Source organism: Dipodomys merriami, unplaced genomic scaffold (assembly GCF_024711535.1).
Source record: "Dipodomys merriami isolate MVZ:Mamm:240054 unplaced genomic scaffold, mDipMer1.0.p SCAF_90, whole genome shotgun sequence".
In the NCBI taxonomy this organism is placed as follows: domain Eukaryota; kingdom Metazoa; phylum Chordata; class Mammalia; order Rodentia; family Heteromyidae; genus Dipodomys; species Dipodomys merriami.
This window is the reverse complement of record NW_027206513.1, coordinates 2,616,900-2,756,044: the sequence shown is the minus strand read 5'-3', so window position 1 is coordinate 2,756,044 and position 139,145 is coordinate 2,616,900. Positions and strand designations below refer to the sequence as shown.

At 42.5% G+C, this 139,145-nt stretch overlaps 3 protein-coding genes and 3 pseudogenes across 8 annotated transcripts in view; 2 read left to right on the top strand and 4 right to left on the bottom strand.

The window, feature by feature from the left end:
- Positions 1-27,427: 27,427 nt before the first annotated feature.
- LOC138821200 (cyclin-dependent kinases regulatory subunit 1 pseudogene) lies at positions 27,428-27,673 on the bottom strand (annotated as a pseudogene).
- A 6,988-nt stretch (positions 27,674-34,661) lies between these two features.
- On the top strand, positions 34,662-56,658 carry Zc3h8 (zinc finger CCCH-type containing 8). 3 transcript variants are annotated; one of them, XR_011370094.1, is made up of 10 exons: positions 34,662-34,795; positions 37,197-37,293; positions 43,274-43,508; positions 44,461-44,594; positions 46,675-46,797; positions 47,678-47,791; positions 49,386-49,493; positions 51,470-51,511; positions 53,066-53,121; positions 56,197-56,658. XR_011370094.1 is itself a non-coding variant. In XM_070013347.1 (9 exons), the coding sequence occupies exons 1-8, from the start codon at positions 34,725-34,727 to the stop codon at positions 51,500-51,502; spliced, it is 915 nt and encodes a 304-aa protein (XP_069869448.1). In that variant the 5' UTR covers positions 34,662-34,724; the 3' UTR covers positions 51,503-51,511; positions 56,197-56,658. The 3 variants fall into 3 exon arrangements, 1 of the variants encoding a protein (XP_069869448.1); XR_011370095.1 differs by having other exon boundaries at positions 53,066-53,126; XM_070013347.1 differs by lacking the exon at positions 53,066-53,121.
- A 7,924-nt stretch (positions 56,659-64,582) lies between these two features.
- On the bottom strand, positions 64,583-85,962 carry Fbln7 (fibulin 7). The gene is made up of 7 exons (XM_070013292.1): positions 85,776-85,962; positions 84,952-85,122; positions 77,989-78,118; positions 72,121-72,242; positions 71,399-71,536; positions 66,374-66,509; positions 64,583-64,955 (listed from the first exon to the last, which is right to left on the bottom strand). Exons 1-7 carry the CDS (start codon positions 85,960-85,962, stop codon positions 64,583-64,585), a joined length of 1,257 nt encoding a protein of 418 aa, XP_069869393.1.
- Positions 85,963-109,071: 23,109 nt separating this feature from the next.
- Positions 109,072-112,426, top strand: LOC138821198 (elongation factor 1-alpha 1-like; annotated as a pseudogene).
- A 7,969-nt stretch (positions 112,427-120,395) lies between these two features.
- Positions 120,396-121,871, bottom strand: LOC138821240 (small COPII coat GTPase SAR1A pseudogene; annotated as a pseudogene). The gene has a single exon (XR_011370098.1). The product of XR_011370098.1 is annotated as a small COPII coat GTPase SAR1A pseudogene (transcript).
- Positions 121,872-126,418: 4,547 nt separating this feature from the next.
- Tmem87b (transmembrane protein 87B) overlaps positions 126,419-139,145 on the bottom strand; it is a 65,420-nt gene continuing 52,693 nt past the window's right edge. For 2 of the 3 annotated variants that reach the window (XM_070013278.1, XM_070013280.1), the window contains exons 16-19: positions 137,542-137,612; positions 136,247-136,299; positions 133,164-133,194; positions 126,419-131,596 (exon numbers count right to left, since the gene is read on the bottom strand). In XM_070013278.1, the coding sequence (XP_069869379.1) occupies positions 131,537-131,596; positions 133,164-133,194; positions 136,247-136,299; positions 137,542-137,612 (215 nt within the window). In that variant the 3' untranslated portion in view covers positions 126,419-131,536. The remainder of the gene's footprint in view (positions 131,597-133,163; positions 133,195-136,246; positions 136,300-137,541; positions 137,613-139,145) is intronic. The other variant, XM_070013279.1, reaches the window with a different exon arrangement.

Genomic DNA, 139,145 nt, shown 5'->3' with positions numbered 1-139,145 from the left:
AAGCAGTCTTCTCCTCTCCTGCTCTGTTATCTCCTGAGTTTGCTCTCTTACTAACTTGTAGCCATGTCCTAGTATATATGCATTTTAGAATGAGGCTATCCCTAGATATTTGTACCATCAGCATTTTAGGAGGAGGACACAGGGTCACAGGTCAGCCTGATTGGTTCAAGTACTTCCATCCTCTTAGTATCAACACCAAGTTACAAATCCCGACTTCCTTGCCAGGACTCTGTGCTTGGAGGAAAGACCAGAAATGGGGAGAATATATTTATATATAATCATAGTAATAGTGATAATAATAAAAAAAATACCAGGAATAACAAATAAAAATGGTATATTATACATGATTGACATGGAGGAAGATATTGTGTAAGTTTGGTAAAGGTAGAAAAAATAGGTGCTGTTGGCTCATGCCTGTAATCCTAGCTACTCAGGAGGCTGAGATCTGAGGATCATGGTTCAAAGCCAGGCAGGGCAGGAAAGTCTGTGAGACTCTTATCTCCAATAAACCACCAGAAAACCAGAAGTGGCACTGTGGCTCAAGCAGTAGAACGCTTGCCTTGAGCTGGAGAGTGTAGGGAGAGTGTAAGCCCAGAGTTTAAGCCCTGTGACCGACAAAAAAAAAAAAAAAAAGACAAAAGACAAAATTGAAATATATGACTTCGAGAAGTAAAAATAGAGATATAATGAAAATTTGAATATATGTCAAGCATCCAAGTATAGTATGTTTACTAATAAATGAAGTTTTGTTATAATACACTCAATATTATAGAAATGAACTTTACTTCATGTTAGCCCAAAACAGCACACAAATAAAAGATGATTTGGAACCTGAAACTTGAATTCAGAGCCTGAACACTGTCCCTTAGCTTTTTCACTCAGGAGTTGCATTCTACCACTTATGCCACAGAACCCTTCTGGTGTTTTGGTGGTTAACAGGAGATAAAGGTCTCACAGACTTTCCTGTCTTGGCTGGCTTCACACTGCGATCTGCAGATCTCAGCCTCCTATTCAGGAGGCTTGAGCTACTGGTACCTGAGTAGCTAGGATTATAAGCATGAGCCACTGGTGCCTAGCTAAGAACTTTTTTTTGAGTCAGTTTGTCATAAGTTTCCAAGGCTGACATCAATCTTGTAATCTTCCACTTCAACCTGTGAAGTAGCTGGAATTCCAAGTAGATTATAATTATAAGCCACCTCACTAGGCCTGTTTTTAAATGAGTTTCTTGCCATCACCAACTTACAGGAAATCTTATTCTGTAAAAAATGAGAATAAAATTTGCTATATAGAAAGCAGCCAAGGAGCTGGGAAGGTGGCTCAGTGGTAGAGTGCTTGCCTCAAATGCATGAGGCCCTGGGTTTGATTCCTCAGAACCACATAAGCAGGAAGTGGCACTGTAGCTCAAGTGGTAGAGCACTAGCTTTGAGTTGAAGAGCTGAAGGACAGCAGCCAGGCCCAGAGTTCAGGCCCATGACTGACAAAAAAATAAAAATAAATTGCCAAATACAGTAAATGCCCATATTAAGCAGTTATGATTCTTATAGACTGATATTTTGATAAAAATGAATAGGAAGCTATGCACATCTGTCTTTTTTTTTCTTTTTTTTTTTGGGTCCGGTCGTGGGGCCTGAACTCTGGGCATGGGCGCTGTCCCTCAGCTCTTCAGCTCAAGGCTAGCACTCTACCACTTGAGCCACAGCGCCACTTCCGGCTTTTTTCTTATGTGGTGCTGAGGAATCGAACCCAGGGCCTCAAGCATGCAAGGCAAGTGCTCTACCACTGAGCCACCTTCCCAGCCCCAACACATCTATCTTTCTAGCACAAGGTATGCCAAGTTATGAGAATCAGCTGTATCAGGCTGTTTGAGACCAGTTTAGGTAACATAGCATAAAAACAAAATTAAAGCCAAGAAAAAACTAATAAAGTAGTACAGTAGATAGCAAATCAGAATCCTATTATTGTATGCATTCATATATCTTGAGTATTACCCAGTAATTTCTAGATAGATATCAGCCATTTAAAGTAGGTATTTTTATTAATATAGCCATACACAGAAGCAGCAATTTTTTTTAATATTGGGAAACTTTTCTTACTTATTTTGAAAACCTAGCTAGTAATCATTTTAAGCTTGAGGAAAATATCACCACAAAGGTCTGAAAAAATAATTCCTATTAGAATCCAATTCAAACGGCTTTATTATTATTATTATTATTATTATTTTCTGTACTGGGGATAGAACCAAGACCTTTCATATTTTAAGCATGAACTGTGACACTGAGCAGCATCCCAGCCCCCAAAACTCTTTAATTATAGGAAATCACAATGAACTTCAAAATAATTTTAGATATGGAGATTAACTTTTTATTCTTAGAAGTCTTTTTGTGTTTGGGGTCTAAAAAGAGTAATGGTAAGTAAGGATGTATTGTTTTAGCCACAAAATTATTATTATGATAAAAAGCAACTTTTAGATAAAACCAACTTTTAATGGAACTTAGAATATTTCATTACAAAAACAACAAAAAAATCTCAGGCATCTGTGGCTAATATTTGTAATCCCACATACTCAGGAGGCTGAGATCTGAGGACTGAAGTTTGAAGCCAGCCCAGAAGACTTGTCTCCAATTAACTACAAGCAAACTGGAAGTGATGCTATGGCTCAATGGTAGAGTGCTTGCCATGAGATAAAATGCTGAGAGGCAACACTTACTTGAGTTCAAGCCCCAGTATTCTCACAATCCAAAAAAATACATAAATATAAAAAATCAGATTCTTAATCTGAAAATGCTCTTCTTAGTATATTTTTATAGACAACATTTTCTCAAGAGTCACAGTGAAGTCTCCAGGTACAGATGACTTCCCTTTGTTTCCTGGGATATCTCATCCAGGGGACAGCTGAAGTGGAGGTCTGGTTCTGTCCAGTAACCCTTGACAACATGTTTGTACTAGAATGTTGGCAAAGCAAGGCACTACCAAAGAGTTGCTGGAAAGCAGTGCCATAGGTTAATAGCAATAGCACTGCTTATGTGACAGATGAAACTGAGACTGGAAAAGTTGCAGACACTGCCTTCTAGAGAAATGGCATTGCTCACCACAGGAAGAGAGAGATGCGGAGTTTACAGCTCCAAGTAAAGATGGATTGTGGAAATCATAAGAAGCAAGAGGGTGGTGGAAAAATATATGTGGTTTCCAAAATTTCACTTTATTTGAGGAACAGAGGTATTTTAGGTTGCTATGCTCAAGAACCCTTTAATACCAATAATCACAGACACAGCAATCATCAGTCTCCAATGGTTATAAGTGTTGAAGCCATTTGACATTCTTCTAATGAACTTGCCCAAGCTGGCCCACTGAAGCCCTAACATGGTCTAGTTCATATGTTAGTGCCATAATCTGTCTTTCCCAGAGTCTGCACTTGTACTAACTAATAATCGTATCCGCATGGAAGCATTTCAGAACTAGGATATCCTTAGAGAACTTGCAACATCAGCACTTCAGGAATGAGGAAATTGAGGGTCAGAGGTCAGGTTGATGGGTTCAAGTACTCCCATCATGTAAGTTTCAGCATCAGGTTAGAAGGCCTGACTCCTTTTCCAGGACTCTGTGCTCTAAGGAAAGACCAGAAACTGGCAGGAACTGAACCTTTCATATAGGTCACTTGATGTTCTTCAATAGAAAACAGTACTGCTGTGTTATTGTTTGTGTCTGATCTTATGCAAGTCCCATGCCCTTGTGGAGAATTCACATTTTGGAGAATTCACTTGTAAAATGCTAAATAATATTTATCCTTTCAGTTCTGATTTCTGATCCAAAGTCACAATGACTACCTAACAGCTTCTCCAGAAGTGCTTTTTGGAAGAAAAATGTTAAACTTTCTATGCATCTATTCACTCATCAGTAAAGCATTAAATATAATCATTGTCATGAAGATAATAAAAACAATACCAGAAATAATGGATACATGACATGTGTTTCTCTGGGTCTGGCTTACTTTGCTTAATATATTTTTTCCCAAGTCTTTCCATTTCCTTAAAAATGGTACAATAGCATTTTTTCTGATGGATGAGTAGAATTCCTTTGTTTGCATATACCACATTTTCTTGATTTATCTGTCCACTGAGGGGCATCTGGGCTAATTCCATGTCTTGACTATGGTAAATAGTACGCACCATGGTTGTGCTGGTAGCTTTAGTGTGGCCTTGTTGGTGTTCTATTGGGTAAATGCCCAGGAGTGGAATTGCTCAGTCATAGGGAAGCTTTATGTTTAGTGTTTTGAGGAGCCTCCACACTGCTTTCCATAGTGGTTGAACAAGTTTACATTCCCACCAAAAGTATAAGAGTTCTCTTTTTGGCCACATCCATGCCAGCATTTCTTGTTAGTTTTCTTGATATTGGCCATTCTAACTGAGGTGAGGCGGAATTTCTAGAATGTGCCTGAAAATCTATAAGCAAGCACACTGGATGGTTTTTAAAAAATACACTGGAATATGGTAAATTACACAGATCTCTGGGCATTTATACACAGTGAAACCAAAGGAAGATATTCTTTTTTTTTTGGCTCCAGTCGTGGGGCCTGAACTCTGGGCCTTAGTGCTGTCCTTCAGCTCTTCAGCTCAAGGCTAGCGGTCTGCCACTTGAGCCACAGCGCCACTTCTGGCTTTTTTCTTTTTGCTTATATGGTGCTGTGGAATCAAACCCAGGGCCTCTTGCATGCAAGACAAGTGCTCTACCACTGAGCCACCTTCCCAGCCCCAAAGGAAGATATTCTTAAGAGAGGAACACAAAGGTACAATACCTACGTGCATCTGATCATTTAAAATAATATTTATCAAAATAAACAGGAAATGGAAACGAGATTTTTTTGTTGCTATTTTTGTTCTCTTTTCCTTTTGTCTTGCTTGCTCATTTATCTGTCTTTGGGAGGGGAAAGGGGACACAGAAATGGAGGTACAAAGGGTGAACAATAGTACTCACTAGACACTACATTGAAAATGAACTATACAACTTTTAGTGGGGATGGGAAGGAAAAACTGGGAGAAAGCAAGGGAAGGGATGACATTGTTCAAAAACAAATGTACTCTTTACCTGACATATAAATGTAACCCTTCTGTACACCACCTTTATAATGATAATAAAAATATGAAAAAGAAATAATGAATAAAAGTGGCATATCATACATGATTGATATGAAGATTTAGTAAGTTTTATAAAGGTAGATAAAATATATGATGTAAAGAACTAAAAATAGAAAGATATTACTGAAAATTTGGCTATGTACCAAACATCCAAATATAATATATTTACTAATGAAGTTACATTATCATACCTGTGATATTATGAAAATGAACTTTATTTATTTCATCTTAGCCAAAAACCAGCACAGAAGTTGATCAAGAATTTGTATATGTGGGGCTGGGAATGTGGCTCAGTGGTAGAGCGCTTGCCTTGCATGCATGAGGCCCTGGGTTCGATTCCTCAGCACCACATAAGCAAAAAGAAAAAAAGCCAGAAGTGGTGCTGTGGCTCAAGTGGTAGAGCGCTAGCCTTGAGCTGAAGAGCTGAGGGACAGCGCCAAAGCCCAGAGTTCAGGCCCCACAACCTGACCCCCCCCCCTAAAAAAAGAACTTGTATATGTGTGCCAGTCCTGGGACTTAAACTCAGGACCTGAGTGCTGCCCCTGAGCGTTTTCCCTCAAGGCTAGCACTCTGTCCCTTAAGCCTCAGGTCCCCTTGTGTGGTTTTGGTGGTTAAGTGGAGATAAGGGTCTAATGGACATTCCAGCGCTGGCTGGCTTCTCACTGTGATCTTCAGGTCTTGGCCTCCTGAGTAGCTAGGATTATAGTAGCTGAACCACTGGTTCCTGAGTAGCTGAGATTACAAGTGTGAACCATTGGTTCCTGGCTAAGAACTTGTTTTTGAGATGGTAAGTTGCCAAGGTTAGCATTGAATTTGTATTCTTTCTCAACCTCTGAAGTAACTAGAAATAGAAAGTAACTAAAAATAGATTTTTAGTTTAGAGCTTAGAATCAAAAGCCACCCCACTTGGCTTGTTTTTGAATGAATTTCTTGCCAAACCTACTGACAGGAAATCTTAGTTTGTAGACAAGCAGGTAAAAAGCAGGAAAATGCAGTGAATGCCAGTATTTAAGCAACCATAACATTTTTTTTTTTTGTCAGTTGTAGGGCTTGGACTCTGGAACTGGGCGCTGTCCCTCAGCTCTTCAGCTCAAGGCTAGAGCTCTACCACTTGAGCCACAGGGCCACTTCCAGTTTTCTGAGTGGTTTATTGGAGATAAGAGTCTCATGGAGTTTCCTGCCCCAGCTGGCTTTGAACCGGGATCCTCAGATGTCAGCTTCCTGAGTAGCTAGGATTACAGACATGAGCCACTGACGCCCGGCTTAAGCAGCCATAATTCTTATAGACTGAAATTTCAATATAAATGAATATCCCTAGCATGTGGGATACCACTGTATTAGAACCACCTGGGTCAAGATGCTTGAAACCAGTTTGGGCAACATAGCATAAAAACCAAAGGAGAGACTAAAGTGGTACAGTGGACAGAAAATCAAAAAATGTTAAAGAATCCTATTATTGTACCCACAAATATTTATGTGAATATTTCACAGTAAGTTGTAGATAGATATAGTCATTCTAGCTAAGTATTAGTTAATATGACCAGAACAGTTTAAAAAAAAATTTGGACAGTCCTGGGGCTTGAACTCAGGCCCTGGACACTGTCCCTGAGCAACTTTTTTTGCTCAAGGTTAGCACTCTACCACTTGAGCCACAGCACCACTTCTGGCTTTTTCTGTTTATGTGGTACTGAGGAATCAAACCCAGGGCTTCATGAATGCTAGGCAAGCACTCTTCCACTAAGCCACATTCCCAGCCCTGGAAATTTTTTTTAAATTTTGTGAAATTTTTCTTACTCATCTCAAACAATACCTTCATCTTCAACTTGAGGAAAATACCATCAGGAAGTTTTGACAAAGAATCCCTAATCCTCAGCTTCATTATTAATAATAACTGTACTGGGGATAGACCAAGGCTGTGTGTGTGTGTGTGTGTGTGTGTGTGTGTGTGTGTGTGTGTGTGTGTGTGTGTGTGTGTGTGTGTGTGTGTGTGTGTGTGTGTGTGTTTTCTTCTCCATCATGGGTCTTGAACTTAGGGCCTGGGCAGCATCCCTGTGTATTTTTGTTCAAGGCTGGTGCTCTACAACTTTGAGCCACACTTCCACTTCCAGGTTTTGGGTGGTTAATTGGAGGTAAGTCTCAAAGCCTTTCGTGCCTGGGGTGGCTTCAAACTGTTATCCTCAGATCCTCCTGAGTAGCTAGGATTACAGGCATGAGTCACTAGCACCCTGCCTTTTATATCTTTAGCATGAATAGTGACCCTGAGCTACATCCCCAGTTCCCAAAATTCTTTTAATTATGGAGTTAAAAATTAATTCTTTTCATGTAACTGTAACCCTCTGTATAGTATCTCTACAATAAAAAAATTAAAAAAAATTAATTCTTTTAATTAATGGAGTTAAAAATTATTTTAGACATATGTGGCACTAGAAATATGGAGACTTACTTTAGCTATTTACTAAAAAAAAGTCTTTCCTTTTGATTTTCGATTATTTTTGTTAAATAAGGATATAATGTTTTAGCTACAAAATTATTAAGATATAAAGCAGCTTTTAGGTGAAACCAACTTCTGATGAAACTGAGAATACTTCATTACAAAAATAACAAAATATGAGTGAAGTAAGCCAAGAGCAAATAGACAAACAGCACATGGTCTCCCTGATATGTGGTTGTTAAATACAAAAATGTGGGAGAGAAGACCAAGATGGCAATGGGACAGTAGGGAAACAATACAGCTCTCTCCAACCAAAAAGAGACTTTGAGTTCCAATGCTTAATTTCCCCAAGAGACCAACAACAACACAAAGATGAACACCCAGAGAAAAACAGGAGGTGGAAAAAAAAAACAAGAAAGAAAGAAAAGGAAGAATTTCAGAACGAAAAAGCGCAAAGACCCTTCCCTCAACCTTTGCTAGCTGTGCAGCAAATTGCCAAGCCATGACCAGCCTGGCCCGGTGGAGGCTGCTGGAGACCCCAGAGATGCAGGGGGTCATCTGCAGATCGCCTGTGCAGAAGACACCTGAGGTACTGGTGCTGGACACGCTAATCGTGAACAGAGAAACCTTGGAGCCAGAAGCCTGCACAAAGACCCCTCCCCCACTCCTCACCCATGGAGCGAAGGGGCTCCATCCCGCCAAAGCCACTCCACCCCACAGCCTCGCTGGAGAAACCCCAGAACTACAGGGGTCCTCCCGCAGAACGTCAGTGCAGAAGACCCTCAAGGTACTGGTGCTGATACAGAGAGCACAACAGAGACAAACCCCAGCACTCAGAACCTGCACGGAGACCTCTCCCCCACTCTCAGCCAAGTGCAGCCAGTGGAGCTGACCCAGACAGCAGCAACAGAGGCCAAGATGAGAGAAACAATGATGCAGAGCCACCACCACCAGAACAGCCCACAAGCATCTCAATCCAACACAGATCCTCAGTAGGTAACCAGTGACCTACATCACACAAAAACAACAGCTGGAGAGTTCCCAACTAGCTCCAGGGTGAGTACCCCATAGGGAACAGCATATTCCCCCCTCAAGGGAGACCAGAGCTGGCGAGAACCCCCAGATCTTGACCCAGACACTTGGACTACAGGTCCCACTAAAACTGGGAACTGTTCGAGAGCTCCACCAGCCTGTGGAGCACATCCAGCCGGCCAGGCTAGATCAAGAGCACCCATGGAAGGGAGCTTAAACACCCAAGCCAAGAACAGCACCTGTGGGTCACAACAGCCAACAGCGGAAGAAACCCAGCAGCACAGGTCCAACTGACATGCCCCAGGCCGGGGACTGGGAGCCAGGACCAGGCCTGGAGATCTGGTGCCTGAGCAACGCAACCGACTCCTCCCGATTGAAGTCAGAAGCTGAGCACATGCCTCAGTAGAGGGGGGAAAGCAGGGAACCACACCCCCTGGGAATCATGCCCATGACAGCAAAAGACCTGCATGTCCAGGGCAGGAGAACCAGAAGCCCCCAAACCACCAGAACCTGACCCATATACCCCAGGCCAGGAATTGGACAACTCAGGCCACCAGCACCTGATAATAGTCAGGAGCTCAGGCTGATAGGATGGCTCAGCGGTAGAGTGCTTGCCTTGTGTGCATTAGGCCCTGGGTCCGATTCCTCAGTACCACATAAGCAGAAGTGGCATGTGGCTCAAATGGGGAAGTGGCATTGTGGCTCAAATGGTAGAGCGCTAGCCTTGAGCTGAAGAGCTGAGGGACAGCACCCAGGCCCAGAGTTCAGGCCCAGACCAACCAAAAAAAAAAAAAAAAAAAAAAAAGAATATCAGTAGATCATAGCAGACTCCAGCAACTGGGAGAGTATATCCAGCACAGTCCATCTCACCAAAAGCACCTATAGAAGTAAACAGGAAGTCTAGACTGCTTAGTCCTTCTAAAGGTGGGAACTCCCAGTGATCTTCAGCAGACAGCCGAGAGCCCTACATGGGTCAGACTAACAGCTGGAGGCCCACCTCTCCTCCAACAGAACTGAGACCAAATACAGACTCTCTCAGCCAACCCAGGGCTGAGAATGAGCTTCATCAATTGATCCAGGAACCAACCCAAAACCAAGCAAAGACACCTATTGACCAAAACAAAATTTCAGATTAGTCTCCAATAATCCCTGAATTCCCATGCAAAAATCAAAGAGAAAAATTACAAGGTTTATCAACACCCAGGATAGCAAGCTACCCACAAAAGCCAGCAGCCACCCAGGGGAGAGCCCCAGTGGAAGCAAAGCAGGAATGGAAGACAAATGCTATATCCAAGAGATGCTGGAGGCAATGACTCAAGAATTAAAGTGAGAAGTAGATCAGAAATTTAAAGAACACAGAAAGGAAATATCAAAAGAGATGCAAGATTTCAAACAGATGCATGCAAAAATAGATGCAGTACACACCTCACTAAGAAGTGTGATTAATACTCTGAGAACCAACATAGAATCCATAAATGGATCAATTTCCTCCATGCAAACCACAATGGAAGCCATAGTTAACAGAGTGAATGAAATGGAATTTAGAGTGTCAGATACAGAAGACAAAATGCAGCAACTAGGAAAAAAGTCACAGATATGGAAAAATCACTTAAATTATGCCAAAGGGAATCCAAGAGTAAGCAGACAGTGCTAAGAAATTTAACCTTCCTATAACTGGAGTGGGCAAAGGTAAGGAATATCAAAGCAAGGGAATGCAACAACTATTCGGCAAGATTATCAATGAAAATTTTCCCCATCTTAAAAGAGAACATCTTAACTACATAACAGAAGCATATAGAACACCTAACAAGCAAGGTCCCAGGAGAAACACTTCTAGGCACATTATAGTAAAAATGATAGTTCTGAATAATAAGGAAACAATCCTGCATGTAGCAAAAAGCAAGAAGGAGCTATACTACAATGGGAAAAAAAATCAGAATCACTGCAGATCTCACTACACAGACACTGAATGCAAGAAAGGCATGGGAAAGTACCATCCAAGCCCTGAGAACCAATGACTGCCAGCCCAGACTGATATACCCAGCAAAGCTAGCATTCACATTCAGTGGAGAAACTAAAATTTTTAATAGTAAAGAAAAACTAAATGAATTCATAAACAATAAGCCAGCATTATAAAGAATAATAAGAGGGGGAACACAACTTGAAGAAAGCAACCAGGAACGGGGACCTGCACCAGACAGGTATTACTAGAAGTCCAACTTAATAAGCACAGGAGGAAAGGAAAGAAGAAAAACTTAGGAAAACAGGAAATTGACAGGAAACACAATGCATCTCTCTATAATAATCATAAATATTAAAGGACTCAATTCACCAGTCAAAAGAAAAAGAACTGCAAATTGGATCAGAAAACAAGACCCATCCATCTGTTGCCTTCAGGAGACCCACCTCACAGCAAAATATAAAAACAAACTCAGAGTGAAGTGTTGGAGAAAGATCTACCAAGCAAATGCCCCCCAGTAAGAAAACAGGTGTAGCTATCCTGATATCTGACAAAATAAACTTTTCATTAAAATCAATACAAAAAGACAAGGAAGGACACTACATATTAATACAGGGAACAATCCAAGAAGAGGATATTACCATTATCAACTTATACTCCCCAAACATGTTATGCAAATACTCTGAAATTTACAGAATAAAATAGAGCCAAATATGATAATGCTAGGAGACTTTAGTACCCCACTCTCACCAAAGGACAGGTCTACCAACCAGAGGATTGGCAAAGAAGCTACCGAATTAAGTGCGGCCATATTTCAAGTGGAACTAACTGACATCTACCCAGTTTTTCACCCTAAAATGACAGAGTACACATTCTTCTCAGCAGCTCATGAAACTTTATCCCAAATAGACCATATCCTAGTTCAAACAAGGAACTTAAGCAAATACAAGCTAGTTCTCAGTAATAAAGCATACTGTAGAAATTACTCAAATACATGGAAATTGAACAGCACACTTCTAAGCAACCCCTGGGTAACAGAAGAAATTAAAAAGTTCTTACAATTCAATTAAAATGAATACACATCACAAAGAAACCTGTGAGACACAGCAAAAGCAGTCCTGAAGAGCAAATTTATTGCCCTCAGTGCCCACATCAAGAAAATAGAGACAGACCAAGTAAATAATTTCTTTTTTTGGGGTCCGGTCATGGGGCCTGAACTCTGGGCCTGAGCACTGTCCCTCAGCTCTTCAGCTCAAGGCTAGCACTCTACCACTTGAGCCACAGTGCCACTTCCAGCTTTTGTTTCTTTTTGCTTATGTGGTGCTGAGGAATCGAACCCAGGGCCTCATGCATGCAAGACAAGCGCTCTACCACTGAGCCACCTTCCCAGCCCCCCAAGTAAATAATTTCATGTTGCAATTAAAACTGCTAGAAAAACATGAAAAAATGGAACCTAAAGTTACTAAACAGGGACTGGGAAGGTGGCTTAGTGGTAGAGTGATTGCCTTGCATGCATGAGGCCCTGGGGTCAATTCCTCAGCACCACATAAGCAGAAAAAGCTGGAAGTGGTACTGTGGCTCAAGTGGTAGAGCACTATCCTTGAGCTGAAAAGCTGAGGGATAGTGCCCAGGCCCAGATTTCAGGCCCCATGACAGACAAAAAAAAAAAAAGTTACTAGACAGAGCCATATAACCATATTAAGAGCTAAAATTAATGACATACAGAATAGGAAAATTATAAATAAAATTAATAAAATAAAAAGCTGGTTTTTTGAAAAATAAATAAAATTGATGGACCTTTCACAAGATTAATTAAGAAAAGAAGAGAGGAAACCCAAATCAACAAGATTAAGGATGCCACAGGAAAAATCACAACAAATACCCAAGATATGGAAACAATTAAATTTACATTTGTTCTTTTTTTTTTTGTCAGTCATGGGGCTTGAACTCTGGGCCTGAGCACTGTTCCTCAGCTCTTCAGCTCAAGGTTAGTGCTCTACCACTTGAGCAATTTCCCATCCAAACAATTATAAAGAACTATTTTTAAAAGCTATATTCACTAAAAAAAGAAAACCTAGCAGAAATGGATGTATTTTTAGAGAAATATAAGTTGCCCAAACTGAGCAAAGAAAAAATAAAACAATTAAATAAGCCAATATCTTACAATGAGATACAGGAAGCAACCAGAAGTCTTCCAACAAGGAAAAGCCCAGGACCAGATTGATTCTTTAAATAAGAACTAATACCCATACTCCTCAAGCTCTTTAGAGAAATAGAAAAAATGGAGCTATCCCAAACTCATTCTACGATGCCAATATCACACTCATCCTCAAACCAGGCAAAGACCCAACAAAGAAAAGAGAACTACAGACCAATCTCCTTGATGAACACAGATGCAAAGATCCTTAACAAAATCCTAGCTAACAAAATCCAGAAACACACTAAAAAAATCATACACTATGACCAGGTAGGCTTCATCCCAGAGATGCAGGGATGGTTTAACATAGTAAATCAATAAATGTAATCAACACATCAACAGATCCAAGGTCAAGAACCACATGATTATCTCCATTGATGCAGAAAAGGCTTTTGATAAGATAAAACATTCATTCATGTTGAAAGCTGGAGAAAATAGGAATAGAATGAACATTCCTTAAAACAATAAAAACTATATAGGACAGACCAATAGCCAACATTATACTTAATGGGGGAAAACTGCAACTAATTCTCCTAAAATCTGGAACAAGGCAAGGATGCCCACTGTCTCCACTCTTCTTCAATATAGTCCTGGAATCCTTAGCCAGAGCAATAAGGCAACAAAAAGATATTAAAGGGATCCACATAGGGAAGGAAGAAGTTAAACTATCCCTTTTCACAGATGACATGATCTCCAAAACTCCATCTCCAAACTCTTAGAACTTATAAACCACTTCAGCAAAGTAGCAGGATACAAAATCAACCCATAAAAATCAGTCACCTTCCTGTACACCAACAATGTATAAGCAGAAAGGAAAATCAAGGAAACAACCCCATTCACAATACCCCCCCCCAAAAAATAAAATATTTAGGAATTAACCTAACCAAAGATGCAAAATAACTATTTAATGAAAACCATTAAAACTTAAAGAAATTACAGAGGACACCAGGAAATGGAAAGACCTTCCATGCTCTTGGATAGGCAGACAATATAGTGAAAATGGCCATACTGCCAAAGTTAATATACAAATTCAATGCAATTCCTATTAAAATCCCAATGATGTACATTACTGAAATACATATGGAACAACAAATGACCTAAAATTCATATGGAACAACAAATGACCTAGAATAGCCAAAACAATTCTAGGCAAAAAAGACAACATGGGAGGGATCTTGATGCCAGACTTCAAACTCTACTATAGGGCTATAATAACAAAAACAGCATAGTACTGGTACAAAAACAGACCTGAAGACCAATGGAATAGAAGATACAGAAATAAAACTACATGCCTACAGTCAGCTGATATTTGACAAAGGAGCCAAAGACATACAGTGGAAGAAACACAGCCTCTTCAACCACTGGTGCTGGGAAAACTGGGCCACCACATGCAGAAGACTAAAAGTGGACCCCAGCCTATCACCATGCACCAACATCAACTCAAAATGGATTGAAGACCTTAACATCAAACCTGAATCTCTGAAACTACTGCAGGACAGAGTAGGAGAGACATTTGAACTTATAGGCACAGGCAGGAACTCCCAGGGTCACAACAAATTGGAGAGAGACCAGACAAATGGGACTACCTTAAAATAAAAAGTTTCTGCACAGATAAAGACATAGCAACCAAGCTAGAAAAACTGGAAAAAATTCCCACATTGGTTGATATGTACATTACTTTCCTTTTGCTTAACTGGGAAAAAATATTTACCAGCAATATATCAGACAAGGGGTTAATATCCAGTATATAAAGGGAACTCAAGAAACTAATCCCTCCCAAACATAACAAGCCAATTACTAAATGGGCAAGGGAACTAAAGAGAGACTTCTCAGAAGAGATAAATATGGCAAAGAAATACATGAGGAAATGGTCACCATCCCTGGTTGTAAAGGAACTGCAAATAAAGACATCCCTGAGATACCACCTTACCCCAGTCAGAATGGCCCACATTCTCAAGTCAGCCAACGACAAATGCTGGAGGGGATGAGGAGAAAGAGGAACCCTATTACACTGCTGGTGGAAATGTACGCTTATACAATCACTTTGGAAAGCAGGCTGGAGGGTCCTCAGAAAGCTAAATATTGACCTCCCTTATGACCCAGTCATACCACTTCTAGGCATCTATCCTGAACAACAGGAACCAGGATACAAGGACACATGCACCTCCATGTTTATTGCAGCACTGTTCACAATAGCCAGGATATGGAAACAACGCAGATGTCCCACCACAGATGAATGGATCCAAAAATTGTGGTATCTATACACAATGGAATATTATGCAGCCATTAGAAAGGACAAAATAATGGCATTTTCAGGGAAATTGATGGAACTAGAACAAATCATGTTGAGTGAGGTAAGCCAAGAGCAAAGAGACAAACGGCACATGGTCTCCCTGATAAGTAGATGTTAAATTCAAAACGTAATGTGATACAACAAAGTTAACAAGACTTAAGAAATGAAAGACTTCCACTCATCTGGTCGAATCACTACTAAATAACCCCATGCTGCTGATCACAGATATGGTATATATGTGCACACTGGAGGAAAACTAGGAGGAGGACACAGAACTAGAGGGAATCAGGGAAAAACATTCAACAGTGGGACCCATCAGCTGCACTGGACCTTGATCAAAATGAACTAAGCAACTCAATGGCATTGATGGGAGGGAGGGAACAAGTGGGAAAGAGGGAACAGCTGACACTACACAAAATGAAAGAAATGTACATATCACCCAATGTGGAATAAATAACTGTATTGTCAAAGCTCATAGAACTCATAAACTTTATAGATCATGATAGGCAATTTGCCCCATGAAGGTTAGAATGTATTTGTGACTTTAACTAAGCATAACTATCCCACAATAGTGTGAAATTTGTGAAATTATATAATCACTTAAGCACAATAAAGAATTTGCAAAAAAAAAAAAGTAACAGAAAAAAAACGTAAGGAGATAAGAAAAAGTAAACAAGACTCGAGAAACAAAGGACCTTCTCTCATCTTAGCGTATCATTACTACATGACCCCATGTTACTGACCGCATATATGGTATATATGTGCACATCAGAGAGAAACTAGGAGGAGGACACAGAAACAGGGAAACAGGGGAAAACGTACAACAGCAGGACCCATCAGCTGCACTGGACATTGATCGAAATGAACTAAGCAACTCGATGGCAATGAAGGGAAGGAGGGAATGAGAGGGAAAGAGGGAAGAGCTGACACTAAGCAAAAGGAAAGAAATGTACATATCAACCAATGTGGAAGAAATAACTGTATTGTCAAAGCTCATAGTATTCACAAACTTTATAAACCATAATAAAGACAATTTGCCCCGAGGGGAAAAATTAATAACAAACATGCCAGGCACCCGTGGCTAATGTTTGTAATCTTAGATACTCAAGAAGCTGAAATTTGAGGACTGCAGTTCAAAGCCAGCTAGTGAGACTATCTCCAGTTAAACACCAAGCTAGAAGTGGTGTGTTAGCTCAATGGAAGAGTATTAGCCATGAGCTAAAAAACTCAGGGGCATCACTCAGGCCTTGAGTTCAAGTCCCAGTACTCACATACACCAAATAAAATACATGAATTTTAAAAATCAGAATGAAATAGAACACTGAAAATGCTGTTACCAACCTTCTGTATAATTCCTTTTCTTAGTGTCTTTCTATGAACAGTCTTACCTAAAACACATTTCTGAAATGTTCCTGTTAAAAACTGTTAGAGAGGCTGGGAAGGTGGCTCAGTGTAGAGTGCTTGCCTGTGGCCCTGGGTTCGATTCCCCAGCACCACATAAGCAAAAAGAAAAAAGCTGGAAGTGGCACTATGGCTCAAGTGGTAGAGCACTAGCCTTGAGCTGAAGAGCTGAGGGACAGCGCACAGGCACAGACTTCAGGCCCCGGAACCCCCCCCCAAAAAAAAAAACTGTTAGAAAAAATAAAAATAAACTGTCAAAGCAAGGCTCAATAGCTCACTGTAATCCAAACTATTTGGTACATAGAACAGGATTGAATTTTAGACCATTCTAGCATTCTAGACCACTCTAGTTAGTTAGACCTCATCTCAAACCCCCTAGGAAATCATGCTGCAGTCCCAGGTACAAGGGAGGCATAGATCAAAGGATCATGGCTTAGTGCTGGCTTGAATAAAACTCCAGATCCTGTTTAACAAAAATGAAAGGGCTGAGAATGTGGCTACCTAAATTCTATGCCCTAAGTTCTTATTGGGATTGAAACAAGAAACTGTCAAGCATCGCCTGTATTCAGAGTCAGCTGAAAAATAAATAACAGTCACACACAATAACCAATGGAGGTGATTTCTCAAACTGATTTTTAAAATATCTGTTCTGCCCTTAGCTTTCTTTCTAGTCCATTAATCTAAACTTTGACTAAAACTAACTTTATATGCCCTGCTTTGCATAGATTTCACTCTGTGCTTTCTATACATTGATTTAAAAATCTTTGGGTTTCTTCATATTCTGTTCCAAACCACCTCTCTCCTTGACAATGTCTCCATGCTCTTTCATCTCCTTGACTCTTTCCTATTTTCTCTAACCTCACCTTTTTCTTCACCCTACCCATTTCTGTCAAACTTTCTTCTTCTAGAATACCTGTATACTCTTAGCCTAGTCATCCCACCTCTCTTCATATTTCTCTTTTTACCTACTTTGAACAAGAAAATTGAAATGTGAATATTATTCTTTGAAAAGCACTGAATTTGAAATACTAAACTAGAAATATTAGTATGATGAGAGTGTTACAGATGAAATGTCTGCGTGTACAGTTTTCTACCTCATCTGAATTGCATTCTCAATTTGTTACAATGGACATTCTGATAAGGTCTGTGGCTTCATTCTGTAGACACACATACCCTGTAAAACTCAGTATTAGAAAAGAAAGGAATCAGAGGATGGGCTGTCCTTTATCCTCATGGAGCAGATGAAGCCACAGATTTTGTGAGAGGGTAAACCATCTGGTGAATTTGCATACCTAGTAAATATCACAGCCAAAATGAAACTTAAGTCTTCAGATTTCTAATTCAATACTTGCCCTCATATTCAAAGCAGTTTTGATTCTACTACTAAATGTAGGGAGTAGATGATCTAATGGAAAAAAAATCTTAAAAGTTTCTCTCCTTACCTGACATGGTAAGAGAAGAAAGGTAACATCAATTAAAAATATTAGAGGATATGTGGTTAATTGAAGCTACAGAGCCACATGTGTCAGAGTAGAAGCTCATTAGCCACTGGTCTGATGATCCAAGTTTGTTTATGGACAACTCTATGGAAACCTCAAGATTCTACTAAATGGTAATTGGTTTGTGGGAAAATGATGTCATAACTTGTGGCAGTTGAATGGTATGAAGTAGTCAATCACAATGTATGATTCTGAACCAGTAACTGAGATTGAATAGAGAACAGCAGGATATGTTTAACAGCTTCTGAATGGTTAGGCTTTAGGGAGTGTATCTGCAAGGCAGACACTTTTCCCCAATGTTGCTTACCAACATTCATTAATAAAGTTATTTGTAATTTGTCCATTATATTTCACATTCCAATAGATATTTTGTTGTTGTTTTTGGACTTTTTTTGGGGGGGGGGAGGTTGGTTGTGGGGCTTGAACAGGGCCTGGGTGCTGTCCCTGAATGATTTTTTTTCCTCAAGATTAGTGCTCTACCACTTTGAGCCAAAGCTCCACTTCTGGTTTTCTAGTAGTTAATTCAAGATAAGAGTGTCAGACTTTCCTGCCCAGGATAACGTTGAACCATGATCCTAAGATCTCAGGTTCCTGAGTAGCTAGGATTATAGGCCTGATGGAACAGCACCTAGCCAGTAGTTACTATTTTAATTATATATTGCATGTACAGTTAATGTGCTTGAGGAAGAAAGAAAGGGAGTGTAATAACCAGCGGAGCCGGTAAGTGTGGCCCTGTGGCCGGCCACTGGAGGGGGCGGGGCATCAAGAGAAGGGCTTCACCACTCCAGGACCAGGCCACCAGAGTGGGCAGGGTATGGAGAGGCTGAAGTCACCACCCCGAGGGGCAGGGCACACTGCCGAAAGGGGCGGGGCATGCTATTGGAGGGGGTGGGGCATCACCCCACATGGTGAGCTGCCTATTGGATTGGGGGAGGGGCATGAATGGCCATTGGAAACCATTAAGCAGATGAAAACACTGGAGTTGGGGAGGGGAGCCACCTATATATAGGCTGTTTGTTCCTAGCCAGGAGTAAAGAGCAACAGGGAAGTAGGGAGAGAGACAGCAGGAGGGGAAAGAAAGCCTGTGGAGCAGAGCAGGGCAGGCCTGTGGAAAGCAGGGCAAGCCTCCTGGAGAAGCCATTTGGGGCCTTCCTCTAGAGAGGCCTGTGGAGAGGCGCCTCCTGGAGCAGAGCAGGGCAGGCCTGTGGAGAGTGGAGAGGCCTGCAGTGGAGGAGGAAGGGAAGAAAGGGAAAAACCTTCCTCTTTGGAGGTTTGGAGCTTGGGAGCTTTGGAGGTCTGAGGTTTGGAGGTTTGCAGACCCACAATTGGTGGTTTGCAGACCAACTAATAAAGGTCGGGGCTGCCTATTGGAGGTTTGGAGGTTTGCTGGTGGAGGCTAGCCCAGGACAAGGTAGTCACACGCCCCCATTCTGGTGTAGTGTAAATAATAATTTTTGTCACTTTTAACCATGCCTCAATGGATTGTCTTGCTCTTTAGAGGTCATAATTAACATACATAGATCCTCAGACCTCAGCCTTCTGAGTAAATAGGATTACAGGTATGTGTCACCAGGGCCTGGCTGAGACTGGACTTTTTGCTCAAGGCTATTAACTCTAATATGCTTCAGTTTTACTTACAGGATTTTATTTATTTATTTATTGGTGGTTAATTGGAGATAAGAGTCTCAGGGACTTTACTCCATGGGCTGGCTTTTTAATTTGATCCTCAGATCTCAGCTTCTGGGTAGTAGGATGACAGGCATGCATGACACACCAGTAAAGAATTCTTTGCTACTTGGTTGAAAAACAAGGGTAAGTTCCTTGAAAACACCTTATAAGAAATGTTGAGGTTGAAGGCAATTTTCTTCTAGATTCTTTCTTTTTTTTTTTTTAATTTCTTGGGCTGGGCTGGGCTGGACTGGGCTAGGTTGGACTGGTATCTTTTCTGGTCTCTCTTTTTTCTCTCACCATCATTTCAGGAATTGTTTCTTGGAGAAACCTTGAATTCAGGGTCTAGGTGCTCTCTCTAAACGTTTTCTCTCAAGGCTTGACCCATAGTTTGAAGTCTGACTTTTGGTTGTTAACTGGATATAAGAATATTTGGGACTTTCCTACTTGGCATGGCTTCATACCACTATCCTAAGACAAGTCTCATGAAAAGCTATTATTAAGATGTGAGCCATTTTCTCCCTACTAGATTCTGATACTCATGGATATTAATTCCTAGAAGCAGGGGCTCCTATCCAGTGCCCTGATGATTGGAAAATTGCTCTCTGTTTATTAGAAGAAAATATCATAACATGGAACACATAGTTGACTACAGACTTTCCTTCTTCCTGATTTGCAATAACATTTCTTTTGTTCATAGTTTGAAACCCCAAGCTCCTTCAGCCAAGCAAACACCCACCTTCTGTCTCTTTCATATGCCCAGTGTACTGAACATATTTTCCCTCTTCTATTAGTGGGAACAGTGTGGCAGTTACTGTAGCTTCCTTCTCCTCTAGCTACTGTGGAATCTTGGGTTTCTTGTATGCTCTGTCTGCCATGTTTGGGTGCAAAGTCAGGCAAAAGTGGAGAGTGAAATAGAGAAAGTACACATTGGCATATCACAGAAAATCTGTAAGAATAGAAGAGAGATTCGTGTGGAGCTCCCCCCCTCCAAATAAGTCAACACAATCTACCCTCTTTTGTATTAAATGATGTATAGTTCAGTATTTTTGTACAGAAATTTCTATGAATCCTCCTACTTAAGGAAAAAAATTCTTAAAAAAACTAAATATTAAAAGCTTCTCTTAGCTGGGGCACCGTTAGCTCAAGCCTGTAATCCTAGCTATTTAAGAGGCTGAGATCTGAGGATCATGGTTCAAAGCTAGCCCAAGTGGGAAAGTCTGTGAGACTCTTATCTCTAGTTAACCACCAGAAGACTGGAAGTGGTGCTGTGGCTCAAGAGCACTCACCTTGAGCTGAAGAGCTGAGGGACAGTGCCCAGTCCCAGAGTTTAAGCACCAAGATTAAAAAAAAAGTTTTTCTTTTGTTCAATGTCAAATATCTCATTTGTGTTGTTGATTAGTATATGTGTAAAGTATTGGTTGTTTCAAAGGTTCTTCTTTATCTACTGATTTTCTTGTTACTTTTAAGAAATCTAATACTATTAAGACATATTGAATTTCTTTTTCCTATATTAAAGCTTGAACTCAAAGTTTGGCTACATCCCTGAGCATTTTCCCTTAAAGGTGGTGCTCTACCACTTGAGGCAGAGAGGTCCATTTCTGGTTTTATTTTTATGGTGGTTAATTGTTGATTAGAGGGTCATAGACTTTCTTGCTGGTCTGTTTTTGAACTGTGATCTTCAGATCTTAGCCTCCTGAGTAGCTAGGATTACAGGCAGGAGCCACTGGTGCCAGGCTCCAGTCTATTCTCTTTAGGATTATCATTAAGTAGTTGTACAAAGGTGTTTGTTACCTTCAAGACAAAATGTTACACATACATCTGATGTCTCTCACTCTTATTTCCAGAAAACCAAAAGTGGAGCTGTAGCTCAAGTGGTAGGGTGTTGGCCTCAGCAAAAAGCTCAGAGACAGTGCTCAGGCCAAGTTCAAGCCCTAGGACCAGCAGAAAAGAGGAAGGAAGGAAGGAAGGAAGAAAGGAAGGAAGGAAGGAAGGAGGGAGGGAGGGAGGGAAGGAAGGAGGGAGAGAAGATTGTATTATTCAGAAATACACACACACACACACACTCACTCTGGGGGGGGGTCGGTGCGGGGGATGAGTTGTAGGCTCTATTTGAAACCATCTCTATAAAGCTCTTTTATAGTACTGGAGCTAAGATTTACAAGGCATCAATTTAGGAAGGAAATAGGATTAAAGTAGAGCAGAGTAAGAACAAACCCTAATCCTGGAGGAAATACCAGAACTTAGTTTCTCAACCTGTCCAACTTTTATAATGTAGAAGATGTCTTGTGCAGGCAAATCTGGTGCCTTTTATCATGACGCTCATCACATAACTAGTCCAGAACTTGGAGACTCAGGGAGGATATAGGGTCAGATCTGTCGGTACACATCTGCTTTTTACCTGGATCAACAAGATAAACTAGCCAAAAAAATGATAGTGTACACTATGTAAAAAGACAAAAAAATAGTTATTGTTTCACTTGTACCTTGACACCATGCAAAATCATTGTTATGGTGCTCACAACTCTTAACTAGAAATGCACTGGAGAGGAACCCTGGAAAACACAGCTCAACCTAATCACAATGACATATTAAAAAATTATCAAGTATCACTTGCCAACTAGGTACTCATATGCTCCATTTTATTTTATTTTATTTATTTATTTATTTATTTGGGTCCGGTCATGGGGCCTGAACTCTGGGCCTGGGCACTGTCCCTCAGCTCTTCAGCTCAAGGCTAGTGCTCTACTGAAAGACTAAAAATTGACCATTACCATTACTAACTTGCTAACTGCTGATTCTGCTTCTGTAAACTTGCTTACGCTAGCATTGACCCTTCCCTTCCCAGAAATGAGTTAAGAAGTTTCAGGGACCAGATGCCGGCCCCAGGACAAGGTCAGTGGTCGTAGATAAAAATAAAAAAAAACAGACAGTACGAGTTCCTCAGTTCCCATTTAGAAATTCCCCAGACAGGACCTTGAGATAACGACCACCTGGCAAGACCACAAGCTAAGCCAAATGTCAACCAATCATAGGCCTGTAACCATGTAAACCCCCCTTAAACCAACCATGGGCCAGTCATTTTACAAAGAGTGTTACAAAATTTCCCGAGTGGCAAAGTGATTGTTGGTGTATATGGTGACCTTTAAATGGACCAATCGTGGGATGCTTTGTGTTATGCGTTAATCTTGTGGTTTTTGCCTTTAAATTAGCCTGTAATCTCTGCTCGGGGCTTCCTGTCTGCCTCGGACAGAGAGCCTGTTTGCGCAAACACCAAATAAACTCCTCTTGCTTATTGCAGCTGCTGGCTTGGAGTCTTGGTTCTTGGGGTGCCCTCCCGTTGAAGAAAGTATCCCAATGAGTCTGGGGTCTTTCACTACCACTTGAGCTATAGCGCCACTTCCGACTTTTTTTCTTATGTGGTGCTGGGGAATCGAACCCAGGGCCTCATGCATGCAAGGCAAGGGTTCTACCACTGAGCCATCTTCCCAGCCCCATATGCTCCATTTTAAAACATAATGAGCTACTTGGGTGCCTGTGGCTCATGCCTATAATTTTAGTTACTCAGGAGGGTGATATCTGAAGATTGTGGTTCAAAGCCAACCACAGCAGGAAATCAGTAAGACTCTTATATCCAATTAATCACCAAAAGCTGTTACTCAAGTGATAGAACACTAGCCTTGAGCAAAAGAAGCTCATGAACAGTGCCCAGGCCCTGAGTTCATGCCCTGGGACCAGAACAAAAAAATCATATTGAGCCTTTGGATAAAGATGATAACAAAGTCATATTTCTGCCTCATATGATGCCATTATTCCACAAATATATGCTAACCTTTTTCTCAACAGAATTAAATCTCCTTTCCAATGTTATGTTATTCTTATTCATTTAATTCTTCTTTTAGGTCAATCTCATGTCTTTTTTAATAGTTTGTAACTTAAATAGTAAGATACACATCAGCTAATATGAACACATCTTGTGTTGGAGTATAGAAGAGTGGGAGTAAGGAAGATTTACACATAGGATTGTAAAGCCGAATTCGGAAATCCTTACTCAAAAGACCACCAGAGACTGTCACCAATGTAAAAGCAAAGGAGTCTTTATTGTAAGCTCGAGCTTGGTCCTCCACACACCAGGTAACTGGTGACGCTGAGAGGCCCCAAGCCCAGGATTATAGCACTTTTTATACACTTTTTAGGGAAGGCAGGGACTTTGCATACATCATAGCATCTTATAACAAATTATTACACATTGTGGGAAAATCATAAAACAATTCTATAGTTTGATTGGTGCACTACAAAGCAGGAAAGGACCAGAAACAGGTTGTTGGTTAGATCAGAGGTCTGACGTACTTTACACTGGTTGGCTTGCACCACAGGGGAGTCTCAAGGAGATACAAGCTAAACTGCAGGGTTCCTTTCTCAAACAAACACCATCTGTGGTCTGACTACTGGGTCACCATGCCCTCCAGCACCTGCCTGTGGTTTTCTCAAGGATTGTTTACGTTCCTAGTCACCCAAGAATTGCTGCTTCTGTTCATTCCAGGTCGGGCTCATAGTCAGCTGCATAACTCATACCTTAGAAGATGATCACTAGCTCAAGATGGAGTCACCCAGGCCTCAGGCTCCTCAGGATCTGTCATTTGAATTTGATGACAGTGGATATTCTGAGAAAGATCTTGGTAGGCAATTTCATGACTCGCTGAATGTCTTAGTATTACATGTAGAAATCTAGATGGTATAGGTCAGCCTCTCCAGCTGGCCTGTTGATTCAGATCAGAGGGAAAAAATAGGAGACATATAAGGCCTCTGCCCAGATGTCAGAGCATATTACTTTATTTTATTTTATTTTATTTGAGAACATACTGTACAGAGGGGTTACAATTACATGGGCAGGATAATGCATACATTTCTTACCAAGCATTGCAGCCTCCTCCTTTGTTTACCCTTTACCTCCCTTCCCAGCCTCCCCCCTCCCCCCCACCCAATCATACCCCCCTCCCCCCCCCCACACCGACATTGTAAAGCTGGTTTTGACATGACATTTTGTACTTCTCATTGTTGCAACAGGTCCACCTGAATCCTTAAATGACTTGTTTGTCCCCATCTCCTCCACATGTTATACTGACATCAAATATAGTGAAAGCGGGGGTTACACTGTGGGGGAGGGACATACAAAGCAACAAAGAAATAATCTTATAAATGCGTTAGAAACACATGCATGAAAGAAATGAAAACATTAAAATACATATTTAAGGGTTCATTTTCCTAACATCACATTATCTGACCTTTTCCGCTTGACTCATACCTCTACTAGATATTGCAAATAAGGGAAACCATGGGACCTATGTTTCTTTGGGCCTGCCTTACTTCACTTAATATAATTTTTTCCAAGCCTTTCCATTTCCTAACAAATGGGGAAATGTCATTCTTTCTGATGGAGGCATAGAATTCCATTGTGTATATATACCACATTTTCTTGATCCATTCATCTACTGAGGGGCATCTGGGTTGGTTCCATATCTTAGCTATGGTAAATAATGCTGCAATAAACATAGTTGTGCTGGTAGCTTTAGTGTGGTCTTTTTTGTAAACATTAGGGTAAATGCCCAAAAGTGGGATTGCTGGGTCATAGGGGAGTTCTATGTGAAGTCTTTTGAGGAACCTCCATACTGCTTTCCAAAGTGGTTGAACAAGTTTACATTCCCACCAACAATGAAGTAAGGTTCCTTTCTGTCCACATCCCCTCCAGCATCTGTTGTTGTTAGAGTTCTTGATTTTTGCTGTTCTAACTGGAGTGAGGTGATATCTCAATGTTGTTTTGATTTGCATTTCTTTTATGGCTAGGGATGTTGAACATTTCTTCATGTGTCTATTGGCCATCCTTCTTTCTTCTTCAGAGAAGCTTCTCTTTAAGTCTTTCGCCCACTTATTTATTGGGCAGTTGTTTCTTTGAGGATTTGTTGTTGGGTGGTTTAATTTTTTGAGTTCCAAGTATATTTTAGATATGAGACCCTGTCCGTTGTATGGCTAGTAAAGATCTTCTCCCAATCCGTGGGCTTTCTATTGATCTTGCTAGCTATGTCATTTGCCCTGCAGAAGCTCTGCAGCCTTATGCAATCCCATTTGTCCAACCTTTCTTTGATTTGTTGTGTTTCCGGGTCTCTATTCAGAAAATTTCGGCCTGAGCCAAGGAGACCTAGGGTTTCTCCTATTCCATCCTGTAATGTTTTCAGAGTGTCTGCTTTGAGTTCAAGGTCTTTGATCCATTTGGAGTTGATTCTGGTGCAGGGTGATATATAAGGATCTAGCTTTAGTTTTCTACATGTAGTTAACCAATTTTGCCAGCACCATTTACTGAAGAGGCTGTCTTTCTTCCATTCTATTGTTTTAGCTCCCTTATCGAAGATTAGATGGCTATAGGTCTGTAGGTTCATTTCTGGGTTTTCAATTCTATTCCATTGGTCCTGAGGTCTGTTCTTATGCCAATACCAAGCTGTTTTGATTACTATGGCTTTATAGTAGAGTTTGAAATTTGGTATTGATATTCCTCCAGCAGTGTTCTTTCCATTGAGGAGCGTTTTTGCTATTCTGGGTCTTTTATTGTTCCATATGAATTTTTGGATTGCCTCTTCTATTTCCTTGAAGAATGAGGTTGGAATTTTGATAGGTATCGCGTTGAATTTGTAGATAGCCTTGGGAAGTATTGCCATTTTCACGATGTTAATCTTGCCAATCCAGGAGCATGGGAGGTTTTGCCATTTTTTAAGTTCTGTGTTGATTTCCTTTTTCAAGATTTTAAAGTTTTCATCATAGAGGTCCTTCACTTCTTTAGTTAAGTTAATTCCTAGGTATTTTATTTTTTGTGGGGCTATTACAAATGGAGTTGCTTTCCTAATTTCAGCCACACTTTTCTCATTGTTGGCATACAGAAAAGCCATTGATTTTGGGGGGTTAATTTTATAACCTGCTACTTTGCCAAAGTTTTGAATCAGCAGAGCATATTACTTTAGAGTAAACTTTTTTATATGAGTATATGCTAAAATAATTATTAAAAAATACTAAATACATAAATCAGCATCAAACTTGTCTATTATATCTAGTATTATGTGTTGTACATAATTACAAGTACTGTTTTTCTTTTTTTAATCTTGAAACATAGAACAACTTTCTTGAATAAAATGGAAAGTTTCCAGTACATTGAGAGAAAAATCCATGAGTTACCATACATACAGTACCCAGTAGGAAAAAATAGCGGGTTTACACAATCCCTCGTACAGCCATGGTCTGATTCTTTTTTTTGGCGGGGGGTGGGGGGGTCCGGTTGTGGGGCCTGAACTCTGGGCCTGGGTGCTGTCCCTCAGCTCTTCAGCTCAAGGCTAGAGCTCTACCACTTGAGCCACAGTGCCACTTCCGGCTTTTTTCTTTCTTTCTTTTTTTATTTCTTTTTTTTTTTATTTGCTTATGTGGTGCTGAGGAATCGAACCTGGGGCCTCATGCATGCAAGGAAAATGCTCTACCACTGAGCCACCTTCCCAGCCCTACATGGTCTGATTCTTAAGACACTTTCTCCCTCTACCAAGTGCTCTGCCGACTTCTGAGATGCCACCCAGCTGAGCTTGTAGCCCACAAAGCGCTCCTCTGGCAGGACCATGTTAGTGGCTCACTCAAGAAGCAAAGCAGTTTTCAGCACATTCTAACAGTGAATCAAACATGCTTTAAATATCAATGTGAGAAATAAGAAAGCAGCATAATCATGCTATGAGAAGGATGTTAGAAAGGGCAGTTTTATAAAGCGTGAGACTGAAAATGGTTCTCTAGCTTTGTTTCTTTGGCTTGTTGGGCAGCGGCCTCTGGAGCTGCAAGATGTGAGGTTCTGGTTCATGGATCATATAATGACCCCACCCCTGACTCTGATGGACACCAAGATTCCTCCATTCAGACTCAGACATCAAATGGGTTTTAGGGACAAGTTTGGCTATGGCCTTGGGTAACATTACATGCAGGTATTTGAACTCTTCGTGGTTGTATTTATCCGAATAGTAAATTTGTTTACGCAACATGTCTGCTCTGCCTGAAAATTTCCAGCTGTGAGATCCCAACCTCCAAACAACTCCCAGAAGCACGCCTATACTATGTTTTTCTATGACTAGCAACACAGTAGCTTTCTTAACATCAACACCACTGCAAACAAAATGCATTGTGTTATGGTATTACAACAGCTACAATGTCACTAGGCAATAGGAATTTTTCAACTTCATTATCATCTTATAAAGCCCCTGTCAATGTATTCAGTCCACCCTTGATCAAAACAACAGTATGTGTGTGCAAATTTGTATCACATTAATGACCAAAACATTTATAACCAATACAATCATTTCTGCTACTGGTCATGTGGTTGTTCTTGGTATCTGTGTGGCTGCAGGTCATGTGGTTGTTGATATCTGTGTATAACTCCCTTTGTCTCTCCCCTTTCTCATTTCTCTTTGCTCCCAATTGGCCTTAATTCCTTGCCTATTAAGTAGCACACAATTAGTGCCACCTGTGGTGGTGGTGTTTTTCTCGACCTTAATCATAGAACACAGGATAACATCATTTTTCCCTGCCCAAGACATGTGCATTCTTGATATAATCTTCATTTACCTCATTGTACAGTCAGAAACACTCAATAGTTAGGGTTAATCACCTCTGCCACTGTTAAAAGTGCTTTTTTTATTTACTGGTCTCAACTTCAAGCTTAATGGAAAAATTGTCATGTTCTTAATGGGAGCATTCCTGCTTTGTGAACTGATAAATCTAAACCAGTAGCTCTCAACTAAGGATGACTCCCCCCTTCCCACCCTGTCCTAAGCAGAGGACATTTGATGATGTGTGAAGACATTTTTTTGTTTCCCGAAACTGAAAAGCAGGTGCTACTGACATCTAGTGGTAGAGGTGTATGCTACTAAACATGCTAAGTGCAATGCACAACAACCTCCAATACAAGAAATTGTCCTGCCCCAAAGGACAATTATCTATCGCTGGAAGAGGATAATCTTGCTTTAAATCAGAAGGGTCCAATGTTGAGGAGATAGAAAGTAAAGACTTTTATGGGCATCCTTGGGGATAATATGTAGAGAATTGACTTCCAAGGCTGGGAATGTGGCTTTGTGGTAAAGTGCTTGCCCAGTATGCACGGAGCCCTGGGTTCCATTCCTCAGTACCACATACACAGAAAAAGCTGGAAATGGTGCTGTGGCTCAAGTGGTAGCGTGATAGCCTTGAGCAAAAGAAGCTCAGAGACTGCTCAGGCCCTGAGTTCAAGCCCCAGGACTGGCAAAAATAAAAATAAAGAAAAAAAGAAAAAAAGAATGACTACCATTGGTACCCTGGATTTCCAGAGCTACAGATCCTAGAAGAAATAGCATCATTTTTCATGACTGTGTATACCCACAAGGTATTGCACCTTGCTAGTGCTATAACTGAGTCTTCAAAAGACATTGCACTATCTTATGCCAGCTGCTTTCTCTTTTTCTTATTACATATGACAGAAAATTTGCCTTCTCTAACCTTTGTTTTGGTCACTCATGGGGCTTGAACTCTGGGCACTGTCCCTTAGCTCTTCAGCTCAAGGCTAGTGCACTTGAGCCACAGCGCCACTTGCGGGTTTTTCTGGGGGGTTTTTTTGGTGCTGGGGAATTGAACCCCGGACCTCATGCATGCAAGGCAAGCACTCTACCACTGATCCACCTTCCCAGCTCTTCTCTAACCATTTTTATGTGCATAACTCAGTGGCATTAGTGATATTCATGTTCCCCATTAAGTATTTCCAAACTTTTCCATCACTCCAAACAGAAACTCTGTAACCACTGAGAAATAATTCCCTATTTATCATCCGTTCAGTCCCTGCTTACTCCTAATTCACTGTCTATAAGTTTGTCTATTCTAGGAATTTCATATGAATTAGTCTGGCTTACGTCACTTAGCATATGGTTTTTGAGGTTTATGTATTTGTATTACATACTCATTCCTTCTCTTGGTAAATAAAATCCCTTTTCAGGGTAAGTAATATACATTTTGTGTATGTACTAATAAGTTGGTGGACAATGGGCTTCTCTTCCCACTTTTTGGTTATTATGTCTAATAATACAATGAAAATTATTGTACTTATATTTGAGTCCTTATTTTTAGTTATTTTGTTTGAATAGGTGGCAGTGGAATTGTTGGGACATATAATTCATGTTTAGGTCAGATAATTGTATTGTTTTTAGTGGAAGTGAGGTTTTTGAACCCCAGGCCTCATGCTTTCTAGGTTGGTATTCTACCTCTTGAGCCACACACCTCAGACCTTTTTGCTTTAGATGTGTTTTCCCAGGGACTGCTTCAGATCACAATCCTCTGTCCATACCTATCTAATCCTTCAATCTGTTGTGTGAAACCACCATACCCAGCCTTGTGCTTCTGCAAGTCTTGCCCACTTTAATCTCTGCCTGAGTAGCTAGGATTACAGGCATAAACCTTTACACCTAGTACTGCTTTATAATTATGAGGAACATCATTTACCTATTGCTGTAGAGAAATAATCTCAAAGCTTTGTAGTTTAAAACAATTACTTTTGACCTTGTATTCTATGTGAGTCAGGAACCCAGCTATTTCCCAGTGCATCTCGTGAGATTGGAGTCAAAGTATCTTCAGGAAAATGCTTTCCTGGTATACCACTCACGTATCTGGCTGTCCACAGGTTTCAGGAGCATTTCTTCATGATGACTGGTTTCTCCCCAGACAAGTGATTCAGGAGAGTAAGGAAAAAACTGCAGTGGTCTTGGTTATGCACCATCACTTTAGCCGCATTGTATTTGTTAGATATGAAAGTACTTTAGACACATTGTGTTTGTTAGATGTGAGAGCTTTTGAAGGGCTTTTTAGAATTACTAAACAGAGCCTGGGAATGTGGCTTAGTGGTAGAGTGCTTGTCTAGTATGCATGAAACCCTGGGTTCAATTCCTCAGTACCACATAAACAGAAAAAGCCAGAAGTAGTGCTGCGGCTTAAGTGGTAAGGTGCTAGTCTTGAGCAAAAAAGAAGCTCAGGAACATGCCCAGGCCCTGAGTTCAAGCCCAGGACTGGCAAAAAAAAAAAAAAAAAAAAGAATTAGTAAACACATTTTACATCCCCACATTATTTTTGAATTTTTAAGTTCTCTGTGTGTGTGAATATGTGTGTATGTGTGTGCGTGCGCGCACATACATGTTCACCTGGGTGCTGTCCCTGAGCTTTTTTGCTCTGGACTAGCTTAATTGGAGATAAAATCCCACTGACTTTCCTGTTAGGGGTGGCTTCAAACCATGCTCCTTAGACCTCAGCCCCCTATATAGGTAGGGTTGTAGATGTGCATCACTGGCACCTGGCTGTATTTCTTTTTTATACCTAGATAATATACTTGATTCCCCCCCTAGTTCTTCTGTCAGGTTTTATGGTTACCTCTTGCTTAAATCAATTACATATTGCTGCATAATAAACCATGCAACTCTTACCTTCTAGTCTCATGCACTTTGGGAGCTACAGATTATGATGCAGATATGGAAAAACTCTAGAAGAATACCATGACCAACCAGTCCAGAAGATGACCCTGAAATGGCATCAAGAATCCCAATCACGGTGCTGGGAAGGTGGCTCAGTGGTAGAGTGCTTGCCTTGCTTGCATGAGGCCCTGAGTTCGATTCCCCAGCACCACATAAGCAAAAAGAAAAAAAGCCAGAAGTGGCGCTGTGGCTCAAGTGGTAGAGCGCTAGCCTTGAGCAGAAGAGCTGAGGGACAGCGCCCAGGCTCAGAGTTCAGGCCCCACGACCGGACCCAAAAAAAAAATCCCAATCACAAAGAACCTATTAAGGGGATAGGCCCCCAATTTCCTAAGCTATATGCGTTTTGCCAAGAAGCACAAGAAGAAAGGCTTGAAGATGCAGACAAACAATGCCAAGGCTTTGAGTGCATATGCGAAGCCTTGATTATCAAGACTACTGTAAAACTCAGGTTAATAAATACAAGATTCTAATGGGTACCAGCCACAAGCTCCAACAACTTGCTTATGTCCTACAACCAAACTTGAGAAGTGAAGTGTGTTCATGACTACATTGCCAAGTCACAGGTGCTGTTGGCAAAATGCCAAGGCTCAAACCAAGACCCAGGTTCAGGCTCCAGTTCATGCTCTCAAAGGTGTCTGTGCCTTTGTCTGCCAATGGAAGAAAACACAATGATGTGACCTCCTAGCTACTGGGGGGGCGGGGGGGGGGGGGGGAGGGGGAGGCACGCGGGAGGGAGGGGGGAGGGGCGTCCTGTGTTGTTTCTGCAAATTAACTCAGGCAAGATCTGTAATGAAGACTGGAATCATCTGGAGTTTCTTCAGTTCTCCACTTTCCCTGAATCTGTGGTCAGCTGTGTGTTGACTTGGTGACTTTATTTTTATAGGAGTTGCTCGCTTCCATTAGTCTTATCCCTCCTAGGTCTGTTTCTCCCTTATCTTCAGCAGAGTAGCCAGGCTTAAAGTCTTGAAGAGGGCATTTCAAAAGACAAAGTATGTATTATTAGCATGCCCTCCATCTCAGGTCTCAGCCCTTCCCCCAAAACCAGTTGATCTAGCCAGGCTTAACTGCAAGTGCCCTTCAGCCCTGGCTGTTCCCCCCACTTTACTTCCTGAAGTCACATGTTATCCCTAGCCCCCAGCTACATCCATGAACTACCGCCTAACTGTAACTGTGGCAATCAGAAAACCCCACCTGGCTATGTGCTACTTCCCACCCCCAATAAAATTTTCCTGCCCCAGTCCCGTGGCTATAAAAAATGCCCCTAAACAAAGGACAGGCACCATTTCTCCCTCTCCTGTGAGGGAATTGGCCCTGTCAGCCCCTGCTGACATATACTCCTTTTGCTGTATGTGACTATGTCTGTGTGGCCTTCTGGGATGGTGGCTTTCAGGCATAGTTTGGAACTATGATTCTGTTAGAATCAACTCAGATTGAACAAGATATGAGCTAGGCTTGGGGCATGCCTGCAACCCCAGTATAATGGAATGTGGTGACTTTGAGGCTACACAGCAAAATCAAAATGAAAAATAAAGCTGGAAGACAGGTGGGTGGCTCCCACCTGTAATCCTAGCTACTCAGGAGGCTGAGATCCGAGGATCGTGGTTTGAAGCAGTCCAGGCAGAAAACTCCCTGTGAGACTCTTATTTCCAATTAACCACTCAAAAACTTAAAGTGGCGCTGTGGCTCAAGTGGTAGAGTACTAGCCTTGAGCACAAAGAGACTCAGGGACAGTGCCTAGGGTTCAGGTCCCACAACCAACAACAACAAAAAGTTGGGCACAGATGGCTCATGCCTGTAATCTTAGCTACTCAGGAGACTCAGATCTGGGAATCATGGTTTGAAGCCAGCCTGGGCAGGAAAGTCTGTGAAACTCTTATCTCCAATAAACTACGCAGAAAAAAAGCTGGAAATGGCATTGTGGTTCTCTACAGTGCTAGCCTTGAGTACAAAGAGGCTCAGAGACAGTGCCTAGGTCCTGCGTTCAAGTCCCAGGACTGGCAAAAGGGAAAAAAATTAATAATTAAAATTTTAAAAGGTGGGCTGGACACTGGGGTTCATATCTGTAGTCCATCCAGGAGGCTGAGATCTTAGGATCATAATTCCAAACCTGCCCTGACAGAAAAGTCCATGAGATTCTAATACCAATTAACCACCAAGAAAATTGGAAGTCAAGCTGTGGGTCTTATGGTAGAGTACTAGCCTTGAGCAAAAAAGCTTCAGAGACAGTGTCCAGAATCTGAGTTCAAAGCCCAGGACTGGCACATACACACAAAAAGAGAAATAAACATAAAAATTTAAAAAGTTAAATGGATTCTACCTCTTTATGAGAGGCAATGCAAAAATTTATAACAGAAGGTGTGGACACAGTGAAGACTGGTGCATACTGGGCCATTTTTGGAATGAATCAACCATATACATTGGTAGCCTTTCATAAGTGTTCACCTGAAAATGATGGTGTCTGATGCCTTTGCAAGTCAAATTTTCTTTTTTGATGCTTCCTTCCATTAACCCAGTTTCCTTTTGTGTCTATCTTTTGCTCTATTCTTGAGTTTTTATATCAAAAGTATGTTTGATAATAGTTATATAGTATTTTCCTTTAAGACAAACAGACTTAGTCATCCTCTCTTAAACTTTTCCTTTAATGTTTAGTAACAATTCAAGTACAAAAATAGGTGATTGTTTATGTCATAAACACTAAGAAAAGTAGAATTCCCCTGGAGAAGATGTCTGGCTTCAAATAATTTCTTTCACTTGTCTGCAAAATGTCCTGGATTCATACCAAGAATCAAAAGCAAGTCAAGTTTCTATTATTGACCCAATAAATAGATTGAGCCTTTCTTTTTACTATTCCCTGCTTATATTCATTCAAACAGGAAAAACTTCCTATCTGTCCAATTTTCCCTCCTTCTTAAATTCTCTACTTGGAACGCCCATTTACCCTCAATTTCATCCAACTCTAAGGAAATTATCTCAAGAAAGCTCAAATCTACCCCCTTTCACAAGTAGCCTCCCCAACGTGATGTGCCTCTTCCCCTTTCTGAATCATTGTAGTATTTAGGACCTTTCAAAAGGACTTTCTTGCCTCCAACATATTTATGTATTCACTTTTCTGTTACATATCTATGCGTCGGTTTACTCCAAGCGTGCATGGTGATAGTACCTATTTTACACAGCTGTAGCAAGTATTCAAGTTAGGTAAAATTTGAAATAGAAGGAACGGCAGTGGGGTGCTCAAGCAGATATTAACCATCATTCCTTAGAAGCACTATGATTGCTGCTGAAGAATTTTCACGGAAGTGAAATAAAAAGAACCTTATGGATTCTTCCAAAATCCTACCAGATTCCGGCGCAGGATAGAAATGCGCAGGAGCCCCCGCCCCGAAGTGGAGGATGCCTGCGTAGTGAGCGGCGATTGGCGGAGCGAGAGCGTGGAGGGCGGTGCGACGCATGCGCGGGGCGGAGCCTGCGGGCCTCGGCACGGCGCAGCGTTCTGGCCCTTCGGTGACGGCTCAGGTGTTCCCTGGCGTGCGAGGCCAGACCAGGTTTCTGGGTCATGGATTTTGAAAATCTGTTCTCGACCCCTCCCAACCCGGCCCTCGGCAAGAGAACGGACTCTGAGGAGAGGTGATCCCACATCTTTCATCCTCTGAAACCAGGGACCCCGGCCGGGCTCCGCCCCTTGGATCCTAGTGAAGCCGGCGTGCGGGGCTCGGCCCGGGGCTGGGGCTGTCCACGTGGAGACCGGCCGGGTGCAGGCATGAGCCGGAGGGCGTCCCAGGGACTGGGTCGCGGCGGCCAGGGCGGGCGAGAGCCTGGGCCGCGAGGAACGCGGGAGTGGGTGCGGAGGCGAGCAGGCTGCTCTCTCCCGGCCTCGGCTGGCAGGGAAACCCGGCTCTTGCTCTCCGTGCCCTTGTGATTGTCTCCCGTAAGCGCCGGTAGACAGCGGTCCTTTCGAGGTTTCCACGGATAAGACTAGGCTATCTTATTCTTCCTTTGTGTGTAGTAAGGACAGGTTCATTAGACGGTGAAGGATGAATAGTGAGAACCCTGCTAATTAGGGATCAGTGGACTCCAGAGACCAAAATGAAGCCACGAACACCATTTCCATTTAATGTTTCTTTTCCATTGAGCCACAGCTCCAGTAAGTGTAGACATCTTAAAGAAGGTAGCCTCCTTGATGACTGACGGGTAGGTGCTATTGGAGTCGAATCTGAATGAGCATAGGACGTTGACATCCAGGGTTGGAAGGAGGGCCTTTGCGTAAAGGTCCTGAGGGATGTGATTGTAGCCAGCGTGACGTCTGGAATGGAGTGAAATAGTAGGATCTGAGGTCTGACAATTACTGGGAGGAACGTGGTTTTGACTCTGAATAAGACAGGCTCTTGGAGGGTGTTTAGCAGGGACATTATCTGTCTTAGCTTTATAGCAGGGTCACTTTTGAGAGTAGAATAGAGGGGAAGGAGAGCAAGAGCAGCTGGGATCATTTAGTACCAAGAAGCAATCAAATACGGGTATTTTTTTTTGAAGAGGAGTCAATATCCACTTGACTGTTTAGGAATAGCTGTTTAAAATAGGATTCTGTTTCATGGAGTTCAGTGTTGGATTTGTAAGATAGGTCTAGTAGATAGATACCCAGATGAATATGCTAAACAGGAAATTGGCTTGATTGGATTTTAAAGGGAGAGATCTGGGTTGGGGACTTGGATATTGAAACCAAGTACATAAAGATGATAGTAGAAGCCATGGATTGGAAAGACATCCCCCAAAATGAGAGTAGAGGCAAAAGAGCTATAAGGTCTAAATGCATTTTAGAGTTGTGAAATTGAGTAAACAACTAAGAAGTTGAAGGGTGAGAGACTGGAAAGGAAGCACTCACACTATTCCTGATGCTGCCATAGTCTGTGTTTTACCGGTGTGAGGGTGATCCCTTCTGACCCATCCTATTCATCGATCAGTAAGGTAATGTAAGGACAGAGTAGGGACAGAGTGGTGAATGTGGAGGGCAGTGAAAACTAATAAACTAACAGGGTGTGGTATAGGGCATGAATTTATTTTCCTTTGCCGTGTATGTTTCAGGTGTTCTTGGGCTAATGTTTTGAATATCAGGTAATCACACAATGTCTAACATGGTCAGCTTTCATTCCCATAAGCCTGAAAACATCTTCACATCTAGACATGTGTCTCCCCAAAGGGAACCCTGAACTCAATCTGAAATACCTTTCTGTTTTATATTCCTTATTGTTTGCTAACCCTGAACATGACTTTAGATCATGTCTCCCACTGTAGATGACTTATGTTGAAGTTGCCTTTATATTTTTCTCCAAGGAGATAAAAATCTTGGAAGTATGGACAAGGTCTGTCTTTTTCTCACTGGTGCCTGACTAGGTCTTTTTCATTGTTCATTGTTGTATGTAGCCTAAGATATGAGACCACAGTCTGGTATGTGATGAATATTCTATACTTGTTGAGTGAATAGAATGATGGATGATTGATGAATCTACTAATTCTTCAATGTTAAGGTTGCAATCTAAAATTTTCAATGTTATAGGTTATTCATAAACATTGATATCTACTGCTCAGAATGAGTTGGTGCATTATTTGTCTGCAGTATTTGGAGAAGTGCTTATTTTTTTGTTAGTTTGGTTGGTTGGTTTTTTGTTCCTTACTCTGGGGCTTGAATTCAGAGACTTGCACTCTTGGTTTGACTTTTTCAGTCAAGGCTGGCCTACTTCCACTTGAGTTACATCTCCACTTCTGGATTTTTGCTTGTTAACTGGAAATAAGAGTTTCATGGACTTTGCTTCCCCTGACTGGCTTTGAACAGAGAGCCTCAGAGATCAGCTTCCTGGGCAACTAGGATTATAGGTGTGAGTCACCAGTTCCAGCTGGAGTGTATTTGGAATTTGAAATTTTATTGAGAACACATTAAAGTCAATCCAAGGAATGACTCTTAATGCTATGGTATGAACCCTTTTTATATTGGAGAAAGCCTTTTGTATTACTTAATTTTTTTCTTTTTCTGCAGAACCAGCAATGAAAAAGATGACACCAAAGTTAAAGAAACACAAGGAGGGAAAGTCAAATGGAAAGTAAAACTGAAGTCTGAGAAAATTCCCAGAAAAGTAAGCTTAAGTTAGCATAGTAGAAAAACAGCTACAAATGGATGTTTGTGGAGGTCTCATTTGTGTCCGTTTGTCAGCATTTCCAACCTTGTTACTTGTATGAGGGATTCTTGTTCACATTTTTTAAAAGACATTGTCATTGAGTGTGAACTGTTTTTAGTAATTGACTTTATTTTGACTTTTCCCTGCACCAGATGAATACTTTTCCATTGTTTTAACAGGTTGATTTTCCTCTTTTTTTGTGTATCTGTCCTGGGGCTTGAACTCAGGACCTGGGTGTTGTCCCTGAGCTTTTGTTCTCAAGGCTAGTACCACGTTAGCCACAGAAATAAGAGTCAGATTTTCCTGCCTAGGCTGCCTTTGAACAGCAATCCTCAGATCTCAGCCTCCTTAGTAGCTAGGATTGCAGGTGTAAGTCACCAGTGCCTGGTGATTTTTCCTATTTTTTTTAGCTTTTTTTTTTTTTTTTTTAAATTTTTAGTGAAGATAAGAGTCTCCTAGACTTTGCTGCACAGAATGGCTTCAAATGCAGTCCTCAGATCTCAGCCTCCCAAATAGCTAGGATTATAGGTGTGTGCCCCTGGCGCCTGGCTTTATCATTAAGTGGTTGTGCAAAGAGGTTACAATCATAAGTTGGGTTATGAATACAATTAATCTTAATGGATGTCACCCCTTTTTATCATTCTTGACCATTTCTCCCACTACCATGCCTACCCTGAAGTTATATAGTTCAGTTTTTACATAATGTACATTGAATATAATGACTGTATTTGCTCAGTCCCCCTACCCTCTTTTTTTTCTTTGTTTTAATTAAGGTCAGATAGAATCTGGAGCATTTTTATGCAGGGCTGGCTTCTGTCCTTGCTCCTCAATCTTCTAAGTCCTTTCACCTCTCTACCTATGCCCTCCACCTAGCTGGGATCATAGATATGCACAACCACATACACCTGATTTGTTGCTAACTTTTTGCCCAGGCTGGCTTTAAATTGCAGTCTTCCTAAGCTCTATTTCCTAAGTAGCTGGACTTACATAGGTGACCACAACCTCGACTATTTTCCTACTTTTGAAATGGATGGTAAACTGTTTCAAAACTTCTAGGGCTGGGGATTTGGCTCAAGTGGTAGAATGCTTGCCTAGCTTGCATGAGGTCTTGAGTTCAAACCACAGTTCCACCCTCTTGCCCCTTCATCCTCCCCAAAAAACATGTAAAATTCTTTCCTTGCAAATTCCAGTGAGGTTTGTTTGTCTGTTTTTGTTTTGGCTAGTCCTGGGACTTGAACTGAGAGCCTGGGCACTATCCCTCTGCCACTTGAATCACAGAGCCACTGCTGCCTTTTTCTGAGTGGTTTATTGGAGCTAAGAGTCTCATAAGATAAGACTTTCCTGCCCTGGCTGGCTTTGAACCAGGATCCTCAGACCTCACCCTCCTGAGTAGCTAGGATTACAGGCATGAGCCACTGGCCACCAGCTCTAGGAAGCTTTTTAAGGGCTTTTGTTTACTAAGTTAACCAAATTTAAAGCTTAATACCTGTATGTAATTCAGGAGGACTGCCATAGCCAAGTATCAGCAATTGGTACTTGGCTGTGGCAAAAGGAAATTGTTATCTTGGGGTTCTGCAGGCTGGAAGTAGAAGTAAGTCTGAAAGCAAGGTATTGCAGGATTGGTTTCTTTTTTTTTTGGGTCCGGTTGTGGGGCCTGAACTCTGGGCCTGGGCGCTGTCCCTCAGCTCTTCAGCTCAAGGCTAGTGCTCTACCACTTGAGCCACAGCTCCACTTCCGGCTTTTTTTTCTTTTTGCTTATGTGGTGCTGAGGAATCGAACCCAGGGCCTCATGCATTGCAAGGCAAGTGCTCCACCACTGAGCCACCTTCCCAGCCCGGATTGGTTCCTTTTGAGGTCTATGAGGCAGGATCTGTTTCAGGCCTCTCCCTGGCTCCTGGTGGATTGCTGGCAATCTGCATTCCTAGGCTAACAAAAGTGTGGCCCTGTCTTCTGTTGGTATGTTCTCATGGCATTTTTCATCTGGGCCTGAATCTGTGTGAAAACTCTTTTTATAAAGACACTGGTTACACTGGATTAGGCCCACCTTGATGACCTCATCTTAGTTACATATGCAGTGGCCTGATCTTCCAAATAAGATCACAGTTTGAGCTACTGGGGGGCTAGAATCTTGAGGACTCAGTTTACCCGACAACAAAACTGCTCTGCTTCTCGTGCTTCTCCTTTTAATAGATTCTTTTTTAATTTGTGAATTTTAACATGCTACAGAAGAATGGGTTCATGTAGTCAGTGAAACTCTTTAAAACATAACAGGCTTTATAGTAGCATCTAGTAGCAGGAACACCATTTTACCTCCTGGAGAAACTACTCAGCTACCCAGGTAAATAACTTTTGCTTTTGGGGCATGTGTGGTTGTTATAGTCAAGAGCTGAGGTTAACATAGAAACTGTACCTTCAGTTTTCCACGATATGTGGGGAGGGTTATCGTGCTTGTTTTGGGGGGCTTAGGTTTTTTTGTTGTTTTACTTAAGGCCTCATGCTTACTAACTAGATTGGCATGGTACCATTATTGAGCTACACTTTCACATTTACTCTTCATTGACCTAGGAGAGGAGCTAGTGGATTTTAGAATGTGAGCAACTTTAGTTTTTTTTGTAATGCCTCACAGTATCCCAAATTATTTCTACCAGTTTTTATTCTCACAGGCAGTTTATGAGAAATACATTTCTGTTGCTTTGTTATAGAAGTGCTTAGTACTGCTACCCTTATTTTTGTCATCTTCAACAACCTTGAACTTCTGACATTGTGTGCACAGAGTTCAACATAAATCATAAATGGAGGTTTTTTTGTGGGTTTGTTTGGGGTTTTTTGCTTTACTAGGTTTGAACTTAGGGCTTCACCCTTGGTGCTCTACCATTTGAACCTTGCTCCCAGTCCTTTTACCAATTTATTTTTTCACATAAGGTCTTGTGTATTTTACTAGGGTCAGGCTAGGACCACCAGCCTCTTACCAATAACCTTTGTAGCTGGTATTACAAGCATCCCAACTGGCCCCAGTCCTGGGGCTTGAACTCAGACCCTGGGCACTGTCCCTGAGCTTCTTATGCTCAAAGCTAGCACTCTACCACTTAAGCCACAGCACCACTTCCGGCTTTTTCTGCTTATGTGGTACTGAGGTATTGAACCCAGGGCTTCATGCATGCTAGACAAGCACTCTACCATTAAGCCACATTCCCAGCCCCTTGCTTGTTTATTGAGATGGGTTTTTGCTGTCTTTTGGCCTGGGCTGGCCTCCTTCTATGATTCTCCTTTTCTGCCTCCCAGATAGCTGGGATTTAGGTGTGAGCCACTATTGCCCAGCCATTTTTTAAAATGTTTTTTATTGTAAAAATAGTATACAGAGGGGTTACCTTTACATGAGTAAGGTAATGAGTACCTTTCCTATTGAGAATTGTTACCTCCTCTTTTGTTTTTCCCCTACCATTCCCTCCCCAACTTCCCCCCCCCCACCAAGTTGTAAAGTTTGTTTTCAACATAGTGTCTTGTTCCTTTCATTGTTACAATAGGTCAGCCTGTATCCTTGTTTCAGCATTTTGTTATTTCCCTTCGCCTCCCCAAATTAGAAAAGTGTAAATACAAGATACGGGCACCAACGTCAAATACAGTGAAAACAGGGGTTATACTGTCGGGGAAGAACATACAAGAGAAACAAAAAAATCACATAGTACATTTTAGGTACATTAAAAACAATAGTAAGAAAGAAAAAAACAAGTTGTGTCCCTATCTTGGGGTTCATTTCACTTAACATCATCTTATATGGCTATATGTACATAGCTTTTGACCTTTTCTGCTTGTCCTAAACTTATACTAGTTATTGCAAATAAGGGAAACCATGGGGCCTATGTTTCTTTGGGCCCCAGCCATTTTTTAATAAGAGATTATTCTTTGTGGGGTGACCAATGTTTAAAAATCAAAATTTCCATTCCAAATTGATTGTAAAGATTCATCTGTTGCCAGGTGCCAGTGGCTCATGTCTATAATCCTAGCTATTTAGGAGGCTGAGATCTGAAGATTGTGGTGTGAAGCTAGCCTGGGAAGGAAAGTCCATGAGTCTCTTTATCACCAAAAAGCTAATTTCTCTAGTACTTTGTTGCATCCTGGAGCTGCTGCGACTCAAAGTGACTCAAAGTGATAGAGTGTTAGCCTTGAGCCAGAAAAGCTTAGGGACAGTTCCAAGGCCATAAGTCCAAGCCCCAGGACTGGCACACACATACTCATACACACAAAGGTTCATCTGTTACATTGCTATATAATGAAATCTTAATTCTTTCAACTCTGAAGATGTCTTTTTACTATGGATAGGCACTGCAAATGCTGCTATCAGTTTACCAGCATTTGATTTTAATTAAGCATTTTCATTGGTAGGCATTTGTGCAACTTTGTTGGATTGTTGTTTTGATGTGGTAAAAGTTCAGCTAAATGGACTTCGAATGGCACTTACATTTGCCCTTGCCTTAGTCTGAAAGAGCACTGCTCAAATGTGGAAACCATATCTGCTGCAAATGAGGATGGGAGTAGACATCTTGTTCGATTTTAATTTTGATTGGCATAGTGATACTGAGCAGTTTTGCTCACCTAAGAGCCAAAGTGAACTATCAAAATCATTTGCTTTTAAAATTGTTGGCCAGGGATTTTTCCAATTTCTTCATGTCTGAGCATCTGTTCTTGCCAAAAGGCTGTCTTAACTTTATTTTCTTTGAACACATTTCTCAAACTCCTCCAAACATAGTTTAATTAATTCAACATTGATTTTCCTTGGCTATCGAATGAGCTGCTGAGAAATTTAATTTAGGCCTTGGGGTGATGACACATTTGTAATTCCAGCAGTCAGATAGCTGAAGCAGGATTGTGAGTCCAAAGCCAGCCTGGGCTATAAAGTAACATCCAATGTTAAAAATAAAACAATTAGATTGTAGCCTTATTTTTAATTTTTATGAGGCAGGAAATCTGTTATGCAATAGCATGATTTAAATCTTCTAATTTCTCTATTTGTTGCATCCTGGGAATAATGAATACTTAATATATATAAATACATATACACACATTTATAGATACATATATATCATGTGTGTGTGTGAATACTGGGACTTGAACTCAGGGCCTTGTGCTCTTAGCTTTTTTTGCTCATGGCTATAGTACCACTTGAGTCACATCTCCAGTTAGGTATTGTACTAGTTAATTGGAGATGGAGTCTCACAGACTTTCTGCCCAGGTTGGCTTTAAGCCATGATTTAGGCATAAGCTGCCAGTATATTTAGTTTTTTGACAGTACTGTATTATTACATAATACTATAACACTTTGCCATCTCACTCAGCAACAAAGTAATCCATCCTTCACTATGGAGGATTTAGTACCCACATGAGAAGCCTTAGCCTTTACCAGGCATTTCATTCAATTCCTCTGATTAAACCTACCTCTTTTTTCCTCCAGGGCAATTTTCTAGTTGATTTTGTTCTGGTATCAAGGAAGGATTTATTGCAATAGCTTAGTCTGTTTTTGTAGCATTTTAATTTATCCTTTTAAGTTCCATTTCTCAGACTCCTAGTCCACCTTCCAGAGCATAACTTTCTTTGTCAAACACTTTGTTACTAATGAGTATACTTCATGCCCAGTGTGCATATATATGTGTGCACGCACACACACACACACACACACACACACACAAATAAATCTATGCATACCTTTATTGCTGTGGAATGTCAGGAAGCCATCCACTACTTCAGCAAACCATCCTGAGTCAAGCCAAAAAAAAAAAAATACTACTTTAGACTTGTTTTTCAAAAAGCAAGGAAATATAACATGTATGACACTACTGTCCAGTGTCAGGAATGATCAATTCATGGCAGATACTGTTTCTTTTCTATAATTAGGTTGTTTTGAATACCACTTTTTAATATTGAAATTTTAATTTTTGCTTAGCTTAGGCACTTTGGAAACTCTACAGCATCACCAAAGAGTTTACAATATATAAAATCAAGAAGTAAGGACTATGATACATATAGTGACAATGACATATGTAGTGAGGAACAGGAAGATAACTTTGCCAAAGAACTTCAGCAGTATATACAAGCTAAAGAAATGGCAAATGCTGCGCAGACTGTGCCATCTCCTGAAGAACCTATGAAGAAAGAGGGAGCAAAAGATCGACAGCAGGGTAAGTGCCAAACTGCTGTGTGATTTAGAGTTTATCCAGAGAGACAGTCCCTTGTTTAGGGGGGCTTTTCTCCTGCACTTTATCTAAAAATAAGAACAGATTTCTATGGATCATTATACTAGAAGTGAACTTGCTTGATGATAGACCATACCTGAGACGTGGTCATTTGCAAGAGAACCTGAGGATGGAGAGGCAGTAGGTAACTTATCAGAGGCTATAGTTAGAATATCTAATTCTTGATCCATGCATATAGGAAGGATGAGATGTGTCTCTTTGTGTTGCTGTCCAAACTTAAAAGAATTGACTAGAAAGATATATATATATATCTCAGGCTATAGTTCAGAAATATATTTTTTTCTATTATAACAGTGGCATTTAGCCATAGATATGAGAGCAAAGACAATTGTAAATGGAATTTTTGTTACCTTTTTACTTCTTTTCCTCCAGGTGTTTCTTTTCTTTTTTTTTTTTTTTTGTCTGAGATGGGATTTGAACTCTTGATCTGATGCTGTTGCTCACTTGGCTAATGCTGTACCACCTGAGCCAGGCATGCAAGTGTTTTTTTATATTCAAAATAATCTATGTGAAATATTTTCAGTGAAAAATCTGACTAATGTCAGAGGTCATTTTAAACATTTGAAGTTTTTTCTTATAGTGCTATGGCAATTCCTAACTAGATCCATTATATGGTGACCACTTTAAAAGGTTCTGGCTTATGGCTTGCAAAATTAATTTTGATTATCTTGTTTTGTATTCCTCCTAACAATTCAGGATATGTTATAATTCTGTTTGGAGTCTCTAACAGAGCTTCTAAAAAGGAAAATTAGTATCATACCCATTATTCTCCACTGAACTGAAGAGAACTTTTTCTGGATGATTACAATGTATACATACTTCTTAAAATTAAATGGATACTTTTTAGTTGTTCAAAAATTAACTTTGTTGTTTTTAGATGCTAAACAAAAAAATAAAAATCTTAAAGCTGGTCATAAGAACAGCAAACAGAAGAAGCTGAAGCGCAAATGGCCAAGCACTGGAAACAAAGGATCTGATGCCTTACTGAAGAACAGGGGCCCGCCCAAGGAGGTAATGCGGTCACAAGCAAGCATGTGCTATGTAGGATGCTTACATACTCGGGGATTTCTTTCTTGATAAGTGCTAAGTCACAGGATGAGGGCCAAACATCCCCCAAACCAAGGGTTATCTGGAGGTGGATAGCCTCTTACCATTAGTAAACTCTGTAACCTTCCTTGTTACCATTGCAAAAGCCCTCTCACACATTAGCTGTCCACACCCATTTGGCAGCCTTAATATTTTTCCTATTGTCCCTGAATACAGCTAACAAGCCCCTTAAGTTTTGAATATTCTGCTGATGATTATGGAACAATGGAAAACCAAAGATAAAATAGCCCTGGAGACCTTTCAGAGGACATAGTCTTACAGAGTTTACACTATTGAAGACCCTCTTCTGTTGATTTGACTCCTTCTGAAAACTGAAATTGACTAAGTGTTGGCCTTACCACATCTTCCAACCTCACTTCTAGTATTTTGGTTTTGCTTTGTGGAAATTCTTTTTTGCTATGCATATGTGCTAAGGATAAGACAATAAATGACTCCTGGACTCTTGCTTTTCTGATGGCTTTTCAGATGGATGGCAAGCTTTTGATTAGGCTTGATCAAAGGGGACAAGAAGGAGCAGGACACTAGAAATTCCAAGTATTCGCTGGGCATGATAAGTGCCTTGTGGTCCCAGCTCCTAAGGAGGCTGAAGTGGAAGTTCCATATCAGAGTAAATACATTGAGATCCTGTCAGAAACAAAACACAAAAGATTCAAACACATTTATGTAAAATATTCCTGCTTCAGTATTTTACAAGTGAGAAATTTAAAGCCCTCGGGTTCAGGTAAATGCCCATGGTCACCTAGAGCCAAACAGGGCTTAACTTGTCATCCTAATCCCTGCTCAGTGTTACATTAATTTAGGATTATGCAACCAAAGCTAACAGTCCTTCTACCAGAAGAACAAATTTTTAAGGTATATATTCAACTTTAATAACAATCAAATAAAACTAAAGGTTTAAACTGAGACATTTACAGGACATTTTGATGAAATAATTGAACCTTTTTGCAAATTTAGTTATATCAGAGACTGCTTGTTGGCTCTCTTAATTGCACATACCTTATCCCTAAAATCATATTTACTAATTGATACATGAAAGTTGTAAGCTTTACCATAACTTAACACATTAAACATAGTTGTTTAAGCTGGGCACCAGTGACTCAAACCTGTAATCCTAGCTACTCAGGAGACTTGAGATCCGAGAATTGCAGTTCAAAGCCAGCCTGGGTTGGAAAGTCTATGAGAATCTTATCTCCAATTAACCACCAAAAACAAGAAGTGGATCTATGGCTCAAGTGATAGAACATAAAATGCTCAGGGACAGTGCCTAGGCCCTGAGTTCAATCTCCAGGACCATTGCACACACAAAAAAGTAGTTGTTTCAGAGGAATTAAATGTATTTTCAAGTTCCCTTTATGCTAAAAAGTGAATATAATATATAGTATATATTGTATTAGTTATATTAATTACAACCTGTTTATCACCATCTCTTAAGGGTATATTTCTAATATGAGCTGGACAGTTACCTCCACCCACACCTCATGAGTGTCTCATTGAAACTGTAGCTTTTTCACCACTTTTGTTGATCTCATGGTTCCCAGCTTTGTCTCCATAATTCTAAAGATCTCTGCTTTTAGACTTTACTTGGGTTTTATTTTTATTTTTTCATTCATTTTTTATTATATAATGGCAAACCGTAATAAAATACTCAGGTTTCACACACAAATATTGAATGATGGAATGCTGATGAAACTAACAAAATATTACAAAAATTCATGTATAAAAGTCCCAGTCTTTCACCTAAAGGCCATTTAGAATACACACCTATTTTTCTTTTCTTTGAGATCCAGTCTGGCTGTCACCTAGGTAGCTTCATGCTTGCAATTCTGCCTCCATCTCTTGAGTGCTTGGATTACAGGTATGTGCCTTCACCCCTACTAGATGAAGTACTCTTTGATGTTTTAAAAGTAGTTGAAGATAATCTTATGCAACAGAATAATATAATTGACTGTAATTTTCCCTTTTTTTTTTTTTTTTACTTTTAAAGGATGGAGAACCTCAAGAGAAGCAGCAACATGTAAGAATGAGTCAGGAATTCATCAACCAGCACACAGTGGAACGCCAGGGAAAACAGATTTGCAAATATTTCCTTGAAAGGAAATGTATTAAGGTATAAAAATGTGAGCAAGGGGCTGGGAAGGTGGCTCAGTGGTAGAGCATTTGCCTTGCATGCCTGAGGCCCTGGGTTCGATTCCTCAGCACCACATAAGAAAAAAGAAAAAAATGGAAGTGGCGCTGTGGCTCAAGTGGTAGAGCGCTAGCCTTGAGCTGAAGAGCTGAGGGACAGTGCCCAGGCCCAGAGTTCAGGCCCCACGACCAGACCCCCCCAAAAAAAAGGTGAGCAAATATATACCTAATGCTTTTAACAAAAATGTACCAGAATAAACTGCTGTTTCCATTGGATACTTTTAAATCATACCTAAAGGGGATTTTTGTTTGGAGTTGTTTTTTTTTTTGTCATAGAGCTTGAACTCTGGGCCTGGGCGCTGTCCCTGAGATCTTCAGCTCAAAGTGAGTGCTCTACCATTTGAGCCACAGTGCCACTTCTGGTTTTCTGGCAGTTAATTGGAGATAAGAGTCTCATGGACTTTCCTGCCTGGTCTGGCTTTGAACCATGATCCTCAGATCTCAGCCTTCTGAATAACTAGGATTACAGGCATAAGCCACCGGTGCCTGGCTCATACCTAAAAGTTTTTAAGCTTTTTCTTCCTGGAAAAGATTGTTAGAAAATTGTAGATAAATACTATTTTTTATTTTACAAAGTAGATAATTTTTTAAAAATTCTTTGCATTAAAAAATATGTAAGACTTACGAAAATTTTAAGTAGCTATGGATCATGTTGCCTATAAGCTCACTAATTAAGAATTAGACCATATTGCTTCTAAGATCATATTTCTGGAATAATTTGCTTATTTAAATTTTAGTAGGAATTAAATCGTAAAGACATAACTGAGAAGTAATAATTGTCCTTGTTCTTTTTTATGGCCCAGGGAGACCAGTGTAAATTTGATCATAATGCAGAAATAGAGAAGAAAAAGGAAATGTGTAAGTTTTATGTACAAGGATATTGTACCAGAGGTGAAAACTGCCTGTATTTGCATAATATCCTTTATCACAAGATACAGTACCTTTACTATTTATAAATATTTAAATGAACATTTTAAAGATTCAGAGTTTTTAATAAAAGCAGAATTGTAGCTAGCAAAAGTATCTAAGTCCAAACTTAGTTTCAAAAGTGATTAATTATACATAGGTTTTTTTCTCATATACATACATATACATATATACATACATATATATGCACATACATACATAATTTTTTCTTTCTAAGACAGAAAAAACAAGAGTTTTTAGAAAATTTTCAAGTAAATATCCCTTCTTTGCAGTGGGTTCATAAGTCCTTGTTCAGTTTGGAAAGACGTCAGGTTTTTGCTGTGACATAGACTAATTGATTCTGTATTCATAAGTTACTTCATAAAATAGGCAGAGATTACATAATTTAGAAATACTTTTTCTGTGTGTTCCATACTGTCTAGTGGATGTTTCCTAATAGAAGAGCCTTAGTTACCTAGTGCAAATAGTACGGTATAGAGCATTATAAAAATGAGGACATAGTCATTTTAGGGCAGTAGCACCTTTGGTCACCACAAAATTTGCTATTCAGTTACTGAATACAAGGAATCCCAAATGCCAAATAATAGGCTTTTTTTTTTAGAAAACAAAATTGAAGATATTAACAAAACACTTTTAAATAAGCAAATATATAAGGAATCCAGATTTAAAAGACATAGTGACACTCTGACTTTGATTTACCCTACTTCAAAAGAATAATGTAGAGCTGGGAATGTGGCTTAGTGGCAGAGTGCTTTCCTAGCATGCATGAAGCCCTGGGTTTGATTCCTCAATACCACATAAACAGAAAAAGCCAGAGTGGTGCTGTGTCTCAGGTGGTAGAGTGCTAGCCTTGAGCAAAAGAAGCTCAGGCCCTGAGTTCAAGCCCCAGGACTGGCAAAAATAAAAAACAAAGAATGCTGCAAAATAATCATATTTCTCATTGTATTTAAAACATCTCTCTCCCCACTGCCCTCCTTTTTCTCTCTTTCTCTCTTTCCCTCTCTCTACATATGTGTGTGTGTGTGTGTGTGTGTGTGTGTGTGTGTGTGTGTGTGTGTATTCAACATTACAATTATAGATCTCATTTGTAAGAATGGCTGTGAAGGAAATTAGTGTCTTGTGATGGTCTATAAACTTGATTTATGTTATCTTTCTTGTTAGAATTTTTTTTCTGTAACACAATTAGTAATTTATTATCCCCCCTTTTTTTTTTTTTTTTTTGGTCTGTCATGGGGCTTGAACTCTGGGCCTGAGTGCTGTCCTTCAGCTCTTCAGCTCAAGGCTAGCGCTCTACCACTCGAGCTACAGCGCCACTTCCAGTCTTTCTGGTGGTTTATTGGAGATAAGAGTCTCACAGGCTTTCCTTTCTGGACTGGCTTTGAACCATGATCTTCAGATCTAAGCCTCCTGAGTAGCTAGGATTTCGGGCATGAGCCACTGGCGCCTGGCCTTGTCCCATATTTTAAATAGAAAATTTGATTTTCTATTAACAGGAAAGGTTTTTATATAAGAAAAATAAAATTACTAACAATAGCTATTTTAGTAGGATTAAAATGGTTTTCTTCCTTAACATCTGTGCTACATGAATACCCTTGCAAGTTTTATCATACAGGTGCAAAATGTTATCAAGGAGACTATTGTAAATTTTCCCATGCTCCATTGACTGCTGAAACACAAGAGCTATTAGCTAAAGTAAGTACAATTGTAATATACTGTTTCTCTCTTTTATGTAAGAGTATGTTTGGACTAAGGATGAGAATTGAAAAGATACTGTACCTTAAGAATACCTCAGAAGTTACTCCTGTATGGTAATCTAAGAATTTTCTTTAGTTGGAAAATTAATTTTTATTTGTATTTTTTATAGCCCAAAGGAAGACTTAAGAGTCATTGGTGGTGTAAATTGGAATGTTCTAAAAATCTTCAATGTAATTAGCAATTTTAATAGCTAAATAGAAAGGCAAAAGAAGGAAAAACAGTACTATTGTAACCACTCTTGAGAGGACAAGTTATAGGTCAGTAAACACTTGAGAGTTATATCAACAGGAACTCAAATAGTACTTTTTTTTTTTTTTTTTGTCAATCCTGGGGCTTGGATTCAGAGCCTGGGAGCTGTCCCTGAGCTCTTTGTGATTAAGGTTAGCACTCTACCACTTGGGCCATGGTGCCACTTCTAGCTTTTTCTAAGTAGTTTATTGGAGATAAGAGTCTCAGACTGTTCTGCTTAGGCTGGCTTTGAACCATGATCCTTAGATCTCAGCCTCCTGAGTAGCTAGGATTATAAGCCAGAGCTACTAGTGCCCAGCTCAAATAGTACTTTCAAAGTATTTTCTTTAAATTTTTTTTTTGGGGGTCGGTTGTGGGGCCTAGGTGTTGTCCCTGAGCTCTTCAGCTCAAGGCTAGTGCTCTACCACTTGAGCCACAGTGCCACTTCATTTTTTTCTGGTGGTTTATTAAATCTAAGAGTCTCATGGACTTTCCTGCACATGCTGGCTTTGAACCACAATTCTCAGATCTCAGCTACCTGAGTAGCTAGGATTATAGGTGTGAGCCATCAGCACCAAGCCAAATATTCTTTTAATCTATAAGAAAAGATTATTAAAAAAAATTTTTTTTTTTTGGTCAGTCGTGGGGCTTGAACTCTGGGCCTGGGCGCTGTCCCTCAGCTCTTCAGCTCAAGGCAAGTGCTCTACCACTTGAGCTACAGCGCCACTTCCCGTTTTCTGGTGGTTTATTGGAGATAAGAGTCTCACGGTCTCTCCTGCCCAGGCTGGCTTTGAACCGCGATCCTCAGATCTCAGCCTCCTGAGTAGCTAGGATTACAGGCGTGAGCCACCAGTGCCCGGCTATTTAAATATTTTAGTCAATTATATATTAACTATAAAAAGTACAGGCAAAATTATATTGTTTCAGGCAGAGAATGTGGCTTAGTGGTAGAGTTTTTGCCTAGCACGCATGAGGCCCTGGGTTCAATTCCTTGGTACCACATAAATATAAACTTAATAAAATATAAGGAAAAATAACCATTAAAGATTTTGTAAAATTAAACTGAGCTGAACACTGTCACTCATGCCTATAATTCTATCTACTCAGAAGACTGAGACCTTAGGATCACCATTGAAAGCCAGCCCAGGCAGGAAAGTTTATGAAACTCTTATCTTCAACTATCAAAAAGCCAGTAGTGGAGCTTAGCTCAAGTGATAAAGCACTAGCCTTGAGCAAAAAGAAGCTTAGGCATAGCACCCAGGCTCTGAGTTTTTAGCTCAAGTGGTAAAGCACTAGCCTTGAGCAAAAGGTAGGATAATAGGCGTGAGCCACTGACGCCCAGCTAAACCCTTATTTTAAAACCAGCAATATGACCTTGTGGCAGAAAGTTCTCTTGAAAATATGTAAATACTAGAAAGTCAAATAGAGGTGCTCATTACTAAATACTATGTTGTAAAGGACATTTATTATTGTTGTAAAGTACTTTATATGTAAATGTTTATATGAAATGAATGAAGAAAAATTATGTATAAAATTAGTTTTTTATTTTCTCTTGTAATATTAGATTATCAGGATGGATAATACTAGAGTTATGTGAAAATATAAGAACATTGTAATTTACATAATGAGGCATTAGTGCATGAAAATAATTACATGACTTTTTTCTTTTTTTTTTTTCATTTCAGGTTTTGGATACTGAAAAGAAGTCAAATAAATAGACAAGAAAGGTAAAAGTAGAATATACCAAATTTTTTTTTCCAATCTCTATAACATCTCTAGAAATTGGAGTGCAAAAGTATTTTGACACATATTCATATATATGTGTATACGTATATCCATATCTATATCCACATATCTGTGGCCTACTTCTCCATTTGAGTTTGTCTATCATTTATATTTTTAAAGTTCTCTTGAGTTTCTTTACAGATTTAACAAATGTGTGTAGTTTGATAAATAGTTAGTGATGTTATTTTTGCTCAATGTTATGCTGCTAAAATTCATTTATGTCGTTGTCATCCACTTGTATTATTCCTGTGTAGCATTTCATCCTGTAAATATGTTATAGTTTAATTATTGTACTATTAATGAACTTTAAGGGTTTTTCAATTTTCTTTTTTTTTTCAAATTCTTTATTGTGATTAAGTGATTACATAGTTTCCCAAATTTCACAGTATTGTAGGATAGTGATGCTTAGTTAAATCTCAAACACATTCTAACTTTCATGGGACAAATTGTCTATCATGGTCTATAAAGTTTATAAGTTCTGTGAGCATTTTTTTTATTTTTTATTTTTTTATGGGTCCGGTCTTGGGGCCTGAACTCTGGGACTGGGCGCTGTCCCTCAGCTCTTCAGCTCAAGGCTAGAGCTCTACCACCTGAGCCACAGTGCCACTTCCGGCTTTTTTCTTTTTGCTTATGTGGTGCTGAGGAATCAAACCCAGGGCCTCAGGCATGCAAGGCAAGCACTCTACCACTGAGCCACCTTCCCAGCCCCAAGTTCTGTGAGCTTTGACAATACAGTTATTTCTTCCACATAGGATAATATGTACATTTCTTTCATTTTGCATAGCATCAGCTGTTCCCTCTTTCCCACTGGTTCCCTCCTTCCCATCATTGCCATTGAGTTGCTTAGTTCGTTTTGATCAATATCCACTGCAGCTGCTGGGTCCCGCTGTTGTGTGTTTTTCCCTGACTCCCTCTAATTCTGTGTCCTCCTTGTTTCCCTCCAGTGTGCACAAATATACCATGTATCTTATCAGCAGCATGGGGTCATTTAGTGGTGATTCGACCAGATGAGTGGAAGTCCTTTGTTTCTTAAGTCTTGTTAACTTTGTTGTATCACCTTATGTTTTGGATTTAACATCCACTTATCAGGGAGACCATGTGCCATTTGTCTCTTTGCTCTTGGCTTACCTTGCTCAACATGATTTGTTCTAGTTACATCCATTTCCCTGCAAATGCCATTATTTTGTCCTTTCTAATGGCTGCATAATATTCCATTGTGTATAGATACCACAATTTTTGGATCCATTCATCTGTGGTGGGGCATCTGGGTTGTTTCCATATCCTGGCTATTGAGAACAGTGTTGCAGTAAACATGGAGGTGCATGTGTCCTTGTATCCTGGTTCCTCTTGTTCAGGATAGATGCCTAGAAGTGGTATGGCTGGGTTATAGGGGAGGTCAATATTTAGCTTTATGAGGACCCTCCAGGCTGCTTTCCAAAGTGATTGTATAAGTATACATTCCCACCAGCAGTGTAATAGGGTTCCTCTTTCTGCAGATCCCCTCCAGCATTTGTCGTTGGCTGACTTGAGGATGTGGGCCATTCTGACTGGGGTAAGGTGGTATCTCAGGGTTGTCTTTATTTGCATTTCCTTCACAACCAGGGATGGTGAACATTTCCTCATGTGTTTCTTTGCCATTTTTATTTCTTCTTCTGAGAAGTCTCTCTTTAGTTCCCTTGCCCATTTAGTAATTGGTTTGTTAGGTTTGGGAGGAATTTTTTCAATTTTCTAAGTACAGTCTGTTATAAATATATCCCCAGGCATAAATATGCTTCAGCTATTTAGATACCCAAGAGGGGAACTGTCATCATTGTGTGTGTGTGTGTTTGTGTGTGTGTGCATGTGCATGCACGTGTGTGAACGTATGCACATGCACATGCATGCACTAGTCACTGGGGCTTGAACCCTGGGCCTCACCCCTTGCTCAGCTTTTTTGCTCAAAGCTGATATTCTCCTACGTGGGCCACACCTCTACTTACAGCTTTTTGCTGTAATATATGAATATTTGCATTTGGCTGCCTGGGCTAGCTTTGAACCTCAATGTTCAGATCTCAGTTTCCTGAGTATCTAAAATTACAGCTAGGAGCCACTACTGCTTGTCATATCATTTCAAGGTAATGTTTTAATATAGAATTTTAACAGTTTCCACTCCTGTGAACTGTATAGAATTGCTATTGTTCCACAGTTGCCAATATTCTATTTGTAAATACTTACTCCTTTTCAAATCAATTAGTGGATGTAAAAATGAGGTCTCATAGCTTTATTACATGAAGTACAGCATTTCATCTTAGGCTTACTGACTTTTTCCATTCCATTTTTATTGAAATATTCATGTCTTTGCTCAAGTTTCTATTAGACGATGCTCTACCATTTGAGCCCACATCTCTGCTTCCGGCCTTTTGGTGGTTAACTGGAGATGGCAGTCTCATGGATTTTCCTCCCCAGGCTGGCTTCAAACCCAGTCCTCAGATTTCAGCCTCCTGAGTAGCTAGCATTACAAGCATGAGCCACTGGCACCTGTATATGATTGTCTTTATATATATTTTACATATATTACTGATAAATTTATGAAGATTGGGCGTAGGTCTTCTATTTTGTGTGATGTTTTCACTTTTGACATATCAGTGAACAGAATTACTAATTTTAAAATCATTTTGCTTCTGGTTGGTTTTGTGTCTTCCATGTGTCAAGAAGACAGAAAATATTTTTAATTTGGGGGGTTTTGCCATCATACTTTTGTTGTTGTTGTTGTTGTTGTTGTTCATGGGGCTTGAATTCAGAACCTGGATGCTGTCCTAGAGCTCTTTTGCTCAAGCATGGAAGCAGCTCCACAGACTCAGCAATCTGCTTGCCACAGAAGACAGGGCCACAAACCTTATAGCTCAAGCTCTCTAGTTGGGCCACAAACTATTCCTCTGGTCACCATCTGACTCTTCGCACAAGTGCCTCTCATGGCTGTCTCCCATCCACACATCATAGGAAAGTGCTCTTAGTTTCCCTGGCTTGCAGTTATTCCCTTTTTCAGGTCTCCATAGTAGTTCAGTCTCAAACAGTAAGCCCCTTTCTCAAGTTGCACCCTGTTGCTGGACACCAGTCACTCACACCTGTAATCCTAGCTACCTAGAAGGCTGAGACCTGAAGATCAAGGTTCCAAGCCAGCCTGGGCAAGAATGTGCATGAGACTCTTTACCTCCAGTTAACCACCAAAAAGCTGAAGTAGAGTTGTGGCTCAAGTGGTAAAATGTTAGTCTTGAGTGAGAAAGCTAAAATACAGCTCCAAGGTCCTGAGTTCAAGCCCCAAGATTAGCACAAAAAAGTAAAAATACACCCTGCTATCACTCTCCTTGATACAGAGAGTGACAAAATGGATTTCTTTTCTAATGCTCGTCCAATATACATAAAGATTCACGGTTACAATATTGGATTTAAGGCTTTCAAAAACTGTAGGCTTATCCTGCTGTTTGTCTGTTGGAGTTGTAGACTGGTTCCTACTTTTCTCTGCATTGCCTTTCTCTGTCTCTGTTTGACTCAGATGATCTGTCACCTCTTTTGTGATTACCAGTGTTCTTTTGGACTATAGTCTCTCCTTTGTTACCCTGATGCTCTCATTAACCATAACATGTAGGAAGCTTTATTTTCACCTCACCATCATAAGACCAGAAGCTAGACAGGTATTTCCTATATTCCCCATGTACTCATCCCCATACGTATAAGCACATGTGCACACATATACATGTCCACATACATATACTCAGTCCCCAACATACTCAAATCCCTCCCCCATGCACTCTCCCCTACCAGTCACATATACACTCTTCTTTGTCTCTAGTCATACAATTCTACTTTTAGGTTGACAAGTTTTTAGCTTCCACATCTGAGAGAAACATGATACTGACCCTTTTTGCACCTGGCTTATTTCCCTTAATGGAATATATTTATTATAGTTACATGTTCTCTGTATTTGTATTTTTTGCTCTTTATTAAATATTGCTTTATTTGCCTCATTTTTATCCTTATTGTTCTAGTCCAGTAATTCTCTATATTCCCAGTGAAATGTATTCTTTCTTTTTAGTAGTCTTCACTTTTTATATGGTTTTTAGTTATTATTTTCTTTATTACTTTTCAAGTTAACGCTTCATTTTTTTGTTCAGTTCAAGTGTTAGGTTTTGAATTTCAATCCAAGTTGTTCATTCATTTTCCCAAAGAATATTTTATCCATTTTTGAGTTTTTCTCTTTTTTGGTGATTCTAAGCTTGAACTCATAGTCTTGGCTTTTCAACTAGATGCTTAATCATTTGAACCATGTGCCCAGCCTATTTTGCCTAGATGGCCTTTCTTCTGCTTACCTTCCTCTAGACCTGGGATGGCAAGTGTTTACCAACACACCCAACTATTGATTAAAATGAGGTCCCATAAACTTTTTTGCCCAGTCTGGCCTTAATTGATCTTCCCAATCTCCACTTCCTGAGTATTAAGGATTATAGGCATGAGGCACTACATCTGGCTTTCATTTTGAATTTTTTAAATTATTCTACATTTTTTGAAGGTAGTAAAGGGAGATAGGAGTACGTTTAAGTTGGTAATTTTCACCAGCCAATGTGTTTTTATTCTCTATTTTCTTTTGTAGCTTTGTTTAGCTGAAGAGGGTTTATGCCTATGCCTGTTCAAGACTGTTCAAGACTGATGATTTGGACTAGTTAACAAGATCCAAAGTACCTTCATTTCATCGTGGTGGTGTGCAACTTCTCTAACAGATGGTGCAGAGGGGCAGGTCTTGTACTCACATGAAGGGCTGGGTCTTCACTGGGGCGTCTCAGCTACTGGGTCAAAAGAGGAGCATAAATGGCATATAGGCTGGCTAAAAAGGAAATGTTGTGGTAAGAAACTACAGAAGTCTCTTATGATGGAGATATCTTAATAAAATAGGAAGCAAAGTTAGTCTGCATAAGAAGGGGTAAAGAATTAGGATAATATAAAAGTAGAGCTCTACATTTCATTAAATACTTTTTTATACATGTTTTTAATGATGGTTCACAACTCCATTTTATGGTTCAAAATACTCCCTGATTTTTTAAAAATCCGTTTTCCCTTGGGCATTTGTTTCTAATTTCTTACTATTATAAATAAAATGAAGTAAGATTTTTCACTGTCTTCCTAAACTTGATTTTCTAACTTTTTGTTAAAATATATGAATATTTATCACCATTGGTTTATATATTAATCAGGTTAAACACTGTTATGCAGAATTCATTGCTTGATAATGTCCTTTAAATACACAAATATATGTATACAACATTTTCCAAGCATAAATAATGAAAATTCCAAGTATGCTTTTTCTTTTTTTTTTTTTTAATTTTTTTATTGTAAAGATACTATACGGAGGGTTACAGTTCCAAGTATGCTTTTTCAAACTGGGATTTGAACTCAGAACCTTCCTCTTGCTAAGCAGTTGTTCTACCAGTAGTTCTACACTGTTCCTAGCTAAATTTATATAGTAGTATTTACTATTATTAGAGAAGTATTATGAAATTGAAACCTATCATGTTTTATTGGTAAGAAAAATAATGTCATTAACTTGCTAATATAAATTACATCACTCCAGCAACTTTTAGCAGAGTCTTATGAAAATGTGAGTCAGGATTATTTTGATTATAATCCAATTCCAAGAAAGAGAATTGCATCTACTACCAGCAAATATTTTTCAGACAAGACCTCATGAAGAAAGAGATCAGTACAGATCCCTGAGCTCTTAGAAGAAGACAGTGAATGAGAGTGAGCCATCTCTCATCACTGTTACTGTCTGCTAAGTTGATTGGTCTACTCTTTAGCAATGACTGAGGAAGAGCGCAAGGTAGTATAGTAGAAGCTTCTAGAAGGAATCACAGAGGAAAGAGGTCAAGGTAATATTCTTAACATGATCTGTTACACAAAAGCCTTTAATCATTTAATAAAATTATTAAATGAGTTACCTTTTTGCCCATAGGATACTTTGTATTTTCTTCAAAGATAGTATATAATTAAGGAATTAAAAAATCCTGGGCTAGGAAGGTGGCCTGGTTTTGAAAAACAAAAAGATAAATAAAAGCAATAAAAATTCTCTCTCTTGGGGCTGGGAAGGTGGCTCAGTGGTAGAGTGCTTGTCTTGCATGCATGAGGCCCTGGGTTCGATTCCTCAGTACCACATAAGCAGAAAAAGCCAGAAGTGGCGCTGTGGCTCAAGTGGTAGAGCACTAGCCTTGAGCTGAAGAGCTGAAGGACAGCGCCCAGGCCTAGAGTTCAGGCCCCACAACCAACCCAAAAAAAAAAAAATTCCTGACCTAGCCCACACATTTAGAATGCAAATTTTATGGCAAACCTGTATGTAAGCTAACATTGCCAGCATTAACAATGAGCTAGCTTTAATGCACACCTATCATGTGCTAGGTTGTATGCTATTTTAAAACTTCTATTGAAGTTATTATCATCTTGAAATTCTATTGAATTTCCTTTTTTAAGCTTCAAAATAACCTTAGGCAGTGAATGTGAGCAATTGCATAATGTGAGCAATTGCATAGAGCAAGTGAATAGAAACATTTGCTTTGTATTTAAAAACAATTTCCATGAGCTCTATAAATACTTGTAATTATATATGACAGTCCAATTTCTAATTATGTATAGTTTAATATTTATGGGATATAACTGTTTTTGGGTCCGGTCGTGGGTCCTGAACTCTGGGCCTGGGCGCTGTCCCTCAGCTCTTCAGCTCAAGGCTAGCGCTCTACCACTTGAGCCACAGCGCCACCTCTGGCTTTTTTCTTTTTGCTTAGGTGGTGCTGAGGAATGGAACCCAGGGCCTCAGGCATGCAAGGCAAGCACTCTACCACTGAGCCACCTTCCCAGCCCTATAACTGTTTTTGTATAAATTTTCTACATAAGAAAAAATGCCAGTGCAGTGGTTCACATCTGTAATCCTAGCTACTTGGTAGGTAGAGATTGGGAGCATCACAGTACCAGGACAGCCTCAGCAATAAGTTCCTTAGCTACTCGGAAACATCAAATAGGTAGATCAAAGTCCAGGCTAACCCACCATAAAACAAAGCCCTCTTCAAAAGATAAAAGAACAAACCCAAGTTTGAAGAGCTTCAAAGTCAAACAGAAAAGTTAATAAAGCCTTTTTCTTTTTCAATGAGTTAAATCTGTGTCAATGAAATCTCTTGTGTTAAGTTGGGAGAGAGATGTCCTCTCTTATTGCCCTGGATGCCATTATGCTTTAGGGTTCCCATACTCTTACTGTAGTAGTTTCTAAATGGTCACCTGCCTCTGTTCACTTACTTTTCTTCTCTATTGTTCACTCTGGTTACCGGAGCAGATTTCCCATTGTGCTGCTATGCCTTCACTGAGTAGCACTCTCCCTGAGTCAAGATCAGTCTGTCTGGTTATCAAAGTGCTCTGTATTTCAGAGCACTTTCACTGCCCCCATAAAAGAGATGTTTCATTTAGAATTGCAGTTCAGACTTCTTGCTGGTGGCTCACTCTGATAATCCTAGCTACCCAGGAGACTTAAGATCATGTGTCATCATAGCTACTCAGGAAGTTAGGATCTGGAAGATTGTTGTTTGAAGTCAGGTGGAGCAGAAAAGTTATTAGGACTTCATCTCCAAAATAACCAGTGGGGGGGAAAAAAAAGCTAGGCTGGAAAGCCATGGCTCAAACGGTAGACCGTCAGACAGCAAAACAAGTAGAATAAGCACAAGGCACTGAATTCAAGGCCCTCCTTATACCAGTGGCAGTGGTGGTGATGGTGGTGGTGGTGGTGGTGGTGATGATGGGGAATAAGGTCTTTGCCTTTTTTGTTTCTCTCTGTTGTGGAGCTTGAACTCTGGGTCTGGGCACTGTCCCTGAGCCTCTTTGTGCTTAATGCTAAAATTCTACCACTTGAGCCACAGAACCACTTCCAGTTTTTGAGTGGTTAATTGGATATAAGAGCCAACCCTGGCTGGCTTCCAGCTGCAATCTCAGATTTCAGCCTTCTGAGTAGCTAGGATTACAGGTGTGAGCCACTGATGCCCGGTATTTTCCCTGTAATCTTAGCTACTTGGAAGGCTGAGATCTGGAAAAGTGCAGTTAAGAGGCCTGGGCCAAAAAAATTTTGTGATAGACTCCATCAGTGGTATAGTGGTACATTAGAAGTACAAATAGGAAATCATAGTTCCAGGCCAGCCCAGGAAAAAAGTGTAAGACACTATCTGAAAAATAACTGAAGCAAAAGATTAGTCATTTCAGTTGTATTTTCCAACTTTGGTATTTCTACTTGGAAATACCAAATGGAAATTTCCATCTCTGTATTAATATTCTTTTATTTGATGAGACAGTAGTCCCGTTGTTTCCTTTAATTCATTGTACATTGTTCCTTTAGTTCTTTGGACATACTAATGGTAGTCTTAGTAACTCCAGCATCTGAGCTTCTTTAGGGGTAGTTTCTGTTGATTGTGTGTATGCAGATGCACTCCTAACATACTTCCTTAGTTTTTTTGCTTTGTTTTTATGTTTACAACTTTTTGTTGAAAGTTGACTTTTTTTTTTTTTTTTTGCCAGTCCTGGGCCTTGAACTCAGGACCTGAGCACTGTCCCTGAGCTTCTTTTGCTCAATGCTAGCACTCTACCACTTGAGCCACAGTGCCACTTGGAGTTTTTTCGGTTTATGTGGTACTGAGGAATGGAACCCAGGACTTCAGGCAAGCACTCTAGGCAAGCACTCTACCACTAAGCCACCTTCCCAGCCTTTTTTGGTAAAAGAAAATAGATTAATTCAAAGCCAGAACTGAGGAGAATAGACACTTTTCTGTCTCAAATCTCCATCTTGAGGGATGATTAGGAGTGTTGAGGCCTTTTAAAAGGACACAGTAGGTTACAATGAGACAATGGGAAATCTTCATGCTAAACTAAGTCATCTCTCCAGAGCATAGTCTTTCTCTTTTTCAGAAGTGAGAAGTCTAGCAGACCTGGGACCTTGACCTCCTTGGGTCATCACCTGCATTTTCTTTTCAGCTAAACATGTTACTCTTTTTCAGTTTTTCAAAGCTCCCTGTAGCTTTTCCTTCCAAGTCTTCCTCTTTTCTCTTTCCCCTCTCCTCCCTTTATTCTCATCCCCTCCCAGTACTTCCCTTTCCCTCCTCTCCTGCTTTGCTTGAGTAAATTCTGTTCAAATTGTTTTGTCTTTAATTAATTAAAAAGTTGAATTTTCCCCCCAGTCTTCATACTTTTTAATTTTTTGGGGGGGGAGTCCGGTCATGGGGCCTGAACTCTGGGTCTGGGCGCTGTCCCTCAGCTCTTCAGCTCAAGGCTAGCGCTCTACCACTTGAGCCACAGCACCACTTCCGGTTTTTTTCTTTTTGCTTATGTGGTGCTGAGGAATCAAACCCAGGGCCTCATGCATGCAAGGCAAGCGCTCTACCACTGAGCCACCTTCCCAGCCCCCAGTCTTCATACTTTTTATGAAGTGAATTTTTGGAGCTATTTCCTGCAATTTCAGAAGTAGAAACCATGAATCACTCTTAAGTATTAGTTATCATGCACAGATTTGTTCATAAGCATAATTTTTATTTATAATATATATGTATATATACAAAAGAGAAGTAGAAAAGTAGAAATATAGGTAGATAGATGGGTCATTGGATGAGAACTAGACTTGTACCATTCTCCCATATTTTATTTCAGAATCATCTTTTCTTGTCTGGCATGTCCAGGAACTCATCTTCCTGGGAAATATAGTTGTACTCAGTGGATTAAGGCAGTGAATCAACCAGCAAAGTTCACATGACTTGGCAGGAAGCTCCTGGTTCATTTATATTTGGGACTTTCAGTCTTTGCTCTAAAATTTTAAACTACCACCAATGCTGGTGATTCAACACTTGTAATCCTAGCTACTCAGGAGGCTGAGATCTGATGATCATAGTTTGAAGCCAACCTGGACAAGAAAGTGTGAGACTCATATCTCCAATTAGCCACCCACAAAAGCTGGAAATGGAGTTGTGGTTCAAGTGGTAGAGAACTAGTCTTGAGCAAAATAGCTCAGGGACAGTGCCCAAGCCCTGAGTTTAGGCCCCAGGATGAGCACAAAAAATATTAAATTTTAAGCTACCTTCTTAAAGGATTCAGTAAATGTCATCTTTACTATTTTCATAATTCTTAATTGCTCTATGTCCCTGCTATATCATATGCAAAAATATTTCAAATATATTTGCCTAAATGCATTACTTGGCAGGAGTGTTTATATATAATAACATAAACTGGACTTTAAGCTTGGATTTCTGAACTAATTTGTGCTCTCGACCCATATCTGCTGACAGACCATCTCTTTTCAGCCTCCCATATGCCCACGGACTACAAGCCAACTCAAACTTCCTCATGTAGCTGAACTCAAGCAGGTAAACCCAGAGTCAACAGAAACGATCCTTATTTTAGCCAGAGGCACATAAAGCAGTCATTGCAAGTCATGGAAAAGGAAAGCCTGGTTGCTGTGAATTCCTTATTGTCCTGACCCTGAATGCCGGTTCTTGTGAAGCTGTGAGGGCTTCTATGTTCTCCTAAGTTGGGAAGATGCTGTGAGCTGCCCCTCAGGAAGCAGAAATCTTCCCAGCCTCCATGGCTCCCACTGCTCTGAACTGCCAGAGTTTCTGGAGAGCTATGTTCTTAATATGTGCCCTACAGCTAAATCTGAACTAAATGACTGCTTAGAAGGACAGTTTTTCTGTCATGAGGTAAGTGTGGCAAAGAGAGATGGAGCTAGGGACAGTTAGATGTGACCCACCCATTTGACAATCCTCTCATATCAGCATCAGAACCAAAACCAAATGCTATCTATCGTAGGTGACTGGTGTCCTGTCAGATACAGGGAAAGCCTGACTTGGGACGAATTTCCGTGGAACTCCTGCTCATTTGTCTTTTATTTTCTAACTAGATTCTATATCATCTGCCCTTTCTGTTTGTCGAAGAGGGAAAGGAAATGTAGGCCATGCATTCTGGTCCTCAGGGCAAAGCATGACCTCAGTATAGGCATGTGAATGGTACCCATGCAGTCCTTCACTTGCTCTGTAAGATCACCTGAAGGTCACAAGAGCAGGAACTCTGATGGGACTTTTAACCTTACTTGTCCCTGGTACACTATGGAGAAAGAAGGCCTCTGTGGCTTTTGTGAGGGCACATTTTGGTCAGTTTTATCTTGGTGTTTGAAATTGTTGCTTTATGTTAGGCCTATTTGGCATCAAAATCATCATTATAAATCAGTTCAGTGGCTTGCTCTAGATCACCCCCCAAACCAGTCCCCTGTCCTCCCCACTTTCCCCTGTCTGGGAGGTGATGGACTTGCTCCTCTCCCACCCATCTTCATCCCCAGCATGAAGGAAGAGCTCATCGTGGTGCTGTGTCTCACTTTCAGGACACAGCCAGGCCCTGGACTCACCCACTGGGTATTCTGCACATAGGCTTCTGACCCATTCTGTTATCATTTGGAAACAGAAGTCTGTGAGTCATGTTTGAATAGGTCTTAAATGACCTAAAAAAAGAAAAAAGCAAGTTCGCAGATCTTTGTTTTATTGTTCGATAGGTTTCAGCTGAGCTTATGGAAACAGAAAATTTTCACCAATTTTGACCATGTCTCAAAAGACCAAGACAAACCCTCCTAAAAAGCACCTTCAGATTGGATTTATCACTAAATTAGAAACACTTCATCTGGCTCCATCTCATACAAGAGAAAAACAAAGAATTTTTAAATAAGTAAACGTATTTGACCACTGAAACTTCCTCACAGCCCCCATCCCACCCCATTCTCAGCTCTAGCCAGAGATTTCCTGTTTGGGTCACCTGAAAGCCGTCACCCCTTGTTCTTCCATCAGAAGAACACCATGAAATCAAGAACAGCTGAACCATTTGCCTCAGTTCCCCATGGGAAGATATTCTTAACAATCCCTATGTGGCCAAGACAAATTGAGACTAGTGGAGCAATCTCAGTCATTGCCTCTGTATTTTCTATCTTATCTACCCCAGGATGCCCAACCCATACAGAAGAAAGCCGGCTTCCCCTTCTAGAAGGCACTGGGCTATCTCTTGGGGGGTTGTGTGGGGAGGTCAGTAGACAGGAAGAAGCAGCATTCTTCATTTCTAAGGTTATCATACCAGGTCATGTTTCTGAAATGGATATCTCAAACGGAAAGTCATAGCTGGGTGCTAGTGGCTCATGCCCGTAATCCTAACTACTCAGGAGGCTGAGATCTGATGATCACAGTTCAAAGCCAGCTCAAGCAGGAAAGTTAGTGAGACTCTTATCTCCAATGAACTACTGAAAAAAAAAGCCAGAAGTGGCACTGTGGCTCAAGTGGTAAGAGTGCTAGCCTTGAGCACAAAGAGGCTCAGGGACAGTGCCCAGGCCCTGAGTTCAGACCCAAGGATCAGCAAAAAAAAAAAAAAATGGGGGTGGGGGAGAGTCATTCAGATAGAACTATGCTTGCATATTGGGTTGTTGGTGTAGGCAGGTCTGTCTAGGGCTCAAGGGCCCTCCTGTGGCTCTCTGTTGAGAAGGCTGGCAGGTTTGTCACAGAACATAACAAAGAGCAGCATGCTGGGGGTGGAAGAAGGGCACCTCATGCCAGGTGTACTAGAAAGGACTAGACCATCAGCATACCAGAACTTCAAGCCCTAAAAGGACTTGAACAATGCAGAATGCTTTGACGCAAAGCATGAGCATTCCCTCAAAATGCTCTTCACACAGCGCTTGGAAAAGCCACCCATCCTCTAGGGGAGAGGGGAGAAGTTAGTGCATAATCTAAGGGAAGAGGGCTTTAAGGCAGAAAGAAAAAGTGATGGCAGCAGTTTGGATGCTTTCTTTGTCACCCGAGGGAACAGAAAGCATCATTGGCCTGAGTGAACGGGCAAATCTGGCAGAGGCAAGGTGGGAGGAGGGCCTCTGGCAGTCCATATGCATGGTTGAGTCTGAAGAAAGCAGCCCAGATCTCTATTCCAGTGCCCAACATAGTACCCTAGAAGTCATAGGGAGACACAAAGATGGTGACCTTGGACACATGCTTGGCCAGGAAGGCACGTTCGTGGTACTCTGACATGTCAACGTCTACCTCCAATGTCTGAGGCCCCTCCAGGGGCTGGATGAGGATCAGCTCTACTGTCTGCCGGTCTGAACGCTGCATGACAAACTGGCCACGGCTGCTTCCACCCACAATCCCAAACCGTAAACTGGTGGGCCTAATCCGGCCTGGTGCTGAGACTGTGGCCATTCGGAAGAGCGTGATGGGCGTTTTCAGGTTGGAGGGCAGAGCCAGGTAATGGAATGAGATGGTCTTGGGCATGTGGTGGCAGGGTCTGCTGTCCATGGGGCAGGGATTTCGTTCACACTGGCTGGAGCAGAGGCAAAATGGAGGCAGTCAGACTTGGGAGAAACTTAAGGGGGAGCTTTGATTGTGGCTAGTATCAGACAGGTCCAGGGAGGGGCTTCATGATCCTAGGAGCTCCCATATTGTGTGTATCTGCACATACATGTGTATTCATGCTATTACTATCATTTGTACAGAGAAAGCCTGAGAAGATCATGTAATGATGGGGATGCTGGTAGTCATGCCAGGCGCTCTTTCTTGAGGCGATGAGCACTCTCTGTAATGGTAACACCCCAGTAATTAGCTGGCAACTCTTGCAATGTGAGCTCCTCAAGCATGGCTCAAATTCCATTAGAACTAGAGTCTGGTGAAAATGCTTTCAGAATGTCTAACTTATAAAACAAAAGCCAAGCACAAGTTGAGTGCTGATGGTTCACACCTGTAATCCTTGCTACTCAGGATGCTGAGCTTGGAGGATTAAGGTTCAAAGCCAGCCTGGGCAGGAAAGTCTGAGAGACTCTTATCTCCCTTTAACCACCAAAAATCCAGAAGTGGAGTTGTAGCTCATGTGGTAGATCACTAGCTTTGAGTGAAGAACTAAAGAATGACACAAAGGTCCTGAGTTCAAGACCAGCACCAAAAAAAAAAAAAAAAAAGACAATCACAAATTAGCACAGTTGCTGATTTTGTATCATCAAGGTTACACATGGCACATGTATAAAAAAAGTCATAGTTTTTATTTAAAAAAAAAAAAAAGATTTTTCAGGCCAAATATCACATGTTCCCAAAGGCTTACAAAGGTCAAGTTCCCTGTTCTTCACTCAGTGACTCCTTGAAAGAAAGGTCTAGTATTTTCTCTCTCAAATAACTACCCCTCTTCAGTGTCACTGACATTTTTGCTACTTCTAATCTGCTTCAATCCCAAAAGCAATTTAAATGACTTGTGTAGTCAATTCCACTTGAAGACATTGCAAGAGCTCCTAAGATGTCTTTTTGGGGAGAAAACAAGTATGCTTTATGTGAGTTACATTATTGCAACCTCTGGAAAGCCAACAACTCTACAGCTCGCGAGATGAAAAACGGTGGTATGTGCAAAGTGCCTGAGGTTTACACTGCATCTATTAGTTGCAAGCTATGTGAACCTGAGAAAATGGACCTCTTCTAAACAGGTGTGATTCATACCTGACTCCGGGGATGCTGGGGGTTTTACCATATCTTCTCCCTGACCATGCCACCACGCAGTGGCTGCAGTCTTCTTATCTAATAAGGAGCACTGGGGCAAACTGGGTTCTTGGAGAAGTTAGACAACCCATTCCCTACCCCTCAACTTTCCTATGATGTTGCTGTCTTTTTCATGGGAACTTACAGGAAGAATCCAGGCCAGCTTTACTGTAAGACCTGGGATGTACGGGCCCAGCCCTGGTCAGCCCTGACTCTACTCACAAGGGAGATGTCTTCACATAGCTCACGTTGCCGCTGCCCTTGGGGCACTCAGGGCTGACGCACTGGAAGCCTCCACTAGTATTGATGCACGTGGTCGCCTGCGGGCACACATGTGGGCTCACACACTCATCAATATCTGAAATGCAGAGCATAAATGAGGGTGAGAATTCACAACCACCACCACCCCTTTCACAGAAGCACAGGACAGACCTCAAGGGCACTAGAAAAATGGAGCTCTGTAAGAGATGAGCTCCCCAAATCTTGGATGCTTATTTTTCTTTTCTTTTTTTTTTTTTTTTTTTTGAGATAAGCTCTCACCATATAGCCCATACTGGGGATTGAACTTGGGACCTCACATTTGCCAGGAAGGCACTCTACTAATTGAGCCATACCTCTAGCCCAGTTTTGCCCTGGTTATTTTCAAGATAGGCTCTCGATTTAAGTCCAGATCCACCTACACTGCAATCTTCTAACATGCTTCCCCGTGTTGTAGGAGGTGACAGGTACACGCCACTGTACTTATCCATTGTGCTTCACCTGTAGCTGAGATAATAGGCAGGTGTCACGATGCTCAGCCATTGGCTAAGATGGAGTTTTGTGAACCTTTCTGCTCAGGCTAGCCTTGAACCTTAATCCCCCATCTAGTAGCAGACTACAAGCATCAGCCACTGTAGCCAATTCTTGATCTCTTGTTTCAGCTTTCTGGATGTTGATATTATAGACATGCACCACCATGTGATTTCCAAAGCATAGTCTGAAAGTATTAACTCTGTCAAGAATTCAGTAATCAAGTTCATAGAGAAACATGCTAGGGAATGCTACTCCTCAGGATCCTGTGTTCCTGGGGCATTGACCAGTGCTGGGGTTCTGGCAAGTGACAAATGAGTATTACCAGTTACTGTTTCTCCAAGACTTCCTTTTCTGCCCATGTGCCCTCAAGTCTTTCTTAAGTCACACTTCTAAGATTCAAAGGTTTGTTGTTATTGTTGTTGTTTTGGTGGGTTTATTTTTTATTTTTTATTTTGTTTTGTTTTTAGCCAATCCTGGGGCTTAAAGTCTGGGCCTGGTCACTGTCTCTGAGTTTCTTTTCCTCAAGGAGATTCAAAGATTTTACAAAAGCCGTTGATCTCAGCCACATTCCATTCTGAATGCTGACTTCCTCACTGTGTTAGTCGTAAGGAAAGTTCGCTGATCTCTTAACAACCATCCAGTGGGCCTATCCAACTGAGGTTGTCTCTTCCCCACTTCAAGCAATCCTCTGTGGACTTTCATAGTGCTATGGTATGGGTCCTGGATGGGTATCAGTAGTTAGGTGGGTGGATAGGTGAGTAGACAGATAGAATGGCTGGGTGAATGAATAGATGGATGGATGGATGAGTGTGAGTAGATAGTTGGGTAGGTAAACGGGTGAGTAGATGGGTGGGTCAACCAGTGAGAGGACAGATATATGGACAGATGGATGGATAGATGGATTGACAGGGAAATGGACAGATTGTTGGAAGAATGGGTAAGTGGATGGCTAGGTAAGTTGATGAATAGATGGGTGGCTGAGTGGATAACTATTTGTGTGGGGACTCTAGAGCCCCATGATAACTATGACTAGGTACGGAAATGATGAGTGGATGGTGTACGTGCAGAAAGCCTGATGCCAGTGGAAAACTGCTGGTTTGTATGTTTGCTTTATCTTGTGTTGGAGGATTCTGGGAGTTTGACATTACACAGTGATCCTATCCAATGACAATGAGTACCTGCTCTTCCTGACCCTATCTTTATTCCTCCCCGATCTCTTGTTACCTGCTCCTTGGAACATGCCCTTTGATCTCTAACCAAAACCAGTCCAAGATAACAAGTACCCCCTGACCCATAAAAAGCAGAGGTCAGAGGATATTCTGTAGTTTAATTAGGTCTGCCAATCTTGCTCAGTCTTCTGACAATATGAGTATGAATCTTGGCCTGATGAATATTGTTGCATGAATAATCCTTTTCCACCATCAGTGTCCACTGTATGGAGCCCTAACAAGATGTCACAAAAGAGCCCCTCTCTCTTCACAATTCCTACATCATCCTGTGTAAGGGCCCTTTGTCCTTTCTCTTCCTCTTCTCCTCTAGTAGTGGTCATCACAGCCATTGTCTGAAGCCAGGTAGATTCCTCACACAATCCTGAATTCAACAGATGAGGGACCTGGGGCTGTCTATCCTCCTAGTATGAAACAGGCTCCCAATAGCAAATGTACTTCTCCCCCAATGCCGCTACAGCTCAATGTCAAAGCCTAGAATCATTTTAACCAATAGGAACCCCACTTGGCTTTCAGTACCCCCCATCCTCCTCCCAACTACTTTTCACTTTTCTAGGTTTCGGTTCTCTGTTCTCAACTGTGCTGTGAAAATATTAAATGGAAAATTCCAGAAATAAACAACTCATAAGTACATTTTTTTTTTTTTTTTTTTGCCAGTAGCAGTTATGAACTAACGGACTCGACTCTACCATACCTCCAGCCTGGCTTTTGCTGGTTATTTTTGAGATAGAGTCTGGTAGATTTTTCTGCCCTGGTTGGCTTCAAACCACAATTATCTGGATTTAAGTTTCCTGAGTAACTAAGATTATTGTGAGCTGTTGGAGCCTGGCTTAAATGACTTTTTTTTTTTTTTTTGGTCAGTTGTGAGGCTTGAACTCTGGGGTTGGGCGCTGTCCCTGCGCTCTTCAGCTCAAGGTGAGCACTCTACCGCTCGAGCCACAGCGCCACTTCCAGTTTTCTAATGGTTTTTGGAGATAAGAGTCTCACTGACTTTCCTGCCCAGGCTGGCTTTGAACCTGGATCCTCAGATCTCAGTCTCCTGAGTAGCTAGGATTACAGGCGTGAGCCACCAGCGCCGGGCAACTTTTTTTTCCCGGGATCTGGGGTTTGAACTCAGGACCTGGATGCTGTCCCTGAGCTCTGTTTGCTCAGGGCAAGTGCTCTACCACTTGAGCCACAGCTCCACTTCTGGCTTTTTTCTGTGATTAATTGGAGATAAGAGTCTCACAGACTTTTTTGTCTGGGTTGGCTTTGAACCATGATCCTCATATCTCAGCCTCTTGAATAGCTAGGATTATAGGCATGAGACACTAGTGCCTGGCTTAAATAACCTTTTAACAGTATGTTACAATTATCCTATTTTACTACCATTTTCTATTACTGAGCCTGATTTCTAAAACAGGATTTATCATAGGCATCTATGTAGAGGATAAAAGCATCATGAGTATAGTGTTTGGTATTATCTAGGACCTTTAATGAATAAGGAGGAACAACTGTTTTCTGGCTCTGAGCTACTATGAGATCTGGTATATTTGTGTTTATTAATATCTTAATACTTGCCTTAATGGCAAGTATTGCTGTAATGGGATGCCTCCTGTTAGCTGCACAGGGCCCTCAGGTCTTATCAAGTGGTATGAGTGTAGCTGCTGCAAGAATGCTCAGCCTCTCCATTCTACTGTCCCCCCTTAGCTTAATGCATCATCCCCACCTCTTGAGTATACTCCAACCCCACAGAAAACTTTCCTTGCCAATGAAGGCACTCTTTCACACTATGCTTGGAATCAACCTCCAAAACTTCAGGCCAGTCTTCCAGAAGGCATGATCAGCTGGGATGTTCAGTTCGATGCCCCATTTTTGCCTGGATACAGTTCAGGTGATAACTGTGTCTATCCTCTGCCCTCAATAGGTCAGAATCTGATGAACACCTCCCTCTGTTCTCCCCTCAAACCCAGGTAAGGGACTCTTACTCTTGCCACTCTCTGGGCACTCTGCCCTCTACAACTCAGCTAGCCACCAAACATGACCAGCATTATGGGACCTGGCCACACTCATTCACACTGAGGTGTAAGTGCCTGTAGGAGGGAGCCTGCAGGTGCTCACAGGTAAGCCATCAGAGTCCCTCAGAGAGGGTGATCAATTATCTGTAAAACCTTAGCTAAGGACAATTGAGTGGAAGGGACTTGACCCTGGAAACAGTTGTTCACATGGGGTCAGAAGAGATGTGAACCAGGATGGCTAAGCAACTCATTTCTTACTTACGTAGACCATGTGCTTTGATCTTTGAGAGTATCTTTTTGTAGTTTGTATGTGTGTGCCAATCCTGAAGCTTGAACTTGGGGTCTAGGCATTGTCCTTGAGCTTTTGTGCTCAAGGTTAGTGCTCTACCAGTTGAGCCACAAATCCACTTCCAGCTTTTTGTGGTTAATTGGAAATAAGAGTCTCTTGGGCACTGGTGGCTCATGCCTGTAATCCTAGCTACTCAGGAGGCTGAGATCTGAGGATTACGGTTCAAAGCCAGCCCTGGCAGGAGAATCTGTGAGACTCTTTTTTTTTTTAGGGGGGGGGTCCAGTTGTGGGGCCTGAACTCTGGGCCTGGGCACTGTCCCTCAGCTCTTCAGCTCAAGGCTGGCGCTCTACCACTTGAGCCACAGTGCCACTTCCGGCTTTTTTCTTCTTGCTTATATGGTGCTGAGGAATCGAACCCAGGGCCTCAGGCTTGCAAGGCAAGCGCTCTACCACTGAGCCACCTTCCCAGCCCTGTGAGACTCTTATCTCGAATAAACAACCAGAAAACTGGAAGTGGCCCTGTGGCTCAAGATATAGCACTCATTCGCCTTGAGCTGAAGAACTGAGGGACAGTGCTCAAGCCCAGAGTTCAAGCCCCATGACCAAAAAAAAAAAAAAGTCTCTTGGACTTTACTGCCCAGGCTGTCTTCAAACTGATCCTCAGATATCAGCCTCCTGAGTAACCAGGGTCACAAGCATGAGACACCAGGCACCCAGCTAGTTTTTTTGTTGTTCTTTGGGGTTTGTTTTTGTCCGTCATGGGGCTTGAACTCAGGGCCTGGGCTTTTTTTTTTTTTTTTTTTTTAAGATCAAATGTATCCATTGGCTCTCCTCATCATTCCAGTCTTGAGGGTGAGGCTGCAGGTGGGGAGGGTCCCAGAAGCATCTGCGGCAAAGACACAAACCATCCCCAGTCACCTGCCTAGCCACAAGTCTCACTCACCCTCACAGCTCTTCCCATCTGCCATGATCTGGTATCCACTGGGGCAGGTACAGCTGTAGGAGCCAGGGGTGTTCACACAGGTATGCATGCAGAGCCGGAGGCGCCTCTCCTGCGCAAACAGCTCACACTCGTCCACATCTGGAGACAGAGGAACCCACCGTGACTGCTGGGCCCATGCAATCTTCAACAGCTGGTCATCGCACCCAATAACTCCATTCTCTGGCAGTGTGGCTGGTCTGGGCCTGATGCAGCCACTTAGCTGTAACCCCAGAACAGAAACAGGTGCTATCTCCCTTCTCCAGAACTAGGGGCCCTAATGGCTTAAAAGCACAGTGGAGAGAGCCAATGCAGTAGACCCCAGAGGGGCAACTCGGGCTAAATGGGGTTTGGAAGAAACTGCAGGGATGCACAGGAGTGGGCTGGGCAGTAACGCCAGGCTGAGGGGAGACCAAGAGATGAGCCCTAGGCCCCTGCACAGCCCCAAGCCCCGGCCTACCACCGCAGTGCGCCACGCCCTTCCTGCGAACGCGGTGGTGGGTGCTGAGCAGGGCTCGAGGTTCTGAACCTGCGCTTCTGGCTGCTTTCCCAATGTCTTGTTTTATTGACGTTTCCTCCCTAGCTTCATTCATAGGACACTGCTCAGCGAAACCGTAAACTGGGACCGCTTTCTTAGCCCACATGCGGTGAGTCCCCTTCCCGGCCGCACCACCCCTCGCGCCTACCCTGGCAGACGTCGCGGCTCAGGTGGAATCCTTCCTCGCAGCTGCAGAGCTGAACCTGCTCCACCTGCGAACAGCGCGGCGCCTGGCTGAAGGCAGGGCCCGAGGTGCTGGTGCGCTGCAGGCTGAAGGCAGGGCCCGAGGTGCTGGTGCGCTGCAGGCTGGAGGCTGGGCCCGAGGCGCTGGTGCGCTGCAGGCTGGAGGCAAGGCCGGAGGCGCTGGTGCGCCGCGGGCTGGAGGCAGGGCCCGAGACTCTGGTGCGCTGCGGGCTGGAGGCAGGGCCCGAGGCGCTGGTGCGCTGCGGCTGGGCTGCAGGGAAAACGCGCCCTTAGAGGCCGCCCAGCCCGGCGGCCCAAACTAGGCTAAGGTGGAAGAAGAACTAGGACTAGGAACTCTTCTGTTTCCAGTTACACTTTGGAAAGCAGTATGGAGGTTCCTCAAAAGACTCCACATAGAACTCCCCTATGACCCAGCAATCCCACTTTTGGGCATTTACCCTAATGTTTACAAACAAGACCACACTAAAGCTACCAGCACAACTATGTTTATTGCAGCATTATTTACTATAGCTAAGATATGGAACCAACCCAGATGCCCCTCAGTAGATGAATGGATCAAGAAAATGTGGTATATATACACAGTGGAATTCTATGCCTCCATCAGAAAGAATGACATTGCCCCATTTGTTAGGAAATGGAAAAACTTGGAAAAAATTATATTAAGTGAAGTAAGCCAGGCCCAAAGAAACATAGGTCCCATGGTTTCCCTTATTTGTAATATCTAGTAGATGTATGAGTCAAGCGGAAAAGGTCAGATAATGTGATGTCAGGAAAATGAACCCTTAGATATGTATTTTAATGTTTTTTTTTCTTTCATGCATGTGTTTCTAACGCATTTATAAGATTATCTCTTTGTTGCTTTGTATGTCCCTCCCCCACTGTATAACCCCTGCTTTCACTATATTTGATGTCAGTATAACTTGTGGAGGAGATGGGGAAAAACCAGTTGTTTAAGGATACAGGTGGACCTGTTGCAACAATGAGAAGTACAAGTTGTCATGTCCAAAACGAGCTTTACAACGTCGGTGGGGGGGGGAAGGGGGGGAAGGAGAAGGATTGGGATTGGGGGGGAGAGGGGAGGCTGGGAAGGGATGTGAAGGGTAAACAAAGGAGGAGGCTGCAATGCTTGGTAAGAAATGTACGCATTATCCTGCCCATGTAATTGTAACTCCTCTGTACAGTATGTTCACAAATAAAATAAAATTAAATTAAAAGAAAAAAAAGAAATTTAATATTATTTACACAGTTAAGGGATAGCTGATACATTTTCATTTGCTAGATCTTTCTATATTAAAATAGAGCCAGGTGCCCGTGGCTGGCGCCTGTCATCCTAGCTACTCAGGAGGCTGAGATCTGAGGATCATGGTTCAAAGCCAGCCGGGGCAGGAAACTCAGGGAGAGTCTTACCTCCAATAAACCACTCAGAAAGCCGGAAGTGGTGCTGTGGCTCAAGTGGTAGAGCACTAGCCTTGAGCTGAAGAGCTGAGAGGGACAGCGACAGTTCAAGGTCCACCACTGACATATGAATGAATGGATAAATAAATAAATAAATAAATAGTAGATTGGACTAAGTTTGGAGTCTGTCATTATTACTGCTAAGGACATCTTTGCCCGGTCTGCTGTTAAACAACATTTGCTGTAATTATTGCTATGTGATCACACCCTTCTACTAATTCCTCAAGTCATCTAGATGGTTCACTTAAGAGTAGGAACTCTCAAGTGCTTACTGTGGGATAGGGAAAGATAAACCATCAACCATCAACCGAAGCCGTCAGTCTAGGTCCCACAAAGGAGGACAGAGGAGGCAGAGTACACCCCATTGTCACAGTGCATGGAGACCATAGAACTGGCCATGGAGGGGACTCCCTGAGATGTGAAATTACATTTGCATTTTAAAGAACTTAATACTGTTTGTTATACTTGTCTAAAGTATTCAAAGTTTTTCCTTTTTTTTTTTTTGGCAGGGGTTTGGGGATATTTGATTTTTGTTTTGTTGTGCTGGTACTACGACTTGAACTTGAGGCTTCATGTTCTTGCTTAGCTTTTTCACTCAGGGCTGGCTGTCTACCATCTGAGTCACGCCTCTACTTCTGGCTTTAAAAAAGTAGTTATTAAAAAGGTGTTGTACAGAGGGGCTATTGTTACATGATTCAGGTAAAGAGTACATTTCTTTTTGGACCATGTCACCCCTTCATCTCTGTCTCCCAGTTTTTCCCACCCATTCTCTCCCACAAATTGTATAGTTCATTTTCAACAGTGTCCAGTGAGTACCACTGCTGCATTGGTCCACCCCTTGTTCCTCGATTCCTATGCCCCCCTTACCCTCCCAAAGACAGATAAATGAACAAACAAGAGGGGGGAGGGGAGAGGGAGAGGGAAAGAGAGAGAGCGCAAAAACAGCAGTAGCAGCAACAAACACCTTGCTTCCATTTCCTGTAGTTCACACTTCTGGCTTTTTGCTGGTTAGTTGGAGTTGAGTTTCAGAGATTTGTCTGTCCAGGCTGGCTTTAAACCTCAATCCTCAGATCTGAGCCCCCTGAGTAGCTATTACAGGCATGAGCCACAGGAGGCTAACTGTGGTTTTGTTTCTGCATTTTATAGGGAACAGAAATTACTTTTCCAATTAGAAGAAGCATTACTTTTTGAACGTTTTCAGAAGACTGAGTTTCCTAAGGATCAAGAGTTGGGGGAACTGAAGAGGAACAAGTAGAAAAATGACTAGGAGGCAAAGAGGAGAGATGCTGTCACTGAGTCACTGAAGGAACCCCAGTTCTAGAGTGATCCAGCTTATAGCGAGTGGGACAGTGAGACTCATCTCCAATTAACACCCCCCCCCAAAAAAAAGGCAGAAAAGAAACTGTGGCATAAATGGTAGAGCAATAGCCTTGAGCAAAACAACAACAACAAAAACATTAAAGAACAGTGCCTAGGCCCTGAGTTCAAGCCCCAGAAGCTGGCTAATGATGGTTGTACATGCACTATAAATGTGCTCTGTGCCACTGAATAGTACATTTAAAGATGGTAAGTGTTAGGTAAATTAAATGGGTAGCCGAGGAAAGAGAGAGCAGCACGTGGTATTCAGGCAGGGGAAAGGTTTCTTTTCGAGCAGAGAGCAGGGCCACAACTTATCCAGGCCAGAGGCAGGAGGTGTGGACACACAGGATGCAGAAGTGACCTCAGGGATGGGGGTGGGGGGAGTGACTTCCTTCAAGTGTGCCAGTTACCTAGGTGACACAGGTACTGGGTGGGGACTTAGCCAAGAGGAGGGAGGAGTCTGTTCCCCCTTCCCAGGGGGAACCTTACAGTAAGTATCCTGTATACCCGACTACAGTAAAGAGAATTAAGTAATTGGTTTGTGGACCTGCAGCTTTTCTATTCAGGAGCTGAGGCAGAAGAATCACCTAAACCAAGGAGTTCAAGGCCAGCCTAGGCAACAAAGCAGAACTTGTCTCCCCAAAAATAAATACATAAAATAGAATTGGATGGGAATGGGAGATGAGTTTTCTATCGGGGAGTTAGTAGAAAGGCGCAGACCAACTGGTGGGAAGGAAGGTTCCAGGCTGAAAGATCACATGAACAAGAGTCAGGTGTCTGCTAGGCCAGAGGGAAATTAGAAGAACGTAGCCAGTGATATGCTGTCCCTTCCCCCCACTCCTTCTTGGTGATGAGTCTGGGGTCTGTTTGTGGTGATTCTTCATAAAATGGCCTCAGACACCAAGACACCGAGAACTCAGACACCCTAAGTGGTAGAAACCCTAATAAGGGGGTGGTTGACTGACACAATGAGATGGAACTGTATCAACAGAGGCAGCGCTGTTCACACAGTCCTGTCCCTCCCCCCCCCCCCCGCCATCTCCATCGATGGCACCCTCAGACACAGGAGCTGGAGGACTCCCCAAGAGAGTAGGTCTCATGCTGACAAAGCTCCCAAGTCCACTAACAGCCAAGGAACTTTAAACAGCCCATCTTGGGGAGGGGCACTATTTAAACCTGACACAGAGTTGGGTCCAATAAAAAGATAATAAGGTTTTTGTGATTTTGTTGGTTTGTTGGTGTTTTGTTTTGTGCTGGAAGCCAGAGTCATAAGCCCTAAGAAACAGGAGCTCTCAGGACGAAAGCACTAGGCCTTGTCCTTGCCCAAGGCCTGAAGCAGCAACAGCTGATTGGCCAGGTTGTCTCTCCCATCTTAACTTAATTAAACCACATATTGAGCTCAGCTATCTCTAACTGGAGGCCTTCTGTTTTCTATATGGCTAAAGCTGCTGGCGCCTGCTGAATGCAGCTTAACACGCACATCTTGACCTTTCTTTGCCCTTTCCTGTGCAAAAACTCTGTATAAAGAAATGCACTGGATGAGAGCCTGGGCTGCTTCAGTCTCCCAGATTTCTGGTACTGCCTGTCCACCTGGTCCCAGCTTTCTCTAGAGTGTGTCTATGTGCTGTTCTTCAAAATCTCTTAGGGTCTTCCCTTGGATACAGCTTGACACAGCTGGTCTGCGGCAGTTTTTATCTAAGAAGAGCCCAAGATGGCCTTGATCTTGCTGTTCTCCAGCCTCAGGAGGCTGAGGAAGGCTGGGATTATAGGTGGATATTAAAGACTGATTAACAGCTGGGCACCAGTGAGTGGCTCACACCTGTAATCCTAGCTACTCAGGAGGCTGAGATCTGAGGATCACAGTTCAAAGCCAGCCAGGCAGGAACCTGAGACTCTTATTTCCAATAAAACACCAGAAAACCAGGAGTGGTACTGTGGCCCAAGTGGTAGAGCACTCGCCTTGAGCTGAAGAGCTGAGGGACAGCGCCCAGGCCCAGAGTTCAAGCCCCACGAACAACAACAAAAAATTTTTTTTAATTTAAAAAAAAGATTAACTACTATTCTCTGGATAGTATTACAATAACCATCCATGGCACACACAAAATAAAGCAACCAGAACCAGACAGAACACTCCAGGGTTGTTCGACAAAGGAAGAGGCTCTTCTTCTTTGAAGCTGGACTTTTCTTCTGAGGACAGGTTAGATGATACACAGTGCGGGCCCATTATTCATGTTTCAAAATCCTTCACATTTGTTTTCCCTTGTGTGTGTGTATGTGTGTGTGTGGCTTGAACTCAGACCTGGGTTCTGAAAACTCCCTTAGCTTTTTCAGTCAAGGCTGGTGCTCTACCACTTAAACCACAGCTCTGCTTCTGACTTTTGGATGGTTATTAGAAATAAGAGTTTCATGGACTTTCCTGCCTGGGCTGGTTTTGAACTATGATTCTTAGATCTCAGTCTCCTGAGTAGCTTGGATTACAAGTATGAGTCACCAGTGCCTGGCATCATTTGATTCTTGCCATGTGCAAGAATCAAATGTGAGTCCATCGTGAGTCCTTAGACCTCTAGCCAGGGATATATTAAGACTCTAATCAAATGTCTAATGATTCACTTCTTAAAATACCTAGGACTTGACTGTGCTGCCAATTGCTAATTTTGTAATGGAAATATTTGAAGTCAAGCTGATTCTGCTGACAGAAAGAAATGCTAATCAATAAAGGAGGCCATGGCGAATCTTCCCAGTTCACGTTCCCAATTTGGGAACTGTTAGGTTGGGTGTCAGGCCTTCTACTAGTTATCTTCCAGCAAAAGGATGAAAACTGGTTACCCAAAAGGAGTAAGTAATGTCTGAGAGAACACCGTAGGAAATCAAGGAACAGTGAATGGGAACCAGAGAGGAAAAGCCCATGTCTCTGGGGGGCACTGGGCTCATGCTATGTCTGCATGTGGTGACCAGGGTTGCTGCAGGGATCGTCCTCACCCAGTCCCACAGTAGCTACGTACCAGTCTGGGCCTGATGTTCACAGTGGCCCCCCGTCCTTCCTAGAGGACAGATGCATCTGTACTGGTTAACTTCTTCTATACAGGTCCCACCATTGTGACAGGGCTGGCTGGCGCAAGCACTGATATCTAGGAAAGAATACAAATGTGATTTGTAGTTCTAAAACCATCAAAACAACAATAGAGCTGGGTGCTGGTGATTCACACCTGTAATCTCAGCTACTCAGGTAGCTGAGATCACAGAATCACAGTTCAAAGTCAGCCTGGGCAGGAAAGTCTGTGAGATTCTTACATTCAATGAAATAGAAAAAAAAGCCAGAAGTGGGGTGTGTGGTTCAAGTGGTTGAGGGCTGGTCTCAAGTGAAAAAAAAAAAACCAAGAGAGAAGTCGAGGCCTGGAGTTTCAGTCCTAGTACTAACACATACAAAATAAAAACAAACAAATGACAAAATAAACAATGATAGGTTCTCTTTCATTACAGCTTCAGGAGTAGATAGCTGAAGAAGAACCATTCCAGTTCCTATCCCTCCACCCTGACCTTTCTACCTCTCTACCAGCAAGAGCTGCAAGGGGATGGAGATAAAATCCCATTGCTTCTCCATCCAGCAAACCCTGGACCTGGCACATACTGTGCCCACCTAGAATTCTGATGGGGGCACCTGGAACCCCAGCATTCATGCTCCACCCCAGAGGCACTGGTGTATCTAGACAGCTGTAACCAGGCAAGGGTGTCTGCCTTGCTCACTGCCTCTGTGTGTGTGTGTGTGTGTGTGTGTGTGTGTGTGTGTGTGTGTGTGTGTGTGTGTTTGTATGTGTGTGCTTGTGTGCATGTACGTATGTGTGCTGATACTGGAGCTTGAACTTAGGACCTCAAGCTGTTGCTTGGTTTTGTTGCTCAAGGTTAGTGCTCTACCGCTTGAGCCACAGATCTATTTCCAGGGTTTTTTTGTTTTTGTTTTGGAAATAAGAGTCTCACAGGAGAGTTACAAAGAGAAAGATGGCCTATTGAAATATGTAGAGATAGGGAAAATTTGTTCTCCAAATTCACAGCCAGCAGCCCTCCTGTGCTCTACCATGTAGGGGCTGGTTAACATTCTTTTAATATTGGTAAAGGGAGCTGGTCCTTGCTCATATATACACCATGTACAGAGGGAGAATGTCTAAAACCCTATAAATACTTCACTGAGTCCTAGGCATACAGATGAATTTTCTTTGCTTTTGTACACTTTTTTTGTTTTGTGTCCTCCCATTTTCATGCAAACATTTATAAAATTTATAAATAGAAAAAAGATGATTTTTAGCCAAACAATGACTTCTCATGCCTGCAATCTTAGCTACTCAAGAAGATGAGATTTGAAGATCTTGGCTCAAAGCTTGCCCAGGCAGGAAAATCCATGAGACTCTTATTTCTAATTAACCATCAAAAAGCTGGGAGTGGAAGTATGCCTCAAGTGGTAGAGTGCCACCTTGAGTGAAAAACCTAAGGAACAGCATCCAAGCCCTGAGTTCAAACCTCAGTATTGGCACACACACAAAAAAAGTAAAGCAAAGAAAAAGATGATTTTATAAAACCCTTGTGTTATATGCTCGTTTCAAATTTCCTAAGCGCAGTGTTCATATAAACTCAGGCCGTTTCCATGAGAGAGAGAGACGGTGTGGCAGCTCACAGATTTGCTGGCAGCATTTGGGGAGAGAAGCCAGGAGAATCTCTCAGCGTCAGAGCTCATTTCCAGTTGTATTATCCGAGAGAGAAAGCAGGTGCTTCATTCCTAGTGAGAACTGTAGCCTAGTTCTGGGTGGAATGGCAGAGACTTTGGCTTCCCTCAAGCCTCCTGGAGTCTGAGATGTCATAGAGAAGGTTAGATGGTTCCTATTTCATCTGGAAGCATCCAGAGCGACTCGTCCCAGGGGAAGGAGCTCTTTCCATTTCTCTGTACCCTCCACCTGAGCCATTATGGTTTCAGGTGACTGGTTTCCAGGAATGGGTGTGAATGACACCACATAGGTATTGTTCTCATTACCTGTGATCCAGCCTCGGTGCTGTTCAGAAGCATCTTCTACAAGCAGGCAGCTCACCAGGCCATGGAGTCGTGGGAGAGAGCCAGAAAGTGAGGGACACTGATACCTTCAGCTTGGCCCTGGTGGCCCCAGGCCATTGTCTCTCCTTTGGGGGACTGCAGTGGAAGACACTGAGCCTGGGATGCACCTGGCTCCTGTGGGAGGCGTCTGGTGTCATCAGCTTGGGAGAGATACACATAGAGGTGCCAGGACTGGTCTGCCTAGGAGATTCATTTCTTGACAGGCTCCAGACAGACTCTCTGGATTTCTTATCTTGATGCACAGTGTCGGCATTTGATGGCCCAGGGCCCTTTCTGGTGCCCAGTCTGAGTCCTGACTGAATGAAATACAGTTGACATTGCATTCAACTGTGTCCCAGGCTATGGCATTTAGTCAAGAGCATAGCAACATTAAAGCTACTACAAAGGGAGCACAGAGAGAGGCTGGCAAACCAAGACACAGCCTTATTTTCATTTACTCTTACATAAGCACTTCCCATTGGCATTAAGTGAGGTTAAGGATTATGGGCATCGTCTAACTCTTGCCCTATCTAACTATTTATCTATCTATCTGTCTGCCAGTCTGTCTGTCTGTCTGTCTATCTGTCTCTCTATCCAGTGTGTTGGTACTAAAACTTGACCTCAGAGCCTTGTGCTCTTGCTAGGCTTTTCCTGCTCAGGACTGGTGCTCTACCACTTGAGCCATGCCTCCACTTCCAGCTTTTTGCTGATTAATCACAGATAAGAGTCTCTTGGATGTATCTGCCCCAGCTGTGTCCCATTCCAACTGGAGAATAACCTGCCAAGCCCTCAGTCAAATGTCATCCACCCTACATTTATACAGCTTTTGGTGTTCTGTCTTGCAAGCTCTTCCTGTATCCTTTTTACTCCATCCTCCATCTGACCTCCCTGTCCTTAAGAGTCTCTGTCTTGAGCCACTCTTACCTTCTCTCAGTGTTCCTATCAATCACTGTCCATGGAGTTAAACACTATCTGATGTTTCTCACTCTACTGTATAATCTCAGCTCCTTCTCCCTGAACCCCAGCCTGTACCACTGTCACCTGACATTCCTAGGTTAAACAAATGGATCCCCAATGCAATACTGAACTGATGTTTTAAATCAGTAGGTCCAAATAGGATTCTGGCTAATGACCCCACACAGAGCCCTGTTAAAAACACACCTAACTGCACGTGATGGTTCAAGCTTATAATCCTAGCTACTTGAGAGGTAAGGATCAGAGAATCATGGGTTGAGGCCAGCCCAAACAAAAGTTCATGGAACTTCATGTCAGTCAATGGCTGGATATGGTGGCTTAACTGTCATCCCCAGAAGCTTAGGGAAACACAAGTAGGAAGATCACAACCCAGGCTGGCCTGGACATAAAGTGAGACTCTACCTTGAAAAGATCAATATGAAAAAGGGGAGGGGCTAGACACTTGGAGCTCCTGCTGCATGGTCATGTCAACGGCATTTATTCCTCTCCAGTAAAAGGGACAAGCCCTTTGGCACGGGTCCTCCTATTCAGAAAGCTTTGCATCTTAAAAGCATGCCCTTTAGAGAAAGAACAATGGGAAACTCATTCAGGGAGCAAAGGATTGCTGTCTACCCTGGAGTGCAGGAGCCCACCTCAGCCTGCTATGTTTATAATGGCACAAGTATGTGTGATTATTTCTATGCCAAACCAGGCTTATCATTTACTTTCTAAACAGTTGTCTTGAGAGGAGAGGGAGAGAGGTTATTAAACTGTTGCCATGTTGTCTTACACTGACTTTGTTGGGTTTTGAGGTGAACCCCTGTAATTAAGATTATTTCTCAGCTGGGCACCTGTGGGTCATGCCTGTAATCCTAGCTACTTGGGAGCCTGAGATCTGAGGATCACCGTGTGAAGTTAGCCTGGGCAAGCTTTTATCTCTAATAAATTACCCAGAAAAAGGCAGAAGTGGTACTGTGGCCCAAGTGGTAGAGTGCTAGCCTTGAGCACAAAAGCTCAGGGACAGCAATCAGGCCCTGAGTGCAAGCCCCAGGACCAGCACACACACACACACACACACACACACACACACACACACACACACACACTAATTCTCTATGTCAACACACAGTGACAGGACTGCAGAGATACAAAATGAATTTGTATACATTCAAAAGGTAGCTCTTAGCTCCCATCCCAGCTAGCTGAAGGCTGAGATCAGGAGGATCATGGTTCTGTGCCAGACTAGGCAAAAAAAGTCCATGAGACTCCATCTCAAGTGAAGAATCTGGGCATGATAACACATACCTGTCAGCTATGTCAGGAAGTGTGAAATAGGCAAATCTTGGTCTAGAGGAAACAAGACTCCACCTCGAAAATAACAAATGCAAAAAAGGGCTGGAGGAGTGGGTCAAAAAAAAACTGGGGGATCCATGGTTGCTTATTAATTCACTGGGCTCCAGCCTATGTCTCAGCCATGTCATTAAAATAGAAGTGCTGGGCACTGATGCTCAAACCTCTAATCCTAGCTACTTAGGAGGCTGAGACCTAAGGATGGTGGTTCAAAGCTAGCACAGGCAGGAAAGTCTGTGAGATTCTTATCTCCAATGAACCACCAGAAAATAAGAAGTGTTACTTTAGCTTAAAGTAGTAGAGCACTAGCCTTGAGTGAAATTGCTCAGGGACAGTATCCAGGCACCAAGTTCAAGCCTCATGACCAATAAAACAATAGCAACAACAACAACAAAAACAGAAGCACTAAATCTCCCTGCTAACGGGTCTGGCTGATATGGCTGAAACTGATACCCATGAATCAGAGAAATTCCTGCTGAGCATAGGCTCAGCCTGCTAGCCTGGGGGAGGTCATGTCTTGCAGCTGGTTGAGTAGCTTGGTAATGACGTATGAATATTTTGTCCCATTCTGCTATGGGTGACCTCTTATGCCCAGATTACACTTACAGAGATGAAAAAAAAGTCTTATCAGGGTTACCACCTTGCACGGGCCACAACCTTGTTCCCTGAATCAACTTTTCCCGATTGTCACAGTAAATGAAGTCCTGGGATAAGGCCAGGGTAGAGGCTAGAGGAAAAGAGGAGACTGAAAACACAGGTGAATCTGGAATGCGCTGCTCAGTTCAAAGACAAGAGTCAAGGCATGCTCTGGACCATGGAAAGGCCAGCAGATCTACCATTGCTTGTGGACAGGCCCCAATGTTTTGGTGCTTTTGACTTTCTTAATCTCTTTTATGCTTCTCATAGGAGCAAGAGCAGTGGTATTTCTCAAGCTTTGGATAATACTTGTAGTGCATAGGGAATATATTAACAATTCAGTTTCCTGAATTTCACCTATAAAGACTTCAATTCACTCAGTAGGTCTTTGGGGCCCCAGCATCTACATTTTACGAAGTTTTTCTGGGTGACTGTAATAGCTGAAAGTTGGACAACAGTGACTAAAGCAAAGACTAAAGCACCAAAGATCAAAAAATAAGCTGGCTGGAAGGCTAGTTAGATTACCCCTGTAATCCAACAAAACTCAAGAGGCAGCAATCAGGAGGATTGAGTTTCAAGGCCAGACTTAAAAAAAAAAAAAAAGAGTTAGGGGGCTGGGAAGATGGCTAAGTGGTAGAGTGCTTGCCTTGGGTTTGATTCCTCAGCACCACACAAGCAGAAAGAAAAAAAGCCAGGAGTGGTGCTGTGGCTCAAGTGGTAGAGCACTAGCCTTGAGCTGAAGAGCTGAGGGACAATGCCCAGGCCCAGAGTTCAGGCCCATGACCAGAACCCCCCCCACCACCAAAAAAAAAACAAAAGAATTAGGCTGGGAATGTGGCTTAGTGGTAGAAGGCTTGCCTAGCATGCATGAAGCCCTGGGTTCAATTCCTCAGCACCACATAAAGCTTTTTGCTGGAAGTGGCTCTGTGGCTCAAGGGGTAGAGTGTTAGCCTTGAGCAAAAGAAGCAACAGGGACAGTGCCCAGCCCTGAGTTCAAGCCCCAGGACTGGCAAAAAAAATTAAAGTTAGATTCCCATCTTGCTACTTGTGTTTCTCCTGGGCTGACCTTGAACCATGGTCCCTGGCTTTCTGCCTAAGAGCTAGAATTACAGGTCATTTTTCTTTAAATCAAAAAGATAATGTTTACAAGCTTCACAGAGGAAAACAAAAGAAACCTTCTCCTGTGCCCCAAAAGTCTATCAGATCAAGTCCTAATGCAGATTCAAAAGACACTTGAGGGCTGGGAAGGTGGCTCAGTGGTAGAGCGCTTACCTTGCATGCCTGAGGCCCTGGGTTCGATTCCTCAGCACCACATAAGCAAAAAGAAAAAAGCTGGAAGTGGTGCTCTGACTCAAGTGGTAGAGTGCTAGCTTTGAGCTGAAGAGCTGAGGGACAGCACCCAGGCCCAGAGTTCAGGCCCCATGACCGGACCCCCCCAAAAAAAAGAAAAAAAAGAAAAAGACACTTGAGAAATTTCCTCTACCCAGAGGAGAGCAGCAGCTGCACACTACAGCCCCACAGCAGCCACTAGGACTCCTTGCAGCACCTTTCTCTTGTCCAACTCCTCAGCCCTAGGGTAGTGTCTTGCATGAGATCCAGTCACTGTAGTCCTAAATGAAGTACAGCAGAGTCTCTGGGGTCAGCATATCCACAAACTACCACTTGCTGTGTGGACCTTGTATACGTTCCTTAACCTCTCTGTGCATAATTTTTTCCTACATGCAAAACAAGAGTATCTAGTTGGAACTGGTTAGCAAATCCAAGCAGATGGACAGCAATCCAGGCTTGGCAGAGAAGTGAGGAATCAGGCACGTTCCTCTGCTTTATGTTTAAGGAAGGATTCAAGTATCAGGCACACAGTGGTCCCAAGATGACTCTTTGTATCCTCCAGCCCTGCTGTGGGGGAGGCGGGTCTGCCTGGTAGGTGGAAAGAAGGGGTGATACCTCTGCAGTGGGGCTGCTCCCCTGTCCAGGTCCCGTTGGGAAGACAAACCACACTGCTGAGCCCTTCCAGGCGGAAGCCGGCATTGCAGGTAAAATGGACTTCATGATCCACTAGGTACTTGCTTCCAAACTTTCTACCATCCGAAGGAGCATTCAGAGCAGGGCAGGAAACTGGAAGGAGAAGAGGGAAGATTAGGAGGAGCCCCTCCTGGGTACCAACACCCTCTAATGGCAGGCCTGCTGCCAGTGTGTGGGGCACTCTAGACACAGCTCCTCATCCAATTGTCAATGTTCTTGGGGAGAGGGAGTGGTTCAGGTACAGTGGCTAGGCCCTGAGTTCAGGCCCCAGGACCAGCACAGAGAGACAGGGAGAGGGGAATGGGAGACAGCCAGATAGAGATGACAAGCAGCAGGCACATTTTAACTCTGTCTCTTCTCTTTCTGTCTGTCTGTCTGTCTGTCTGTCTGTCTGTCTGTCTGTCTGTCTGTCTGTCTGTCTCTGTCTCTGTCTCTTTCTCTGTCTCTGTCTCTGTCGCTGTCTCTCTCTGTCTCTGTCTCTCTCTGTCTCTCTCTCTGTCTCTCTCTGTCTCTCTGTCTCTCTGTCTCTCTCTCTCTCTCACACACACACACACATACACACACACACACACACACACACACACACACACACACAATATACACACATACACACACACCAGCGTTAAACCATGGACCTTAGGTAAGGATGGTCCGGGAGTCTTAGCACATAGCAGGTTGGGAGGGAATCAGAGACAGTTGTTTGGTCTTTGTTCTCTGACTGTGACAATGCTGCTGTGGGGACCCACCTGGGGGGCTGTCCGGGGCCACCTTGCTCACAGAGTTGTGCAGCTCAGCCAGCCGACTCTTCATATTGCGGATGCCCTCGGCAAAGCGAGTCTCATGGCCCTTCAGCAGCTGCTCCAGCTGGCGGATGGCAGTGAGGAGCTGCTGCCTGTTCAGACAGTTCTGGGGAGAGGAGAGACCACCACTCATCGGGTCTGGCTCACGCCCACCCTGCGCTTCCAGAAGCTCCCGAAACTACAGGGCCCAAACCACCCCAGCAGCTCACTAAGCACCTCTCACTGCTCAGCACCAAGCTGGGCAACATCTGCTCCAACAGGCCAGCAGATGACAGCCCCAAGCACAGGTATCATGGCTCTAGTCCACCCCTCAAGAAATAAAACGAGGACACGGTGACTATCTGACAGAGTGGCTAAGCAGTTATCTGAACCCACATTTCCTTATAATCATGTCTCTTACTGCAGACATACTCTCTCATTCTTGAACATCCAGAACCTGGGCCTTGGTAAACTCCTCTCTGTCTTGAAAATCATCTTGAAAAAAAGGTGATGGGGAGACAAGTAAAACAGGATCACACAGTGTAAGAGTTTATGTAACAGGGAAAACAAGAAAGAAAAATAGCTCGAGTATTCATTAAAAAAAAAAAAAAGCAATGCCCAAGCCCGGCACTGGTGGTTCACACCTGTAATCCTAGCTATTCAGGAGGCTGAGATCTAGGATCACAGTTCAAAGCCAGCCTGGGCAGGAAAAGTCTGTGAGACTCTTATCTCCAATAAACCACTCAGAAAACTGGAAGTAGTACTGTGGCTCAAGTGGTAGAGCGCTAGCCTTGAGCTGAAGAGCTGAGGGACAGAGCCCAGGCCCAGAGTTCAAGCCTTACCACCAACCCTCCCCACCCCCCGCAAAAAAAAAAAAAAAAATCAATGCCCAGCTATGATGCTTCAAAAGCCATAAAGGGTGCAGGGGTTGTGCTAATAGTTGGCAAAGGGTAACTTTGAGCAACTTAAGCTCCACATGTAAACTTTCCAATCTCAATTGTTTTTTAAGAGCTTGGACATGATCTCATAAGTTTATGGTAATTATAAATTGACTTGTTGAATTGAACCCCCATTGCACAACTACTTTTTTTTTTTTGATCAGTCGTGGGACTTGAACTCTGGGCCTGGGCACTGTCCCTCAGCTCCTCAGCTCAAGGCTAGCACTCTACCACTTGAGCCACAGTGCCACTTCTGGTTTTCTAGTGGTTTATTGGAGATAAAAGTATCATGGACATTTCTGCTCAGGCAGGCATTGAACCATAATCCTCAGATCTCAGCCTCCTGAGTAGCTATTACAGGCATAAGCCAGCAGTGCCCAGCTTGCACAACTACTTAAAAGAAAAAAAATTTTAAGAGGTAGAACATGAAAGGATAAAGGAGGTTGTGTCTATAGGGGAGAATCTTGACCTTGTGGCATGGGCAAGTCTTGCAAGGTAATTCACATTCAACTTGGGACCAGGCCTGGACTCATCTACTCATCTGGCCTGACTCTACCTGCAGGGAAGTAGGTGCTACATCATGATGCTGACCTTTGGGGATAACCTGGTGACTTTCTTTTTCTTTTTTTCTTTCTTTCTTTCTTTCTTTCTTTCTTTCTTTCTTTCTTTCTTTCTTTCTTTCTTTCTTTCTTTCTTTTTCTTTCTTTTTTTCTTTTTCTTTCTTTTTTTCTTTCTTTTTCTTTCTTTCTTTTTCTTTCTTTCTTTCTTTCTTTCTTTCTTTCTTCCTTTCTTCCTTTCTTCCTTTCTTTCTTTTCTCCTTTCTTCCTTTTTTTTCTTTCCTTCTTTATTTCTTCCTTCCTTTCTTTGTCATGTGGCTTAAACTCAAGTTCTGGGAGCTGTCTCTGAGCTCTTCAGCTCAAGGCTAGCACTCTATCACTTTAAGCCACAGCACCACTTATTTTCTGGTGGTTCATTGGAGATAAGAATCTCAGGGACTTTCCTGCCCAAGCTGGCTTTGAACTATGATCCTCAGATCTCAGCTACATGTGTAGCTAGGATTATAGGTCTGAACCACCAGTGCCTGGCTTATTTTTTTTAATATATATTTTTTGTAGGTAGTAGGATTTGAACTCAGGGTATTGTTACATGCTCACTCATGGTTGGCCCTACCACCTGAATCATGCTTTCATTTTCAGCTCTTTGCCTGTTATTTAGAGAAAAGAAGTTTTTGGGTTTTTCTGGCCCAGATGGCTCCAAATCTTGATTCTCAGATTGCAGCCTCCTGAGTAGCTAGGATTCTAAGTGTGAGCCACCCAGTGCCTGCCTTTTATTTTGTTTTTATATTAAATTTGAATGTTAGGGTTGGGAATTTTTTTTAAAAAAAAGTGGTCTCAAAGCCAGTGGGACGGCTGGGGTATGTGAACTCTGCCACTGGGTAACTTCCAACCCTGCCAGAGAAGCATCACCACCACTGTGGTAGAAAAGAGCCATAGTCACTCTCCCAAGGAGGCTGCCAGACCGCTGCACCTTGGAGTGCTCACCAAACTGATGATTCACTGGCCAGATTCAATGGGTGCTTTTGACAAAGTCAGATTCCCAGTTCTCCCTGGAACTCATTAATCCACAGGGCTCCCTGGCCTCCACCATACCCAACCCCAACCACAACTGCCACGAAGAAGTTGTTTGTATTCCTTCTTTCACTCCACCCCCTTCCCCCCACTGGAGACCTTCCCACACAGGTCCTGGGAGTCTGTGGGTAGTGACCTGCAATCAATCCCCTATCTGCCCAGCCTGACTGCATGGCTTACCCTCCCAGTCCTGAGTTTCCACATCCACATCCCTCCCTCACAAAAAGGAAAAAGCTGCTTTACAGAAGACTCCAGGGTTTATGCACATTGCAACTATGAAATACTTCCCCATTACAAAGACCTATTTTGCTTTGTCAAAGACAACTTCAACCACTGGCTGGCAGCAGCCCTGTGAGGAAGAAGGCCTCCATTTGTGATCAGTGCTATGATGATATTTGTCCCCATCCACACATGGGAAGAAGGCTGAAAAGCCAGCCAAATTTGAACCCAAATCCTGCAGCCAGGAATGGCAGAGCCGAATTAGCACTGACTTCCAAACCTACCTGCTGCTTAGATCGTTGGCCTCCATCCCTGTGTGGTGAACAGACTTACTGACTGAACCAAACTATCTCACAGAGATATCTGATCCCTGGGAAAATCTGAAGTTGGGCAGTGGGGACAGGAAGTTAGCAGCTTCCTGGCTCTCACAGCTAGAAGAGGGCTGGCTGGGCAGCTACCCCCAGGAATGCAGAAGGGCTCAGCGTTGAAGCAGGAAACATCCATGCCAAAGGCTCTGCTGGGAAGGGCAAACACTGCTCAGAATCTGGGATGATGACCTGGGACTCCAATGTGGGATTCCAGGAAATAAAGGAGGGGGGTGCACATATGTGGAGACCAAGGATTCCATGTTCCCCTAAGCCACTGGACAGCCAAGTATAACTTTTCAGTGCCACTGGTTTGGGGCACAGGCCTGTGTTTCTAGGGCCACTTCTGGCCCCAAGAGTGTCAAGACCAGCTGCTTTCCCTCAGATGGTCATTAGTGGTGAGACAGGCTCATGTTGCCAGTTGCAACTGAAAGAACTTCCAAACCTTCATGGCCAAGCAAAGCAAGTCTGCGCCCCAGAACAAAAGAGAGACAGGAAGGTTGCTGGAGACTTGCTGAGGGAGCTTGGGGCCTTGACCAGCCCTGAGTCCAGCCTTTCTGGGGTGGTGCTAACAAACAAAAGTGTGGTAGAAAGGAGATGTCTGGTTATCTCAGCCAGTATGCCAGCATCAGAGGCCGGTGGGAAGTGGACCGAATGAGTAGCTTCCACAGGGGGTCTGAGGGCCTGCATTGAAATTGCTCCTACCAGGGCAGGGCCTTGGTCCCAAACTGCTAGAACTGAAGCCCATGGGAACCGTGCCCAAAATCTGCTGCTATGCCCAGCAAAGGCCCAGGCACAACTGAGTCCATCTCAGAGTGGGATAACTAGGGGGACCTCTAACAGGCCAAGTCAAGTACCCAAGAAGCTTGCATTATGGATGGAGAGTGAGAAACCCAAATGTTTCACCTTTTCAAGTGGTGACTGTTTTATCATCTTCAAGTTCAGCAAAATGAAACACCAGGAAGCGGGTATTCAAAATGGGTGGAGCTGCATTAAGAGGAAAGGAGTAGATGAATAAAGAAGAGGGGAAAATATACATAAGAACATATATTTGGGAAGTGGTGCTATGGCTCAAGTAGTAGGGCACTGACCTTGAGCTGAAAAGCTGAGGGACAGCGCCCAAGCCCAGAGTTCAAGCCCCACGACCGACCAAAAACAAAAACAAAAGACAGGGCTGGGAAGGTGGCTCAGTGGTAGAGCGCTTGCCTTGCATGCATGAGGCCCTGGGTTTGATTCCTCAGCACCACATAAGCAAAAAGAAAAAAGCCGGAAGTGGTGCTGTGGCTCAAGTGGTAGAGCGCTAGCCTTGAGCTGAAGAGCTGAGGGACAGCGCCCAGGCCCAGAGTTCAGGCCCCACGACCGGACCCAAAAAAAAAAAAAAAAGAACATATATTTGTATATCCTACAAAATTAATAAGAGAGAAGGAGTGGGTAGAGAAGGGACAGGTGAAAATGTTGAAAGGGGTGATATTGATCAAGATATATTGTATTCAGGGCTGGGAATGTGGCTCAGTGGTAGAGTGCTTGCCTAGCATGCATGAAGCCCTGGGTTCAATTCCTCAGTACCACATAAACAGAAAAAGCCAGAAGTGGTACTGTGGTTTAAGTGGTAAAGTACTAGCTTCAAACAAAAAGAAGCTCAATGACAGTGCTCAGGCCCTGAGTTCAAGCCCTGGGACTGGCACATGCACAGTGTAGACTCATCTTGGTGTGTGTGTGTGTGTGTGTGTGTGTGTGTGTGTGTGTGTGTGTGTGTGTGTGTGTGTGTGTGTGTGTGTGTGTGTGTGTGTGTGTTGCTCCTGGGGCTTGAACTCCAGACTCAGCTTTGTTTTTTTATTGTGAACATACTGTACAGAGGGGTTACAATTACATGGGCAAGATAGTGAGTACATTTCTTATCAAGCATTGTAGCCTCCTCCTTTGTTTACCCTTCCCATCCCTTCCCAGCCTCCGCCCCCCCCCCCCTCCCGTCCCCTCACCCAGTCCTCCCCCTCACCAAAGTTGTAAAGTTCGTTTTCGGTATGACAACTTGTACTTCTCATTGTTGCAATGTGTCCACCTGTATCCTTATTTAAACGACTTGTTTTTCCCTTTCCCCTCCACAAATTATACAGATATCAATTACAGTGAAAGCAGGGGTTATATCGTAGGGGAGGGACATAAAAAGCAACAAAGATATAATCTTATAAATGCGTTAGAAACAAATGCATGAAAGAAAAAAACATTTAAACACATATCTTAGGGTTCATTTTCCTAACATCACCTTATCTGACCTTTTCTGCTTGACTCATACATATACTAGATATTGCAAATAAGGGAAATCATGGGACCTATGTTTCTTTGGGCCTGGCTTACTTCACTTAATATAATTTTTTCCAAGTCTTTCCATTTCCTAACAAATGGGGCAATGCCATTCTTTCTGATGGAGGCCAGACTCAGCTTTTTGCTCAAAGCTAAAGCTCTACCACTTGAGCCACAGCTCCACTTCTGGCTTTTCTGGTGCTTAGTCAGAAATCAGTCTCACAGAGTTTACTGCCTAGGCTGGCTTCAAACTACAGTCCTCAGATCTCAGCCTCCTGAGTAGCTAGGATTACAGGCAGCAGCCATTAGCACTCAGCTAGACACTTTTTAGGCATTTTTCTTTCTTCCTGTCAGTCTGAGAGCCAATGCTCCCAGCTTCCCAAGGCGGTGAGCCTCCCTGGGCAGCACACCTTGTGGGATGCGCACATATGCATAGACAGCAGAGTCAGCCTGGGAGGGCTGAGAGGGGGCCTTCTCTGGGGCTTTCACAGTCTTTCCCAGGCCCGTTCACAGTCTAGAGGCAACTTAATTTCCAAGGGGAGGGGAGATGTAAGTTAGAGCTAGCCAGGTGGCAAGAGTAGGGCAAGGGGAGCTTGGGAAAATTCCTATCCAGGCCTCTCAGGCTGAGAAGCCATTGTGACAGTGGGCCACATGTCTTTCTCCAGACGGCAGGGCTGAGTCCATGCCTGAGCATGAGTAAGGGATCCTATTCTTCTCTGCTATCAGGGCTGCCCTCGACAGGACTTGGGTTCATTTCCAGCTGCTTCAGGGAGGCTGTGAGAGAAGCTGAAGAACCAGAAGGGATTCCTTGTCATCTGCCTGACCCTCACCCGTTCAACAAAACAGAGGTGCCTTGGGGGAGAAAAATCTCTGGGTCCCATAATGGAGGGTCCACAAAAATAGCCAAGCCCTTCCTCTGGGGCCTCCACGCCATCTATGAATAGACTGTGCACCTAGGCTGGTCTGGGACTGGCTCTGGCCAAAAGTGTGCAAGGGAAGCAATGCGCCAGTCCTATATGGCTGCATCTGCAGAAGCCTTGGATGCCTCAGCCCAGACTTGGCCCTCTCCTGCCATTCCACATAAAGGGCTCCCAGCTGCAGAAGGAAAGCCCTTGTGAGGCAGATCCCAGGTGCCCTGGGAGAGCAATCTAGAACCTCCTCCCCAGCTTACTGGGTGCTGCCTATAGAGGAACAGGCCCTGTCCAGAAGAGAGCAGTCTGACTCTAAGTAAACGGACAGCCCTATTAGGTGCTGGTGGCTCACACCTGTAATCCTAGCTACTCAGGAGGCTGAGATCTGAGGATTGCAGTTCAAAGCCAACCTAAGCAGGGAAGTCTGTGACACTCTTATCTCCATTTAATCACCAAAAAGCCAGACATGGAGCTGTGGTTCAAATGGTAGAGTCCTACCCTTGAACAAAACAACTCAGAGAAAGTGCCCAGGCCCAGAGTTCAAGCTCCAGTACCACACAAAAAGAAAAGGACAAGCCGGCACCAGTGGCTCATGCCTGTAGTCCTAACTACTCAGGAAGCTGAGATCTGAGGATCATGGTTCAAAGCCAACCTGGGCAGGAAAGTCCGTGAAACTCTTATCTCCAATTAACCACCAGAAAACTGGAAATGGTGCTGTGGCTCAAGTGGAAGTGCACCTGCCTTGAGCTGAAGAGCTCAGGGACAGAGTTCAAGCCCTATCACCGACAAACAAACAAAAAAGGACAACCCAGTGAACAGAACTCAACCTGCTACCCTGGTCTGCCCTCTGCTGGTCCTGAGCTGACTTTTCTGAACCAATACCATTCTAAACCTGCTGTTGCTTTGGCCCATCCCCGTGCATTATATAAAGCTTCCCACTACAGGGCTGGCAACCACTCCTGGTGCTGGTGCTGTGACCATGGGCAGATAGCTCTAAGCAGTCATGTACGCTTTCCTGCTGAGTGCCAATCCGACCAACAATCCAAGTCCACCAGGACCCCAGGCAAGCTAAGTCAACAGCTTCATTGCTCCCTACAGCCAGGGGCACGTTCTGCTCTTCATTTTGCAATCTTGCTCTTCATTTTGCAATCTCATCTCCTTTGTTTTGGAGCCCCACCCCTCAGCAAGAGGCATTGATCTTGGATAGGAAGACATAAGAGCTCTTAAGCAGTACAATCACGGATTCAGCTGCCATTATCTTGGCCACATCAGAACCCCACCAACCCCACGGGAACAATGGTTCTACCATTGACAGCTGTAATGTCATGGTGCAGATACAGGGTAGTTCCTATACGAGAAAAGTGATCAGACTAGCTGAACAGCAAGGTGTGAAAGACCATGTTTATGGAATGTGTTCAAAAGCAATGAGGTTATAAGCCATAGAAGAGGGAAGTGCAGCATGAAGACACTCAGGAAAGCGAACAGTCTCTCGGCCCAAGTGTTTGAGTAGAGTAAGCAGTCAGGGTCATGAGCCAGTGGGAGCAGAGCAGAGAACAAGGGTCTAGGGGATGGGGTCAGGGGCTTCCTCTGGGAAAGCAGCTCAGAGAAAAAAGGGCTAGCCATTGAGAAAGAACTATGTCCAACTGTGGAGATGACAGATGGGGCAAAAGCAACCTTGCAGGAAGCCCCGAATATTCCACCGTAGGCTACCTGGTTCTGCAATGACCAATGGGTGAATTCATCAAGTAACCATAGGAAATGAGTTGTTTAGAAATGTAGATTGGCCTCCCAGGCCTTTCCTGACTCAAGAGAGGACTATTGATTGATTTCTTAATTTGTTCTTTTCTTTTATTCTTTTAGGTCTCCTTTTCTTTCTTTCTCTCTCACTCTCTTTCTTTCCTTCTTTTCTTTCTTCTCCTCCTCCTTTTCCTCTTATTCCTCATCTCCCTTCCCTCTTCTTCCTTCAGTTTTTTTCCTTTTGAAAAAGTCTTGCTATATAGTAAAGCTTTGGCCTTAAACTCACCATCCTCCTGCCTCAACCTCTACAGAGAGGGCTGGATTATAGACATGTCCCACCCAGCCCAGTTCCTTAATTTATTGAAAGACAGAAACTGCCAAAACTCACCTAAAAGGAAAAACAAAAACTAACCTAATAGTTTCACATCTATCAAAGAAATTTAAGTCATGGTTTAAACTTTTCTGAAAAGGAATTTCTAATCCTACCTAGTTTCATTGGTAAATCTCACCAAGTATTTCAAGGGCTGACACCGTTCAATATACTCTTCTCGAAAACAGAAAAGCTCTTTTATCAACAGACTCAAGAAAAATGGCAGTATCTTGCCAATTGGAGGCAGAAAAAAAGCATGTGACAAAATGGAACATGCATTTATAGTAAGTAGAAAATAAGAGGGGAAAAACCCTTAACCAGACAAATGGCACCCAAAGAAATCCTCCAGCTAGCATCCTCCTCAGTGCTGGCACATTGTATTTCCAACTACAGGACTGGAATTTTGAAAAATTAAATAAAATTTAAAATCACTTTAAAATGAAGTAATTAGGTATAAATCTAACAAAATATGCTCATATCAAAAAACTAAAAATATGGATGGAAGGAATCAAGATCTAAATAAATGAAAAGGCATAGTGTGTTCACAGACTGGAAGACTCAATATCATTACAATGTCAATTTTGATAGGTATGGTGGTACATTTCTATAATCCCAGCACCAAGGAGGCTATAGTAGGAGGATCATGAGTTCAAGGCCAGTATGGTATAAAGAATAAGACCTTGTGTCACAAGAAAAAGTCTGTAGCCAGGCACCAGTAGCTCACACCTATAATCCTAGCTACTCAGGAGGCTGAGATCTAAGGCTCACGGTTCAAAGCCAGCCTGGGCAGGAAAGTCTGTGAGATTCTTATTGCCAATAAGCCACCAGAAAATCAGAAGTGGTGCTATGGCTCAAGTGGTAGGGTGCTAGCCTTGAGCTGAAGAGCTGAGGGACAGTGCCCTGGCCTGGAGTTCAAGCCCATGACTGACCAAAAAAAAAAAAAAAAAAAAGGATTGCAATTTGAAGCTAACTCAAGCAGAAAAGTTTGTGAGACTCTATCTCCAAAATATCAGTAAAACCTAACTGGGATGGAGGTATGGTTCAAGTAATAAAGTACCAGACAGGAGCAAGCAAGTTGAGTAACTGCTAGGTCCTGAGTTCAAATCCCAGTACTTCCCCCTCCTTCCCCCACCAAAGACATCAGCTCTTCCTAGATTGATAGATTTGATGGAGCACAAATTAAAATTTTAGTATATTTGTAACTATATATGAGTAGATTGTAAATGCTTAATGAAAAGGCAGAGAAACTAGAATAACCAAAGCAATTTTGAAATAAGAATGGACTCATATTCTTAATTTATAATATTTTTTAATTCAAGATAGTACATTATTAGCCAGGCGCCGGTGGCTCATGCCTGTAATCTTAGCTACTCAGGAGGCTGAGATCTGAGGATCGCAGTTCAAAGGTAGCCTGGGCAGGAAAGTCCGTGAGACTCTTATCTCCAATAAACCACTAGAAAACCGGAAGTGGCACTGTGGCTCAAGCAGTAGAGCGCTTGCCTTGAGCAGAAGAGCACAGGGACAGCGCCCAAGCCCAGAGTTCAAGCCCCACAACTGACAAAAAAAAAAAAAAAAAAAAGAAAGAAAAGAAAAGAAAAGAAAAAAAGATAGTACATTATTAACAGAAATATTCTCATACAGGTATGATGGCTTGACTTCTGACAAAGTTGTTGAGACAATTCAATGGCAATTTAACAATCTTTCCAGAAGTAGCACTGGAACAATTGAGCATCTACTAACAAAATGTGATTTTTCAGTATAAACCTCACAGCTTATTTCAAAAGCAACCCAAAGCCAGGTGCTAGTGGCTCATGTCTGTAAGCCTAGCAACTCAAGAGGCTAAGAATCATGATTTAAAGACAGCCCGAAGGAAAGCCTGAGAGACTCTGATCTCCAATTAAGCACCTATAAAGTCAGAAGTCGAGCTGTTGCTCAACTCGTAGCCTTGAGCTAGCTTTGAACACAAATCCCCAGGGGCAGAACCCAGGTCCTCAGTTCAAGTCCTAGGACTAGCATGCACGCACGCACACACACACAAGCACGCACGTACACACGCACACACATACACACACACACACAAAGCAAAGCAACTCAAGTGCTAGGCACTAGTTGTTCACACCTATAATCTTAGCTACTTGGGAGGCTGAAATGAGGAAGATTGAAGTTTAAGGTCAGCTTGGAAAAAGTTCCAAAATATCCATTCTCAACCAACTTGTCACCCCAGCTAACAGGAGTCTGGAGTCTGGAGGATAATGGCTGTAGGCCAGCCCTGGCAGAAAACCCCATGAGATTCCATCTCAAGCAAAGCAGCAAAACATGTTGATGTGTCATTGTCAGCCCAGCTATGGCAGGGAGTGTAAACTAGGTTGATTATCCAGGCATGGACCCCAGAAGGAAAGGAGACCCTCTCTTAAAAATAACCTGGGCAAAAAAGGGCTGGAAGTGTGTCTCAGAGGTGGAGTGCTTGCCTAACAAATGTGAGGCCAAGTTCAAATTCTAATATTAACAATAACAACAACAACAAAAAACACAAAATGGGTCCTTGTAAAAGTGCAAAGCTTTAAAAATGTTAGGAGAAGCCAAGCACCAATGGCTCACCCCTATAATCCTAGCTACTCAAGGAGGCTGAGATCTGACAATCGCGGTTCAAAGCCAGCCCAGGCAGGAAAGTCTGTGAGACTCTTATCTGCAATAAACCACCAGAAAACTAGAAGCAGCGCAGTGGCTTAAGTTGTTGAGTAAGAGTCTTGAGCTGAAGAGCTGAGGGACAGCGTTCAGGCCCAGAGTTCAAGCCCCATGAATGACAAAAAAAAAATGTTAGGAGAAAATATTGTTGTAGGTTTAAACCCCAAGTTCTTAAACTTGATTGTAAAAATCTGATTGATAAAAATAAAAAGCATTAGTAAATAAGACTTCATTAAATTTTAAAAAACCTTTAACACTGTTAAGAACAGGTACAGAATAGGAGAAAATATTTACATCACAAATTAAAACTAGGACTTGTACTTGGAATATGTAAGAGAACACTCAAAAATTAGCAACAGGAAAACAAACAATCCATTTTTAAAGTGGACAAGCTGGGCACAGTGTCAGGTACCTATAATCCCAGCTACTTGGAAAGGCTGAGGTGAGAAAATCAACATAGGGAAGAGGGCTCCTATTCCTAAGGCAATAAGCACATGGGAAGATGCCCACTTTATCAGTCATTAGGGAAATGGAAGTAAAAACAAAAGAGAAACCACTACATAGCTATTAGAATGATTTGGAGCAACGTTCACAGCGTTAAATGCTGGTAAGCTGGTGGGGTATAAAATGCCATGTCTGAGATGGAATACATCTTGGCAGTTTTTTTTTTTTATAAAGTGAAACACAGCCCAGCAACCCCATTCCTACCTACCCACTCATCCAGAGAACTGAAAACTTCTGCTCATCCCAACAGCTGTAGGCAAGTGTTAGAGCAGTTCTACACTTGATTGCCAAAAGCAGGAAATGACACCAGAGGTGGTGCCGGATGTGTGGATTAGCAAACTGTGGCTCAGGCCTATCATGAACTAGTACTCAACCAGAGCAAGGATCCTAGAGTACATATACCTCATATGCATGATGCTAAGCCAGACTCAAAAGGCTGCACGCGCTTGGAGTCTACTGATGACATTCTGGAGAAGACACAGCACTTGTGCTTTAGGGGCTAGTGTGGTGTCCTTTCACAGGGGGCATGGTGCAGTTTGGAGTGGTGGAGCTGTTTACACCTGATTGCAGTGGTGGTGGTTTCCACATGAGAATATGGATACATGCTTAAATGTACATGAGAAGGTACACCCCAAATATTTGTTTCTATTTAGCTGTAAAAAGCAATGGATCAAAAAATAAATCTCAGCTAGGCCCTAGTAGCACATGCCTATAATCCTAGCTACTCAGAAGATGAGATCTGAAGATCATGGTTCAAGGCTAGCCTAGGCAAGAAAGTTTGGAGACACTTATTTCCAGCAAAAAGCCAGAAGTAGAGGCTTGGCTCAAGTAGTAGAGCACCAACCTTGGGTACAAAATGCTAAAGGGTAACATCCAGGTACTGAGTTGAAGCCCTAGTACACACACACACACACACACACACACCAGTAAAAAGATAAATCTCTCGTGGTGGAATTTGGCACACTGAGACAGCTGATCAAGAGAGCAGTTTGGGGAGGGAGACCCCTGAAATATAACAATTTCATCCTACTATGAGGCAGGGGTTGGCCCAGCAAATGGGATGATGGGGTAAGATGCAGGAATGTTACATTTTCCTTCTTCCTGTTTTTCCAGTGGGAAGGCCATAGAGTAGTGCTTACCACCTCCCCTTTACCCAGACACCAGTAAAATGACTCAGGACAGATACGTTGCTGGGGGACAGTGGAAAGTCCTGGGGGGCAGCAGGAAAGAGACAGGATGGTATATCCCTGAGATGGCTGCCCTAGGGCCTACAGAGGGAAGCCTCCCACTGCCCTTTAGCATATGCACAGATATTCATGCATACACATATACTGTAACACATACCCCACAGTCATTCACGAGTACGTGTACCCTGAAATATCCCACACACAGATAGACATTTACTATACATAGGCTATGACACACACATCCCACAGACATTCATATGTGAACACACCCTGTGACACTAACACATTCATGTGCATATACACTAATATACACACATATTCACATGTACACAATCTTGTAACACAACAAAGATTAGTATAGTGTGCACACACTATACTAATACTTGCACAAACATCCTAAAACATACAACACAGATGCTCACATGTGCATACACTAAAACTTACAAAACAGAGACGTTCACATGTACATATACCCTATAACACACACATCACAGTCATATGGGTAATCATCCTGTAACACAACACAGACATTCACATGTGCACATACCTTGTAATGCATGCAACACACTCACATATACTAGAATGCACACAACACACGGAACTCACACATGCATCCACCCTGTAACACACAACATGCAGGCATTCACATGTGTGCACATACTATAACACACAATACCACAGACATTCACATGTATATACATCCTGTTACACATACATGCTTTTCATGATTCTAAGCCTGCATCCTCCCAGAACTCCTCTACCCTCAGTCCTGTCCTCATCCTCAATGAGTAACTCCCAAAGTTAGAATTGCCCTGGGTCTTGGGCACCTTCTTTGTTAGACTCAGTAAGGGGCAGTTTTCAACAACATGATGTCCCAGCCAACTGAATCAGAGTGTCTGGGGTGAGGCTGGCACCAGACTTCTGGAAGCCCCTCAGGTGAAATAATGTACAGCCAAAATCTGCCCAGAGACTGCCTGGCCCTACAAGTAACGGTCAATCCCATGCCAGGGTCCATCAGAGCACAAGAGGAAAAACAGGGGCAGGGAGGGGACCTGTTTAGAGTGGGGGGGGGGGTGTCAAAGGCCCTTGAAGAGAAATACTTATCTGAGCAGCCAACTCAAAGATGAGGAACTGGGAAGATTTGTGCCACAAATGTGAAGGCCTTAGGGCCCCCCCAGACTGGGGCTGGAGTGGAGTAGGAATCTGGGAGCCCCATCACCTAGGGCTGTGTAAGGACAGTTTCATTTTAATTTTGAAATGACCGTCTAGAGACAATCCTTTTTGCACACACACGCACATGGGATTGGAACTCAAAGTGTGATCCTCAGATCTTAGCTTCTTGTGCAGGTATGAACTACAGGCACCCAGCATTTTGTTCCCTTTTCCTTTACCCGCGATAGGAGCTTTGCAGATAAGGAAAGCAAGGTTTCCAGGTAAGGAGTCTGAGAAGCCTGGATGCAGGGGGCCAGGGATTAGATCCTGATCTCCTGGAAGCAGAGCTGGGGAGCACTCACTTCTGCCTCTGCAGAACATGCATGCAACTCTCCTTATCTCAACTGTTTTCTGAGCAACCTTAGGTGACAGGCACCTGCCCTATTCCAGAGGGTCTGAGCAGCTAAGATCAAGTGATGGCAAGGGCCACATTCCTGAGCTTCTCTGAGCATATGTCTGCCCTGTTCCTCCACAGCCAGAACAGGGAGCTGGCTTGGGGAAGTACCTTCTGTGTAAAATACTTCTCCCATTGATGCTTGCATTATCTGCAAAATTGGTGGGAGTTCTCACCGCCCTGGAGGGTATGTTCATTATGGCTCCAAACTGGGCTTCTGTCACCGTTTGCTTGGTGGCTTCCTGTAATTCTCATTTCTCACCTTCTGAATTATGATCATCATTGGTCTGAAGAAAGTTCTCCGGCTGGAATCCCTTCCTGCTCTGAGATGGCTTCTAGGAGACCTAAGGCAATCATGCCTGGCCCAGTATAAACAGATGCCTGCAGACAGGAGCTCAACAGAAGACTATGACATTTATACCATTCCTTCTTGGCTGTATGGCCTTAGAAAGTCACTCTCTCTGGATTTCAACCCTCCCACCGACACAATGGGGGCGACAACACCCCCCCTTCCCACTTCCTTGTTCTGAGAAACAAGCACCTGGAAGACCTATCAAGAGTTCTAACATACTGGGCTGGGAAGGTGGCTCAGTGGTAGAGCGCTTGCCTTGCATGCCTGAGGCCCTGGGTTCGATTCCTCAGCACCACATAAGCAAAAAGAAAAAAGCCGGAAGTGGCGCTGTGGCTCAAGTGGTAGAGTGCTAGCCTTGAGCTGAAGAGCTGAGGGACAGCACCCAGGCCGAGTTCAGGCCCCACGATCGGACCCAAAAAAAAAAAAAAAGAGTTCTAACACACAGGAGACACTCATGCTGGCATTGTTGGGGTAGCTGGGGGGTCTGTTGGGGTAGTTGGGGTGGGGAAGACTTCAAGGAGAGGAGTTCCTCACTGTCAAGTGTGATGGACTTAACAAGTGTGTGTGTGTGTCTGTGTCTGTGTGTGTATGTGTGTGTTTGCGAGCCCGCGCGCCAGTCCTGGGGCTTGAACTCAGGGCCTGAGCACTGTCCCTGAGCCTCTCTGTGCTTAAGGCTAGCACTCTACCACTTGTGCCACAGTGCCACTTCAGGCCTTTTCTGTGTATGTGGTATTGAGGAATCGAACCCAGGGCTTCATGCATGCTAAGGAAGCACTCTACCACTAAGCTACATTCCCAGCCCGTTAAATCAATTCTTAATGGCTTGTGAACAAATGAATCTGACCAAGTAAATGAAGATTTGAACACATATGAATAGTAAAAAGAGAAGGGAAAAGAAAGACAGACAACAAGCTGCTTGTCTGGGTGAGTTTTCCAGGTTCAGGATGAGGCTGCCTCAAAATCAATTCTCCCAAACCCCTGTACCCGGGAAATGCTAGCAGCTGCTGAGAAGTTCTGTGGGTGTTCGAAGTGTGATTAAGAATATGTCGCTTAGAAATGTAAATGCTGGCTGGAGGTTGGAGGGCAGGGACACTCTCCAGCTAAACCAGGTGGCCTGGGGCTCTCCGGAGACCCACAAAAGACACAGTGTCTCAGCGCTCCCTGGATTTCCTCCCGCTGCTTGCGATGCCCACGCTTTTGCGCAAACTTCTCAACTACAACTACACCCGCAATGCCTCTGACCGTGTACCATAATTCCTCTTTAAACGCTGAGCCCCAAACCAAGCCTCCAAACCAACCATCCAAGTCCAAGACCCCGATCTGCGGGTCTCGGCGTGGCCGCCCTCACGGGTGGGACGAGAGAGAGAGGGGTGCAAGGACACTGACCTGGGCCGCCCACGACTTGGAGCAGACGAGGAGCACCAGCAGGAGGAGCGCGCTCCAAGAGCCGGGCACCATCTTTGCCATGGGAGCTTTGCTGCTGGGGAAGGGCTTGTCACTCCGGGTGTCCTCCTGGCAGAGTCGTTCCAGCGATGCTGCAGGAGCGTCTGCGAGTGTGGGGCGCCGGCCGGCCGGGCCGGGAGGAAGGAGGCGCCCGAGAGCACGGCCTCCGGCCCGCGGGGATCGGCGCCGCCCAGCCCGCAGCGCTGCCCGCCACAGTCCGGGGCCAGGTGCGCGACGGCACGTCAAGTCCCACCCCGGAGCCCCCGCGGCTCCCAGAGTCGGCCGCCGCCGGCAGGAGGCCGTCCGGCCCCGCGGGGAGGCGCCAGCCCCTGGGCCAAGGCCGGGGAAGGAGGGGCTGCCCAGCTAGGAATGCGCCCGGGAGCGCGCCCAACCCGCTCCCGGAGGAGGCCGGCGCCACGCCGACCACGACCACGAGGACCGGGACCGGCGCGGGCATCCTCAAGGCCCTGGCAGGGGCAGGGAGGCCGGTGCCCCGGAGAGATGCCGGTGACCTGGAGTCCATGCTGCCTGCTCCATTTGTCTACTGCCCTCATTTCCCACCAGGGGCCACTAGCTTCCCGTGGACCAGTGACAAGTGACCGAGGGAAGATGGGAACCTAAGTCTGTCCTACTTCAAAGCCTACACAAAGACGTGTCCTCCATTCATGGACATGGTCCGTGTGGCCAGGAGATGGTTTCCTAAGCTTGGCATGATTTAATGGTTTAGACTAAGTTCTCCATGGGAGGAAGCTGGTCTTTTAAAAGTTGTGTGTGTGTGTGTGTGTGTGTGTGTGTGTGTGTGTGTGTGTGTGTGTGTGTGTGTGTGTGTGTGTGTGTGTTGGGATGGGTATTAAGAGCACACACGGGGGGGGGGCTGGGAAGGTGGCTCAGTGGTAGAGTGCTTGCCTCATATGCATGAGGCCCTGGGTTCGATTCCTCAGCACCACATAAGCAGAAAAGGCCTGGCTCAAGTGGTAGAGCGTTAGCCTTGAGCTGAAGAGCTGAGGGACAGCGCCCAGGCCCAGAGTTCAGGCCCCACAACTCACACACAAACACACACACACACACACACACACACACAAAGCACAAAGCACACAGGCACAGTGTTCTCCTCCTAACAGTGTCTTCTCAAAAGGAATATGAAAATCAATTTTCAACCCATGCTGGGTTGTAGAACCTTGCTAATAGCATCAGGAAATGCTGCAAGGAAAGACCAGATGCATTCCTGCACCCAGGGGCTGCCCAAGAACCAGATGTCTAACACCAAACCTCTTGGAGAATACAATTTAACTTCTACCGGAAGCAAGTTTTCTGAAGGCAATGCTGCCCATGTCCCTGTACACACTGAGTCCTGTCAATCCCCAAATCTACTTTGGGGCTCATTCACATTTCACTCCATGGATACTCACTCAGACCACAAAGCAGAGTTCAGAAGACTACAGACTAGATTGAGAAGCTGCTTTCCATTGGAAGTACCATAGCCTGGCTGGCTTACAAACGATAGAATTATAATTATAACAATTGTATTCATCACAAGTCTGGAAGCCAAAAGTCCCAGACCAAGACGCCAGACACTAAATTTATTGGTAAGAGCCAATTTCCTGGTCCATGGACAGTGATGTCAGCTTCTTTCAAACTTCTATGGTGGGCAGGTAGACAAGCTCTCTGGGTGGATCTTTTGAGAAAACAACCTTCATGACCTAATAATCTTCCAGAGACCACACTCTCACACCATTGCCTTAGGGGTTAGGTTTTCAATATATGAACTGGGGTTGTTGGGGTGCCAGGTAGTCCCCTGGAAAGCATAGGTCATGGTGCAGGCTGGTCACTCAAGGGTTGGGTTCCTAGGAAAGCCTACTGATTTCTCCCTTGATCCTGTCTGATCAGGGGGAGGGGAAGACCCACTCCTCCTGTTTTGTATTCCTAGTTGAATGTCATAAAGGGAGACGTAATCACAACACTGCTTGTCCCTATCCAGGTAGAAAGGATGGGACAGTGGGTGGCAGTTTTCTTTTTGTTGTTGAAGGTCTGTTTGTTTTGAGACAGGGGCTTGCTGTATAGCCTAGGTTGGCCTCACACTGCCATTCTTTTGCACAGTATCCTGAAAGCTAGGATTACAAACATGAACCTCAATGGCTGGCTGAGATGGTGAGTTTCTGCCTCCATCTCCCACATTATTTGTTGTCTATGCCAAAAGCCCAGGACCTATTCCCTGGCCCTGGTCTCCTCCTGTGAATGAAAGGTTTCATTCTATTTGGTATGGCTGTTTAGTCTGTGCTTTACCTCACCTTTTGGCTATGTGGCTTCTCTGGAAGGCCAAGTGCTCTCAGCTGGGTTCTAGTTGCATGCTGGGAAGTGGACAATGAGCAGATGTGAGAAAACCTTCTCTCCTCCAGCCCATCCTCAGACTCACAAAGATGGAAGACACTCCTGATTTCCCAGAAAGCAAGTGGGGGGGAATGGCGGGGGGGGGGGGAGCAAAATATGGTGAAGGGACTGGCCAAGACTGGAAATTTCAAAACCTTCTCTCAGAAGGTTTTGCTTCCAGGGCAGACCATTTGATTCTGTCTCCCTTTCACTGTTAGGATGCTACATGTGTCCACAGTCTTACAAGTTTAAGCGTTTTATTTACAGGAAAATGGGCATCCCTTCCCTGCCTTTTATTCCCGTTCTTTCTCCTGATCTCCACCCATCCCTTTCATTTTTCAAGTGTTTGAACATGGATTTTTGTTCTCATTCTCATTTACTAATTTCCATTTATTACCTTTTCCCTATGGCTGCTGCCTCTGTTCAGTGCTCGTGTCTGGTCTGAATTAACCTCCAAGACCTGACCCCTTCTCTCTTTCTCTCTGTCCTCAACTACCCTGGATCTGCAGGAACTGGAGCAGCCCCTCCACAGCCTGGGACGTGCCAAGGCTGCCAGAACGCAGACAGCCTGTGAAAATAAGCTGGGAGCTCCACAACTAGGACTCTGAAACTTCACCTTTGAATGGGCCTATCAGCAACTTTGTTCCTTCTTTTTCCTCTCCAGTTTCCAGAAGAATGTCTGGAGCATTGGGGGATTGGCTTGATGGGATCAGCACATCTAAAAAAACATAGCTGTGAAGGTTTCAGGCAGGGCGACCTGTGGCATCCAGGATGGGTGCTCTGATGTAGTCCATTCTTCCTATAATGTGGGAATGCAAAGCCAGAGGGGAAGATTTGCTACAGAAATCTAGGCTGAACACCCAAGCAAAGGCAACATTCAGTCTGAAACAGTATTACCAGGATTATCCTCTGGGGTTCCTACGGGCCCCTTGGGGTTCCCCACACCATGTTGCTTGCTCTTTTGGTTCATGGGCTTCTTGATTCACCTATGGTGTAATCTTCCTGTCAGTTCCATTCCTGTGCCCTACATCAAGCTGTGCCCCTAAATGAAGCACCTACCAAGGGTCCCAGGAACAAAGCCCAGAATGTTAGCCTGACCCAGGAAAAGTAGGGAGGGGGAGGAACAAGGGGGAATCACTCTGCAGGAGGGCAGTGACTTCATTCAATTCATTCATTACACAAATATTTACCCAGTGCCAACGTCAAGCATGGCCCTGAGCCAGGGACTACATTATGGTTTCACAGTATATCTTAGCTTTAACCAACAAAGCTATGCAGCCTTTCATTGAACACTGAAGAGATTGTCTGCTCATGAATGATGTCAGGACAACCAGAAGAAACTGCCCCTCCCCTCACCCCCAGAAAACCTTTTCCAACTGTATCAGATGAGGCCTCGAGAAAAGTAGATTTCACTCTGACATAATTAAAGATTACACATCAGTTACTATCTGCCAAAGGGAGAGAAACTGAAACTCCATATGTGATATTTCTCATGGAAGTCCGAAGGCCTCCGGAAAGAACAAGGTGGTATATGTTGTTACTCACATAGCTTGGGAAGTCAGACAAGCCTGGGCCAAACATTAGCCTACCTGTGCTACCACCTGTGCTACCTTCAGCTCTCCTACCCTCATTTGCAGCTCAACTTTCCCTCATTTATACACTGAAACAAAAGTATTTAGCCATTACAATGAGATTTCAAAATAGCAAGTGCTAGCATGATGTTTGGCATAAAGGAGATGCTCAGTTAAAGGGACATGGGCCATACTGACTGATGGTCCTTCCTGCAGGCAGTAGAATAAGGGAGCAACACTACAGGACCGCCTCTCACAGCCCCACCCCTTTGCTATGCACAGGTGTTTTCATAGTCCTCCTGACAAGCTGGTGAAGGGGCCCTGTGAGTACTCCCATTTATGGTTGGGAAAATCAAAGTCAGAATGCTTCAAGATATTTATCCAACACATAACTGAAAGGCTTCCCCCAGAAACTCACTCAAACACATGGTCACTGTAAGGGTTGCCGTAAGGAAACTCCTACATGGTTCAAGGGAAGAGAGTTTATTGAGAGCAGGAGAGAGTAAACTGCCAGCAGCACTAGACGAAGTAGGGCAGAGCAAGAGGGATTATGGAAGGAGGAGAGAGATTATATAGGGGAGGACAGGGGAGGGAATGTGGCCACAGTGAAAGCAGAGAATGACCTCAAAGGCTGGGAAATAACCTCAGAGCCTGGGGTCCTCCCACTGCCCCAGGCATGCCAGTTGCCTAGGTTACAGGTGCTGGGTGGGGACTTGTAAGGTGCATGGGGAGAGAGCCAAGGAAAGGGACATTTCTCCCGGGCAGACCTTTTGATAGTTATAAAGAGGTGCCAACTCTTTCTGGTTACTTCTGCTGACAAGGGGCGTCAACATTAGGGGTAGAAGGCAGAGATGTTCTCCGGTCCAGGAGAAGGCAGTGGTAACAGTTCCTTGGTGGTGAATATGCACATGTGTCTTTAGATGAAATCTGAAAGAAGTCTTACCAGGCAGGGGCTTGTGAGGTGGGAAAGAAGAGCAGGTGTACCTTGGAGCATCATCGGTATAGAAAGGGCAGGAGCAGAAGCCTTTTTACTCTTTTTTTTTTTCTTTTGCCAGTCCTGGGTCTTGAACTCAGGACCTGTACTCTGTTCCTGAACTTCTTTTGCTCAAGGCTAGCACTCTAGCACTTGAGCCACAGTGCTACTTCAGACTTTTTCTGTGTATGTGGTACTGAGGAATCATCCCCAGGGCTTCATGCATGCTAAGCAAGCACTCTACCATTAAGCCACATTCCCAGCCCCGCTTTTTTACTCTTTTTTTTTTTTTTGTCGGTCATGGGGCTTGAACTCTGGGCTTGGGCATTGTCCTTGCACTCTTCAACTCAAGGCAAACTGTCTACCTCTTGAACCACAGTAGCACTTCCAGTTTTCTGGTGGTTAATTGGAGATAAGAGTCTCATGGACTTTCCTGCCTGGGCTGGCTTTGAACTGTGATCCTCAGATCTCAGCTTCCTGAGTAGCTAGGATTATAGGCGTGAGCCACCAGCACCCAGCCCCTTTTCTACTCTTGACAGAAGAAACCACTGTGGCTGTCCAAGCTTAACTGCAGTGGGAGTGGTCAGCAGGACCTGATAAGAGCCTGTCCACTAAGTCCACTAAGGATATAACCAGGCAGATTAAGAGTCTTGAGGGCTGGGAAGGTGGCTCAGTGGTAGAGTGCTTGCCTTGCATACATGAGGCCCTGGGTTCGATTCCTCAGTACCACATAAGCAGAAAAAGCCAGAAGTGGCACTGTGGCTCAAGTGGTAGAGTGCTAGCCTTGAGCTGAAGGGCTGAGGGACAGCGCCCAGGCCCAGAATTCAAGCCCCACAACTGACCCCCCCCCAAAAAAAAGATTAAGGGTCTTGAGAAAGACTTGATTCCCACCAAAACTGGGGGAGAAGGAAAGGGGCCTTGATGAGTTGAAGGAGACATGGGAATTTAGAGAGTAAATCCCTCCCTAGAAGGGGTATGGGATAGGGGGATAAGATGAGAAAGGAATGTGAAAAGGCAAAAATACCTATTCCTCGTGGGACCAGTCTGTTAGTTGCAGAGCAAGTAGGAAGCCTGTCTGCACCCACCATGATCTGGGAGGGAAAAGACAGGCCAGAATGGTGCCCATATCCAAAAGAAAGGATACAAGTAGTTTGTCCGCAGCCTGAAGAGATACGCTGGGCTCCTCCATTGTGATGTTTGTGGGATCCAGTAGCCCTGGGTACCATCAGTCTTCCATTGCCAAGCCAAGTATCTTGGATAAGTTGGGCTCCTCCCTGTGTGTGTGTGGGGGGGGGGTGCGGTAGCATGCTGGAGGGTCTGGCCCACCTTATAGAGACAAGGAGAGACAGTTAACTCCCCAGTGTCCAGGCAGTGGTCATGGAGTAGGGCAAGCTCTTGCCTAGTAGCTTTTCTTGCCACACTTAAAGCATGATTTGGGTGGTGTGTGTTGGGTGCCTCTTCTTTGAGGAGCCTGGAGGGTAGCAGCCAGAAGCAGGCTTTTTTTTTTTTTTTTCCCCTATCATGGGCAGCCTTAGTGACATTTTTCTGTTCCTTCTGGTTGTTGAAAACCTTAAAAGCCATGCTCGCCAGATCTCGTTGGAGGGTTTGAGAGCCATCCTCAGCCTTTTTCAACACACACACACACACACACACACACACACACACACACACACACACACACACACACACACATCAGGTGCTGACTGAGAGATAAAATGTGTATTAAAGGACCACTATACCTTCCTTTGATTCTGGGATCAGCTTAGCATAACGCTGGAGTGCCACCATGAGGCCATCAAGAAATGCGGCGGGGTTTAATGGTTTCTGGGTAACTTCCTCTAGTTTATTATGGCTGATCACAAGGCAGGCTGCCTTCTGCAGGCACCACCAGCAGCTTACCATCCTATTTTTGTTTCCCCTCTGGAACATGGTTTTGGTAATCCCAATGGGACTCTTCCCTGGGCACAGCTGTCACCCTTACTGAGAAGGTATTGTCTAGGTAATGGGTTTCATTGGCATGTGCCTGGGCTGCAACTCAAACCTTTCCTTTTCCTGGGGGTGGGGGGGGGTAGGGGTAAGGGTGGAGGACAGGATTGCATATAAGTCATGCCAAGTGAGGTCATAGACCTGAATGAGGTATTTAAACTCTTTGCTATAATTATTAAGGGTGTTGGGAGTATGATTCCTGTCACTTCTCAATCTGAGAGAGGTCAGTCATTGAAATGGAGATATGAACTTCCTCCACCCCTGCACCTCCCACAGAGGATATAAGAGGCCTTGGAATGTGGCTTAGTGGTAGAATGCTTACTTGGCATGTGTGAAGGGCTGGGTTTAATTCCTCAGTACCACATAAACAGAAAAAGCAGGCCATGGTGATGCACATCAGTTATCAATGAGGAGGATGAGGCAGTATCATGAGTTTGAGACAAGCCTGAGTCTCAGATAAACTGAAAGCTGAGTGTGAGCGTGGTTATCACCATTGACATCTCCTTGTGGAAATCTGAGACCAGCAAGTATGTATGATCATTGTTGATGTCCCAGGACACACAGAGACTTTATCAAGAACATGATGACTAGCACATCCCAAGCAGGCTGTGCTGTTCTGATTGTTGCTCCTGGTGTTGGTGAATGTGAAGTTCATATCTCCAAGAATGGGCAAACCGGTGAGCATGGCCTTCTGTTTTACACACTGAGTATGAAACAGCTCATGGTCAATGTTAACAAAATGGATTCCACTGAACTACTATACAGCCAGAGGAGATACAAGGAAATCACTAAGGAAATCAGCACCTACAATAAGAAAATTGGCTACAACCCTGACACAGTAGCATTTGTGCAAATTTCTGGTTGCAATGGTGACAATATACGGGAGCCAAGTTCCAATATGCCTTGGTTCCACTGGCAGTGCCAGTGGAACCACCTTGCTAGAGGCTTTGGTTTGCATCCTGCCACCAACTCGTCCCACTGACAAGCCTTTGTACCTGCCCCTTCAGGATGCTTACAAAATTGGTGGTATTGGAACCACCCGTGTGGGCCAAGGGAAGACTGGTGTTCCCAAACCTGGCTTGGTGGTCACCTTTGCTCCTGCCAATGTCACAACGAAGTGAATTGTGTGGAAATGCATCATGAAGCTTTGAGTGAAGCTCTTCCAGGAGACAATGTGGGATTCAATGTCAAGGGCATGTTTGCTGTAGCAATGTTGCTGGTGACAGCAAGAATGATCCAACCAAACAAGCAGCTGGCTTCACTGCTCAGGTGATTATCCTGAACTATCCAGGCCAAATCAATAGGTCCCTGGGTTGGATTGTCACACTGTCACATTGCTTCCAAGTTTGCGGAGCTGAAAGGGAAGATCGATTGCCATTCTGGTAAGAAGCTGGAAAATGTCCCTAGCTACTTCAAACATCTGGTAACTAGGGGAGAGAGAGCGTGGTAGACTGGTTAAGAATAATCTGTCAGGGCTGGGAAGGTGGCTCAGTGGTAGAGCGCTTGCCTTGCATGCCTGAGGCCCTGGGTTCGATTCCTCAGCACCACATAAGCAAAAAGAAAAAAAGCCGGAAATGGCACTGTGGCTCAGGTGGTAGAGTGCTAGCCTTGAGCTGAAGAGCTGAGGGATAGTGCCCAGGCCCAGAGTTCAGGCCCCATGACTGGAACCCCCCCCCCAAAAAAAAGAATAATCTGTCAGAGGTAGAGTGCTTGCCTCACATGCATGAAGCCTGTACATTCAATTCCTCAGTACCATATAAACAGAAAAAGTGGGAAGTGGCACTGTGGCTCAAGTGGTAGAATGCTAGCTTGGACACAGGAGAGGCTCAGGAACAGAGCGCAGGCCCCGAGTTCAAGCCCCAAGTCTGGCAAATAAAATAAAAATCAGTCAGAGGCTGTGGCTGGATTGAACTGGTTAAGGGACCCAACAGGAAGTCTTGGTAGATGTCTGGATTACAGAATATGGATAGGAGATCCAGGAAGCTTCCAAGGCTAACCGTCCTGAGTCTAAGGCTCATTTTAAGTTCCTGTTGAGTTAAGAGGCAGGTATGAACATTAAGCATGCTCATTAACCATTTCTCTTGATCTCCCAACTCTGGTTAATTTTGACCATTTCTCTTGATCTCCCAACTCTGGTTAATTTTGAAAGGGCAGGCACAAAATGGTTCCATTTAGGATGTGACATCATCTCTTCTTACTCCTCTCCATGGTCCCTTGTTCTTCGGACTGGCTAGGTCTCCGGGGTCTAGGTGCTGGTCAGTCACAGGATTTGAACTCAAGGTGTGGGCACTGTCCCTGAGTACTTCTGTACCACATGGGAGTTTCCTTTTGGCAACCCTTACATCTGGCGCACAGAATCCAGGAGAACACAGAGTCAGGAGTCATTAGATTCCTTCCTCTTTTTCTCTGAGAGTTAATACTCCTCCTTGACTTTCCCTCCTCAGACAAAAGTGCTGGAAGCTGGAGGAACCCCACCTTGGACTTCTTGCCTTTACTATTGCTGGCTATGCATCTACCATACCATCTCCTCTCTACGTCTGGTAAGTGACTGACTGTTCTACAAGCCCTCTGCAGTTTGTCTGTGTAGATCTGGCCCCATGCCACCGGGTTCCTAGGCCTCCTTGGCCAGTCATTTCCCATTTTGGGATTGCCTAAATTGAGGACTCTGACCCTGACTCTGGAAGAGGCACTGGGGATGGAGAGGGGCACCTTCCATCCCTAACCTCTGAACACTCACCAGACACCTCCCCTTTTAGGTCTACGTGGCCAAACCTTCCATGTCTTATGAGACTCTACCCCCTATGTCCTATGGGACCACACCCCATGTCCTCCCCAGATTCCCTGACCAAGTTTCTGGTTACAGTGGGGTGCCGCCAGTCACAGGTGAGCTGGGACACTCCCTTGAGATGTCTCCTTTGCTTTTCAGATATTGTCCTACTCAAGTCCAAATGCCTTATAGGCTAGAAATTTGGTCTCAATAGCCCAACCTTTTGCTGTGCCCTCAAGAATGCGACACAGGCTGGGTCTTGGGGACCCCCCTCTAGGTTCCCCATCAAGGGCTAGCCGTTCTGGGTTTGAAATCAGATCTAAAATCATATCTTTATGTCAATGGTCCTGGAATTTGTGTTAGTTGGGTAGGATACCTACACATGAAAATAATTACTCTGAAAGAAGGTTTTAGGGTTTTCACGTAGAGTATGTTCATTATACAAAGGAGTTTCATTGTGATTCTTCTAAACATGCATAGGATGTACTGTATCATATTCACCCCCTTCCTTATATATGCCTTACCCACCCTCTTTCTGTAATCTTAATAGGCTTCATTATTCTACTTTCATACATACATCATATTCCCTCTTCTTTTGTTTTCTCTCCTCCCACAGGTTCTCCCCTCAAACAGCCCAGCTTTTATATTTATGTCATATTTTTAGGTTTCAGTTTCACATATGAGAGAAAACATGTGATCATCTTTTGAGTCTGGCTTATTCCCTTAACATGATAATCTCCAATTCCATCCACTTCCCTGCAAATGACATAATTTCATTCTTCTTTACGGCTGAATAATACTCCATCTGTATAATATGCTATAATATTTTAAGTGTCAGTACTGTGGCTTAAACTCAGGGCTTGCTCAACAATGTTGGAAGCCAGACAGCCCTCAGGACAACAGTCCTGAGCCTTCTCACCTCTGTCCATCTCCTGAAGCAGCAACAGCTGATTGACCAGGATGTTTCTCTCATCTTAATTAAACTAGATATTGAGCTCAGCTATCTTTAACTGGAGGCCTTCTGTTTTCCATATGATTAAAGCTGCTGGCGCCTGCTGAATGCTGTTTAACATGCACATCTTGACCTTTCTTTGCCCTTTCCTGTGCAAAAACTATAAAGAAATACACTGGATGAAAGCTTGGGCTGCTTCAGTCTCCCAGATTTCTGGTACTGCCTGTCCACCTGGTCCCAGCTAGAGAGAGGGGGGGGGGGAGTCTTCCTCAGTCTTCTATGAACTTCCCTCAGAAAACAGCTTGACATGACTGGTCTGAGCTTGCTTGCTCAAAGATGGTATTTTACCACTTGAGCCATACCTCCAGTCCAGAATTTTTTCTAGGCCTGAGTCTTGAACTCAGTGCCTGGGTGCTGTCCCTGAGCTTTTGTTTTGTTTTGCTTTTGTCGGTCATGGGGCTTGAACTCTGGGCCTGGGTGCTATCCTTCAACTCTTCAGCTCAAGTCTAATGCTCTACCACTTGAGCGACAGCACAACTTCCAGTTTTCTGGTGGTTTATTAGAGATGAGAGTCTCATGGACTTTCCTGCCTGGGCTGGCTTTGAACTGCAATCCTCAGATCTAGCCCCCTGAGTAGCTAGGATTACAGGCGTGAGCCACTGGCACCCAGCTTCCTTGAGCTTTTTTTTGCTCAAGGCTAGCACTTCACCACTTGAGCCACAGCTCCACTTTGGGAATTGTGTGTGTGTGTGTGCACGTGTGCGTGTGCATGTGTGTGTGTGTTTAATCAGAGATAAAAGTTTCACACTTTTCTGCCTGCACTGACTTCAAACTAGGATTATAGGCATGAGCTACTGGTGCCCTGCTTTCAGTCCAGAATTTTGCTGTTTAATTGGAGATGGAGTCTCAAAGACTGGTCTTCTGGAGCTGGCTTTAAACCTTAGTCCTCTGATCTCAGTTTGAGTGGCTAGAATTACAGGTGTGAATTTCCAGAGTCTAGCTAAATTTTTAAATGCATTCATCCAGTAATGGCATGTATACTGATTTCATGAGTTGGCTGTTGTGAACATTGATGTAATATATATGGCCGTGAAGATATCTCTGTTATATACCAGCATCATTCCTTTATTTTATTTTTATTTTATTTTTTGTTGGTCGTGGAGCTTGAACTCTGGGACTGGGCACTGTCCCTCAGCTCTTCAGCTCAAGGCTAGCATTCTACCACTTGAGCCACAGCGCCACTTCCAGTTTTCTGGTGGTTTATTGGAAATAAGAGTCTCACAGACTTTCCTGCCTGGGTTGGCTTTGAACCATGATCCTCAGATCTCAGCCTACTTGGTAGCTAGGATTATAGGTGTGAGCTACGGGCGCCCAGCTCATTCCTTTATTTTCTAAAGTGCAAAATAAGACAGAACAAAATTATTGATTATTAAAAATAGGACATAGCATTTGAGGCAGACCTTCTTTGTAGAGAGAAACTCCAGGTTAAACAACTTAAATATCAACTTACTGAAATGTGGTAAATAACAGAATTCAGGAAATGCCCAGAAACCAGGAAGGTGCTTTGGCCTTAGAGTTAGTAAACAAGAAGCTTAAGATGTGTGAAATGTGTTTGAAATGTATTTTTTTGTGTGTGTAAATAGGAAACTTGGGATGTGTTTTGGTAAACATAAGTTAAACTCCTAACAAAGGAAAAATCCAGAATGTTGTCTTCCTTTCTGACTTATTGCCTTGTTTACTGGAAATTGCTATTTGTGATTATTGACTGTTTTTGTCACATACATTGCTACCTATGTGTGGCTCTGTCACATATACTGCCACCTGCTCATTGGCTTCTTCCCTATATAAGCCATGCTGTGAGAGAGCTTGATTGCTATGCTTTACTACCTGAAAAGTAGGGTGAAGTCACCATACAGCTAATAAAGATTCCTTGCCCTTTTTATCTGAGTCAGTGGATATATTTGCAAGAAATATATTTGTAGGAGCCAGGATTCTACAATTTTTTTGGCAGTACTGGAGTTTGGAGTTAGGGCCTCATGCTTGCTAGACAGGTTCTCTACCACTTGAGTAACACCTCCAACCCTTTGAGTTCATTTTTGTTTAGGGTAAAAATCCATTTTTATTCTTCTACATGTACATATGATCTATTTTGGAGAAAATTCTATGTACTGCTATGAATGTGTTTTGTGGCTGTTGGGTCAAATATTCTTTTTTTTTTTTTTTTGTCAGTTGTGGAGCTTGAACTCTGGGCCTGGGCACTGTCCCTGAGATCTTCGGCTCAAGGTGAGTACTCTACCACTTGAGCCACAGCGCCACTTCTGGTTTTTTAGTGGTTAATTGGGGATAAGCATCTCATGGATTTTCCTGCCAGGGCTTGCTTTGAACCATGATTCTCAGATCTCATTCTCCTGAGTAGCTAGGATTACAGGTGTGAGCCACTGGCACCCAGCTTCAAATATTCTTTAGATGTCTGTTAACTCCATTTGATCTATAGTGTTGTTTAATTCTGAAGTTTCTTCATTGATTTTTTGGTATGTTGGTTAGTATTAAAGTCACTAATTATCTTTGTGATGGAGCCAGTCTTTGCTTTTATTATGTATACTGACTTCAATGCATATATGTTTAGAATTATAGTATCTTTCTGATGGATTAAAATTATAATATCATTTCAATTACAGTATCATTTTGATGATAAAGGGTTGTTCCCTTTGTCATTTATTTGTTTGTTTTTGCCACCAAGTTGCATTTCTTGGATATTTGTTTTTTAATCCACCAACTTGGATATTGTGATTAGATCACTGAAACCATTAACATTCCAAGTTATTATTGAAAGGCCAGTAGTAATTCTTGTCACTTTGTTTCTGAAATGTGTGATTTTTTTTTAATCCTCATTTGCTTATCTTCTTGACCAGTGAGATTTATTCTTTCCTACATTTACATTATTGTGTTCATTTGCCCCTCCTCTGGCTAGGAATCCTTTATGTATCTCCTGAAGTGCTAGCTTAATGGTCATGAATTCCCTCAGTTTTTGTTTATTAGGGATAGTTTTTATTTCTCCTTCAATTATAAATGACAGTTTTGCAATCATTTTCTTTCAGGATTTGAAATACATCATTCCATGTCTTATTCCTTTTAGAGCTTCTATTGAGAAATCTGCTGTTATTCTGGTAGGTTGACTTGTTGCTTCCCTCTTGCAGCTTTCAATATTTTCCTTGTTCTGTATACCTAATATTTTAACTGCAATATGATGAGGAGGGTTTCTTTTCTGATCTTTTCTGTCCTTTACCTGAATGATCATCTTTTTCTGAGGATTTGGAGGCTTTTCTGCTACTATTGTATTGAACATGTTTGATGTGCCTTTAGCTTGTCCATGATCCACAGATATTATTTTTTCTTACAATTATTTGCAAGTTCTATTTCATCTATTCTGACTTCAAGCCCCAATAGTCTCTCTTCAACTTAATCTATTGGGAGAGTTTTCAACTTTTAAAAATTTGGCTTTTTGAAATTTTCATTTCCAGAATTCTAAAATTTTCAAATTACTATAATTTTATTGAATGTTCTTCATATCCCGCATTGTCTTTTGTGTCATTTGGTTGTTTATCTTATCTTAAACACTCAGGTGCTTATTCTTATCTCTTTAATTGTAATCATTCTTTTTTCTGAGATTATTTCATTATCTTAGAGTCTGTTATTATGGAATTGCTGGCTTTTGGAAGAATAATATTGCCTTCTATTCACATCCTTGGCTTTTCTTTCTTTTCCTTCCTTCCTACTTTCCTTCCTTCCTTCCTTCCTTCCTTTTCCTTTCTTCTTTCTTTCTTTCTTTTTTCTCCTTCTCTCTCTCTCTCCCTCCCTTCCTTCTTTCCTTCTCTCCATTGTTTTTTGTAGTATGGGGTTTTTTGTAGAACTCCGCCTTGTGCTCACAACTTAGATGTTCTACTACTTAAGCAATGCTCCTAGCCCTTTTTTCTTCACTTGTTTTTCAGATAGGGTCTCTTGATTTTGTGAGGGTTAATCTGAACCACACTCCTTTTACTTACACCTTCAGCATAGCTAGGAGCAACTTAATTGGCTAATGACAACTAGCTAACTTTTTGTTTAGGTGTGCTTGGAACCACTATCCTCTATCTCTGCCTCACAAAAGCTGGGATTACAGACATGAGACACAGTGCTCAGCCTAGAAGTTTTTGTTATACTTATAGTAACATAGAACAGGAGGCATGGTATACCACACAGGGGCACAAAGAAAACCATGAGGTGAGATGAGCAGGTGGGAGTGGGGGTGGGGTAAACGAGTGAGGGGGGGAGGGGGTAAGAGAGAGAATTTTTTTTTTTTTGGTCCAGTTGTGGGGCCTGAACTCTGGGCCTGGGCGCTGTCCCTCAGCTCTTCAGCTCAAGGCTAGCGCTCTACCACTTGAGCCACAGCGCCACTCCCGGCTTTTTTCTTTTTGCTTATGGGGTGCTGAGGAATCGAACCCAGGGCCGCATGCATGCAAGGCAAGCGCTCTACCACTGAGCCACCTTCCCAGCCCCAAGAGAGAGAATTTTTATTGCTTTTATTTATCTTTTTGTTTTTCAAAACCAGGCCAAGTTAAGAAGGTTAGAGCTGGATAGCTGGAATAGTTTTGGTGGGGTCTGGGTTTTGAGGCAGTTACCTAAATGCCTGGTTTCTGTGGTGATTTGGGTAGTTTCCTGGATAAAAAGAGCTGGAGCCTGTAAAGAAGGGGCAGAAACATTGGCTCAGGATTGGTGATTTTGCATATCAAAGGTATATTCACAAGTTATTTACTATCTCTAGGGGCTAACTACCTGGGTTTTGTAAAATTTTTACAACTCAGCTTCTCAATTTCTACCAAAAAGAAAGCTAGGATTCTGACAAGTATTCTGTTGAATCTGCGGATCAGTTTGAGGATGTATTCCATCTTCCCAGCAATTTTTTTTTTTTTTTGGTCAGTCGCAGGGCTTGAACTTGAGGCCTGGGCACTGTCCCTCAGCTCTTCAGCTCAAGGGTAGCGCTTTCCCGCTTGAGGAGGACATATTCCATCTTGATGTTAAGTAATTAAGATCCTGTTGACAAGGCTTTGTTCATTATAGTTTAATATTCCTTTCTTATTTTTCTGTTTGTTTCCTATATGTCTTTGTTCTTATTTTCTGTTGCATTCAAAAATGTTCAATAGTTTATCATTTTAACTACTGAATTTTTTTTGGGGGGGGTCCGGTCATGGGGCCTGAACTCTGGGCCTGGGTGCTGTCCCTCAGCTCTTCACCTCAAGGCTAGCGCTCTAACACTTGAGCCTCAGCACCACTTTTTTCTTTTTGCTTATGTGGTGCTGAGGAATTGAACCCAGGGCCTCATGCATGCAAGGCAAGCGCTCTACCACTGAGCCACCTTCCTAGCTCAACTACTGTATAGTTTGAGTTGTTTTCTTTTCCTTTTTCTGAACTTAGGGCTTTGCATTGGTTTGCCAGGTGCTCTACCACCTGCTCAGGTTCCAGCCCTTTGAGTAGTTTTCTTGGTGGTTACCCTGAACTTGCAGCAATTTTGTTCCAACAAATGCCAACTTATTTGAATACTATGTTAAACTTTTGTTCCTTGTATAGTTTATGTCCCTTGCTTTTTTATTTCTTTTATTTTTTTGCCAGTCTGGGGCTTGAACTCAGGGCCTGGGCACTGTCCCTGAGCTTTTTTTGCTCAAGGCTAGCATTCTACCACTTGAGCCACAGTGCCACTTCCAGCTTTTTCTGTTTATGTGGTACTGAGGAATCAAACCCAGGGCTTCATGCATGCTAGGTGAGCACCCTACCACGAAGCCACATTCCCAGCCCCTGTCCCACGACTGTAATCCTAGCTATCAGGAGGCTGAGATCTGAGGATCACAGTTCAAAGCCAGCCTGGGCAGGAAAGACTGTGAGACTCTTATCTCCAATAAACCACCAGAAAACCAAAAGTGGTGCTGTGGCTCAAATGGTAGAACGCTAGCCTTGAGTTGAAGAGCTGAGGGACAGCGCCCAAGCCCAGAGTTCAAGCCCCGCAACTGACAAAAAAAAAAAGAACAAGCAAAAAACAGGCCTGGAGGCATAGCTCAAGTGATAATAGTGCCATCCTAACATGTGTGAGGCCCTAAGTTCAAACCATACTTAGTACTGCTAAAAATTAATAATCAGTTCATACTTTAAAAATATTTAACTATGCCAGGAACTGGTGATTTATGCTTGTAATCCTAACTCCTCAGGAGGCTGAGATCTAATAATCATGATTCAAAGCCAGCACAGGCAAGGAAGTCCATGAGATTCATATTTCCAAGAAACCACCAAAAAGCCAGAAATAGAGCTGGGGCTCAAAGTGGCAGAGCACTAGTCTTGGGCATAAAAAGCTCAGGGACAGTGCTTGGGCTGAGTTCAAGTCCCAGGATTGGCATTTTTTTTTCTTTTGCCTACATAATTACTTTTACTGTTTCTATTTATTTCTTCATATGGATTCAAGATGATGCTGAGCGCACTTTCATTTCAGCCCTGAGAACTCCCTTTAGCTTCCTTCCTTCCTTCCTTCCTTCCTTCCTTCCTTCCTTCGTTTGTTTTTGTATGGGTACTGGAATTTGAACTCCAGTTTGAACTCAGGACCTACTAGTTTTTTTTGTGTTTTGTTTTTTTTGGGTCCGGTCGTGGGGCCTGAACTCTGGGCCTGGGCGCTGTCCCTCAGCTCTTCAGCTCAAGGCTAGCGCTCTACCACTTGAGCCACAGTGCCACTTCCAGCTTTCTTTTTTGCTTATGTGGTGCTGAGGAATCGAACCCAGGGCCTCGGGCATGCAAGGCAAGCACTCTACCACTGAGCCACCTTCCCAGCCCCAGGACCTACTGTACTTCTTGAACATGCCTTCACTTCTGGCTTTTTGCCAGTTAATTGGAAGTAACTGTCCCTCAAGTTTGTCTGCCTAGGCTGGCTTTTGACTTCAATTCTCAGATCACAGCCTTTTGAGTAGTTAGGATTATGGTATGAGCCATCCAAATCCTTTTAGTATTTCTCACAGGGAATGTTTCTTGCAATATTTATTGTTGCAAACCACTGTAAGTGCCTTAACCCACCATGACCAGGATCAAGGCAGTAATGGAAACCGGATTTTAAAACTGGTTTTGAGGCACCAGGGGGCCTATGCCTCTCACCAGCAACAGACACCCCAAGGTCCTGGTAACAGGGTGTTTATTGATTTTGGGATAGGGGAGTACGTGCAGAAAGTAAGGTAGCAATCTCTTTAAAGTTATAGACACCAGCATGTGAAACAATCCTAGGATGAGTGATGACATTATCTTAGGAAGGGAGGCAAGCAACAAACAACTATCATTTGCATAAGAAGCCTTTATCTAACTCCAAGGTCCAAGAAAGTTTGAGTTCTGATTAACTCACATTTAGGGTAGATTCTTAGGTCTCTGTAATGCTAGGAGTGATTGATCTATCTCCCAGCTTTCTGAGAGTCAGAGAATGACATTCCAAGTCTCTATGAGACCTCACAGCTCAGCATTCACAGATTCCCACAATTTATCTCCATTTTCATTTAAGATGTGTTTTTGCCTATGGCTCACTCACTCTTGTAATCTTAGCTACTCCAGAGGCTACTCCAGCCAGGGCAGGAAAGTTCGTGAGACTCTTATCTCCAATTAACCACCAAGAAGCTGAAAATGGTGCTCAGTAGTAGAGCACCAGCCTTGAGTGAAAAAGCTAAGGAACAGAATTAAAAAAAAAAAAAAAAAAGCTAAGGAACAGAATCAAAACCCCAGTAGCAGCATAAAAACACACACAAAAAGATGGAACTTTATTTTTTGTTGTTGTCCTGGGCTTGGGGCTTGAAATCAAAGCCTTTTTGCTGTCGTGGCTATTTCTCTACCACTTGAGACAGAGCTCCACTTCTGGCTTTTTGGTGGCTAGCTTCATGCAACCCTCAGATCTCAGCTTTCTTTAGTAGCTAGAATTACAGGCCTGTGCCACTGATATGCAATTTATTCATGTTTGATGAACAGTTGGTCTGGCTGTCTTGGCTGACTGATTACTTGTCTTTCAATGTGTTGATACTTGTGTCTTGCCTTGTGGTTTCTGAAATCAATTACTAATCTTTTTTTTTTTTTTAGGATCAGTCTAGAGAAATAAAACTCTTTTATTTTCACTGTCCAAGTATCAGTCAATGTACTGGGAAAGCCAGAGAACGCCCTTGCATAGGCTTGTCTCTCTTTTTTTTTTTTTTTTTTTTAGGCTTGTCTCTTGAGTACACTGCACATGAACACTTCCATGGGGCATGCATTCAGTTCCTTCAGAGTCACATTTCCCTTTCCTGTGGTCAGTCTATAAAGTCCAAATATCTCACGTAGCTTTTCTTCACTGATAGCATCTGACCTGTCAATTTTGTTTCCCAAGATAAGGATTGGCACGTTGGATATTGTTTCATCAGTCATTAAAGCATTAAGCTCAACTTTGGATTCCTTGAGGCGAGAATGATCTGAACAGTCCACCAGAAAGACAATCCCATTAATTGCTGGAAGATAATTTTTCCAAACCCGACAAGCTTACTCATGCCCACCAAGATCAAAACTTGTAAACGTCATTCCAGCAATTGTCAGTTCTTCTGATGTTGGATGTAGTGTTGGAACATGCTGGTCCAATCTGTCATCTTTGAGTATGTGAAGAAGAGTAGTTTTGCCCACATTGTCCAAGCCCAAGAACACAAGTTTCCCAGATTTCTTGTAGAGTCCTAGAAACTGGAGCACACTGCTGAAGCCATTGTAGATCCACTCAAAGATGAAAGACATTATTAATGCTTACTACCGGATGCACATCACCACCTCCCCTCGATTACTAATCTTTTATCTTTTTTTTGTGTGTGTTGGTCCTGGGGCTTGAACTCAGGGCCTATGTGCTGTCCCTGAGCTTTTATGTTCAAGGCTTACATTCTACCACTTAAGCCACAGCGTCACTTTCAGCTTTTTCCATAGTTAATGGGAAGTAAGAACGAATCTCATGGACTTTACTGCCAAGGCTGGCTTCCAACCAGGATCCCCAGATCTCAGCCTTCTGAATAGCTAGGATAACAGGTGTGAACCACCAGTGCCAGGTTTCAATTACTAATCTTATAGTGGCCCTCCTATGAAGTGTTTCTCTCTTGCTACTTTCAAAATTCTATATTTATTTTTGGTTTGCTTTTCACCATTTGATTATGATGTATTTCAGTGTGGCTCTCTTACCTGGAGTTAATTGAGCATCTAGATTGTGAAAAGTAATGTTTTCATCAGATCTGAGTTTTAATTCATTATTTACTCAAATGCTTTTTACTTGCTTCCTCTTCTCTTTGGTACTCTATTATGGTTTGAATGTGAAATGTACCCCACAGGTTCATGGATCTGTTTCCAACTGGTCATACTATTTTGGGAGTGGTAACTTTAAGAGATGAAGCCTAGTTGGAGGAAGTGGTTGAAGGTCATATCTGGTCCCCAATCCCTTCTCTCATCTTTTTTTTTTTTTTGCCTGTCCTGGCCTTGAAATCTGGGTGAAGGTACTATCCCTGAGCTTTTATGCTCGAGGCTAGTGCTCTACCCACTTGAGCCACAGCTCTACTTCCAACTTTTTAATAATTAATTATTGATAAGCGTCTCAAAGACTTTCCTGCCTGGGCTGGCTTCAACCTGAGATCCTCAGAGCTCCGCCTCCTGAGTAGCTAGGATTATAGGCATGAGCCACTGTGCCTGCCTGGTGTCTCTGCTTTTTGTCTGTCATTAAGGTGAGTAGCTTTCTCTGCATCTTCCTGAAGCCACCAGGTTCTTTCTTGCTATAGGCCCAGAACCAAGGACTATAGACTAAATCCTCTGAAACTGTGAGCTAAATTAATCTTTCCCTCTGTTCATTGTCAGGCATCTTGTCACTGTGATGGACAATATACCCATATGTGTATCTATGTTTGAAACTGGCCCATTCCCCTGTGGTTCTGTGGACTTTTCTTCATTATTTCTTCTTTTTCCTCAGACTGAGTAATCTCAGTTGACCTATATTCAAGCCACTAGTTATTCCTTCTGTCCACTCAAATCTTCTCCAGTCTATTTTTCATTTCAGTTATTGCACTTTTCAACCTTGGAATTTCCATTTGGTTTGTTTTTGTAATCACTCTCTCTTTACCAATATTGAGATACCATTTACATACTTTTGTTCATGACTTCTTTTTGCCTGTTGAAAATATTTTAATAGATCATTTCAAGTTTCTGTCTCAGGAGTCTGGTCCTTTGCAGAAGAGCCCTACAATCTTTCTGAGGAATATTTTTTTCTTGATTGCTTTCCCCCCTTATTTATAGATCATATTTGGTTTCTTCAGGTGTCATAATCTTTTTAGAAAACTGGACAATGTAATAACTCTCAAAGTCAGATTCTGCCCCCTTCTCTGTATTTGTTGTCACTGATACTTCATAGTGGTTTAGTGACTTGAGGCAATTCTGTAAAGTTGCCATTTTTGATAATATAATATGTGGTCACTGAATTCTCTACTGTAATTGGGTGGTCAATCAACTCTTAGAGAGTTTCTAAAACTCAAGTCAGTAGATCTCCCAGTCTTTGCCAAGGTGCTTTTGTATATGACGGGGCTCATATCAAAACATACTTTTTTTCTTTTTGGCCAGTCCTCAGGCTTGAACTCAGGGCCTGGCCACTGTTCCACTTCTGGCTTTTTGGGTAATTAATTGGAGGTAAGAATGTCACAGGCATTCCTGTGTGGGCTGGCTTCCAGCCTCTATCCTCAGATCTCAGCCCCTACAAGAGTTAGGATTACAGGCATGAGCCATCAGCACTCAGCTGCTGCAGGTACATTTTTTTGGGGGGGGGGTGGTCCGGTTGTGGGGCCTGAACTCTGGGCCTGGGCGCTGTCCCTCAGCTCTTCAGCTCAAGGCTAGCGCTCTACCACTTGAGCCACAGCACCACTTCTGGCTTTTTTTTTGCTTATGTGGTGCTGACCTCATGCATGCAAGGCAAGTGCTCTACCACTGAGCCACCTTCCCAGCCCTGCAGGTACATTTAAAGCATGTGTTTGTTAGTGTTTTACGTAAGCATTCACGGGGAAGAGGCTTTTTAGCACCAGGAAAGCACTGCTTCAGGTCAAATGGAGACAACTCTTTCTAGTGGGTCTTCTAGGTAAACACCACACAGGTCATATGCAAGTCAAGCATCCCCAATCTGAAAATCTAGGATCCAAAATGTCCAAAAATCTAAAATGTTTTGAGTGCTGACACAAGTAGAAAATTACACATTTGACCTCATGAGGGGTCACAGCCAAACTGCTGGTACTTTATATTCACCTCTCTCTCTCTCTCTCTCTCTCTCTCTCTCTCTACCTACCTACCTACCTATCTAGGCTTTGGGCTTGTTTAAAGCTTATATATGGGTGAATTTTGCATTTAGACTTGGGTCCTATCTCCAAGATATTTCATTATATGCAAATATTCCAATAATTAAAAAATACTGAAATACTTCTGGTTTCAAGCATTTTAGATAATGAATACTCAACCTAAAACAATTCTTTGGAAATGAAGCTTTGAAAAAAGATTCAAGTCCAGTTTGCTCTCTCCAGTACTGGGAACACTAGTGTTGTTTTTCATGGATACACACACACACACACACACACCAACTACTGGGAACACTAGTGTTTTTCATGGATACACACACACACACACACACACACACACACACACACACCAAGAGGCCAGAATAAGGCAAACATCACACACACACACACACACACACACACACACACACACACACACACACACACACACACACACACACACACACACACACACACACACACACACACACACACACACACACACACACACACACACACACACACACACACACACACACACACCCAAGAGGCCAGAATAAGGCAAACATCACATATTGTTACCAAGATTCAGTCATTTTTCTTGAGTAAATGCTTCTTCAGAGGTTTGGTACAGGTGTTAAAAAAAACTGTTGCAGTTTCTTTGTTTCATCCCCTTGTTTTTAAATGATAGGGTAAACTTTCAGATAGTCCCACTTACAATTTTCTGTGATACTACCCTCCCTCCCCATTTCTTGTTCTTGTTAAAATAAGCAGTTTACGCAGTCAGAATCAAGTTCCAAATTTTGTTATTAGCAGAACTCTACTGCTGCATGACATCCTCAGCTCCCAGTTCTTCTTTAGCTTGAGACAGATACATGGGTTGCCTGTACCTGCCGATCTCAGGGGGAGCCAGTGACTTGGGCAGTTTTAAGTAGAGTTTATCTTCTGGCTCTATTTTAGTATTTGGGAGTTACTTTAATAAAAGAGCTCTGGAGGCTGGGAAGATCAAGATGAAAGGGGCTAGGGCTGGGAATGTGGCTTAGTGGTAGAGTGCTTGCCTAGCATGTATGAAGCCCTGGGTTCAATTCCTTAGTACCACATAAACAGAGAAGGCCAGAAATGGTGCTGTGGCTCAAGTGGTACAGTGCTATCCTTGAGCAAAAGCTCAGGGACAGTGCCCAGGCCCTGAGTTCAAGCCCCAGGACTGACCAAAAAAAAAAAAAAGATAAAGTGGCTGTCAGACATTGTTTATGCCTTGTTTTTGATTCATAGGCAGCTGTTTTCTGTGTCCTCACATGGCAGAAGTGAGAGAGTACTCTCTTTTAAGGGCATTCACTCCATTCATGACCTAATCACCTTCCCAAAGCTCCTCACAGCATCATGTGAGGTCAGATTGTTAACACAGTCCTCTAGGGGAATGGCTTGCACTGTTCCTAGCACTTTGCTTCAGGTTTGTTTTAATTTTCCAGCCAACATGCTTCTTCTGATCTCTCTTCCAGTTCTTCAAGTCAGCAGAATCATAGGTTTTGTGTCTGTCATCTAGGTAAAACTCATCCCATGTAGTCTTCATCCATGCACTGAGTTCCCTTCAAATGCTCTGGGTTTTGTCTCATTTCATTATCTTCAAGTAGATGGCATTCTAATTTTGTCCAGTTATCCTCTCTGTGGGAAGAATTGATCTTCCTCTATTCATTATCAGAACTTTAAGCTCACAATTACACACACACACACACACACACACACACACACACACACACACACACACACACACACACACACACACACACACACACACACACACACACACACACACACACACACACACACACACACACACACCGTCAGTCGTGAGCTTGAACTCTGGGCACTGTCCCTCAGCTCAGGGCTAGTAGCGCTCTAACACTTGAGCCACAGTGCCACTTATGGCCTTTTCTGCTTATGTGGATGAGGAATCGAACCCAGGGCCTCATGCATGCTGGCAAGGACTCTACCACTGAGCCACCTTCCCAGCCCTTACAATTATATTTTATAAGCATAAATTCATTATTTCAAAAGGCGGTTTATAAGCAGTGAAAAGGTCATTTTTTTCTTTTTGGTACCAGTCCTGGGGTTTGAACTCAGGGCCTGAGCACCATCCCTGAGCTTTTTTTGCTCAAGGATTGTATTCTACTACTTGAGTAACAGCTTCACTTCTGGTTTTTGGGTAGTTAATTTGAGATGCGTTTCAGGGGCTTTCCTACTCAGGCTGCTTCAAATTGCAATCCTCAGCTGTCAGCCTCTTGAACAGCTATTATTACAGGTGTGAGGCACCAATGCCCACCTCACTCTCCTCTTAGTATAATTCTTGGACATAGATATGTGAATGCCCCAATTTTCTTTTTCAAAAAAGGCAAGACAAAATTTATGGAATATTTTATTTTCCGTACTTCCAGTAGTGGTGAAACAAAACACATACTGATGCTACCTCCCTGGACTCCATTCTACCCCGAGGAGATCTCCATTTATAAAATCAATAAACAAGAACCAGAATTATAACCTTCCACATAGAGACAAGAGTTTAGAGGCTAATAGGAAACAACAGCCACATGTAAGGATACAGTAAGAGGTAAGCAAAACACACAAAGTCTATTTTATCTTCACATGCAGTCATCATCTCGCAGCATGTTTTTAAACATTCTATGTGTAGCTCTGGAGCCCAAGTCCAGGACCTTGTACATGCTAGGCATGTGCTCTGCCAGGGAGCCACATCTCTGACACTTAAACGTATTTTTTTTTAAGCTTGACACTTTAAAATTTAGAATGCTTTATTTTTAAGTCTTTCTTTCATATCCAAATTTGGCTCATGACATCTGGTAAATAAAGCACATTTATATGTTTTAAAGGCAAGAATTATGGAGAGAGTTAACGTTAGAACTCTTCTGAGACATTACTTTGGCACCACCTGCTGGGTGACTTTTTGGAAGTATTTTCTGTACATAAACTTTCATCATAGATTTTTATTCTCAGAAGCAATTCTGAAGAAATATTATCAAAATCATTTACATCTAACTTCAGCCTAAGGCCAGCCAGATATAAACTACCACCTAAGGGCAATTTGCCTTAAGTCACTAGACCCTGGGTGCTGTCCCTGAGCAATTTTCCTCAAGACTAGTGCTCCCCCACTTACAGCCACACGCCACTTTCAGGTTTTGTGTGGTTAATTGGACAGAAAAGTCTCACAGACTTTCCTTTCCAGGGCTGACTTGGAGCCACAATCCTCAGATCTCAGATGTGAGCCACTGGTGCCTGGCTTATTTCACTTGTTTTGGATACACATTTTGTTTTGAGTCTATGTTTTGAGGCAGGTTCTTTTTATGTTGGTCAAGCTAGCCTTGAATTTCCCAGGCAGGCCAGGCTGGCTTTGAATTTAAAAATCACCCTTCAACACTGTAGTGCTTGGGTAACAGGAGTGCAGCACCATACCCACCCACATTTTCTAAGATTAGTTGGAAAAATTCTTGTTAAAATTTTATGTACTGCCATCAACTGAAGTCTATTTCCATGATAGATTTTAATCAATCGTCCCAAACTTCAGAAAGCATTTTACTAAAAGAATATTAAGGCACAAAGATACACCAAGTTTCAAGCAAAAATTCTTTGAGCTTCTATGTCCTATATTCAAAGAAACTTCTTCCAATTTATAAAATAATTTAATCCTTTCAAATAAAAAAAAATACAACTTTCCAACCTCTAAAGTTCCACCTTAAACAAGTGATATTCTACTGATTCTAAATTAGTTTTTCTTTTTTTCCCCAGTCCTGGGGCTTGAACTCAGGGCCTGGACACTGTCCCTGAGCTTTTTTTGCGCAAAGCTAGCACTCTACCACTTGAGCCACCGTGCCACTTCTGGTTTTTTCTGTTTATGTGGTACTGAGGAATTGAATCCAGGGCTTCATACATGCTAAGCAAGCACTCTACCTGTAAGCCACATTCCCAGCCACTAACTTTCTTTATTTTCAGTTGTAGGGCTTGAACCCTGGGCCTGGGCATTGTCCTTGAACTCTTCGGCTCAATGCGAGCCCTCTACCACTTGAGCCAGAGCACCACTTCCAGTTTTCTGGTGGTTAACTGAAGAGTCTCATGGACTTTCCTGACCAGGCTGGTTTTGAACCATGATCCTAAGAGCTCAGCCTCCTGAGTAACTAGGATTTTAGGTGTGAGCCACCAGTGCCCGGCCTAAATTAGTTTTAGTAGTATTTAGTTCCTAAATTATAATGTACATTTCCTTAAAAATCTAGTTTTGTCACATATATACATTTCATTTGCTCAACTTAAACAATATGCTAAACTTCTCTCTTATAATAGGTTATAAGGTGCTTCATATTGTCTTCCTGCATGCCAATCACAAGACACAGTGCTGGAATGAGAGACAAAAACTAGTTCAGGGTCTCTTGACTTTAGTCGTGAATAGCTAAGGCAATAGATGCAAACCTCTTCCCAAAAGGAGAATATAAAAATTAACCCTCTATGTACATTTTTATACTTTCAGACTTTATAGTGAGAACATGATATGCTGTAATACAGATGGGAAAATCAGAACTACAAGATAGCAAAGTTATAAAATATTATTTCCTTTATAGAATCAGTATGGGGACATTCTATAACCTCAGGCTTAAGACAGACAGACATTCACCTTTTTTTTTTTGTCTGTTGTGGGGCCTGGGTGCTGTCCCTCAGCTCTTCAAGGCTAGCACTCTACCACTTGAGCCACAGTCCCACTTCGTCTTTTTCTGCTTATGTGGTGCTGAGGAATTGAACCCAGGGCCTCATGCATGCAAGGCAAGCACTCTACCACTGAGCCACCTTCCCAGCCCTTTTTTTTTCTTCTTATTTATCGCAATAAACTAAATTGACTAGCCTCTAAATCAGAGGTGCAGAGCCTTTTTCTTCAAGGACCATTTGGCATATGATGTTAGCTGGTATCAATGCTCATGTGCTATGGAAAAAACTAGATTTATTGAATTTTGAATCTTGCTGGGCAGGACCAGACTAAATGACTTTGAAGGCTTGATATGGCCCATGGGTCGGTCCAATGTTTCCCATTCTGGTATCTAGTATTTAAATACTAAGCTAATTCAAACCATGAAAGGTTCTTCTTAAGCAAATTTCACATCAAATATACCTATGAATGATGTAACAAAAGAACTGAGAATTTTGTCCAGAAACAAATAAAACTGGACCTTATCCTTAGACCCTTTCATTACTAGAAGTCAGTTGATATGAGTACCTGCGAGGTGCTGACAACCAGACTGGGACTCCAAGCAGATGAGACAGGTGCTGTGCAGTGGGCCTGGGAGGACAGGGTACCTGCTAGCCTCAACAGGAGCTGTGGTAATGGTGCCAGGGTGCCTCCTGCTTATTTGCAGGGGCTAAGCAGGCCCTCGTAGGAATACTCAGTTCAGGTTATCAAACATCCAGAGATGACACAATTCTCACTAAAAGTGACAGATACAGCAATACTCTTCTAAAAATGCTTGTGAGGAGGCTTTCTTTGGATGAAGGAAAAGTTTGCATTTCAGCCCATAGCCACCAATGTGTCAGCAGCATCACTGGCTTTTCCAGCTGTAGGAAGAAGTGTGTTGATAAACACTACTGAGATTATGCAGAGACACTTTAACCCACTGTCATTCTGGTAATCAGCTCCCTATTCCCACCCACTCAATATACAGAACCCACAGGCTGTTAGCTATGCATTCGGTATTTTAATATTCAACTAGACTCATGAATTGGGACCAATTGTCTCAAACCAGGGTAAAGTATTAGATAAAAACATTAAGATAAGCTTGGTTGTATATGCCTATAACCCTTGCACTTGGGAGGCAGACAGGAAAACTATTGAGTCAAAGGCAGATTGGGCTACATAATGAAACTTTGTCTCCAAACCAAATCAAACAAAAAAGGCTCCTCACTTTCAGCTTCCTGAAACAAGCATACTAAAAGGCAGAAGGAACAACATGCTGGAATGCACATGGGAGGGAGCCCACCACTGAGGAAGGCAGTGAGGTAAGGAATGGCATCCTGATAACCAGGCCTTTCTCTGTGATGCTTACCAGGATGTTTATCACTTTCCAAATTTTTAGTACTGAAATCACAAATGCAAACATCTTTCAAGAGACATTACCAGTTAAAAAAAAAAAAACAAGCAAAGCAAAACAAAAAACCCTATTCTTTAATAACCTCTCTGAAATAAAATAATTCCAGAAAGCAGACTTTGGAAAGAAAAAGAAAAAATTGTTCTGCAGCTTCAGAATAAAAATAATTATACATTATTAATCTTGTTTAGGATGTTCATGTTTTTACGATCAAAGTTCTCTGAAGTTATTCTCAATTCACAAGGTTAGATCTTCACAGAAAAGACATCCAGAAGTCTGCCTTTCATTACTAGTCTAAATGTCTGCCAGCCCCTCATCTTTGGTTATGAAAGCAGCAAAACATTCACATTTTCATCATGCTACATTCAATTGCCTTTCAAGTCTAGAACAGTGTACATTTTAAAGAGATTGAAAGATAAATCTCAAATCATACAATACAAACGCTAACAAAATAAGGTATAAAACATAGTTGAAGATTAATTGATTATAAATTAATTATGAAATCCTCTGAAGTTAAATTATCTTTTTATTATGATTTAGAAAATGCTAAGATAATGTAAACAATACAGTGCTTCCTAGGAGGTTCACCAGGAATGGGGCTGCCAGCTCCCTGGGGGTAGAAAGTGCACTAGGGAACCATGTGGCCTGGGGTCCATCAACTGCCCTACAGTTAGCAGCAGTATGTGTACTGGAGGCCTGAGGAAGGGAACAATGGCAGAGCACATTTTTGGAACTGACCCTCAAGACTTTTCTCCTTGTGTACTTGTATTCCCTGAGCTCAGGGAAGATCTAACTCCATGATTTCATGTGCACGGTGATATTTCCAAATAAGAGCTTTGTGCAGACAAAAAAAAATTTTTAAAGGCAAAATGAAACACATAAAAATCATGCCTTATCATCCAAAATCACTTTAGCATAAAAGTCAAAAAAATTATCATTGAATCTAGTAACTATAAATCTACAAGATGGAGACAATACAGTACACCTCAAAAATACATTATCTCAAAAATGAGAAGAAAAAATAGGAGTGTTTATATAATTTAAACAAATCTGAAATAGTCATATTTTCCAGAGAAAAGAAGACCCAAATCCATATTCCTGTCACTGCCACCTAACAAGTATTTGTGCATATCTCAGTGTCATAATACTTTTCTCAGATTATTTCCAAATCCAGACAGGTAAAAGAAATTAAGCTGACATTTAAAAGTTGGCTTTATGGCAACAATAAAAAAATCTTCCCACTTGAATTCTTCAGTTTAATACAAAGACTTCCAAGATAACTAACACAGTGAGAACTTATTACGTTATATCACAACAAAGCTTTCTTTCAGTCTTCACGAAAGGTGATCCTTTACCATTAACTGAGTTTCAATTACACAGGTTCCAATCACATTATCTTTTCTGAAGAGAACATTTTTTCAGCTATTTCAGATCTGGTCATAATTTCCTGAAAGTGAAAAAATTTGTGTTAAGATATTGATGATATACCCAACTCTAACAAAATCATTTGCTCTTGCAAAAATCACAATTTAATTTTTTCAATAGCCATAGTTACGAGAAAGTATACAATGCAGAAAATAAAAAACCATGCAACAGACCCTCTTTAATAATGTAATCAATTATTCTGAGAAGGTCACAGAATTTTCAATTTCTGCTACCTGGAAAACATGCCAAGTTTAGCTCTTCAGGGAGAGGTAGAAACTGAGCTAAAATGGACTTCTCAGGCTTAGCTCATCTCACTGAATTAATGTTTTTAAAACTATAAATCAATTATTTATCAAATGAGTATTTAAAATAATCCTTTAAAATAATTCTGTAGCACATGAATTTAGAGAATCATAAATCTTGAAGTTTAACTGTTGTGGAGCGTGGCCTTCCTAAACCTTTTCATTCTGCTGTGTTTAAATCAGGACCCAGATGCAAAACTTGCTTTCCTCATCTTTTACCACACCATGCCCTGCTCTCCTTATATCTTACATCACCAAGACATTACAACATTGCTACTGCTGCCTACTCTCCCTCTCTTCTCTTCCATCATATGAGCTGATGTTCCATGTTTTTTTTTTTTTACGGTCCTGGGGCCTGAACTGTGGGCCTGGGCGCTGTCCCTCAGCTCTTCAGCTCAAGGCTAGCGCTCTACCACTTGAGCCACAGCGCCACTTCCGGCTTTTTTTTTCTTTTTGCTTATGTGGTGCTGAGGAATCGAACCCAGGGCCTCATGCATGCAAGGCAAGCGCTCTTACCACTGAGCCACCTTCCCAGCCCTGATGTTCCATGTTTTTATCCCTTCATTGCTACACTTCACACTTCACCCTGTTTGGGTGTACACTTGCCCTGTAACTGACCTTGCTTCCACAAACTTGCCTAAATCCAAACAAATTTGTTCAGTAAATCCAAGTGAGAAAAACTTCATATACTAAGCTCATAAGATATCAGAGTATCAAAGATTAAGCTGCCACATTAAAATATTCTCTTCTTGGGCACTGGTGGTTCACGCCTATAATAATCCTAGCTATTCAGGAGGCGGAGATCTGAGGACTGCAGTTTGAAGCCAGCCCAAGCAGGAAAGTTAGACTCTCATCTCCAATGAACTACTAGAAAAACTGGAAGTGGCGCGGTGGCTCAAAGTGGTAGAATGCTAGCCTTGAGCAAAAAAAACCTCAGGAACAGTACCTCAGCCCTGAGTTCAAGCCCTATGACTGACTCAATTAATTAATTAATTAAGTTAAATAAATCCTCTTATCCTATATACAAAATATTAGAAAAATCACACATTAAAAAACTCAGAAAAGTTCTTTTCTTTCACACCAACAAGCATTTATCTTGCTTCTGTTTCAAATGAATAGTTGATACATAAATCCTTTATCCTTTACCAGAATGCATCGATTCATAGCATCCTTCTATTTCTTCAACCAATAATTTTTAAAAAATCTTTCAGAATTTCTTTCTGAAATACATTTCTACTTTTGAAAATAAAAATAACAGTTCTAAGTAGATAAGTAAAAATGTGTTACCTCATCTGAATCCACCAATACTGGAAGGGCCCTAAAAGAAAAAAGTGAGAGTGCTTAAGAGTAATGCCAAATGGGATCAAATTGTGGAACAGTTACACAATTAAAAACTATACAGACAAAAAAACAGATGCGTGGTTGAGGGATAAACTTTTTTTTGTTGCTGTTGTTTTTTTGTTTTGTCAGTCATGGGGCTTTAACTCTGGGCCTGGACACTGTCCCTCAGCTCTTCAGCTTAAGGCTAGCACTCTACCACTTGAGTCACAATGCCACTTCTGGCTTTTTCTGCTTATGTGGTGCTGAGGAATTGAACCCAGGGCCTCATGCATGCAAGGCAAGCACTTTACCACTGAGCCACCTTCCCAGCCCTTGAGGGATAATGTTTTAAAACCTGACAGAACCTATAGTTAAAAGTTCTGAAGTGTCAGCTGGGTGCTGGTGGCTCATACCTGTAATCCTAGCTACTCAGGAAGCTGAGATCTGAGGATCAAGGTTCAAAGCCAGCCCAGTCAGGAAAGTTTGTGAGACTCTTATCTCCAATTAATCACCAGAAAACCTGAAGTGGCACTGTGGCTCAAGTGGTAGGTGCTCGCCAAGAGCTGAAGAATTAAGGGACAGAGCTCAGCCCCAGAGTTCAAGCCCTACAACCAACCAAAAAAAAAAAAAAAAAAAAGCGTTGTGTCAACAGGATCTTTGAGAAAGTGGGCTCCCTTTCTGGGAAGGCAATAGGAGATTTAGGATATTATCATTTTTGTATTTATTTTTCAATTTGGGAGCGACATACCTATTTAGGATGTGTGTACTCTCTAGAATGTGTGAAACAACGCGAGAAAAAGAAAAAGAGAGAGAAAGAAATAAACTTTTGAGGAATGGTAATACAAATAAAAACCAGAGATTTAAAAATATTCAATGAGCTTAGTGTAGCCTCAGCCTGCAATGGAGCTTTATGGAGGAGAGCCTGAAACAAAAGTCTGTGTGTCAAAGTCATGAAGGTCATGAAAGATGTGCTGAGTACCCAAGTTAGTCAAGATTTCTATATCCATAGCACTCTCCTTTAAAAAGGAAGACAATATAAATAAAATTTCCCTATCATAAAACTGAGAAAATATGTTGTTAGTAAACCCATATAACAAGAAACAATAAAGAATGATCTATGGGAGGAATTACTTAGTTCAGAAATACAGGAAAGAAAGAAGAAATGCTAAAAAAAGAGGGAAAACATACACAAATTTTCCTTTTCTGCTGACTGGAAAAACGTATGATTAGTATCAGTTCTAGGCATGGATTTCAGCTAATACCAGTCACTCAACCACTTAGTTCAATGATTAGCTCATCAAAACCACAATGAGTGAATGCTTCATAGCCATTGACAGAGGTAACATAAAAAGGGAGTCAATAACAAGCGCTGGCAGAGACATGGAGAAGCTGGAACTCTCATATCTTACTGACAGGAATATAAAGCAGTTACTTGGAAATCCTTAACAATCCCCTAGAAGGTTAAAAATTACACAATGTAGCAATTCCACTTCTAGGTATATGGAAAGAGAAATAAGAATGTTTGTGCATCCTATCCAAAATCATCATAAAATTGAAAAGATAAAATGATAAAAAAATGAAATGAAAACAAATTCACCACATAAAATAAAACCCATATAATATATAGGATGACAAAGAAGACTTTTTCTCAAACTCCAACAAACAGGAGCTAGTCAAATGACATTCTTTGATATGTTGAAAAAAAAAACAACAACTATCTACCACAAATTTTACACCCCACCAAAAACAACTTTCAAAAACTCAAACAAGCCAGGCACTGGTGGCTTATGGCTATAATCCTAGCTACTTAGGAGGCTGAGATCTGAGGACTGCAGTTCATAGCCAGTCTGGGCAGACTCTTATCTCTAATTAACCACCATAAAACCAGAAGTGGCGCTGCAGCTTAAGTGGTAAAGTGCTAGCCTTTAGCTGAAGATCTCAGAGACAGTGCCCAGGCCCAGAGTTCAAGCCCCATGACTAACCAAAAAACAAACAAAACAAAAACAACTCAAGCGAAACTTTTTTAACCATAGATTGTCAGACTCATTTCAGGCACACTTGTACTAGAAGAAATACAAAGGAAACTTCGCAAGCAAAAGGATTATCATACTAAACATACTAGACAGAACTGTCTAAACAGAAGCCAAACTAGTGGAAAGTAAGGACTGATGTATGCAAAGTTACCATAGTTGGCTCTTTTTGCCTTCACTGTGAAACATCTGTCTGGAATTTGCATGGAACAGGACACAGATAAGGAGGACCTTGAAGTTCCAAATTCACAGAGAAGATTCCAGTGAACTCTATTTCCTATGCTGACATGCCTTTAAAAGCTACCGTACAATGTAAGATACGGTGTTTATATGTTGTTCATTTTTTTAAAGTTGTAAATGTTCGAACTTTTCCATAATAGAAAATTAAAACAACAGCAAAAGGATCTTGAAAACTGTAGGGGAGAAAAGGCTGGCGTTTGACAGAGATCTGAGTATTAAGATCATTGCTGTATAATGATACAGGGGAAAGAGCCTCAGCCAGGACTCTGCTTTCTGTAAAGGCTTTGGTAGATTGGTAAGACGTACATCAGCTGTTCATGGGTGGGGAGAACATATAAAACCATATGGAAACAATGTTCAAGAGGAAGTGTACTTATTACCTCACTCATGTAACTGTAACCCTCTGTATAGTATCTTTACAATAAAAAAATTAAAATTAAAAAAACATGCCTACTGAGAAGCCTCAAATATGAGAAACAGTCAACACTCAATAATTGTGTCTAAGACTCTGTCCCTTATATACACTCTAATCTATTTATAATCTATGCTTTGTAGTTTTTATTTTGATTCTTCTCTGAGAATATTGAATGTATCAATCTTATGTTAAAATTTACTTTTAAACTTTGTGTTATAGAAAAATAAAAAATAAGTAAAACAGTATAATAAACTTCAAAAAAAAAAAAAAACCATATGGAGAAGTGAGCTTTGAAAAACCACAAGACAAAGGACTATCCCTTTAAACCACAGCCTTAAGTTTATACTTTAAAAGAGGATATTTACACATCTGTGAATGAAGAGGGAATATTTTCTTCCACCCATTTCAGATCTTCATCCTGTAGAAATATATTCATATTTAGCATGTAGTTAATATCATCTAAATGTGCAATTTCCTAATGGCAATGTGAAATCTAAGTATTTAAACTCAAATGCATATGACATCTTTTAGTTGATAAACATATCCTAAAAAAATTGGAACATATACCATACAGAAATTATGCCCAATTATTGACAAACCAGAAACTGATTTCAGATTTCTGTATTGTTTGGCTTCACCTAAATGCATAGAGGTTTTATTTTAGTTTGTTAATTTGTTTTGTGTCCTGAGAAACTGTAATAAATATATAAAGACAAGAAATAGAAGAAATAGCAAGATATTGTCTTGTATTAATTTTTTTTTCTTCACACTACTACTAGTTTGTTCAAGTTTATTTTTTTCAGTCTTGGTGTTTGAAGTCAGGGCTTACCATCTCTTTTAGCATCAGGCATTACTTTGCTGCTTTTTTTTGGTCCAGGGCTAGCCTCAGACTCAGATCTTCCTACTTAGGATTTTTTTTAAATAAAAATCATTCCCATGAAATGTTTACAAATACTGAACTTTAAGTTACCTTAGAGAGAGGACCCAACTCTAAACAATGAAATTCATTTATGTCATAGACATTTTCTGCACAGGAAGGTAATCGTTTATACATTTGTAAGAATTTTATGGAATTTTGCACTAGTGCTTCATTCAACAGCTTGGGATTCCATATGTCCAGATTACAGAAATACAGGTTACCTATGGCTTTGCCACCAGGTAACTAAAACCATAATAATATTTTTAAAAACTTTAGTTATCATAAAACAAGTCAAAGAACATATTTTACAGAACTACAAGCTGGTGCCAGTGGCTTATGCCTGTAATCCTTACTAGTCAGGTGACTGAGATCTGAGGATCATAGTTTGAAGCCAGTCCAGGCAGAAAAGTCCCTATGTGACTCCTATCTCCAATTAACCTCCCAAAAGCAGAAGTAGCACTGTATCTCAAGTGGTAGAGTGCTAGCCTTGAGCTGAAGAATTAAGAGACAGCAGAGTTCAAGCCCCATGACTGACAAGGAAAAAAAAAAAAAAAAGGCTTTAAAAAACCACTTTATCACACTAAGAAGTTAAGCTAGTATTGTAATGTGGCAACAGTATTTTTATACCAAGCAATATAAAACAAAACAATACTTAATATTCTTATGACAACTGATAAATAGGACACTGGCAGATCTCTGAGGTATAAAGACTAAAATTGTATTAGAAAACACAGTACTCACAAAGTTTTCAGAAGTAGGCTTAGCTGTTCCATTGGAAACAGTTTTTGAGGCTCTTAATTTTATTCCTTCAGCTATAATGAGAAACAGTATAAAGTTACACAATGGTATGGTTCTACCGTCACATTTTATAACCCATTAAGAAAAAGTTCTTTTGGGGGCTGGGAAGGTGACTCAGTGGTAGAGTGCTTGCCTTGCATGCATGAGGCCCTGGGTTCGATTCCTCAGCACCACATAAAGCAAAAAGAAAAAAGCCAGAAGTGGCGCTGTGGCTCATAGTGGTAGAGCGCTAGCTTTGAGCTGAAGAGCTGAGGGACAGCGCCCAGGGCCAGAGTTCAGGCCCCACAACCGGACCGCCCCCCCCCAAAAAAGAAAAAGTTCTTTTGGGGCTGGGAAGGTGGCTCAGTGGTAGAGCACTTGCCTTGCAATGCATGAGGCCCTGGATTTGATTCCTCAGCACCACATAAGCAAAAAGAAAAAAGCCGAAGTGGCGCTGTGGCTCAAGTGGTAAAGCGCTAGCATTGAACTGAACAGCTGAGGGACAGCGCTCAGGCCCAGAGTTCAGGCCCCACAACCGGACCCCCCCCCCCAAATTCAGACAAGAGGTGGAAAAAGTAAATAGGTTTTTAAGAAACTTGATACATAATATATTGTACATATTTATGGGGTAAAGTACACTTTTCAATACATGCATTTAATGAAATTACGATCAAATCATGTTACATAACATGCTATTACTTCCTTGTGTCAGGAACATTCAAAATCCTCTATTTTGAACAATAAATTATTAACGATAGTCACATGCAAGTATAATCTTGGTTTAAAAAAAAAGCAGTAACTAGTTCATTAATAAGGATAGTTCCAGCTGGGAAGTTTTTTCATAGCATTCTATGGTTTGCTGAGTTGTTTTCTATATACATCTACTGGTCATTCTTCTTTTTGAATATGCTGACTTATACTGAGTTTGATTCTCAAACAGTTATAACAGGTTTGCAGCCTTGGGATAAATTCCTCTTGATGATGATAGTCTTTCCATATTTTGCTAAGTCTTATTTTCTAATATATTAGAATGATTTCTATGATTCCATTCATGAATGACATCAGTCTATAATATTTTTCTTGTAATGTCTTTATGAAATTTTGGCATCTAAGTGGTACTGGCCTTATGAACGGGTTGGGTAGTATGCCTCCCAGTGTCTACTTCATCCAATTGCAACTTATTAAACAAGTTGTTCATGGTATTACTTTACATGCCCCTTTATATTGTAGTAATGTCCTATTATTTCCAACATTAGAAATCTGTCTTTTGGTACTTGTATTGTTTTTATTTCTCACTTAGGCTCCCTAGTAGCAAATGCATTCTTACTAATCCTTTAAAGAAACTGCTTTTGACTCTATTCATTTTCTCTATTCTTGTATTTTTTTTTTTTTTTTGGTTGGTCGTGGGGCCTGAACTCTGGGCCTGAGCGCTGTCCCTCAGCTCTTCAGCTCAAGGCTAGCACTCTACCACTTGAGCCACAGTGCCACTTCCGGCTTTTTTCTATTTTGCTTATGTGGGGCTGAGGAATCAAACCCAGGGCCTCAAGCATGCAAGGCAAGCACTCTAC

Excerpts from the sequence above, each read along its gene's own strand:
- Zc3h8 (XM_070013347.1), top strand. The coding sequence starts at position 34,725 with ATGGATTTTGAAAATCTGTTCTCGACCCCTCCCAACCCGGCCCTCGGC. Across the intron at positions 44,595-46,674 it reads ACAGGGGCCCGCCCAAGGAG|GATGGAGAACCTCAAGAGAA; the intron begins GTAATGCGGTCA and ends TTACTTTTAAAG. Across the intron at positions 49,494-51,469 it reads CACAAGAGCTATTAGCTAAA|GTTTTGGATACTGAAAAGAA; the intron begins GTAAGTACAATT and ends TTTTCATTTCAG.
- Fbln7 (XM_070013292.1), bottom strand. The coding sequence starts at position 85,962 with ATGAGTGGTGGTCTCTCCTCTCCCCAGAACTGTCTGAACAGGCAGCAG. Across the intron at positions 85,123-85,775 it reads GGCCCCGGACAGCCCCCCAG|TTTCCTGCCCTGCTCTGAAT; the intron begins GTGGGTCCCCAC and ends TTCTCCTTCCAG. Across the intron at positions 64,956-66,373 it reads TATGTGAAGACATCTCCCTT|CCAGTGTGAACGAAATCCCT; the intron begins GTGAGTAGAGTC and ends CCTCTGCTCCAG.